This window comes from Pan paniscus, chromosome X (assembly GCF_029289425.2).
Source record: "Pan paniscus chromosome X, NHGRI_mPanPan1-v2.0_pri, whole genome shotgun sequence".
In the NCBI taxonomy this organism is placed as follows: domain Eukaryota; kingdom Metazoa; phylum Chordata; class Mammalia; order Primates; family Hominidae; genus Pan; species Pan paniscus.
The window spans coordinates 149,830,676-149,972,854 of record NC_073272.2 but is presented as its reverse complement, the minus strand read 5'-3'; the positions used below and the strand labels follow the sequence as shown (position 1 = coordinate 149,972,854).

The 142,179-nt window shown below is 50.7% G+C and overlaps 4 protein-coding genes and 1 pseudogene across 25 annotated transcripts; 1 reads left to right on the top strand and 4 right to left on the bottom strand.

The window, feature by feature from the left end:
* Positions 1-29,353: 29,353 nt before the first annotated feature.
* Positions 29,354-30,342, bottom strand: LOC129395315 (melanoma-associated antigen 8-like; annotated as a pseudogene).
* Positions 30,343-50,750: 20,408 nt separating this feature from the next.
* On the bottom strand, positions 50,751-56,570 carry LOC129395206 (melanoma-associated antigen 9). 4 transcript variants are annotated; one of them, XM_055106124.2, is made up of 4 exons: positions 56,457-56,570; positions 52,645-52,731; positions 52,418-52,486; positions 50,751-52,342 (listed from the first exon to the last, which is right to left on the bottom strand). In XM_055106124.2, exon 4 carries the CDS (start codon positions 52,275-52,277, stop codon positions 51,330-51,332), a length of 948 nt encoding a protein of 315 aa, XP_054962099.1. In that variant the 5' UTR covers positions 52,278-52,342; positions 52,418-52,486; positions 52,645-52,731; positions 56,457-56,570; the 3' UTR covers positions 50,751-51,329. The 4 variants fall into 4 exon arrangements, with proteins under 4 accessions (XP_054962099.1, XP_054962100.1, XP_054962097.1 ...); XM_055106125.2 differs by lacking the exon at positions 56,457-56,570 and adding an exon at positions 55,903-56,017; XM_055106122.2 differs by lacking the exon at positions 56,457-56,570 and adding an exon at positions 53,493-54,904.
* A 662-nt stretch (positions 56,571-57,232) lies between these two features.
* LOC129395207 (polysialoglycoprotein-like) lies at positions 57,233-119,260 on the bottom strand. Of its 10 annotated transcripts, none has more exons than XR_010111169.1 (6): positions 118,996-119,250; positions 116,279-116,336; positions 114,349-114,460; positions 114,012-114,093; positions 112,007-112,177; positions 57,233-60,505 (listed from the first exon to the last, which is right to left on the bottom strand). XR_010111169.1 is itself a non-coding variant. In XM_063601510.1 (6 exons), the coding sequence occupies exon 6, from the start codon at positions 103,017-103,019 to the stop codon at positions 101,667-101,669; it is 1,353 nt and encodes a 450-aa protein (XP_063457580.1). In that variant the 5' UTR covers positions 103,020-111,790; positions 112,007-112,177; positions 114,012-114,093; positions 114,349-114,460; positions 116,279-116,336; positions 118,996-119,248; the 3' UTR covers positions 96,747-101,666. The 10 variants fall into 10 exon arrangements, 9 of the variants coding, with proteins under 9 accessions (XP_063457580.1, XP_063457584.1, XP_063457581.1 ...); XM_063601510.1 differs by lacking the exon at positions 57,233-60,505 and adding an exon at positions 96,747-111,790 and having other exon boundaries at positions 118,996-119,248; XM_063601514.1 differs by lacking the exon at positions 57,233-60,505 and adding an exon at positions 96,747-111,790 and having other exon boundaries at positions 114,012-114,051; positions 118,996-119,248.
* On the top strand, positions 119,218-133,128 carry LOC129392930 (protein EOLA1). 10 transcript variants are annotated; one of them, XM_063601520.1, is made up of 6 exons: positions 119,375-119,644; positions 120,319-120,366; positions 123,667-123,799; positions 123,901-124,182; positions 125,037-125,215; positions 127,728-133,128. In XM_063601520.1, the coding sequence occupies exons 4-6, from the start codon at positions 123,930-123,932 to the stop codon at positions 127,734-127,736; spliced, it is 441 nt and encodes a 146-aa protein (XP_063457590.1). In that variant the 5' UTR covers positions 119,375-119,644; positions 120,319-120,366; positions 123,667-123,799; positions 123,901-123,929; the 3' UTR covers positions 127,737-133,128. The 10 variants fall into 10 exon arrangements, with proteins under 10 accessions (XP_054962102.1, XP_054962104.1, XP_054962108.1 ...); XM_063601519.1 differs by lacking the exon at positions 127,728-133,128 and adding an exon at positions 126,016-126,643; XM_055106127.2 differs by lacking the exon at positions 127,728-133,128 and having other exon boundaries at positions 119,218-119,644; positions 120,319-120,385; positions 124,067-124,182; positions 125,037-125,607.
* LOC117977758 (heat shock transcription factor, X-linked member 3) lies at positions 126,524-128,295 on the bottom strand. Its single transcript, XM_034950644.3, has 2 exons — positions 127,682-128,295; positions 126,524-127,222 (listed from the first exon to the last, which is right to left on the bottom strand). Exons 1-2 carry the CDS (start codon positions 128,162-128,164, stop codon positions 126,704-126,706), a joined length of 1,002 nt encoding a protein of 333 aa, XP_034806535.1. The 5' UTR covers positions 128,165-128,295; the 3' UTR covers positions 126,524-126,703.
* Positions 133,129-142,179: the final 9,051 nt, after the last annotated feature.

Here is a 142,179-nt window from a genome sequence, read left to right as displayed (position 1 = left end):
CAAGACCATCCTGGCTAACACGGTGAAACCCTATCTCTACTAAAAACACAAAAAATTAGCCAGGTGTGGTGGTGGGCATCTGTAGTCCCAGCTACTCAGGAGGCTGAGGCAGGAGAATGGTGTGAACCCAGGTGTGAACCCAGGAGGCGGAGCTTGCAGTGAGCCAAGATTGCGCCACTACACTCCAACCTGGGCGACAGAGCGAGACTCCATCTCAAAAAAAAAAAAAAAAAAATTCCTAGTCAGATTATTACAATATCTCTACCATATGAGTCTGTTTCTAATGAATGCTCTGTCTCTTCACACTGCATTTCTTGTGTATTATGGTTTGAAATTTTTTGTTGCAAATTTGACGTAATGGAATGGATAAAAACAATGGAGTTAAATAGGCCTTTAGTGTGAGGCTTTATGTTCATCTGGCTGTGTTTACTGTTTGCTGTAGCTGTAGGTGTCAGAGGCTAAACCTCCCTGTGGTATCCTTCATTTTTCCTCCTTGGTTGTGTTTGGTTTTCCTTGGAGACTTGCTCACTACGATCTGGCATGTACAGTTCTTTCAGTTTCATTCCCCCATTGATGTGGCAGTGAGCTGTGGAGGGAGGGAAAATGTTCTATCCTCCTATGACTAGGTGTCAGGCTTGAATCAGTGTGCCCTGGGCTGTAGCTTTCACTAGTGCTTCTCAGTTTTGTTTTCTCCTTGAAGACACAAAAGGCTGGATGGTGTTGTAATTGGATATTTCCCTTCCCACAGGTTGGTTAAAGTCTAGAAAAAAACCCAGCAAGTTAGACTCTGGAAAAATAATTTATCTGGTAAGAAGAACAGAACACTCTGGGCATATTTTCTAATGAATTCTTTCCAATCTTTTTACAGGAAGTAGGAAGGGATTTTTCTGACCAACTCTACTGAACTTGGCCAAATCCAAAGGAAAGTTCCAAATTATGGGGAACAAGGTCTCTGAATTGGCTAAATTCATGCAGCTGGAAAAAAAAAAAAAAAGAAAAGAAAAAAAAACAAGAATTTGATTACCTGTGGTGCTTTATTTACATAAGAAGGCCACCTTTTAGTAGACAAGCCAAACTGAAACAGCAATGGTTGTAGTACACTAGCTAAGCTTCTGCCTTTTTTTCACAAGACAGCCTGCATTTGTTCCTAAATCAAGTCCTTTCTGGTTTGATATTTTTGTTACTTTTGAAATATCAGCAGTTTGTCCCAGCCAAAATATGGTAATGAGATTTAAAAGGATTTTTTTTAAAGAGCACAATGGTTAAAAATCAGCTTAATTAAAAGCTAAGATCCAAGATATATATGTTTGTGTGTGCCTGTGTGTGTGTGTGTGTGTGTGTGTGTGTGTGTGTCTGTGTATGTGTTATATATAAAGTTTCGGTGCCACAAAAGGAATAGCACTCAAATATAAAATTTTCTTTTTAATTCTCAGCAAGGCAAGTTACTTCTGGTGAGCGCACACTTGGACAAGGGAGGGGAAGGGGTTCTTATCCCTGATGCACGTGACACCTGCTGTGTCGTTCCCCTGTTGGTTAGGGTTAGACTGCAGAGGCTAAACTAATTCCGATTGGCTAATTTAAAGAGAATATCGGGTTGAGTGCTTTGGCAGGAGTCAGGACAGAGCAGGTAGCAGGTAATCTGAATGAGTTAGGGTGGAGCAGGTGATCAGAATGAGTTAGGGTGGAGCAGGTGATCAGAATGAGTCAAGGTGGAGTGGGAAATCGAAAAAGGTTGCTTTACGAGGAAGTTAAGTTTAAAAGTAGAAGGCAAAGAATTGAACATACTGACATATTATTTGAAAAGAAATTTAGAACTCATATCTAACAACCCCTCCCCTTGTATTTCCTTACAGCTTTCTTTTCAAACTTTTTTTTTTTTTTTTTTAACATGTCTTGGCTTAGTTGTTTTGCTTGATTTTCCAAAGAAGAAGCGTCTCCGGATAAAGTGGAGGATAGTTAAGGGAGGTTTTAGTAAGTGCCGTTTTTATGAGCCTCTGCATCAACTTACAGATGCATGGTATGACACAGCACCCGACAAGAATAAGTACACCTATTACGCTGCAAGGGAAATAAGAATCGAGGCTATTATTCCTTTCCATTTACTGAACTACTTTTCTAGCCATCCTGTAAAGGGACCATTTACCCAAGTTGCTGGCTAGCTCATTGGATAGAGCAGTCAGACCTTGCAGTGCCTTTGTTATACTTCCACTAGGGGTGGTGTTGTTTGGGATGAAGGTGCAACACTGAGTTGTCATCATGATGCAAACTCCTCCTCTTTCTGCTAATATCATGTCTACGGCTATCCTATTTTCCTAAGCCATCTGGCCAGTAGCCCCATTTGTTCAGCTATTTCTTTAACAGCATCTCCAGTGTAGTTAATAAATTGCTGTTGGTTGCAATAGATGTAGTTTATCCAATCTACATTTTTATTAATTGTCATCCACCAAAGTATTGACTCAAATCCTGCAGCTATTTGATTTCGGGCTTTAAATTGATCTGGTATTCCCTGTGGGACTTTAATTGTGTCTCAATAGATGTGAGAGTCAAAAGACCCATAAGGGGCTTCTCTTGCTTTATGGTGTCTTATTTTTTCCTTCCTCTGGTTGATGAAATGCCAGGGTGAAAGGGCTAGCCAATTGGACTAAAGCACAAGTGCCACTCCAGTTATTTGGCAAAGTGTTCAGTAAAGGTCCACCACAATACCACCACACATCCACTTGGGGATGAACAAGGGCTGACTGATTGATAAGCTCTTGAAAATTCTTAAGCTCACTGCATCCCTTCAGGTCCCCGAGTAATGCTAAGTTTCCTCCCTGTAGTGAGAGACACGAAGTGAACTTGGTGTTGGGAGACAGAAGCTGGATGGCCCTCGGGGTCTCACTCGCAGGGTGCCGGACTTTGGGATATAGCAGAGAGGGAGCTTGGCACGACTTATTACTCCAGGCTGTAGAATCCTGGAAAAGAGCTACCATGCAGCCCATACCTTGTCAACTGGAGGACCACCTTAGTGGAAAAGGGACAATCTGGGCCTCTGGCCTGCCGTGTGCAAAGCATACCAATTGCTTTTGTTTAACATGTGGACCGAATATTTGATCCATTCCAACCAGGCATTTGCATCTTGGTATCCTGTCTTAATTGCCAAAGTTTGTTTTAAGTCTTTAACTTCTATGATCCTCTAGTAAAATGAATGTATAGTTTTAGGAAATTACAAAAACCGGTTGGGGCAGTCCATCCTTGCTCTTTAGTGGTCCAGAAAACGTTGGACCAACTACTGCATAAAAGCTGTACATCAGGGAGCAAGACTCCTGGTTGGCACTGGGGTCTTTATCGAAATCTCCCCGGATTAAATGGTCCTAATTTACTAATGCCCAGTCTGAGGAGAGTCAGGAGGGACAGAGGTACTTTTCTGAAGTAGAGAGCTGTCTTTGACTTGGCAAGTCCCCACAGGGTGTAACAAGGCAAGCATCAAATCCAATAGTTTGAGGTGAAATTGACTTGGTTATGTTAATAACTAGATGGTCAGCAATAGAGTGAGGAAAGAACAAAGAGTAATAGAAGAGGTGAAAGAGAGTTAAATTTTTCTTAGCTTTAGTTTGGTAGGGTTTTTCCCTGAGACTATGGCCCACAACTCTGGAGGGGGTGGCACTTTCTTGACTTGGGTGTGATGAGTCCATCCCTTTTTCGCTGTACCAACAGCAGTCTTGGTGGTTAGCAGTACAAGGTAGGGTCCTTCCCAGAGTAGCTCGAGTTTTCCTTCTTTCCACCCTTTGATGAGATCATGACCTTCAGGCTGGTGCTGGTTTACTGTAAACCAGGGGTGGTACCTGTGCTAAGACTTTTAGTTTTGAGGGAAAGGAAAGTGGAAGATAAACCAAGTATATAATTTCTAAGAAACTGACCTTTTGTTTTAAATGTGAGGACATCAGCAGTGGACTTTATAGTCCTTGGTGCCTTCTTACTGAGAAATTTCTTTTCGCACCCATTTTTATTAGTTTTTAGACCAAAGAAAGCCAAACATCATTTTATATTTGACAATGCTTCCTGTATGATTTTTATACCAGATAAGCTAAATTTCACCTTTATATTAGTGTGTTATTAATGTTAAACTTAGTTTTAATAAAACTTTGTAGACATACTTATTCGATTTTTAATGTCTGACCATAAGGTAAGATTTTTATAGACTCTTTAACCTTTTATATTTTTTGTTAAAGAGCAGGTTAGTGCTTTCAGAAAAACCTGCTGTGCTTTTATTTTGCTGTTGTTTGAAATGCTTGTTCCCCAGTGCTGTAAAGAAATAGCACTTGAACATAAATTTAATTTATTTAATAAGGCCATTTTTACTTCCTACAGAAAGGGTACACTCGCCAGCAGTTTTGCCATGAGAGTACACCAAACAAAGGAGACAGGGTCATTTATAACCTGACATGTCCACCCTACTGCTGTGTCTGGTTTCCATTGGCTGGAACGGGACCTCACATTCTTTATTTGTCCCGATTGGCTAGCAACTTAGAGCTTTTTAAAAGAGGCAAAGGTAGAGAAGAACAAAGGAAGGAGGAAGTAACTTGTGGAATGCTGAGAAAGGTAAAAACACTTTTAAATAAGGAAGAGGAACAGGCTATGACCTGATGCTTGCTTGGACCAGTATAAGCATGCCAGGGCAAATACTTAGGAGCACAGGTCTTTGAATAAATTTTGCTTCTAAGAGAAGTTACTATTTATTCCTAATTAGATAGGGAGGAAAGTCTTTGAAGAGGAACCTCTACTTTACTTTTTACAATATTCCCCCTTTTTATTTCATAATTTCTCTTCAAACGTGTTTAATATGTTTTGACTTAATTGCTTTGTCCCTGTAAAAGAAGTAATTTTTTTTTGAATAGGGTGGAGGAGAGTTAGGAGTTAACTCTATAAGAGTGGCAGAGACAAGTTTTTGCAGAAAACTTTGAAGGCAGGGAATAATATAACAGTCTACAAGAATAAGTACACCAATAATAAGAACGAACAAGGTGAGAATTGAAGTTAAATTTTTTTTTAATTTATAGTTACCTATTAGAACAACGTGGATTTAAATTTTGCATCTATTTGATTTTGTGCTTTAAAATTATTTGGCAGTTCTCACAGGACCTTAATAGCATTTATATAAACCTGAGGATTAAAGGACTTACAAGGAGTTTTCCTTGGCCTGCGGTGCTTTCTTTTTACCTTTTTAGATGGATGAAATGCCAGGGTGAAGGGGATAGCCAATTGGATTACAGCACAAGTACTGCTCCAATTATTTGGCAAAGTGTCTAGTAAAGATCCTCTACAGGATTACCATACATTTGCTTGGGGATGGCTAAGCATGGACTGATGGGCAAGCTCTTAGAAAGGCTTGAGCTCTTTATATCCTTTTATGTTTCCAAGAAACACCAAATCTTCCCCCTGCCATGAGAGGTACAAAGTAAACTTGGCATTTAGAGGTGGAAGCTGGATTGCCCTCGGGGGCTGGCCCACAGGGGGTTGAACTTTAGGAGATAGCAGAGAGAGCTCAGTAGGATGGATTATTCTAAGCAGTGGGATTTTGAAAAAGAGCCACCGTACAGTCCGTATGTGGTCAATGGGGAGACCATTCGAATGGAAAGGGGATAATCTGGGCCTCTGGCCTACCGTGCATACAAGCGTCATAATCGCTTTTATTAACGGATTATTTAGTCAATTTCAGCCAGGCATTTGCATTTTGATATTTTCTCTTGACGGCTGTTTGTCTTAGGTCTCTTATTTTTATAATAGACACCCTAGTTTTATTAGACGTAGGAGCAACCGGTGTGAGATCTAGAACTGAGGCTACTGAAGAAGGGGAAGACGGGGGAATAATGCATATTTTAAAAATACTTATGGGGGTCTTTTCCATTTACGTCAATCCTTATACTATAGAAGCGACTAAGGGCAGGTTTAGAGTTAGTTAAGGTGGAGGTGGTGACAGAGAGAAGGACGGGGTTATATTGATAAGGCTGACAGTTAGAAGGGGTAGTCCTTTTAGTGAAATAGATGAGGGATTTTAGATCTGCACAAACCTTTTTCGTGGAAGTTTAACTTTGCTCCTGAGTAGTTTAATGGATGTAGTCCCATTTACTACAAGGTTGCCAGCCTGTAGGAGCAGAAAATTGGCATCTTGGCTGCATGTGATTACAACAATGAGTGCTAGGGGTAACCGTGTCAATTAGAGGGCTGGGACATAAATATTTGTGTGAAAAGACTAGCTGTTGTTGGTCTTTTACATTTCCACAAGGTACGACAGCGCAAGCATTAAAGGCAATGGTTTGAGGTGAGTTAGATTTAGTTACATTAATAACAAAGGAGCTAGTAACAGAATAAGGAAAGGAAAGGAAGCAATATAGAAGGTATATGAAAATTAAGCTTTCTTTAACTTAGTAGGGCTTGATCCTAGTACAGTAACCCACGATTTTGAGAGGAAGTTTTTTTTGACTCGAGTATGGTGGGTCCATTTTTTTTTGTCTTGGCTGTGCGGACGGCAGTCTCAGCAGTTAACAGCATAAAATAGGGTTCTTCCTAGGCTGGCTTGAGTTTTTCTATCTTTTGATGAGGACGTGGTTTTCAGGCTGGTGCTGATGTACTGGAAATTCTAGGGGTGGCACCTGTGCTAAAAGACTTTTAGTTCCAAGGGAAGGAAAAGTGGAAGATAAGTATATAATTTTTGCTGCATATTCTGGGGCTTGAGGCCTCATGGTGACACCTCCTGCTCCATTCTTGCTCAGTGCCACCTAGGGGACGCTGCGGTCCTGCCCCTTCTTAATGTCTTGGCCTTCTTGTGGCCTTCACTGCCCCTGTGCACTGTGACCTTGAGGATGAGGGGCCTTGTGACTTACCTGGCTGCCTTTGGGCCTTAAGAAAGCTAAACACCATTTTATATTTGACAATGTTTTTTATATGATTTTATACCAGATAAGTTAAATTTTATCTTTATATTAATATGCTATTAATGTTAAACTTAATTTTAATAAAATTTTGTAGACATTATCTAATTTGAATGTCTGACTATAGTTAAATTTTATCTTTATATTAATATGCTATTAATGTTAAACTTAATTTTAATAAAATTTTGTAGACATTATCTAATTTGAATGTCTGATTATAAGGTAAGACTTTTATAGACTCTTTTTAACTTTTTATAATTTTTGTTAAAGAGCAGGTTAGTGCTTCAAGAAAGATCTATTGTGCTTTAATTTTAACGTCCAGTTCAGAAAAACTGGATGATACCCCTTTAACTTTAGCCAGTATGTTTACACACAGAATTTCCTTTACAATTAACTTTTTAAAACTTGCTTAAACCTTTAAAACAAAAAAAATTTTAAACCTTTAATGTAGGTAAAAATCCACATTCTTATGCCTCCTTAAAATCCTGTTATTAAAAGTATATTTTATGTTTCTTACATACCTTGTACATAAACTTTTTAAAAATAATTTTACATTCAGGAGGCCTAATTACTTTTAAATTATACAATATTTCTTGCATAAATTCCCTTTTATAGCTTTTCTTACAACTTTCACAATCTGCAACATGTCTTAACTTTGTGCCTTCCTTTTACACTATTTCTTTTTCTAGTTTCACCCTCTATGTCTTTGATTTCTGTCTCTTCCAGTTTCTCTTACTTACCCTTTCCATTTCTCTTTCTCTCTCATTTGCACTGTATTTCTCTCGGTCTCTCTCTCTCTCTCTCTCTCTCATCCTCTGTCATCCTTTGTCATCCTGTTTCCCTTTCTTTTGCCGAGTTCTCTTGCTCCTGCCGTGAGCGGGGACCAGCCACGGCCGCCCCCCATGCGTGCGCGGCCAGCTGTTTCTCCTGTGTTCCCCCCCCTTTACTTTCTTTTTTTTCATTTCTTTTTACACTTAGTTTCTCGGGCTGGGTGAGATTTGCGTGGCTGCAGTCTGGGCCTCGGGCAGTCACCAGCCTGGAGGCTTGGCAGATGCCTGCCGCAAATTGCAAGAATTATGCCCTATTCACCTCCTCTGCTCTCCTCCCAGCAAGGGTCCACCGCCCTCTTTTTCACATAGACTGGGGCTGGGGAGAGGGACTTAACCCTTGGCGTGCCTGCCTCGCTGTTTGGCTCTGTGACTGCTGTTTTTGCTTGCTTTCTCTCTTCTCTCCTAAGTTCTTTTTCTTCTCTGCTGGTCTTTCCTTAGTCTCTGCCAGCCACCTATGCTGCTGTTTTTTCCTTCTCCTTTCCCTTCCCTTAGGGGAGGGACCGGCGGGAGTGGAGCTACTCTTTCTTCCCCTGAGAAGAAAGGAAAGGGCGGTTTCTAAATATTTTTCTTACTTCCGGAGGTTTGTGTGAGGTTCAACTCCCCCACCATGGGGATTTCTCACCTGTTTCTGAGGTTCAACCCCCCCCCCCCAAGGAATTCTCAGCTCTTTCTGAGGTTCAACGCCCCTGGGGATTTCTCACCTCTTTCTAACCTCCAGGACATCCTGACTAAGGAATACTTTACCACCCCTGCAGTTTTTTTACTTTACCGGTTGCTGCGGCTTCTCCTTCCTTGGTCTGTGCACAGAGTCATCACTGCAGTATGTGAGGATCCTTTAAGTTAGGTTGCTGGCCAGTTTCTGTTTTCTCTCTCTCCCTCTCTCTCTCTCTCTTTTTATTTTTGCATTGCTGAGAGTACAAGTTTATTCATCACACCGGGTGGGTCTCAATTTCTCACCCATGAGACGCTTGCAATGAGGTAAGGGAGCACGCTCCATCATGAGAGACGACTGGAGACCACCCCCAGAGGAGAATGTATCCCCATAAGGCCCATCAAATTGTTTGAAATGCTTGTTCCCTAGTGCCGTAAAGAAATAGCACTTGAACATTATTATTTAGTAAGGCCATTTTTACTTTCTGCAGAAAGGGTACACTCGCCAGCAGTTTTGCCACGAGAATACACCAAACAAAGGAGACAGGGTCATTTATGACCTGACGCATCCACCCTACTGCTGTGTCCGGTTTCCATTGGCTGGAACGGGACCTCACAGTCCGTATTCGTCCCGAATGGCTAGCAACTTAGGAGTTTTTAAAAGAGGCAAAGGTAGAGGAGAACAAAGGAAGGAGGAAGTAAATTGTGGAATGCCGAGAAAGGTAAAAACACTTTTAAATAAGGAAGAGGCACAGGCTATGACCTGATGCTTGCTTGGACCAGTATAAGCATGCCAGGGCAAGTATTTAGGAGCACAGGTCTTTGAATAAATTTTGCTTCTAAGAGAAGTTACTATTTATTCCTAATTAGATGGGAAGGAAAGTCTTTGAAGACGAACTTCTACTTTACTTTTTATTTACAATGTCCAGTTCACAGAAAAACTGGATGATACCTCTGTAACTTTAGCCAATATGTTTACACACAGGACTCCCTTTACAATTAACGTTTCAAAACTTGCTTAAACCTTTAAAACAAAATTTTTTTTTAACCTTTTAATATAGGTAAAAATCCACATCATTATGCCTCCATATAATCCTTTTACCAAAGGTATATTTTACTTTCCTTATACACTTTGCACGTAAACTGTTTCTTCAATAATTCTACATTCAGGAGGCCTAATTACTTTTAAATTATACAACATTTCTTGCATAAATTCCCTTTTATAACTTTTTTTTGGTCATGACTTTCACAGACAATTCTTCCATATGCCTCAACTTTCTGACTTGCTGCAAACATCCTTTTCTTTAAACAACCAGTTAATTTACTTTAGGACAAAAATTTACCATATAACATTCTTTTTACATAAATTCACCCCCCCCCACCCTTTTTTTCCTAAAGATGATAACCATTCTTTTCCAAAGCGAACTTCCTTCATGTCTGTGGACTAGACTGCCTAAGACCATAAGATTAGAAGTTAGGATAATACATGTTACACTGTTAACTTTTAACAAACTTTACTTTTGTTGAAAACCTTGTAAGTTTGGGATTTCAATTATCCTTTGCTGTTAACAAGACCTTGTTTAGGCCAGATTTACTTAGAATTGGTATAGATGGTTCTTTCCTGGTTCTTTAAGTACTTTAAGGCTTGGCTGAGTGGAAACAGCTCTCAGGTTTGATTAGACCAATTATTAGGCCATTTTCGTAACTCTGCTTTTACAAGAGTTTCCCCATCAGTTACTGAATACCTATTGTGTCTTTTTCCCTCAGTCACCAGGGAGGAACCATCTATTGTCCTGTCCTGAAGGGAGTTCCTCCTAGGTATGGTCAGACCTTTGTATGGTAATTAATTAAGATTTAGAGCCCCTGTTAGGAAACCTGCTGGGTTAAGGGAATTATCCGTGGTTAATGTTAAATCATCTTTTTCTAACAGAAGAGTCCCATACTTTAAGATTTTTGAGTTAGTAAGCTACCTTTCTGCTTTTTTTTTTTTTTTTTGACTTAAGATAGTTCTGAACTTGTGAGGTGTGCTCACAATGAAGTTTCCTCTAAAAGCGATTTTTCTACTTTCTTCTGCTAGCAAAGCAGTTGCTGCTACAGATTAAATGCATTTGGGCCATCCGCAGCTTAAGGATTTTAGATAGGAAGGCTACGGGTTGTCAGTGGCCTAAGTGCTTTAGGGCTATGCCCTTGTTTACACTGACAACAAGGTGGTATTGGAGTGTTATAGGGTCGTGGAGAAGACCTTCAATTATCAATTATAGGTTTTAAATTTACCCTGGCTTTTAAAGGAATAGGGTACACTGTTTCTTCTTCACTACTTCTATCTTTCTTTCTTTGACTTTCTGTCTCTCTCTTTCTCTCCCTTTGACTCCCTCTCTGCCCTCTCTTTCTCTTTGACTCCCTCTTTGTCTGTCTCTTCCTCTCTCTCTGCCTCTCTTTTTCTGTCTCTCTTTGACTTTCTGTCTCTCTCTCTCTCTGACTCCCTCTTTGTCTCTCTTCCTGTCTCTCTCTGACTCCCTCTTTCTCTGTCTCTTCCTCTTTCTCTCTCTCTCTCTTTGACTCCCTCTTTGTCTCTCTGTCTCTTCCTCTCTCTCTGACTCCATCTTTGTCTCTTCCTCTCTCTCTGCCTCTTTCTCTCTCTCTCTTTGACTCCCTCTTTGTGTGTGTCTCTCTCTCTTTCTCTCTTTGATTCCCTCTTTGTCTCTTCCTCTCTCTCTCTCTTTCCCCCCTCCCTCTCTTTCCTCTCTGCTGTTCTTTCCCTGCCTCTGCCAGCTGCTTATGCTGCTGTTCTCCCCTCTCCTTCCCCTTTCCCTAGGGGAGGGACTGGCAGGAGTGGAGCTACTCTTTCTTCCTCTGAAAAGAGGATGCCCAAGATGGACATTAACTCGACCCAGGTGTACAACTGAGGTCCTAAGAATTGGTCAATTTGGTCTGCCACTCTGTAAGGGTCATCTAGTAGTGATTTAAGCTCCTTTTTTAAAACTGTGGACTTCTGAACTCGGTAGGGTAGCATTTACCAATCCAATGCCCCCTTCCCCCCTCCCCCCACCCTCCTTGTGGTACCTCTTTCAAAGGTAAGAGGATCAGGGCTAACCCCTTATGTACAGAGGGAAATGGGAAATTCTGAATATCTTTTTTACGTCGTTCTACCTCATACTGCAGTCCTTTTAGACAGGGGTATTTAGGTCGGGAGGGAACAGACTGATGGAATGGTAATTCCCAAGAGTCAGGGTTATAAGGAGGAGGGATAACATGAGTAGAGGGGGATTTGGAATGGGATCTGAGGTGTCAGTGGCTGTGTGAGGGGAAAGATTGGGGACACTGAATGGGGGAAGATAGTCTAGAGGATCTCATGCGCTGGAATGTTTAGGCGAGAGAGCTGGCTCCTCTGACTTTTCATTTTGAGGTGCCAGATTGAGTTCTTCCCTATTTGTTTTTAAGGGAAAAAGGAGGGCAGGTCCTTGTCTCCATAGCCTAGTTCTTCTTGAGACACTGGACTTTTATCATTAACATATCGGATTAGAAGCTGACACATTACATCCTCATTCGACCTAAACTTTAGCCAGAAGATTGAGGGTTTGAGGATGGGTCCCTGAGTTCAAATAAAACAGCAATATTGTATCATTTGTTGCTTTTTCCTTTTTTCTTTTAGTCCCTTCATTATCCTTCCAGTGTTTTAGCATGAGACCTAGGGGGCTATCCGGGGGGATATCTTTGTTACCATCTTTATCCTCCTTGCTCCCTGTCTTGCTTGGGGCATTTCCCATCTTGATGGTTTTGGGGTAAGGTTCAAGGTTCAATTTCCCTTACTGGGAATTTCTCACCTTTTGGGGTGAGGCTCAATGTCCCCACTGGAAATTTCTTGCATTTTGGGGTAAGGCTCAATTTCCCCACTGGAAATTTCTTGCCTTTTGGGGTGAGGCTCAATGTCCCCACTGGAGATTTCTTGCATTTTGGGGTGAGGCTCAATTTCCCCACTGGAAGTTTCTTGCCATTTCTACTACTGGAGATTTGTGTGAGGTTCAATCCCCCACTGGAAGTTTCTTGCCATTTCTACTACTGGAGATTTGTGTGAGGTTCAATCCCCCACAATGGGGATGTCTCACTACTTTTTAACTTCTAAGCCACCCCAACCAAGGAGTACTTCACTGCCCCCGCCCCACTGCAACTTTCTTACCTTGGTCCTGACCACCAAGGAAATATTTTTCCAGCTCCCACAGCTTCTCCTTCCTTGGTCTGTGCACAGAGTTGTTGCCACACTATGTGAGGATCCTTTAAGCTAGGTTGCTGGCCAGTCCCCTGCCCCCACGTTGCTGAGAGCCCAGGTTATTCCTCACACTGGGTGGGTCTTGATTTCTCACCCCTGAGGCTGCCACAAGGGGGCGGGGTGTGCCTCCTCACAAGAGAGAACCAGACAACGTCCCTAGAGGGGAATGTAATCACAGGCAGCCCCTAAATTGTTATATATAAAGTTTCAGTGCAGCAAAAGTAATAGCACTCAAATATAAAATTTTATTTTTAATTCTCAGCAAGGCAAGTTACTTCTATAAAAGGGTATGCCCTTACAGATGGAGCAATGGTGAGCGCACACTTGGACAAGGGAGGGGAAGGGGTTCTTATCCCTGACGCATGTGGCCCCTGCTGCTGTGTCATTCTCCTATTGGCTAGGGTTAGCCTGCACAGGCTAAATTCAGATTGGCTAATTTAAAGAGAATGTTGGGTTGAGTGCTTTGGCGGGAGTCAGGGCAGAGCAGGTAGCAGGTAATCCGAATGAGTTAGGGTGGAGCAGGTGATCAGAATGAGTTAAGGTGGCACAGGTGATTGGAATGAGTCAGGGTGGAGTAGGTAATTTGAATGAGTCAGGGTGGAGTAGGTAATCGAAAAAGGTTGCTTTACAAGGAAGTTAAGTTTAAAAGTAGAAAGCAAAGAATTGAACATACTGACATATTAATTATTTGAAAAGAAATTTAGAACTCATATCTAACGTCTGAGAAAAAAAGAAACAAGAATTTTAAAAGGTAAATATAGAGCAGTTTCAAGATGGCCGAATAGGAACAGCTCCAGTCTGCAGCTCCCAGCTTGAGTGATGCAGAAGATGGGTGATTTCTGCATTTCCAACTGAGGTACCAGGTTCATCTCACTGGGGCTTGTCGGACAGTGGGTGCAGTTCACGGATTGTGAGCTGAAGCAGGGCGGGGCATCACCTCACCCGGGAAGTGCAACGGGTAGGAGAATTCCCTTTCCTAGCCAAGGGAAGCCATGACAGACAGTACCTGGAAAATTAGGACACTCCCACCCTAATACTGCACTTTTCCAACAGTCTTAGCAAACAGCACACAAGGAGATTATATCCTGCGCCTGGCTTGGAGGGTCCCACGCCCACGGATCCTTGCTCACTGCTAGCACAGCAGTCTGAGATTGAACTGCAAGGCAGCAACAAGGCTGGGGGAGGGACGTCTGCCATTGCTGAGGCTTGAGTAGGTAAACAAAGCAGCTGGGAAGCTCGAACTGGGTGGAGCCCACCGCAGCTCAAGGAGACCTGCCTGCCTCTGTAGACTCCACCTCTGGGGGCAGGCCATAGCTGAACAAAAAGCAGCAGAAACTTCTGCAGACTTAAACGTCCCTGTCTGACAGCTTTGAAGAGAGTAGTGGTTCTCCCAACACAGAGTTTGAGATCTGAGAATGGACAGACTGCCTCCTCAAGTGGGTCCCTGACCCCCGAGTAGTCTAACTGGGAGACACCTCCCAGTAGGGACTGACTGACACCTCATACAGCCCGGTGCCCCTCTGAGACGAAGCTTCCAGAGGAAGAATAAGGCAGCAACATTTGCCGTTCTGCGATATCTGCTGTTCTGCAGCCTCCTCTGGTGATTGATACCCAGGCAAACGGGGTCTGGAGTGGACCTAGGCAAACTCCAACAGACCTGCAGCTGAAGGTCCTGATGGTTAGAAGGAAAACTAACAAACAGAAAGGACATCCACACCAAAACCCCATCTGTACGTCAAAGACCAAAGGTAGATAAAACCACAAAGATGGGGAAAAAACAGAGCAGAAAAGCTGAAAATTCTAAAAATCAGAGTGCCTCTTCCCCTCCAAAGAAATGCAGCTCCTTGCCAGCAACAGAACAAAGCTGGATGGAGAATGACTTTGACGAGTTGAGAAAAGAAGGCTTCAGACGATCGGTAATAACAAACTTCTCCAAGCTAAAGGAGGATGTTCAAACCCATCGCAAAGAAGCTAAAAATCTTGAAAAAGGATTAGATGAATGGCTAACTAGAATAAACAGCATAGAGAAGACCTTAACTGACCTGATGGAGCTGAAAACCATGGCACGAGAACTACGTGACATATGCACAAGCCTCAGTAGCTGATTTGATCAAGTGGAAGAAAGGGTATCAGTGATTGAAGATCAAATGAATGAAATAAAGCAAGAAGAGAAGTTTAGAGAAAAAAGAGTAAAAAGAAACAAAGAAAGCCTCCAAGAAATATGGGACTATGTGAAAAGACCAAATCTACGTCTAATTGATGTACCTGAAAGTGATGGGGGGAATGGAACCAAGTTGGAAAACACTCTTCAGGATACTATCCAGGAGAACTTCCCCAACCTAGCAAGGCAGGCCAACATTCAAATTCAGGAAATACAGAGAACGCCACAAAGATACTCCTCGAGAAGAGCAACTCCAAGACACATAATTATCAGATTCACCAAAGTTGAAATGAAGGAAAAAATATTAAGGGCAGCCAGAGAGAAAGGTCAGGTTTCCCACAAAGGGAAGCCCATCAGACTAACAGCGGATCTCTTGGTAGAAACTCTACATAGAAGCCAGAAGAGAGTGGGGGCCAATATTCAACATTCTTAAAGAAAAGAATTTTCAACCCAGAATTTCATATCCTGCCAAACTAAGCTTCGTAAGTGAAGGAGAAATAAAATCCTTTACAGACAAGCAAATGCTGAGAGATTTTGTCATCACCAGGCCTGCGTTACAAGAGCTCCTGAAGGAAGCACTAAACATGGAAAGGAACAAGTGGTACCAGCCACTGTAAAAACATGCCAAATCGTAAAGACCACTGATGCTAGGAAGAAACTTCATCAACTAACAAGCAAAATCACCAGCTAACATCGTAATGACAGGATCAAATTCACACATAACAATATTAACCTTAAATGTAAATGGGCTAAATGCTCCAGTTAAAAGACACAGACTGGCAAATTGGATAAAGAGTCAAGACCCATCAGTGTGCTGTATTCAGAAAACCCATCTCAAGTGTAGAGACACACATAGGCTCAAAATAAAAGGATGGAGGAAGATCTACCAAGCAAATGGAAAACAAAAAAAGACAGGGGTTGCAATCCTAGTCTTGGATAAAACAGACTTTAAACCAACAAAGATCAAAAGAGACAAAGGCCATTACATAATGGTAAAGGGATCCGTTCAACAAGAAGAGCTAACTGTCCTAAATATATATGCACCCAATACAGGAGCACCCAGATTCATAAAGCAAGTCCTTAGAGACCGACAAAGAGACTTAGTCTCCCACACAATAATAATAGGAGACTTTAATTCCCCACTGTCAACATTAGACAGATCAAGACAGAAAGTTAACAAGGATATCCAGGAATTGAACTCAGCTCTGCACCAAGCCGACCTAATAGACATCTACAGAACTCTCCACCCCAAATCAACAGAATATACATTCTTCTCAGTACCACATCACACTTATTCCAAAATTGACCACATAGTTGGAAGTAAAGCACTCCTCAGCAAATGTAAAAGAACAGAAACTATAACAAACTGTCTTTCAGACCACAGTGCAATCAAACTAGAACTCACCATTAAGAAACTCACTTAAAACCACACAACTACATGGAAACTGAACAACCTGCTCCTGAATGACTACTGGGTACATAACGAAATGAAGGCAGAAATAAAGATGTTCTTTGAAACCAATGAGAACAAAGACACAACATACCAGAATTTCTGGGACACATTTAAAGCAGTGTGTAGAGGGAAATTTATAGCACTAAATGCCCACAAGAGAAAGCAGGAAAGATCTAAAATTGACACCCTAACATCACAATTAAAAGAACTAGAGAAGCAAGAGCAAACATATTCAAAAGCTAGCAGAAGGGAAGAAATAACTAAAATCAAAGCAGAACTGAAGGAGACAGAGACACAAAAAACCCTTCAAAAAATCAGTGAATCCAGGAGCTGGTTTTTGAAAAGATCAACAAAATTGATAGACTGCTAGCAAGACTAATAAAGAAGAAAAGAGAGAAGAATCAAATAGACACAATAAAAAATGATAAAGGGGATATCACCACCAATCCCACAGAAATATAAACTACCATCAGAGAATACTATAAACACCTCTACGCAAATAAACTAGAAAATCTAGAAGAAATGAATAAATTCCTGGACACATACGCCTTCTCAAGCCTAAACCAGGAAGAAGTTGAATCCCTGAATAGACCAATAACAGGCTCTGAAATTGAGGCAATAATTAATAGCCTACCAACCAAAAAAAAGTCGAGGACCAGACAGATTCACAGCCGAATTGTACCAGAGGTACAAAGAGGAGCTGGTACCATTCCTTCTGAAACTATTCCAATCAATAGAAAGAGAGGGAATCCTCCCTAACTCATTTTATGAGGCCAGCATCATCCTGATATCAAAGCCTAGCAGAGACACAACAAAAAGAATTTTAGACCAATATCCCTGATGAACATCGATGCAAAAATCCTCAATAAAATACTGGCAAACTGAATCCAGCAGCACATCAAAGGATTATAAATAATGCTGCTATAAATACACATGCACAAGTATGTTTATTGCAGCACTATTCACAATAGCAAAGACTTGGAACCAACCCAGATGTCCATCAATGATAGACTGGATTAAGAAAATGTGGCACATATACACCATGGAATACTATGCAGGCATAAAAAAGGATGAGTTCATGTCCTTTGTAGGGACATGGATGAAGCTGGAAACCATCATTCTCAGCAAACTATCGCAAGGACAAAAAACCAAACACTGCATGTTCTCACTCATAGGTGGGAATTGAACAATGAGAACACTTGGACACAGGGTGGGGAACATCACACACCGGGGCCTGTCGTGGAGTGGGAAGAGGCGGGAGGAATAGCATTAGGAGATATTCCTAATGTAATAGGAATGTAAATGACGAGTTAATGGGTGCAGTACACCAATATGGCACATGTATACATATGTAACAAACCTGCACGTCATGCACATGTACCCTAGATCTTAAAGTATAATAATAAAAAAGGTAAATATACATACATATACACATACACATACATATATATATGTATAAAGCAAGCATATATATATATATATCAGGCCTTTATGCTTTCTTTCTCTTCTAGGATATTATTTTTTTTGACAAAAAGGGATTTTTTTTACCCTTCTCAGTCAACTGAATTCTGTTTTCTCCATTTATTTCTGCCTGTCTCTTTCTTCTTGCTACTCTCTGCTGCATAATGGACCTTAAATAATTTTGAGGTTTGTAAAATTAGATTTTTTTCTAATTTCAAAACAGCTCATTAGTTATCTTATATATGATTATATATTATATATTTTATATGCTTATATATAATTTATATGATTTAATTTTCTATATTTAATTGACTTAAAGACAAAAAAGTGCTAAAAGACTTTATCAGAAAAATAGAAGCCCAGATGCTTTTTTTTTTTTTTTTTGAGACCGAGTTTCACTCTTATTGCTCAGGCTAGAGTGCAGTGGCGCGATCTCGGCTCACCGCAACCTCCACCTCCCAGGTTCAAGCGATTCTCCTGCCTCAGCCTTCCTGAGTAGCTGGGATTACAGGCATGCGCCACCATGCCCAGCTAATTTTGTATTTTAAGTAGAGACGGGCTTTCTCCATGTTGGTCAGGCTGGTCTCGAACTCCCGACCTCAGGTGATCTGCCTGCCTCAGCCTCCCAAAGTGCTGGTATTATAGGCGTAAGCCACCGCACCTGGACCCAACTGCTTTTTAAAGTTCACAGGCAAAAATCTCTAAATGGACACATTGACAAAAAACATATGCAGATGGAAAATAATCATAAGACAAGATAATCAACATCATTCTTCAGAAGGAAATTGTGAATTAAATAAAAGTGAGATACACACGTATGAGGATGACTAAAATCCAAAAAATCGAAAATGCCAATGGCTGGCAACGAGGAACAAAAGACACTGTTGGTCATCACTGCGGGGAATGCAAAGTAGTAAAGCAACTTTCAAAGACAGTTTGTCAGCTGTTTCCATTACAAAACTGAGCACAGTCTCTTCAATCCTAGGTATACATCCAGCTGGTTTGCAAACTTATGCCCACGCAAAAATCTTGCATACAAATGTATGTGGCAGCTTACTTCATCATTGTCAGAAACTGGAAGCACACAAGATGTTCTTCAGGAGGTGAATGGAAAAACTGTGTTCCAACAACAACAGAACATTATTCATCAACCAAAAAAATGACCCCTGAGGCACAAAAAACATGAATGAATCTTAAGTGCTTAGTGTTAAGTGAAAGAAGCCAGTCTGAAAATGATAGATAGTATATGATCTAATTTACCTGACATTCTAGAAAAGGCGAAGCTATAAAGACAGTAAAAATGTCTGTTGTGGCCAGTGATCTGGGGTTGGGAGAAGGTATGCCTTAGATAAGCAGAAGGGATTTATTAGACTGGTGAAATTATTCTCTAGGATACTGCAATGATGAATTACATTATGTATTCTAGAAATAAACAGTCCTAGCCATGAGTGATCAGATAAAACCCAAAACCAGAAACTCATTTTTTTCTAAAATGGTGATATGGTTTGACTCTGGTCCCCACCCAAATCTCATCTTGAATTATAATCCCCACATGACAAGGGAGGGACCTGGTAGGAAATGATTGGACCATGGGGGCAGTTTCCCCCATGCTGTTCTCATGATAGTGAGTGAGTTCTCATGAGATCTGATGGTTTAAAAGTGTTTGGCAGGTCCCCCCTTGTGCTCTTTCTCTCCTGCTACCATGTGAGAGGTGCCTTGCTTCCCCTTCACTTTCTGCCATGATTGTGTTTCCTGAGGACTCCGCAGTCATGCGGAACTGTGAGTCAACTAAACCTCTTTTGTTTATATATTGCTCAGGCTCAGGTAGTTTGTTATAGCAGTGTGAAGGTGACTAATACAAATGCTTTGTCTGAAAGATTTTCAGAAGAAAAGAGGGAGAAATGTGAAAGAAACATAAAAATGTGGGACCCTAGTTCACTATGCCAAAAGAAGAAAATGAATCTGAAAGGTGAGTCATGTAAGAAGCTGCCTTTCCTTTTGTTCCTAAGCAGATAGCTACAGATAAAAGGTTAAATATATCCACAGGTAGCTACTCTACGTTCACTTTATCTTACGTAAAGTGCCAGTTTAATGAGGGAGAGAGGAATACATAACTGGTTATGCCCCTACCTGCTCCTATTCCTCTTGCAACATGTGCATTCAGTAATGTGACCATGCCCTCCCTCAATGTCCTCCAGCTTGCTTTTCCCCTTTAAATATTGAAGCCCTCAAAATCATCTCTGGAGAAAGGCACAGACCTACCTCCTGGGCATGCCCTTAAGATTGGCAAAATAAACTTCCAAATTGATTGACACCTATCTCAGATACTTTTTAGTTTTCAGATGAAATTCAGGGAAACAAACTAAATGTAAGAAATTCCCAAGACACATGTCTTTTCAAGAGCATACCTCTCCTAGTCAACAGGAGATCTACCAAAAGAAATGTAATAATAAAAAAATAAACTGAGGACTCTTTTCTCACCCTCACAAATAATTTTAAGATTAAAAAAAATTAGACTAGTGAAGAGAAGGGAAGAACAAGGAACAACTTTAATCTCTCCCTTTCATTTTTTATTTATTTTGGTTTAGCTTATGCAAGATTTTGTATCCATGAAAGAATTTAAGTTTATTCAAAAAAAAGTATTAATGATTTAAAGCCATTAAAGCAAAATAAATTGCTAATGGGGTATCATTGGTTGAGTTAAGCAATACAAGTTTTTCTGTATTAGTAATTGATATACATTTAATTTTTTAAAAGACACCATTTGAATAAGGTCACCACAAGACAGATTTACATACAACTGTTTATTGGAAAAAAAACATAAGAAAGTATATTATGTGATCTGTACAGATGTACTCTTTCCTTGATCATATGAAAATGCAGTCTTTTTAGAAGGTTATAGTTATTAAATTTAGAGAAGTACCAAACAACAAATCACTTTAAGCAAAACTCTTCATTTTTCAGAAAACAGTATGATTTCACATTTTCTATTTTGGCATAGATTTTAATTCTTTCCAGTGGAACCTAAACCTTCTGAAGGCCTTTCAGCTTCATCCAGAGCTTGAACTTCTGTTTACGGATAAAAAATCCATTCACAGAAAACTTGTGCAATTTGATCACTTTTTTTGACTTCAAACCTTTCTTTACCCAAATTAAGCACTACAGCCCCACCATTTCCTCTATAACCTTCGTCTGTGACACCAGCTCCTGTATCTATAAAGTGTTTTGCAGCCAGGCCAGACCACTGAGCCACTCATCCATTGCAGCCAGCAGGAAGAGCAGTTTTCACAAGCGCTTACTCCGTAGATGGTATTGTATAATCGTAGGCGCTATACAGGTTATAGTCTGCGGTCAGCCAAGACCCCTGGTTCAGGGCCATAGCATGCTTGGAGAGCAGGCAAAGCACAGCTACATGCTGCCCTCCTGGCAGGTCAGGCCTGCTTGCTGGGGGAGAAATGGCAGGTGTCTTTTCAGAGCAGGGCATAGCAGAGCAAAAGGAAAGCAGAGGAGACAGTCCAGGGAACAAGAGAATACAGGATGAGCCAACATTTGCTTTGATTAAGTGACAATTAGCACCAGTGTCTCCATTCTGTATAGGTCTGTTCTGCTAGGGCCTGGAGACAGACCTTAGTCCAAAACAATCACCTAACATGAGTTCACTTATCACAAATAACTAAATTTCGTAAATGGGGAAAAGATATCAATAGACACTTCCCCTAAGTGGACATATGCATGACAAATAAAGACATGAAAAATCATTGTTCATCATATCTATTAGAGAAGTGAGAATTAAACCATAAAGAGATAGCATAACACATAGTTTAAAATGACTGAAAATTTCTCAAAAAAGATATTACTAAGTGCTAGCAAGGATGAAGACCAATTTAAAATCTGATGTGTTGCCAGTGGGAATTATGAAATAGTACAACCACTGTGGAAAATGATTTGGAAATTTTTTTTCTGACTTTACAATCTTTACTGCATTTATTTTTTAAAAAAATTTAATTATGTTTTGGTTCTTTGGTTCTTCCCAACTTTTATTTTTGTTTCAGGGGGTACCTGTGCAGACTTGTTGCATGGGTATATTGCGTGTCTCAGAGGTTTGGTGTACTGACGACTTATCACTCAGGTAGTCATCATAGTATCAGATAGGTGGTTTTCAAATTGTCACCCTACCCCTAGGCTCCACTCTCCACATTGGTAAAATAGTTTCCAGTGCCTATTGTTCCCTCCTTTGTGTCCACATATGCTCAATGTGTAGCTCCTACTTATAAGTGAGAACATGTGGTATTTGGTTTTCTGTTCCTGCATTAATTTGCTTAGAATAATAGCTCCAGCTCCATCCATGTTGCTGCAAAGGTCATGATTTTGTTATTTTTAATGGCTGCATAGTATTTCATGGTCCATATATACCACATTTTCTTTATCCAGTCCACCATTGATGAGCATCTCAGTTAATTCTATGTCTTTGCTACTGTGAATAGTGCTGTGATGAACATATGTGTGCATGTGTCTTTATGGTAGAACAATTTATATTCCCTTGGGTACATATCCAGTAATGGGATTGCTGGGTCGATTGGTAATTCTGATTTAATTTCTTGGAGAAATTTACAAACTACTTTTCACGATAGCTGAAGGAATGTACATTCCCACCAGTAGTGTATCAGTTTCCTCATGACCTCAGCAGCATCAGTTTCTTTTTTGACTTTTTATTAATAGCCATTCTGACTGTTGTGAGATGGTATCTCATTGTAATTTTAATTTGCATTTCTATGTTAGTGACATTGGACACTTTTTCCTATGCTTGTTGGCTGTGTGTATGTCATCTTTTGAGAAGTGTCTGCTCATGTTCTTGGCCCATTTTTTAATGGGGTTGTTTTTTCCTTGTTAATTTGTTAAAGTTCCTTATAGATTCTGGATATTAGACCTCTGTTGGATGCGTAGTCTGCAAATCTTTCTCCCATTCTGTAGCCTTTCTGTTTGCTGGGTTGATAGTTTCTTTTCACGTGAAGAAGTTCTTTAGTTTACTTAGGTCTTATTCTCAATTTGGGGGTTTTTACAATAGCTTTTGGAATCCTCATCATGAAATCTTTGTCAAGGCCCACATCCAGAATGGTATTTCCTAGGTTTTCTTCTAGGACTTTTATCGTTTTAGGTTTTTCATTTATGTCTTTAATCCATCTTGAGTTGATGGATTAAAGATGAATTCATCTTGAGTTGAAACTGGAAGGGGCTCAGTTTCAATCTTCTGCGTATGGCTAGCCAGTTATGCCAGCACCATTTATTGATAGGAACTCATTTCCTCATTGCTTGTTTTTGTCAATTTTGTTGAAGATCAGATGGTTATAGCTGTGTGGCTTTATTTCTGGGTTCTCTAACCCGTGTTAGAGAAGACTATCATGTTTTGGTTACTGTAGCATTATAGTATAGTTTAGAGTCAGGTCCTGTGATGCCTCTGGCTATGCTCTTTTTGCTTATGACCTGTGTTAGAGAAGACTATCATGTTTTGGTTACTGTAGCATTATAGTATAGTTTAGAGTCAGGTCCTGTGATGCCTCTGGCTATGCTCTTTTTGCTTATGATTGCTTTTGACTATTCAGGTTTATTTCTGGTCCCACATGGAATTTAGAATAGTTTTTTTCTAATCTGTGAAAAATGTCATTGGTAGTTTGTTAGGAATAGCGTTAAATCGGTAAATTGCTTTAGGCATTATGGCCATTTAAATATTATTGATTTTTCCTAAGCATGAGCATGTAATGTTTTCCCATTTGCCTGTGTCATCTCTGATTTTTTTCAGCAGTATTTGTAACTGCCACTTTAAAGGCGTTTCACCTCTCTGATTCGCTGCATTCCTAGGCATTTTATACTTTTGTATCATGAATGCGATTATGTTTTTGATTTGGCTCTCCACTTGGATGTTGTTGGTGTATAGAATTGTTGCTGATTTTTGTACCTTGATTTCGTATCTTGAAACTTTGCTGAAGTTATTTATCAGATCTAGGAGCTTCTGGGCAGAGACTATCGGGGCTTTCTTGGTGTAAAATCATATCATCTGCAAGGAGAGATAATTTGACTTCCTCTCTTCCTATTTGGATGCCTTTTATATCTTTGCCTTGCCTGATTGCTCTGGCTAGGACTTCCATAATATGTTGAATAGGAATGGTGAGAGTATGCATCCTTGTTTTGTTCTGGTTCTCATGGAGATCACTTCCATCTTTTGTCCATTCCATATGATGTTGGCTGTGGGTTTGTACATAGATGGCTATATTATTTTGAGGTGTGTTCCTGCAGTGCCCAGTATGTTGAGGGCATTGTCCAGTGTGGACACATGCATGACAAAGAAGCACATGAGAAATTATTCTACATCACAGCTATTAGAGAAATGCATATTAAGGCATAATGAGCTACAGTAACATATATTTGAAAATAACTAAAAAAAATTTTAAAAGACATTACTACATGAATGTTTACAGCAGCTCTAGTCATATTTGAGAAAACCTGAAAATTACACAAATATATTTTTGTGGATAAATGGACAATGAAGTTTTTGTGTATCCATACTATGAAATAACTACTCTGCAATAAAAGGCATGAACTACTGGTATGCACAACAAGGTGTATCAAACTCAAAGGTGTCTTGCTGTGTGGAAAGAGCCAGTCTCAACCAGGTACATATTCTATTTTTTCTATTCATGTGACATTCTTGAAAGAGAAAACTGAAATAGTGAGTACAGATGAGAGGTTCCCACTGTTAGTTGTAGACATGTGGGTATAACTGTAAGTGTATAGCAAGTAAAAGGGGTTTCTTTTGGAGAGGAGGGTGACGGAATTGTTTGTATGAAGATTGTGATGGTGGTTCCATGAATCTACACATGAGCAAAACCCACAGAATTGGACAGAAAAGGAAAAAAACACTGTTTGTCCATTTAAATAATAAAATTGAAAATTAAAAAGAAAGCTGGAAAAACAGAAAAGTAAACTTCTAAAAACTTTATGGGAAGGAAAATTACCCTGGATAAATAGGGACATTATGCAATGATAAAAGAGTCAATTAACAAAAAATACATCATAATCCTGTTAGTTCACCTAAAAGCATTGTTTTAAAATACATGAAACATCTGATAGAATTGAAAGAATAAATAGTCAAATCTACACTTGCATTTGGAGATTGCAAAACTCCTCTCTGAGTAAATGATTGAAGTACACAGAAACTCTGCAAGGTTATAGACCAACCCGAATAACACAAAGAACCAACTTGAGCTGACTGGCTTTTACTGAACACGTCACAGAACAACAGCAGAATAAATATTGTTTTCAAGTGTATGTGGAATTTTTACCAAGATAGACCATAAAACAACCCTTAACAAATTTAAAATAATTGAAGTTGTACAAAATATACGTTTTAATACGAAAAAGTATGCATTTCAAATTATACATTTCAATTTAATAATTGAAATTGTACAAAGTGGAAATTTTAAAGATCCAGAATAAAATAAAATAAAAATATAACAAAGGACATATTTGTAAAGTCTCCATGTAATTTTAAATAAGCAACACATTTTTACTCTTCTTTGTTTAAAAAATTATTAAGGAAAATGAGAAAATATATTCTGATAAATAAAAATGGTAATATGATGTTTTAAAATATGTGGAAATCAGCTAACGTAGTGCCTAGAGGAATTTTTATCTCCTTGAGTGCTTATGTAAGAAAGTAACAAATGGCTCAAATAAAACATCTAATCATTGATGTTAAATAATTAGAAAAATAAAAGTAAATTAAACCTGAGGAAAACAAAAGGATTGGGATGATATAGACAGGAAGAGAAAAATTAATGAAATTGAAACTTCAGAAACTTCTGGAAACAATAAATGCAATTGATGAAACCAAGTGTTATTTTTTTCAATAGATCAGACTAGCTAAAATGTCCCATGGCAGTATGAGAAATTTGAACAATATAGTTGTGGAGAAACAACGGCTATGAACGCAGCCAGAAGTGGAAGAAGCTACATACAAACTCTAATTTGTTATGATAACTACACTCTTCATTTCTTATAGACGGTTCTGAGAAGACCAGTTTTGCCTTGAAATTCTCTGAATTTGCAAGTGTCTACCACGTAGCAGATGCTTTCAAATGCATTAACCCGTCAAATTGAAGAAGATCCTGCAAAAGTTAGCAGGGAGATTTCACCTTCCATACTCCATAGCATTTACCGCACTTCCCTTTGCAATGCCATCTATCATCTCAGGAGGCTGCGGATTTCCTCCTTCCACCTGATGCAGGGGCAGAATCTTACCTGACATATCTGCTTCTCTCCACATAACTGTTCTTGCCTAAACACCTGTGCAGGTGCCACTAGTCACACTGAAAGCCAGTATGTCCCTGGGTGCAGATGCCAGACAGGAGGCAGTGGAAGAGTGATTCATCATTCTTTTCAAATTCCAGGTGGCATGTCCATCAAGGACACATTTCTCATACCCCGGGAGGAGCCCAGTGTTTGTAAGAATTCAGCTTTAGAGGATGGGTGCTCCTCTTCTACCTCTTATGAGGGAATGGAATTTCTGAGCACTATCTATTTGTTTGCCTGTTCAGTTCCCAGCTTCAGATAAGAAGCCCATTAAAATCCTACTGCAAATATGTGAGTGGCTTAAAAATCTACTCTCCACCTTCAGGGCTGTTTCCCAAGAGTCAGGAGATTATGGGCAAAGTATAGTCTATTCACAGCCCATTGGGAAAATAAAGAATGTGTATAGAACTCCCAGGGAGGGAGGACCAGGTGGCTGTGGCTGTGGGACAGGACCGAAGGTGAGCCGTGGGAAAGCTAGGGGGGTTCTGCAGGGGATAGGGATGCTCCATGTTCTGGGGAAAGCAGGGGATTCTGTGCAGCCTCCTGAGGCAGCAAGGAAGAGCAAGCACCAGGCTGGGCCTCTGAGTTGGAATGGAGGGCACGTGAGGGCGACCAAGGGAAGGGTGTTGTAACTCGGGAAAGTGTTGGGGCCAGACAGACATGCTGGCTGGGAGTGTACTTGTCCCTTGTGCCTTTGACGGAGGAGCCAAGATGTGGATGAGCATTTGTAGGCTCTCCCATAACATCTTTCATAGTAGGTGCTCAACAGAAAGCACCCAGCAGTCAGCTCCCAGGGGCCCCAACACATGCCACCCAAATTCTGTTTGATTCTCATTGTCACCTTCTTTTGGCCTGCTTTTAGTACTTTGTCCCCAGGGTCCTTCCTTTTGTCACCTGAGAGACATGATGCAGTGGTGAGAAATGAACTACTGCTCAGGAAGTGGGCCTCAGGCTGGGAGGAGTGGGAACAGCTTGGGCTCCAGTGGAATCAGACTAGAGATCTGGTTCCGGCCCTGTTACTTACTACCCTCGTGATCCTGGGACATTCTCAAGCCCTGTGAGCCTCAGATTCTTCGTCCGTGAAGCATGGGTAATAAGCCTTGACCAATAGGGCTGTCGGAGTGTATGGAATGTAAGTGATGCACCTGGCTCAAGTCCTGACACAAATAAGAAGTTTACGGAATGGCAGATGGCTTTTATTTCTAGTATTTGACCCCAGATCCTAGTATTCTGGGATTTTCTTATTGTTGTTGTGGTTCTCCAGGACTTATCAGAAACTATGCAGGCGAATAGGACATGGAACAATTACTCGGCCAAAAAAAAGGAAGTTTTGTCAATGAATTTCAGTTAGTTTACCCTCTCACGGGGCATACTTCAAAATTTCAGTGTGCAGAACTCTCCCCCAACTGGAATGCAACTCAAAGCTCTTAGAATATGAGTCAGGAATAAAGTCCTTCCCTCTCTCTCAGCTTCTTTTACATCCAAACCACTTTTTTCATTGATTATGTCACGACCCAAAATCTTTCTGTTGCTATAATTGGCCAAATTGTACTTCAGATAAGCTAGTTAGAATGTCTCTTTAATAGAGTCAGCTCTGGCTCTCACAACCAGGAAGAAAAACACCTGGCCAGTGGCATCTGAGCCTCACATCCCAGGAGATTCACGCTTCTCTCTAAGGAAACCCTTCCGGATAATGGGTATCCATCATCAACTTCGTGTGCCGTGTTCAACCGCACTGAGACAAGAGTGCAGGACACCTCCCATTCCTGCCCCAGGAGGAGATGCCTCTCTGTTTCATCCACCATCCAAAAGGAACTGCTGAGCAGGTTTCCCTTCCAAGCTTTTCTCTCATCCTCTGAGAATCTGGCTCTGGTCCTACCCCATTTCACTAGAATCAGCTCTCCCAAAAGGTACTGCAGTTTCCCAAAGCCCAAAAGGCCTTGGCTCAGGGCATGTACACTCCACCACTCTCACCTGTTGCCCCACACCCTCACCCCTCTCTTATTTTTCCTCTAGATGTTGGAGGACATCTGTCCACCTTAGTTATATGACTGCAGATCCTAGACTCACCCACCGTAAGGTTAGGGGTGGGCCTGGCTTACCTTAGCATCTCCAATACTAACCCAGGGACTTACAAATAGCAGAAGCTCAATGAATGTTTCAGGACGAAATGAGTCAGTGAGCAGGGGAATGCATTTATTCATATTTAATTCAATTACATTCTCAAAGAAGCCAAGCTAATCCAATATATATTAGCCAAGCAAATATGTATTTCTTAACTACACAGAATACAAGAAAGACAAGAATTAACTATAATTTAATTTTTTTTTTTTTGAGATAGAGTCTTGCTCTGTCGTCCAGGCTACAGCAGTGCGATCTCGGCTCACTGCATGCTCTGTCTCCTGGGTTCACACCATTCTCCTTCTCAGCCTCCTGAGTAGCTGGGACTACAGGCACCCACCGCCTCACCCAGCTAATTTTTTTTTTTTTTTTTTTTTGAGACGGAGTCTCGCTCTGTCGCCCAGGCTGGATGGAGTGCAGTGGCGCGATCTCGGCTCACTGCGAGCTCCGCCTCCAGGGTTCACACCATTCTCCTGCCGCAGCCTCCCCAGTAGCTGGGACTACAGGCACCCGCCACCACGCCCGGCTAAGTTTTGTATTTTTAGTAGAGATGGTGTTTCACTGTGTTAGCCAGAATGGTCTCGATCTCCTGACCTCGTGATCCCCGTGCCTCGGCCTCCCAAAGTGCTGGGATTACAGGCATGAGCCACCGTGCCCAGCCAATTTAATTTCTTTATTTCTTTATCTCACCCATTTTACCGCTTTGTTCTTTCACATTATAAAAGGTACTTAATCCTCTGCTATGTTATGTTGTCCCAATTCAAGAAATAACATAGATTTTCTTACATAAATAAAAAACAATGCACTTACTTTTAACTATATAAAAAACAGTAAGTCTGCCTACTGTCATACATGAAATGAATGTTGAAGTTCATTACACCATCCATTAAAAGGAACATTTGAACGACTGCAAAAGGAAACAAAGATAAACCTCCAAATCGCCCAAGAGAACAGGAACTGAGAGATGGTCCACCTTGTACTCCCTCACACCCAACACACTCCCCACTACTGAGAACATTGACTGCTCTCTTCAAACACGGAGTGAAGAATGGGCCTCATGTAACAGGACAGGGAAGGTGGTGGATGTGTGGAATGTGCACTGGCCCAGGCCCTCCCCCAACCTGCCCCACTGGCCCTGGCTGCAACTTCTGCTCAGACTCCCTCTTCCTCCTCTCCCAAAGCCTCTTCATGCAGGGATGGGTAGGAAATGCTCTCTTTAGTACTGACCCTGGCTGCATACTCCAGGACTTTCACATAGCTGGTTTCAATGAGGGCCCTTGGACCCCACAGGAACTGGTAGCACGGGGGATCACTGCTGGGCACCTGGCGGTATTGCAGGTAGTTTTCCTGCACCCAATCTTGGGTGAGCAGCTTCCTCAGCTGCCCAAAGAAACTGCTCCATCCCATCATACACCATTACACTCAACGCTTCCCAGATTGCCTCCTCAGGGGCACAGTGGCCCTCCATTAAGATCATGGTCAAGACCATAATCAGAAGGCCGGTCTCGGGCATGCTCTGATCATCACCCAGCAGGCCATTGTAGGAGAGGCCCAAGCAGGTGACAAGGACGTAGGAGTGGCCGTGGGGTCCACTTCCTTCACGTCAATGCCAAACATCAGCTGCATGCACTCTGAGGCTTTGCCATAGATCACAGGAAACTAGTGCTTGTAATTTTTGATGACACTGTCCAGCATTTCTGCCTTTGTGACCAGCTCCTTGACTCGATACTTGTGCAGCAGGAAGCGAACCAACTCAGCCACCTTCCCGTTGGAACAAGGACGCCAGGTGAGTGGGGTGTGTCTAGGTGGTTGGCCCCTCCTCTTCCCGGCTGCTGGTGCCCTCACTGGATGGGCTCCATAGAGTGTTGTTGCTGATGGTCAGGGAAAAGGAGGAACCCTGAGACTCAGGGGAGGACTGGGGGACCCAGCAGCAGGCACCTCCTCCAGGGTGCCTTCAATCAGAGTGAAGGAGGAGGCAGCCTCGTGCTCCTCGGTGGCGGGGGCCTGCGCACCCACCAGGCCCAGAGCCTCCTGTCCTTGGGCCTCAAGGCCATCCTCAGGCTTGCAGTGCTGACTCCTCTGCTCAGAAGGCATGATGACTCTGGTCAGGGCAGCAGGCTGGAGTGCGGGCAGCAGCTGGGCGATGGGGAGGAACCCACAGATCTGGGGAGAGAAGGAGCTTGTGAGGGGCCTCATTTGCGAACCACGCCCTGGAGGCCCTAACAAAGGCCTACTTACAGATCTTCTCCTTTGGTGCTCCTCTGGGGCCTCCTGGGGCTTCTGACCTCCTGGTCGGCCTGTCCGCTGAGAACCTGAAGGAGGAAGTGAGAGGGCACCTCAGGGTATAGCCGGCCAGCAGAGGCTGAGGCTGCAGGACTGACAGTAGGGAAGGTGAGGCTGGGCTCTCTGGAGTCCCTTGTGTTCTGGGGAGTGTGGGGCCCTTGTTGTCCATTCAGATCAGAACCTCGCCTTGACTGCTAACACTGCCTGCGACTCCTCTGCTCTGTGACCTGAGCACAGTGCCTCAGACCAAGGCCTAACTGCCTGGTTGCTGGAGCTCCTAAAAGAGGAATCGAGGGGCCCTCAGGGTGCAGACTGCAAGCACAGCCCCGGCTTTCCAGTGCTGTCAGAAGGGTTGACCAGGCTCTGTGAGGTCCCTACTCTCATGGGGTGCATGGTCCCCTCTGTGCTCACTCACCTTTCTCCTGGAGGGGCCTCATCCTGCCCTTTTGCTGGCTCGAGAAACTCAGATAAAGAGTTCACAACCCTGATATGGAACAGAAGGGTATGAGGGGACCCACATCTGGCCACATGTGCCTAGGTCCACTGGGAGAGACAGCAAGAGATATCCAAATTCACTGGACACCATGTGTCCTGGGCGAGGAGCCTGCTGGGTCCTCATGTTGACTCCTGGCAGAATCTGGGGCTCTCCCTCTACTGACCTGAGTGCAGCCCCCTAAGACCAAGGCATCCCCCTCCCTGACACTGATGATCCCAGGATAAGAGAGAGACCTCAGCTGACAGCCCTGCCTATGCTTTCTGGGGTGACATCAGGGGCAGGGAAGATTTCTGTGGAGCCCCCGTTTGCGTTCTTGCCTGGGGGTACCCTCAGTCCTCCCTCAGGTTCCTCACCTGGACACCTGGCAGATCCTGGGACCAGTGTGTCAGTCGATCAGACTGGGGTCCCTGTGTTGACCTGAGTCACCCTCTGAAAGCAAGGTCCTCACCTCCCTAAGATCTAGAAACAGAAGTGAGGAGGCGCCACATCCCATCACCATTGGGTGGGGTGTCCAGGGCTCACTCCAGGAGCTGGCCCCTTTGGTTCTGGGGTGAGGCTTCCAATGTCTTCCGGTGGGTTATTCATCTTTACTCCTCCTGGCGCCTGCCCTTCCTCAACCCCCAAACTCCTGAGAGGAGCAGCCATCTCGCCTTTACACCAACACCCCATGTCCCCGAGGGTTCCCCAACTTCCTATCTGTGGTACAAGTGAGATTGCCAATTAGGGACATTCCTGATCTGGTTGTCCCAGAGCTAAGAACAAGTGACAGCCATAATCTGTGGAGTCCTTTCCTTCTGGGCCAGGGGTACCGTCAGTCCTCATGAAGGGGGCACTCCTTGGGTCCTGCTGATCCTGGGACCCCTCCCTCTGCTGGCCAGATGTGGCTTCCTCTGTTGAACCGTAAGTACCACTAATACCAAGGTGTTCACCTCCCTGAGACCTCCCACCTCCCGCCATATGGCAGAAAGGAGAGCATGCCACATGGTACCTATGCCTGGGGCCACCCGGGGCTGAGAACAGTGGAAGCCAGGTTCTGCGAGTTCCCTTCTTCTTGGAGGTGTGGAGGTACCTTCTTACCTTCAGTCCTCACCAACCTTCCTCCTCTTGACTCCTGGCAGACTGGACCCAACCTGTGCTGACCAGGTGTGGCTATCTCTGCTGAGCTGAGGACACCCCTCAGACGGAGGCCCCCACCTCTCTGGGGCCTGGGAGGCAGAAGTGAAGGGACTCTACACTGACACCCCTCAATGGGATTCCCAAGACTGACAAAAAGTGCATATTTCAGGAGTGCCTCCTGTGTCTGGGTGTCCTATAGATATTCAGATTTACTTCCGACAGGGCCTGGCCCTTTCCCTCCTGCTGAACTTTGGACGGTCTTCCAGGTCAAGGCCACCATCTCCCTGGGATCTCTAACGAGGAAGTGGGGGCCAGGTCCGTTCCCCACAGTCCTGCCCGAGGCCCCCCAGGACTGACAGGAAGGGCAGGTGTCCTACCTCTGGGAAAGAAGCTCTGCTGAGTCTTCCCTCAGGGTCCTGAGACTCCTCCCTCTGCTAACCTGAGCCTCCACTCCTCATACCAAAGCCCTCTCCTCTTTGTCGTCTCCAAGGCATAGGCAGGGATGCACCACATGCAGCCATCGTGCGTGGGACCTCCAAGGGCGGAGGTCCCCAGTGATCTGGAGTCCAAGGTGTCCTGAGTCCTCCCTCTTTTTCCTCCCCTTGATCCTGGCAGGGCTGCGTCAGAGCTCCCCTCTGCGGACCTGAGTCTATCTGTCGGATTCCTGAGGCGAAATGAGGAGGTGCCTTAGCCTGAGATGGGGGCGGGGCGGGTCCCCTGTCCTGTAGTGATTGTCCTTTAAGGCCTCCGTGCTCTCCCGGCAGGACCTGGGCCCTCCGTCTACTCCTCTGAGGTGATGCTCATGGTGTCAAGCCCCTTCCCTCCATCAGCCCAGGATGTGGACAGCAGCATCAACGTGCCTGGTCCCCATTCCCGGCATTTCCCAGCACTGACAGCAAAGACAGAGCTTCCTTCTATGGGGCCTCAGCCCTCCCTCAGAATCCTGACCTTGATGCCTGGGAGAGCCTGGCCCCTGCCCTCTCCTAACCAGCCCTGCCCTGGTCATACCAAGCTCTGACTCCAGAGTCCCCTGAGGCTTAAGCGGTGGGGTGGCGAAGGGTGGCCCACAGCCTGAGAAGTCCGCCCCCGGGTGGTCCAGGGCTGGCAGCAGGGGTGGTGCTGGATTATTTGGGGTCTTCACTCTGGGGCGGGGGCGTCCTCAGTCCTCCCTCAGGGCCTCACCTTGCCTCCTCACGGAAGCTGGGCCCGCTTCCCTCCAACAATCTCATCAGAACCAGGCCCTCACTTCTCTGTGATCCCCAAGGCGCTCAGCACAAGTGACCCCATTCTGGTCAGGTGTGGTCAGCTGGGGCTTAGGGCAGGAGGCTAGTCCACAGCAGTGGCCTCCCCTGAATGTTGTTTCACACAGGCCCCCGAGTTAATGAGCCTTTCTAAAGGAAACAGTGCTAGCTTTGCTTAACACCGAGCTTTCCTCCCTTGCTGTAGACAGGGATACTTGGATGCTCGTGATTTCCACTGGTTTTCTTTTCTACAGAATCTTAAAAGCCTTCTGTAGGAAACTTTGTCTGTGAGGAATTACAGTATTAACACTATTCTCAATCAGTGTATATCTAGTGCTTGGATTGGCTTTCACGCTCTTTCTCTCTAACTCTGCATGTGTGTTCGCGTTAAGCTTTTCAAGTATGGGAAACAGAAAGTGTTTCTGAAGGTGATAATTCTTGCCTCCTGGGATCCCTGGAGAAAGGAAGTCCACATGGAAAAAGAGAGACGGTCTCCAGGTGGAGATACATCTTCAGAGATTTTAAAAACAGTTTTCAGCTTGTGTTCTATAAATGAACCAAAGATGACCTGTGTGTGTAGCCCCTAGGCTGGAGGAAGGCCTTGCTTATTGTTTAGACGTGGGATGTGGCTGGCAAAGGGCCTTGCAGTAGCATCTCAGCTGTCGTGCAGCACTGCTGATGTTTCTCTACTGTTTTTCTTCACAAGACTGAGACCTGTTGGCTCAGAAGCCCATCAGCACAAAACTGAATGTTTCATACAGTTGATGGTTTGAAACGTGGCACAGCTAAGCACGTTTTTAGGCATTCAGAGCCTTCCTCGCTTGCATACCCTGCTAGTCCTCACCTAACATCTGCTAACCGTAGATAAGATAGAACCTTATGGTTACGAGACTCCCAAGCCACTTGGCCCAGCTGCTGAGCAACATCACCTATACTCATAAGGTCCTTCTCCAATTCCCATCTGCACCATCAGTTCTCCTGCCTTCCTTCCGTTCTGATGGTGACCCTGGAAACATAGACTCTGGACAGTCTGCCCCCTCCCTGCATTCCCTGTCCAAGCACCACCCAATAAAGCTGCTTGTATGGTACAGCCTCTGGTGATCCTCTCATTTTCCATGATCAACCCCCAGTCCCAAACAGTGTGAAATGAGCTCTTCTGAACTGGGATGTCAGCCACGTATAAGCTGATGACTGTCGGAGCTAAGGTGCGTGATTTGAGGTGCATGTTTGGACTGTAAGACTGGCAAGGCCTAAAGGCCATAGGAAAGCATGCCAGGCAGGCGTCTCCCTGCCTCACTGTTTTCTGGCCTTGCAGCATGCTGGCTATCCTGCTGCTACAGAACCCCTTCCTCCCACCCCCGACTGTTTTGGAATTGCAAACTCACAAATCTCAGTAGGCTGGCCTTGACTCTAAACTAAAACCAAAGTATCTGCTCTGAGCTGTTTCGGACTCACCACAAGCTGTGCCAAGCAGAAAGCAGGCATAGCTCAATGCAACAAAGGCATCTTTGACTCTGGAACCCTGGCAGGTTTTAAACACCTGTTAGTGGGGTTCGAAACCGTCACCACACAGCACAGATGCAGCACAGACCTCCCACATCTCTTGCAGATGCCCATGATGAAGGGCTTGTTCTCCGGTGGGGCCAACTGGAGTGAAGCTGCTCATGGGCACTGTATTTCTGATGCAGACAGGTTGCACTTCTAACTTGTGCGATGTCTGCTGAAAGCTGCATGTTGTGGGATGGCACCCCCCATCGACTGTGATTTCTCCACCCACTCGTGACAGATCAGTCTCAGATCTTCTCTCTAGCGTGTCCACTGCCAGTCATTTGTGTCCCAGGACCCACTTCAGTTGCAGTTTTTGACAGTGGACAGACAGCCTAACTCTGCTTCCTCTCCTTCCTCCTGGTCCACACGCCAGGCAGTAGGATTATCAAATGCAGCTGAGCCCAGGAAGGGATGGATTTTGTTTTCTTTTTATCATTATTGTTCTATACTGTTTACTGCATAAATGAGCAGGATGAAAAGGGGTATGCAAACTCATTTTGGAATCTTTTAGAAACATAGGATTTTTTCCTGGCTGCTTCCTAAACATGATGGGTCTTTCTGTTCACATCTTGTTTTATGACAGTGTTTTACTGTGAAAATGGTTTTGTCCCCATGACACACAGCCCTGCCAGGTGAGAAGGCCTCAGGCATAAGGGGATGATTGAAACAATGTAAAGCTTTTATTATTGAGTGGGCCATGCTGATTTAGTAAGGACGGAGGAAAAACACAACATCTGGGGAGGTGTGAGGAGGGCATTGTGATCCTGGTGTTGCAGAACTGTTCCTGGAAGCTTTCTTCTCTTGCTGAAAGAAAACTCCCCATGCTGCCTTTGCAAGCAGCTGCAATTTCCGTGACCCCAAACTGATGGCTGCACCCATGACAACATCTGACCTCGCTGACTAGGGGACAGAGGGAGAGACCCCGGCTCCACTGTGTTCCCCACGGAGTACCTTCAGATGCCCTCCCTACCAGTCATGGAGAAGCCAAATTGTCTGCAAGTGAAACCAGGGACTGAACTGGATTATGTGTCCTGTACTGGATACCCTTGTAGCTGGCAGGAGGTGCCATGGTGATATATCACAGTGAGGCCTTGATATTCTGTGCTTCCTGACTCAGTTCGGCCACCTTGGGGTGCCCAAATTATGGTACCGTGTGTCTTTGCAGGGGGACCACATGTGCCCTCGGGGTTGTAAGTCCCATGTGTGCCCTGCCTTTGTGACATGGCCTCAGTCCAGGATGGCTTTCAGGTCAGGTCACAACGGTCCAGAGCTGTGTCCTGCCTGAATTGATGCCCCAATTGATTCAATTGGCCAAGTATAAAGAAAAAGTTAATACGGAAATTTAAGAGGGAAGCCACGTGGCTGTCTAAGATGCACCTCTGTGGTTAATGGGGTTCGTGTTAACTGGTTCAGTCCAGGACCCCTAACGGCGTATGTGACATCTATATGCAGCTCGGTTTCGCCCTGCTGTGTCAGGTCCTACTGATAATTTCCTGTAAGGACACCTTGTCCAAAAGGGTGCGTGGTTCAGAAAAGGAGCACTGGGCAAAGAAACCAGAAGTTGAAGTAAGGTCAATATGGTGGAGAAATTCCTGTGCTATTTGTCCCTCTTGTATCTCCAAGCGTGGACTCAAAGGCAGCCTACATTTGAGAATTGCACAAGGATAGGAAAAGCTGTATGTATGAAGGTCTCTCTTTATGGTCCAAAAGCTAGGAAGGCAGGCCCATAGAGGACATGGGTAATGAGGGAAAAAAACCTTTCGATCCTGCTGGACCTGCCTCCACACCAGCCCCAGTCCTGCATCTATAACCTGCGGTTGCAGCATCAACCACAGCTGGGCAGGCAGGCACCTAAAACCCTCGAATAGGTGATTCCTGCTCTCTGACAAGAAATTTCAACCAAAAAGTAGGGGGAGAGTTTGGGGGTAGGAAATGAAAAGCACTCGTGCAGGTCATAGCACAGTGGCAGAGGCCAATAAAAAGACTGAGCCCTGCTCATAGGTGTGTAGAACAGTTCCCCTCCCCCACACCTTACCACGATGTCAGTAGGCTCCTGTGTAATAGCAGGGGAGCAGCACTGAAACAAGTGCACATCGCAAACTTCATTTAAGAAGAGTCCCATGCCAGGCACAATGGCTCCCACCTGTAATCACAGCATTTTCGGTTGACAAGGCGGGAGGGTGACTTGAGGCCAGGAGTTTGAGACCAGCCAAGGCAACATAGAGCGACACTGTGTCTAAAAGAAACAAACCAAATAGAAGAAGAAAAAGTCTCTAGGGAAATCCAAGACAGGAGGGAAGAACAAAACAAGGACACCTGAGTAAAGTTTAACCTCTGACACCTATAGCTCCAGCAAACAGTAAACACAGTCTACCGCATAGTCAGATAAAAATAAACTCTCAGCTGAAAGGCCCATTCTCTTCCATTCCATTTACTCAGGACATTACTACTGGCTTTCACCAAAAATGTTACAAGGCATAGTGAAGGGGGAAAACAAAATCACAGGTTGAAGAGTAAATATCAGGTACATATGCAGGTTTAGCGGAGATGTTGGAATTACCAGCTTGAGAATTAATACAACTATGATGAATAGGCTAAGGGCGCTAGTGGAAAAAGTGAACAACATGCAAGAACAGGTGGGTAATAATAGCAGGGAGATGGAAACTCTTTAAGAAGAATCACAAGAAAACACTAAAAATCTAAAACACTCTAAATAGGCAATAAAAGAACACAGGCAAATTAGACTTCATGAAAATTAAGAACTTTTGTGCATCAAAAACACAATGAACAGAATCAAAATGCAACCAAAAGACTGGGAGAAAATATTTGTAAATCACATATGTGTTAAGGGATATATATCCAGGATATATAGAGAACTCCTGAAACATGACAAAAACAACAACGACAGCAAAATCAAAAATGGGGAAAATATTTGAATAGACATTTCTCCTAAAAATGTACACAAGTGACTGATGCGCATGAGAAAAGATACTCAACATCACTAATCATTAGGGAAATAGGAATCAAAGGCACGATGAGGCACCTCCTGCCACTCACTAGGATGGCTACTGTTAAAACAAATAAAGCAACAACCAACCAGGAAATAACAAGTTGGCAAGGATGTGGTGTTAATGGAATCTCTGTGTAGGTTGGAATATAAAATGTGACAAAATTGCCGTGGGTAACAGTATGTGATTCCTCACAAAATTCCAAATAGGGTTACCATATTATCTAGCAATTCCCCTTCCGAATGTATACCCAGAATAATTAAAAGCAGAGTCTCAAAGAGATATTTGTAGACCCATATATATAGCAGCAATGTTCACCATAGCTAAACTGTGAAACCAGCCTAAGTGTCCCTTGACACATAATTGGATTAGGAAAATGCAATATACATACAATGGGAAATTATTCAGCATTCAAAAGGAAGGAAATTCTGGCATAAGGTACAGCGTGACTGAACCTGAGGACATTATGCTAAGTGAAATAAGTCAGGCATGAAAAGACAAATACTGTAGGATATCATTTACACACGGTACATAGAGTCGTCAAATTCATAGAGACAGGAAATAGAAAGTTAGTTACCAGATGAGAGGGAGGAAAAATGGGGAGTTATTGTTGAACGGGTATAGTGTTTTCATTTTTGTCAGAGGAAAAGAGTTCTTCAGATGAGCCATGGTGATGGTTGAATAAGAGTATGGATGTATTTAAGAGCCCTGAACTGTGCACTTACCATGGTTAGGAGGGTTTATGTGATAGGTGTTTTATCATGATAAAAATAATTTATTAGGAAAAATAAAACAACCCCCACTGTAACAGAAATGAAGGATATCTTTGATTAATTCATCAATAGGCAGGACATGGCTGAGGTAACAAGCAGCAAGCCTGAAGAAACGTCAATCAAAAATCCAAACCTGAAATGCAAAGAGAGAAAAAAGGAAGAAAAGTAACAGAAAATTCAAGAAGCGTCAGACAGTTACAAAAGGCACCACCACTGTGCATAACTGAAACACCATGTTCAGAAGGTGAGAAAGAAACAAAGGAAATATTTGAAGTGGTAATGGCTGAGAATTCCCCGAATTAATGACAGACATGAAACTGCAGATTCAGGAAGCTCATAGAACAGGAAACAGGATAAATACTAAGAAGTATACATCTATGTACATATTCAAACTGCAGAAAATCAAAGAGAAAAAAAATCTTGAAAGAAGCTGGAGGAAAAACAAGTGTGAGAGAAATCCTTTCTCTGTCTATCCTCTCAACACTTGGCCGCCTAGCCTGACCCCTGAAAGGGAAATGCACAGCAATGTGAGGACACAAAAGACTTACCTTCTAGCTAGAGGATCAGAGAAAGTCCCCAGGGACCCAGTGAGCTTGGGAAAAACCACTGAGAGTAGCGAATGTAAGCAAGAGAACACATTAAATTGAGCAGAAATTCCTGGGCTCAACCTAAGGTGCTCACGCAGAAATCTTCATAGTTACCGAGGACTGGAGGACTGAACTAGTGGTAGACCATCACCCAGTAGTCAGCCATTATTCAGGAGGACTCAGAAATGCTATGGATGCAAATATCACAGCACCACCAACATAAGAATATGCCTTTTTTCAAGCACACATGGAAAACACACCAAGCTAGATTATCTCTTGGGTCATAAAATAAATATTTTTTTTTTTCCTAAGACAGAGTCTTGCTCCATTGCCCAGGCTGGAGTACAGTAGTGAGATCTCAGCTTACTACAGCCTCTGCCTCCCAGGTTCAAGGGATTTTCCTGCCTCAGCCACCCGAGTAGCTGGGATTACAGACACACACCACCATGCTTGGCTAATTTTTTTTTTTTAGACAGAATCTCGCTCTGTCACCAGGCTGGAGTGCACTGGCGTGATCTCGGCTCACTGCAACCTCCGCCTCCCAGGTTCAAGTGATTCTCCTGCCTCAGCCTCCGAAGTAGCTGGGACTACAGGCGCACATCACCACGCCCAGCTAATTTTTTTTTTTTTTTTGTATTTTTAGTAGAGATGGGGTTTCACCATGTTGGCCAGGATGGTCTTGATCTCCTGACCTCGTGATCTGCCTGTCTCGGCCTCCCAAAATGCTGGGATTACAGGTGTGAGCCACCACGCCTGGCCGGCTAATTGTTTTATTTTTAGTAGAGACAGGGTTTCACCATGTTGGTCAGGCTGTTCTGGAACTCTTGACCTCAAGTGATCTCTCTGCCTTGGTCTCCCAAAGTGCTGGGATTACAGGTGTGAGCCACCTTGCCAGTCTCTCTTTCTTTCTTTCTTTCATTTTTCAAACAACAGATTTTTAAAAATCCACATCATCAAGCTTATGTTCTTCGACCTCTATGGCACCATATTAGAAATCAAACAATAACATAAGTACAATAGGAAATTATCATACCTTGTGGAATTAAACGACACCATCTTCAACAATTCAAGGATCAAAAAGGTAGCCTCAAGGAAATTAAAAAGTCCATAGAACTGAATTTAATTGGAAAAGCAACATATCACAACTTGTGGGATGCAGCTAAAACAGTGTTTAGAGAGAAAATTATAACATTACTTAGATTAAGATAAAAGAAAGATCTCACATAAATAATGTGAGCCTCTACCTTAACTAACCAGAAAAAGAGGGAAACCAATTAATTCAAAGCAAGCAGAAAAAAAAGAAAAAAACACAACAGAAATAGTTCACAATGAAATCCGAAAAAAAAAAAGGAAAGAAAGAAAAATCATGGAAACCAAAAGCTGTTCTTTGAAAGGATCAAGAAAATGGATGGAACTCTAGTCAGTCATGGAAAGTAAGAGAGAAGATACAAATTATTAAGATCAAAAGTGAAACAGGAAATATCATTAGAGAACCTGTAGACCTGAAGATAGCCATGAAATGCTAAGAAGAAATCTGTGCAGAAAAATTCAATAACTGAAATGGAATTCATGATAAAATGAAATGAAATTCTACCAAAATCAGAAACTAGTGGAACTCACCTTAGACAAAATGGATAACTTGAAGAGTACTTTAGCTACCAAAATAACTGATTTCATAGTAAAACTCTTTCTGAGAAAGAAATCTGTAGACCCAGATAGGTTCACTGGAGATTTCGTACAAACATTTAAAGAAGTAACATGAATTTGCACAGTCTCTCAGAGAAAATAGAAGAGAAGGGGATGTTTCCCAAATCATTTTACCTGGTTAACATTACCACGGTATTACCAGGCTAACAGTACAAACAAACAAGGAAACACAAACCAATAAAAATTCTAGAGGTCAATATGCTTCATAAACATAGATGCAAAATCTCCAAGAAATTAGCAAATAGAATCCAGCAATATCTTAAAAGTGGGATTTATCTGGAGAATGCAAGGCTGGTTGAATAGTTGATAGTTGATCAATGCTGTCCACTATATCCAGAAATGTATGATGACCTCAACTAAAGCAGACAAAAGCACTTGAGAATGTACAACATAATCACAGTGAAAAGTCTCAGGAAACTAGAAATAGAAAGGAACTTAACCTGACAGAGTACATGTACAGAAAACCAAGAGCAAATATCAAACTGGATAGTGAAAGACTGAGTGCCTACCCCTAAAAAGAGAAACAAGAAAAGGATGTCCCCTCTCACCACTCCTATTCAGAAAGGTAGTGGGATTCTTACCAGTGAAATCAATCAAGAAATATAAATAAGAGACATCTTGAATGGGACAGAATATATAATGTTGTTTCCAACCTCAGAAGACACAACTGCCTATGCAGAAAGTACCAAGGAAACTGCACAAAAACTCCTCAAATAAGTGAGTGCAGGCAGGTCGCAAGGTAGAAGCGCAACACACGATAATCGTATTATCGTATTTCATATAATGGCAATAAAAATGGGAAGTTGCTGTTGCATTTCCTTAGGCTCTCTGATTGTACCTTTCACCCTGTCCAGTCCCCTGATGAGCCCAACAAAGGCATTCTTCATTTCCCTTATGGTCTATATATTTTTTTAATTTTTAGCATTTCCTTTTCATGTATTCATTCATTCTTTTTTTAATTTTTAGCATTTCCTTTTCATTCATTCATTTTTTTTTTTTGAGAAGGAGTCTCGCTCTGTTGCCCAGGCTGGAGTGCAGTGGCACGATCTTGGTTCACTGCAACATCTGCCTCCCAGGCTCAAGCGATCCTTGTGCCTCAGCCTCCCGAGAAGCTGGGATTACAGGCGCCTGCCACCACACCTGGCTAATTTTTGTATTGTACTCATTTATTTATTTATTTTTTAAGTAGAGATGGGGTTTCACCACGTTGACCAGGCTGGTCTCAAACTCCTGACGTCAAGTGATCCATCCACCTCGGCTTCCCAAAGCCCTGGGATTACAGGCCCCTTTTCAGTTGTTCTTGAAGAGTTTCCATATTTTGACTTATAGTACTTACCTATTCTTGGATATTATCCACTTTTTCCATTATGGCCCACAGCATGTTACTCATACTTGTCTTAAATTCCCAGTCAGATCATTCCAACATCTCTATCATATCTGAGTCTGTTTCTGATACCTGCTCTTTGTCTTCACACTGTGGTTTTTTTTTTTATCTATTAGTATGCTTTGAAATTTCCTTTTGCAAACTTGCCACAATGCGTCAGATGAAAAGAATGAAGTTAAATAGGCCTTTAGTGTGAGGTTTACCTTCATCTGGCTGTGTTTACTGTCTGCTGTAGCTGTAGGTGTCAGAGGCTAAACCTCCCTGTGGTGTCCTTCACTTTTCCTCCTTGGCTGTGTTTGGTTTTCCTTGGAGACCTGTTCACTATGGTCTGGCACTCACAGTTCTTTCATTTTTATTCCCCAGTTGATGTGGCAGTGAGCTGCAGAGGGAGGGGAAGACTTCTATCCTCCTATGACTACATGGCAGGCTCGAGTCAGTGTACACCGGGCTGTGGCTTTCACTAGTGCTTCTCAGTTTTGTTTTGTTTTCTCCTTGGACAGACATTAAGGGGCCAGAATGTTGTAGTTGGGTGTTTTCCTTACCCAATGTTGATGAGAGTCTAGAAAAAACCAAGTAGGACAGACTCTGGTAAAACAGTTTCTCTTGAGGGCAGGCCCTCGTTTGAAGAACAGAATACTCTGGGCATATTTTCGAATGACTCCTTTCTCCCTCTGGTCCTCACTGGGGGAACCTGATAGGGCTCCCAGAGGTGAAACTCTGGAAACTGTGGTAGTGGTAGCCTTCTAGATGGTGCCCCCAGGAGTTTTTAGTTCTCAAATTTGTCCATAGTGAGCCCTCCACCATTCGTCTTATAAAGATGAGGTTTTCGTATCCTGGTCCTTGTTTCTGGGCATTCAGCTCCTGAGCTTCTGCTCTCCAAACTTGTGGCTGACTGTATCTACTGTCTCTTCTGTTTTGGGTCAGCAATCAGCCCTATGGCCTCAGCTTTCTGAGGGATCAGAGAAAAGTTGTTGTTTTCCAATTTGTTCAGCTACTTATCTTGTTTGTGTCAGAGGCAGAGAGCCATCTAGCTCCTTACATACCCGAGTGAACATAAGAATTTAAGAAAATTGGAAAACTTTTTTAAACATAGCAGTTTTACATAGGTATACATGTGGCATGGTGGTTTGCTGCACCCATCAACCTGTCATCTACATTAGGTATTTCTCCTAATGCTATCCCTCCTCTAGCCCCCCACCCCCTGACAGGCCCCAGTGTATGATGCTCCCCTCCCTGTGTCCATGTGTTCTCATGGTTTAACTCCCACTTATGAGTGAGAACATACGGTGTTCGGATTTCTGTTCTTGTGTTAGTTTGCTGAGAATGATGGTTTCCAGCTTCATCCATGTCCCTACAAAGGACATGAACTCATCCTTTTTTATGGCTGCGTAGTATTCCATGGTGTATATGTGCCACATTTTCTTTATCCAGTCTATCATTGTTGGACATTTGGGTTGGTACCAAGTCTTTGCTATTGTGAATAGTGCCGCATGGCACGTGTATACCTATGTAACAAACCTGCACGTTCCGCACTATGTAACAAACCTGCAGGTTCTGCACATATACCCCAGAACTTAAAATGTAATAATAATAATTTAAAATTAAAAGAGATTCTCTGGAAAAAAATTCCCATCTCAATCACTTTGCTCTTTTAGTATCACTTCTTGTGTGCCCTTTTCTCCTTTCCAAATAATCATTTGAGGCCCAGCTGATACAGCATATTATCCTCAAAGGCTTTGTTGACTCCAGCTACACTGTAGATTCTATACTATAAATTCTTGATTTTTTTTTTACCAAAAAAAAAACCCAAAAAACAAAAACAAAAACAAAATAGCCGTTTTAATAAAATTAAAAATGAAATGCTTTGGTATATATCTAAGAAAACATGTACATATCAGGATGGTGAAAACTACAAAATGCTGATGAAAAATTCAAAGAAGGCCCAACTAAATAGACATAGCATGTACATTCACTGGAAGACTCAGTGAAGATATGTGATCTGTAACAAAGCGATCCATAGATCCAGTGTAACTCCAGTAAAATACCAGCAAGCTTTTTTGTACTTGTACACAAGCTGATTCAAAAAGCATACGGAAAGGTAAAGGTTTTGAAATAATTAAAACAATTTTCAAAACACAGAATAATTGCACAAATCGTACCACTCAATTTTAAGATTTAGCATAAGCCTAAAACAATCAAGTCATTATGGAATTTTCTAAGGGATACACGTATAGATTAATGGATTAAAACAGAGAATCCATAAATAGATCCACACGAATATAGCAACGGAGGTTTTAGAAAGGGGTAAAGACAATTTATTGGAAAAATATTAGTCTTTTCAATTAGTGGTATTGGAACAACTGAACATCCATGTGTTATAAAAAAGACTTGACCAAAACCTCACGTTATACAAAAATTAACTCAAAGTGGATTACAGATCCAAATGTTACATGAAATACTATAAAACTTTTAAAGAAGGCCGGGTGCAGTGGCTCACGCCTGTAATCCCAGCACTTTGGGAGGCCGAGGTGGGCAGATCACGAGGTCAGGAGTTCAAGACCAGCCTGGCCAACATGGTGAAACCCCATCTCTAGTAAAAGTATAAAAATTAGCTGGGCGTGGTGGTGCGCACCTGCAATCCCAGCTACTCGGGAGGCTGAAGCAGGAGAATCGCTTGAACCCGGGAGGCGGAGGTTGCAGTGAGCCGAGATCCTGCCATTGCACTCCAGCCTGGGCAATAGAGTGAGACTCCGTCTCAAAAAACAAACAAACAAACAAACAACAACAGCAAGAAAAAACTTTTAAAGAAAACACAGGGTGAAATATTAGTAGCCTGATGTGAGGCAAAGAGCTCTTAAACATGACACCAGCAGTGTGATTCATAAAGAAAAGAAACAATAAATTAAACTTCCTCAAAGTTAAAACTTTTGCTCTGAGAAAGACACTGAGGAGACACTAAAAAGCCAAACGAAGTATTCACAAGTATTTGCAAATCATATATACACCAAAGGCCTTTTATGAAAATTGTATAAAGATTCCCAAAATCTCAAAACTTAGAACACATGTCAAAACACAAAGTTTCACCAAATTTTGTTCAAAGATCTAACTGGCTTTTCTTTTTGATTCTTGAATGGGCATTTTTTCTCTCCGTCAACTTAAATGAGTGTCCCTATGTGCTGAGCAAAAGACGTTGGCTTATAGGCAGAAGAGGACGAAAAAAGTAGAAACAGGGAACAAAAGGTGGTTTGGTGATTTCAAAGTTGATTTCCTTGTAGGATTAAAGCAGAGAAAACTTTCTTATCGTGCCTGCTCAGGTACGGTGGGCTCCTCGTTATTGGTTGCTGTGACTATTCTGTTTTTAGTTTTTTGAGAACTGGCCCGTTTCAATGTTCACTTTGATGAATGGCAATTAGTACAAGGGACACTATTCTGATTTTGTCTGTTCTGCTGGGGTCTGGGGCCAGAGATTAGGGCAAAACAATGGCCTCCCATGAGTTCATTTAACACAAACAACCACATTTTTTAGAAAGGCAAAACATATCAATAGACATTTCACCCAAAAGGACATACGCATGACAAATAAGCCCATGAAAAACTATTCTACATCACAGCTATTAGAGAAATGCAAATTAAACCATGATCAGATGCCATAACACGTATTTGAAAATGACTGAAATTTTTAACGAGATACTTGTAAATGCTAACAAGGATGAAGAACAACTTGAAATTTCATACATTGCTAGTGGCAGTTATGAAACGGGACAACTGCAGAAAATGGTTTGGTAATTACTTATGAACACATGCCATGTGACTCAGCGATTTCATCTAAGGGAAAAAGAAAAATTTATGTTCACACAAAAGCCTATGTACGTGAATGTTTATAGCAGCTCCAGTCATATTTGCCAAAACCTGGAAATTATACAAATGTATTTCCATGGGTAAATGGGAAATGAAATTTTGGGGCATCCTTACTTACTATGAAATACTTCTCAGCAATGAAAAAGAATGAACTGCTGATACACACAACAATGTGTTTCAAACTCGAAGGTGTTTTGCTGTGTGAAAGGAGCCAGTCTCAACCAGTTACATATTCTATTATTCTGTTTACCTGGCATTCTTGAAAGAGAAAACTGAAACGATGGAGTACAGATGAGTGGCTGTCAGGCTTCGGCGCGCAGTGGTGGGTACAGCTATAAATGAATTGCACATGGAGGAGGTTTCTTTTGGGGAGAAGACGTAATAATCTTAACTATTAATTCACCTAAAAGCAGAGCTTCAAAATGCAAGAAACTACATCTGATAGAACTGCAAGGATAAATCGTCAAATCTACAATGATATTTGGAGATGGCAACAGTCCTCTCCAAGTAAATGATTGAAGTAGACAGAAATTCTGCAAGGGTGTAGGAGGAGCTGAACAACAAAGAACAAATGTGAGCTGATTAGATTTTAGTGAACACTCCTCAGAACGACGGTAGATTATGTGGTATTTTCAAGTGTGTGTGGAATTTTTACCAAAAGAGACCAGAAAACAACCCATAAAAAATTTAAAATAATTGGAATTGTACAAAGTATCTTTTTAAAATCTATAATGGAATGTGATTCAAAATATAACAAAGGAAATATCTGTAAAGTCCTTAAGTATTTTTAAAATAAACAACACATTTTTACTAATCCATGTTTAAAAAAATTCTTGAGGAAAGTTAGAAAATATTTTCAAATAAATAAAAATGGAAATGTGATGTTTTAAAATATCTGCAATTTAGCTAAAATGTGCCTAGGGGACATTTTATGTACTGAAATGTTTATATTAGAAAGTAATAAAAGACTCAAATATGTATATTTTGATCTCAAATAGCTAGAAAAGAAAAAGGAAATTAAACCTAAGGTGAGCAAAACGATGGGGATAATATAGACAAGAAGAGAAAAATTAATGAAATTGAGATTTCAGAAATTTTAGAAAAACAGTAAATAATACTGATGGAATCAAAAGTTAGATCTTTAAGTAGATCAGACAAGCCGAAAGGCCCGAAGTCAATCTGAGAAATTTAAAACACATGGGTTTGGGCCAGGTGCGGTGGTTCAAGCCTGTAATCCCAGTACTTTTTGAGGCAGAAGCAGGCAGATCTGTTGAGGCCAGGAGTTCAAGACCAGCCTGGCCAAGATGGTGAAACCCTGTCTCTACTAAAAATACAAAAATTAGCCAGGCGTGCGGTGCATGCCTCTAATACCAGCTATTCGGGAGACTGAGGTACGAAAATGGCTTGAGCCTGGGAGGCAGGGATTGCAGTGAGCTGTGATCTTGCCACTGCACTCCAGCTTGGGCAACAGAGTGAGTCTCTGTCTCACAAAACAAAGCCAAACCCCAGAAAACGTGGTTTTGGAGAAGCAACAGCTTTGAACACAGCTAGAAGTAGAGGGCACTTTACAGAAACTATTAACTGTTGTGACAACAACAATGTTTCTTAGAGAAGTTTCTGAGAAGACCAGATTTGCCTTGAAATGCTCAACGTGTCTGCTATGTTACAGATGCTTTCAAACGTATTAACCCAGGGGTCCCCAACACCCCCGGCCATGGATAGGAACTGGGCTGCACAGCAGGAAGTGAGTGGTTGGGCAAGCAGGTGAAGCTGAACTCCACCTCCTGTCACGTCAGTGGCGACATTAGATTCTCATAGGAGCGGGAACCCTATTGTGAACTGCACACGTGAGGGGTCTAGGTTTTGCGTTCCTGATGAGAATCTAACGCTTGATGATCTGTTACTGTCTCCCATCACCCCCAGATGGGACCATCTATTTGCAGGAAAACAAGCTCAGGGCTCCCACTGATTCTGCATGATGGTGAGTATGCAATAATAATAGAAATAAAGTGCGCAATAAATGTAATGTGCTTGAATCATCTTGAAACAATGCCCCACCCCCACCCCGTGCTCATGGAAAAATTGTCTTCCAGAAACCGGTCCCTGGTGCCAGGAAGGGTGGGGATCACTGCATTAACCCATCTAATTTGAAGAGGATCCTGTAAGGTTAGCATGGAGAGTTCACCTTCTACACTCCATAGCATTTTCTGCACTTCCCTTTGCCACACCATCTATCAGCTCAGGAAGCTGAGGATTTCCTCCTTCCATCTGATGCAGGGGCAGAATCTTACCCATCATCTCTGCTACCCTCCATATGACTGTTCTTACCTGAACACCTGTGTAGGTGCCACTAGTCACGCTGAAAGCCGGCATGTTCCTGGGGACAGATGCCAGACAGGAAGCAGTGAAAGGCTGGTTAAATATTCTTTTGAAACTCCAGCTGGCATGTTCGCCATGGGACCATTTTTCCCCTCCTGGGAGGAGCCCAGGGTTTGTAAGAATTCAGCTTCATGAAATGGCTGCTCCTCTTCTACCTCTTAGGAGGGGAATTTCTGAGCACCATCCGTCTGTTTGCGTGTTCTGTCCCCAGCTTCAGATAACAAACTCAATAAAATCCTACTACAAATATGCAACTGACTGCGAAAATACTCTCTCAATCCTGGGGGCTGTAACCCAACCAGGAGCTTATGGGTCAAATTGGACTCTTCTCACAGCCCACTGGGAATACACAGAGTAGAATTCTCCCGGGGAGGGAGGACCAAGTGTCTAAAGTCACCGTCCAGAATGGTTGCGGCTGTGGGACTGGACTAAGGGCGAGCCGTGCGCGAACCAGGGGACTACTTCGAGGGCTAGGAATGCTCCATGTTGCAGGAAGGGCAGGGGGGTCTGCCCAGCCTCCAGGGGGAGGCAACAGTGAAGAGCAAGCAGTAGGTCAGGTCGCAGAGTCAGAAAGGAGGAAACATGATAGTGACCGGGGAAGGGCACTGTGACACGGGAACGTGCTGATGCCAGACAGAAGTGCTGATTATGTATTCGTCCCTTGTGCCCAGGAAAGAGAAGATCAAAGATGTGGATGAGCATTTGTAGGCGCTCCTACAACCTGTTGCATAGTAGGTGCTCAACAGGCAGCACCCAGCAGACAGTTCCCAGGGGACCCCCGGCATGCCATCCCCAAATTGTATTTGATGCTCATTGTCACCTTCTTTAGGCCTGCATTTAGTACCTTGGCCTCAGGGTCCTTCTTTTTGTTGCTTGAGAGACATGATGCATTGCTGAGAAGAGAAATGAAGTGCCAGTGAGGAGGTCTGCCTCCGGCTCAGGGCAGTGGGAACAGCACGGGCTCTAGAGGAATTCAGATCAGGGATCCGGTTCCAGCTCTGTTCCTTACTAGCCACCTGATCCTGGGAAATACCCAAGTTCTGTGAGCCTCTGGTTCTTCATCTGTGAAGCAGGTATGATGAGGCCCTTCCACTAGGACGGTTAGAGTGTGTGCAATGTAAGTGAAGCATCTGGCTCAGGGCCTGGCATTAAGTTAGAAGTTTAAGGAATGGCGGATGGCTGTCATATCTAATACTATTTGACCCTAGACCCTAGCACTCTGGGATTTCGTAAATGTTGTTGTTCTCCAAGACTTACCAGAGAATATACAGCTCAGTAGGACATGGGATAATCAGCCCCAACAGGAAGTTTCGTCAATAAAATTAAGTATTTCCTCTTAGCGAATGTGCTTCAAAATTTGGGTGTGCTGGAGTCTTGCGCAGCTGAATGCAGCTCAAAGCTCCTAGAATTTGAATCGAGGATCAACTCCTTTCCTCTCTCCCACCTGCTTTTGGATCCAAGACTGTGTTTTCACTTATTTTGTTAACACTCGAAATCTAGCCTTTGCTCACAATTGGTCAAATCCCACCTGAGATAACTTGATTAGAATGCCTTTTAAATACGATCAACTCTGGCTCTCCCAGACAGGCAGAAAAGCACCTGGCCAATGACTTCTGGGCTTCCCTTCTGGGAGATTCACCCTCATCTTGCAGGAAACCCTTGCAGATGATAGGTATCCATCACCTAGCCCCTGCACTGTGTTCAAGCGCACCGAGACAAGAGCGCGGGACGATTTCCTTCTATTCCTGCCCCAGGTGGAGACTCTTCTCTGTTCATCCACTATCCAAAAGGAACTGCTGAGCAGTCGTCCATTCCAGGCCTTTCTCTCATCCTCTGAGAATCTGGCTCTGGCACCACCCAGCTTCAATAGAATTACCTCCCCCAGAAGGAACTGCAGTTTCCCAAAGCCCAAAGGGCCCTGGCTCAGGGCATATACACTCGACTGCTGTCATCTAGAGCCCCAAACCCTCACCCATGTTTTATTTTCCTCTAGTTCTTAGAGGACATGGCACCACCTTAATTTTAGGATTGTAGCCCCTAGACTTCACCACCCTATGGCAAAGGGGTGGGTCTGGCTTACCGAGCATCTCTACTACTAACCCAGGGTGTTCCGAATAACAGATGTTCAGTGCATGTTTGAAGAAAAAATGAGCCAGTGAACAGGAAAAATTATTCTTTCAATTTTTATTTCTCTTACATGCTCAAAGAAGCCAAGCAAATCCAGGTATACATGTATATATTTTAATTTTACAGGAGAGAGAAAGAGGTATAAGGCAAGAATTAACTACATTTTCATTTCACTATTTCTTTATGAGCTCTATGTTGCTGCTAAGTTCAAGTTTCAAAAAAATTATTAATTCCTCTGCTATGTTATCTTGTCCCAATTCACAAAATAACAGGGATTTCCCCATGTGACTCAAAAGCAAGAATCTTACTCCTAAATAACATAAACAGCAATATGTGTGACTACTGTCATTCATTAACTTCGATGGTGAAGTTCATTAAACTGACCATTAAAAGAACATTTGAACAATTCCAAAAGGGAGCAAGGATAAATCTCCAAATCACCCAATAGACAAGGAACCCAGAGATGACATACAGTGTGCTCACTTCCACCCACTGCCACTGAGAACACTGATTGCTCTCTTCAAACACAGAGTGAAGAACGGGCCTCATGTCACATGGGGCAGGGCAGCTGCTGGATGGGGCCCTGACCCCACAAACTTTGGCCCCGGCTGCGGCTGGTGCTCAGACTCCCTCTTGCTCCTCTCCCAAAACCTCTTCATAAAGGGATGGGTAGCAAATGGGCTCTCTTGCATTGAGCATGACCAAATAATTTATGACCTTCTCATAGCTGGTTTCAGCGTGGGCCTTGGAACCCCACAGGAACTCGTAGTGCGCAGGATCACTGCCGGGCACCTGCCGGTACTCCAGGTAGTTTTCCTGCACCCAATCTTGGGTGAGCAGCTTCCTGGGCTCCCCATAGAAAATGTGCTCCTTCCCAACATACACCCCCATCACACTCAACGCTTCCCAGATAACCTCTTCAGGGGCGCAGTTGTCTTTGGTTAGGATCACACCCAGGATAATGATCAGGAGGGCGGCCTTGGGCATGCTATGACCATCACCCAGCATGCTATCGCACGAGAGGCCAAGAGCAGTGACAAGGATGTAGGAGTGGCCGGCGGGGTCCACCTCCTTCACATCAGTGCCAAAGATCACCTGCATGAATTCGGAGGCTTTGCCGAAGATCACAGGAAAGTAGCGCTTGTAATTTTTGATGACGCTCTCCAGCATTTCCGCCTTTGTGACCGGCTCCTTGACTCGATATTTGTGGAGCAGGAAATGAACCAACTCAGCCACCTTCAATTTCAGTGCTTCTTGGAACATGAACTCCAGCTGAGCTGGGTCGACCGAGGGGCTTGGCTCTTCCTCTTCTTGACTGCTGGAGCCCTCATCGAATTGGCTCCATAAAGTGTAGTAGACGGAAAAGGAGGAGGAAGCGCCTCCCTGAGGACTCTGGGGAGGACTTGATGACCCAGAAGCAGACACCTCCTCCTCCTCGCTGTCAGAGGAGGAGGTAGTCTCCTGCTCCTCGCCTGTGGGTTCCTGTGCACCCATCAGGCCCAAGTCCTCTCCTTGGGCTTCAAGGTCTTCATCAGGCTTGCGGTGCGGACTCCTCTGCGCGAGAGACATGATGACTCTGGTCAGGGCAGCAGTCAGGAGCGTGGGCAGGAGCTGGGCGATGGAGACCCACAGGCCTGGGGAGAGAGGGAGTGTGTGAGAGACTTCAGCTGAGAACCGAACCTTGGAGGTTCTAACAAAGGCTGACTTACAGGTCTTCGTCAGTGCTGCTCTGGGGCCTCTTGGGGCTCCTGTCCTCCTGGTTAGCCTGTCCCGAGAACCTGAAGGAGGAAGTGAGAGGGCTACTCAGCGTGCAGCTAGCCTGCAGAGATCAAGGCTCTATGAGTGACAGTAGGGCGAATGGGGCCAGGTGCTATGGGGTCCCATGTGTGCTGGGGCAGGTGGGGCCCTTGGTGCACATTCAGGGTGAACACTTCACCTTCACTGCTGACACTGCCTGGGTCTCCTCTGCTCTGCGACCTGAGGACACTGTCTCAGACCAAGGCCTGCCGGCTTCCTGGAGCTCCTGGAAGAGGAATCGAGGGGCCCTTAGGCTGCAGACTGCAGGCAGAGCCCCGGTCCCTCAGTGCTGTCAAGAGGGCGGGCTGGACACTCTTGAGTTCCACACACTTTTGGGGTGGATGGTCCCCTCTGCGCTCACTCAGGGCCCTGACCTTTCTCCTGGCAGGGACTGGACTCTACTCCTCTACTTGCCTGAGAGTCTCTCAGATCAAGAGCTCACATCCCTGATATGGAACAGAAGGACATGCCCCAACCAACATCTGCCCACACCTGCCCAGGGTTTCCTCGGAAGTACAGTAAGAGATGTCTAAATTCAATGGGGTCCATGTGTCCTGGGGTGAGGATACTGCCTGGTCCTCATCTTGATGCCTGCAGGGTCTGGAACCCTCCCTCTGTTGACCTGAGGCCCTATCTCCAGGAGACACCTGAAGAGGAAGTGAGGGGAGTCCATCCACCCAGCGGCTTCCCTCAGCTGACACAAGGGGCAGGGTGGGGCTAGGTCCTCTGTGTTTGGTGAGTGGGGTTCCCTCAGTCTGCACCTGGACTCCTGGCAGGGCCTGGGACCCTCCCTCTGCTGACGTGAGTGCAGCCCCCTCAGACCAAGGCCAGCCCTCCCTGACACCAGTGATCCCAGGATAAAGGAGGGACCTCAGCAGACAGCCCTGCCCGGGCTCTCTAGGGTGACAGTAGGGGCAGGGCAAACTCTCTTGATCTGAGAGTTTCTCTGGCCTGGAGGTACCCTCGATCCTCCCTTAGGTTCCTCACCTGGACTGCTCTCCAATCCTGGGACCACTGTGTCTGTCGAACACAGGGCCTCCCTGTTTTGTCCACACACCCTCTTGAGAACAAAGTCCTCACCTCCCTGAGATCCAGAAACAGAGGTGAGGAGGCCCCACATATGTCACCCCTGCGTGGGGTGTCCGGGGCTGACCCCACCAGCTGAACCCTTCAGGTATGAGGTGGGTGTTCCAAAGTCCTCCTGTGGGTTATTCATCTTTACTCCTGCTGGGGCTTCTACTTCCTCGACCCCCAAACCCTTGAGATGAGCAGACATCTCCCTTTACACCAACGCCTCATCCCCCTGAGGGTTCCTCAACTTCCTGCCGTGGTACAAATGAGCTTGCCACTTAGCACCATCCTTGATCAGGCCCCCCGCCCCCGCCCCCAGATTTAAGAACAGAGTTCACCTAGACTCTGTGGGGTGGCTTCTTTCTGCGTTGGGGGTACCTCCATTCCTCATGAAGGGGGCACACCTTGGGTCCTGCTGATCCTGGGAGTCCTCCTTCTACTGACCAGGTGTGGAGCCCTCTGTTGAATCTCTCAGTGCCCCCGGGATCAAGGTACTCACCTCCCTGAGACCTCTCACCCCCAGTCACGTGGGAGAAATGAGAGCATGCCTCATGCCATTCCTGCCTGGGGCCACCTGGGGCTGAGAACAGGTGACACCAGTGTCTGTGAGGTCCTTTCTTTTTTGAGAGCGTGGAGGTACCTTCTTACCTTCAATCCTCACCAAACTTCCTCCCCGTCACTCCTGGAAGACCCTGGATTCCACCCTGTGCTGACCAGGTGTGGCTCCCTCTGCCGAGCTGAGGAAACCCCTCGGACCCAGGCCCCCACCTCCCTGAGACCCGGGAGGCAGAAGTGAGGGGCCACCTCATGGTCACTCATGCATGAGATACCCAAGGCTGACCAAAGGAGCAGGTTCCAGGGGGCCTCGTCGGTCTGGGTGTCCTCTAGGTATTCATATTTGCTTCTGACAGAATCTGGCCCCTTCCATTTTGCTGAACCAGAGATGAGTCTTGCAGACCAAGGCCAATTTCTCCCTTAGACCCTCTTTGAGAAAGTGTGTGTTGGGGGTGGAGGGGGCACTTCCCTTCCTCACCGTCCTGCCTGGGGCCTCCCAAGACTGACGGCAGGGGCAGGTTTCCTAGGTCTGGGATGAGAGGTCTGGTGAATCCTTCCTCAGGCCTCTGGGACTCCTCCTTCTGCTCACCTGAGGCCCCACTCCTCATACCACAGCCCTGTTCCCATTGACACCCGATCCCACCAGCCACAATGCACCACATGCGGCCACCGTGCCCGGGATCGCCCAGGCCAAGATCCCCACTGAGCTGGACTCCGGGGTCCCCTCTGTCCTCCGTCTTGTTCCTTCCCTGGTCTCCTAGAGGGCTGGGCCCCACCCCTCTGCGGACCTGAGTCTCTATCTGTCGGATTCCCGAGGCTGAATGAGGAGGGGCCTCGGTCTCAGATAGGGGCGGGGTGGGCCCCTTGTCCTGGGGTATTGGGTCCCCTCAGGCCTCCCTTGTCTCCCAGCAGGACCTGGGCCCTCCCTCTGTTCTCCCGCGGCCACGCTAACGATACCAAGCCCCTTCCCTCGGTCAGCCCAGGATGCAGATATCAGGATCCGCTTGCCTGACCGCCATGCCCGGAACTTCCCAGGGTCCACTGCAGGGGCAGTGACTCCCTCTATGGGGCCTCAGCCCTCCCTCAGGGTCCTGGCCCTGATGCCTGGCAGAGCCTGGCCCCTGCCCTCTCTTAACCAGTCCTGCCCTGGTCACACCAAGCTCTGACCCAGAGTCCCCTGGGGCTTAAGCGGTGGGGTGGCGAAGGGTGGCCCACAGCCTGAGAAGTCCGCCCCCGGGGTGGTTCAGGGCTGGCAGCAGGGGTGCTGCTGGATTATTTGGGGCCCTCTATCTGGGGTGGGGGCGTCCTCAGTCCTCCCTCAGCGTCTCATCTTGCCTCCTCACAGAGCCTGGGCCCGCTTCCCTCTGCCGATCTTCAGCCACCACTCAGGACCAAGCCCTTGCTACTCTCTGACCCCCAGTGCCCAAGTCAGAGGCCTTACATCCGGGCACCCGGAGCTTCCCTGGGTTGACAGCAGGAGCCGAACCGGATTCTGCCACGGGAGACTTGGGGGTGGGGTGGAGTGGGGGGGGGGTGAGGATGGAGGTGGGGAACCTGAGGCTGTAGGTCATGGTGGTGGTGGCTGGGTTAGGGGTGTGGAGGCGTTCAGCCCTCCCTCAGGGTTCTGACCTTGATGCCAGTCAGAGCCTGGGCCCAGCCTGATAAGCCCGACCCCGCGGGGTGGTCCAGGGCTGGCACAGGGGTGCTGCTGTATTATTTGGGGTCCTCTATCTGGGGCGGGGGAGTCTTGAGTCCTCCCTCAGGGTCTCACCTTGCCTCCTCACAGAGCCTGGGCCCGCTTCCCTCCGCCGATATCGACCCGCCCCTCACAGCGAGGCCCCAGCTACTCTCTGAGCCCCAGTGTGGGAGTCACTGGCCGTACATCCGGGCACCTGGGGCTTCCCTGGGTTGACAACAGGGGCGGAACCAGATTCTGCCGCGGGAGAGTTGGGAGGTGGGGTGGAGTTTGGGGTGGGGTGGGGTGGGGTGGGGTGTAGAGTGGAGCTGCGGATGGGGCTGGGGAACCTGGGGCTGTAGGTCATGGTTGGGTTGGGGGGGCCCAGCCCTCCCTCAGGGTCCTGACCGTGATGCCCGGCAGAGCCTGGGCCCTGCCCTCTCCTAACCAGCCCTGCCCTGGTCACACCAAGCTCTCACTCCAGAGTGCCCAGCAGCTTGAGCGGCGGAGGGAGGGGGTCGGCCCAGCCTCACAAGTCAGCCCCAGATCGGCCCCCGGGTGGTCCAGGGCTGGGAGCAGAGACGGCACTTGGTTCTTTCGGGTCCTCTATCTGGGGTGGGGGCATCCTCAGTCTTCCCTCAGCACCTCACCTTGACTCCTCACAGAGCCTCGGCCCGCTTCCCTCCACCGGCGTCAAGCCGCCCCTCAGAAGGAGGCCTCTCCCTTCTCTCTGACCCCAGTGCGCGCGTCAGTGACGTCACATCCGGCCCCCAAGCCTGGGGCTTCCCTGGGTTGCCAGTAGGGGCTGAACCGGGTTCTGGCGGAGTAGGGGTGGGGATGGGGATAGGGGCCCTCAGTCATCCCTCAGGGGGTCCCGACCTTGATGCCTGGGTCTCGATCCCCATCCTCTGCCCATTGGGTCTGCTCCTCTCGGACCAAGTCTCTGACTCCCAGTCACATGAGGTGGCAGTGAGGGGAGGGGTGCGGTCAGGGTGACAACATTGCCAGGGTCTCCCAGGGCTGACAGGAAGGGCTGAGCTGGATTCTGTGGCCCCTCTATGTGGGGAGGGTGGACCTTCAGTCCCCTCTCAGGAGGGTTCTCCTCCTGGCTCCTGGCTCTTTGATGAAGTGATGTGTGGGAGATGATCTGTTTATGTCACCTTTGAGCATTTGCCCAGCTGCACGCGTTGCAGACAATGGCTGCGGGTCCAAGGCTAGATGCTCCCTGGGGGGCTGCAGCACCTGTGATTGTAGGACCTGTGAGAGAAGATGCACACCTTCCCATGGGGGCTCCTCCCCAGCCAGAGCTAGACTTTGCAAACCTTTTGTCCTAAAAGATTTATTTTTACACGGAAGAGGCTGAGCAGCAGCAAGAGATTTGGAGAAGCCATGTGTTTTGAAGGTATCGAACACAGCAGAGTCCAGATTAGCGATTTTCATATTTTAATTCTCATTCACATGGTAATAAATTTTACATTGTATGTGTACGTTATATATGGTATTGTACATTTTGTTTATATCTACGTTTATATACATACCTGTTTTAGACATTATATACATCTATGCTTATATGTATACATACACGCATATATATCTTTATATCTTATATATACTTACATGTATATATCTTTAGCTACATATTCGCTTGTATTTCTAGACTTTATACTATATATATGCACACATATTTTATTAATATCTACCCATAGTATGTGGCCTTCACACATACTTACTATTCTATTCCTAGTTCATTGTTTATATTCCATTAAAATAATAATTTTTTGGAAGGCTGATCTTCTCCTACTAAGTTTGTTTCAGGTGGTTGTTAGCAGAACTCTGGAGCCATAGTGTCTCAATCAACTCAAATTTCCTGGTGTCCTGATATTACTCCAGGGCTACTGGCATCAGATTTTGTGGTGCTGCCTCAGATTGCGCGATGATGTGGGGTGGAATGTTAAACACTTTCTCCCATCCATCCCGTAATCTGCCATCTATGCAGGGTACAGACCTCCTCGATTTCCCTGCTGCTCCCTGGACCCAAAACACAAGTACCAGTTTAGCACAGTCTTCAGTCATCCCCAGGGCTTTCTCTGTTTTGATGGTTTTTTTTTTTTTAAATCTTTTCCCTCCTATATTTTTTCCGGGGTTGATTTGGGGAGCAGAGCACAGCAACCTGAGCTTGGTTGTCACTTTGGCAATGACAGTTAAGGCACTCACTCTGTATTTAATTTAAGTAGCATTTACATCTTTGCCATATTCTGTTCCCCATCAAGGAATATGGTATACAGATCCATTTACTTGAGATTATTTCCTGAGTCTATCAGCAACTTTGCACAGTTGCTTCCATAAAGGTCTTGTCAGGCTCTTCTTATTTACATTTTGGATTTTAATGCTTCTGTGAATGGTGTATTTTCTATTTTCTATTTTATGCACTAAGTTGCTTTTGTGTGGCAAGGCTCTTGATTTTGCTTCAATGACCTTCTGTATGATGTTTTCTGAAGTCTTTTATTCATTTGAATATTCAATGTGTCTATTCCTTTGAATTTTCTATGTAGACAATCATATAGTTAACAAATACTATATTTCTTTGCAGTCTTCATATCTCATTTTCATCTTGACATCCATAGCTCTGGCTCTTTTTCATTTTGATATTCACTGCAGATGTAGGTGGTAGTGGTGACAGCATATGTCAACGACTTGTCACTGCCGTGAATGGCAGAGCTTCTGACATTTCACATTTATGTATGCTTGCTGCCGATTTTAGGAAATGGAAGTTCCTTTTAATGTTAGTTTGCTAAACATTGTTAATTTGTACTTACATAGATTCATTTCAGAGCCTTTTCCTGTACCCATTGTCATGACTGAATGTTTTTTTCTAGTCTATCTGGTATGCAGGGAATTAGAATTGAATTTTTTTCTAACATTTAATCCTATTTTTATTCCATGCATACAGGCAGCTTGTTCGTTTAATCCACTGTTGTGTTGGATATGTGATTATCTGTTTATGACATTTGCTGCGATGTGTGTGAACACTTGCCTCACAAATTCTTTTCATGAGTGCTCGGGTGCCTTCATCTGTTTATGAATCTAGGAGAGCGAGCCTGGGAGAATGAGTTAAACAATTGCCCATTTTGGATGCATTGGAAGAGTTGAGATAAGATGGTGATTCATTTTCCCTTGCCACTTGGCTGAACTGGCTTCCAAAATTTCCTGTCCTGGAATATTTGAGGGTAGATTGAACTTTGAATACACTTTCAGTTTGTGGAAGTACCATTGGTTTTATCCATTCACCTCTTCAAGGACATCTTGGTTGGTGATTATGAATAAACTACTATATACATTCGTGTACACGATTTTCCATGTGAGAACCAGTTTCCAATTCACTTAGGTAAAACCTAGTAGTACGACTGATGGATCTAAGGGTAAGTCTATGTTTTACTACATAAGAAAGGGCCAAAAGGCCTTCTAGAGTGAATGAAACATTTTTCTTGTCTACCAGCTATGAATGAGAATCCCACATCCTCTCCAGAATTTGATATTCTCAGGTATTTGAATTCTATCCATTGTAATAGGTGGGTAGAGGAATCTTAGTGCTGTTGACATTTGCATTATTAGTGAATAATTATGGTGATCATCTTTTCATGTGTGTATCTTCATTGGTGAATGTATGTGTATTTCTGCGTGTCTTCACTGGTGAATGTCTTCAAATCATTTACATCTTTAGCTGGCTTCTTTGTTTTCAAAGGTTGAATGTTAAATGTTTGGTATTTATTCAGCATATGAGTTCTTTATCAGATATCAGATTACTAATATTTTCTCTCCATCTATATAGTTTTTTCCATTCTTCTAACAGTATTTTTTTTTTTTTTTTTTTGGAGATGGAGTCTCACTCTGTCACCCAGCCTGGAGTGCAGTGGCGTGATCTCGACTCAGTGCAACCTCTGCCCCCTGAGTTCAAGCGATTCTCCTGCCTCAGCCTCCCAAGTAGCTGGGATTACAGGTGCCTGCCAACGTGCCCGGCTATTTTTTGTATTTTTAGTAGAGACAGGATTTCACCATCTTGGCCAGGCTGGTCTTGAACTCCTGACCTCGTGATCCACCTGCCTCAGTCTCCCAAAGTGCTGGGATGACAGGCGTCAGCCATCGTGCCCGGCTGAGATTCACAGGAAAACCACGATCGGAGGGGTGTAAGTTTGTAGGAAAGAGGTTTTTAAGTGGCAGCATCTCTGCATGATTCAAACTCTGGAGGCATATGCATAAAGTCCAAGAAACACATGAGAAAATTGTACTTCTTGGAAACTAAGGAGCTCACAAATGATGAAATGTGATTCACACCGATTTGTAAATGAGCACCCATTTGTAAGTGAGCAGGCCGAGACAGGGAGATCCACCTGCAGACCATGGCTGGACTCTGGATTAATCCATTCCCATGTCTGCATTCTCTTATGGCCTCTTCCCACGTCTCCCAGGACTCTGCCAGCTACTGTCAAATTAAAAATCACAGGCAGGGATACCTCTGGGTTCTGGTGTGTGGGTGTTGGGGCTCTCTGCACGCCCTGATTTCAGAGCTCTTTTGATGTCTGTGCCCAGTTGTGTCTACGGTAAGAACTTGAATCTATTTCCTCTGATCAGTCAAAGAAGTTCGTCGATGATAGCATGTGTTCTAAGATGAACACCCCAAGTGACCAGAAAAGGCTGCTTCCTAAGTTAAAACATGACATGACATCTTTTAAATTAATTTTTGACTCCAAAAGAAAGGAGAAGGAAGGAAGGGAGGGAAAGAGAGAGAGAGAGAGAGACGGAAGGAAGGAAGGAAGGAAGGAAATAAGGAAGCAGAGAGAGAGAGAGAGATGGAAGGAAGGAAGGAAGGAAAGAAGGAAGCAAAGAGAGAGAGAAAGAGAGAAAGAAAAAAGGAGAGGAAAGGAAAGTAGGAAGGAAGGAAAACAAGAAAGAAAAAGTGGGGGCATAGTGGGGGAATCAAGGAAGGAAGTAAAAAACCCCACCGGATCCAGTACAGACATAAAAGCCAAACGTAAATCCTGTCCACCAGACACTAATGAGCACCCTCTAAACTGCAAACCCGTAGGACTCCTTGGTAGTATGTGTCACCTCCACAACTATCAAGGGCAATTCTGCACCGGCATAATCTCCAAAACCTCGTCCTTCAGAGAGAGGCCCTCAGGAAAAGGTCAATGATCTCAGATTCCTTGATGGGCAGGGAGAAGAGACAGACCTCCTCCAGGGACATGATCTTTATGTCCTGGACCAGGCGGCCCAGCTTGGTGACAGGCGTCTACTCCTTATCCTCTGTCTTGCCTCTGTGAGCTCCGCGGCCCCAGCCCGGAAGCCAGTGCCGAAGCCTCGGGGGAAGCCAGCGCCGTTCCCCATCCCAGGGCCGCCCCACTGCACCGGCGTCATCCGCCGTTTAGTGTTTCCCAGGGGAAGCAGCCCTGGGCTATTTTTTTTTTTTCAGACAGTATCTCCTTGTGTCCCCCAGGCTGGAGTGCAGTAGCACGATCTCGGCTCACTGCAGCCTCTGCCTCCCAGGTTCAAGCGATTCTCCTGCCTCAGCCTCCCGAGTAGCTGGGATTACAGGCACCCGCCACCACGCCCAGCTAATTTTTGTATTTTTAGTAGAGATGGGGTTTCACCATGTTGGCCAGGATGGTCTCGATCTCTTGACCTCGTGATCCGCCCGCCTCTGCCTCCCAACCCTGGCCTATTTTTTGAGACAGAGTCTCACTCTGACGCCGGGGCTGGAGTGCAGTGGCACAGTCAGGGCTCACTGCAACATCCATCCCGCGGGTTCAAGCCATTCTCCTGCCTCGGCCTCCCGAGTAGCTGGGATCACAGGCGCCCACCACCACACCTGGCTAATTTTTGTATTTTTAGGAGAGATGGGATTTCACCATGTTGGCCAGGCTGGTCTTAACTCCGGTCCTCAAGTGATCCGCCCACCTTGGTCTCCCAAAGTGCTGGGATCACGGGCGTGTACCACTGCGCCGGGCGAATTTTTATATTTTTAGTAGAGAAGGGGTTTCACCATGTTGCCCAGGCTGGTCTTGACCTCCTGGACTCAGGCAATCCTCCTGCCTCAGCCCCGCAAAGTGCTGGGATTACAAACCTGAGCTGCTGCGCCTGGCCTGACTTAGGTTTTAAAGACAGTTGGACGTCAGGTCCCATTCCTCCTCTGCCCTGGACCCCTTAGTGGCTCCCACCTCCTGCAGGACAAATCCTCCTGGTGCCCACAGGCCCTGCTAATCCATGCCTGTCACCTTTCTGACTCGAGGCCAACAGACCTCCCGGCTGGGCCACCCCATCCCCAGCACAGTCTCCGCTCCGAGCTCCACACCAGCTGTACCCAGTGCACCAGTTCCCCAGACACCGCGAGCCTTTCCCCTCACGCCTGTCAAGTTTTGCTCAAATGATACCTTCCCAGGAGGCCGCCCTGGACCACATCCCGCCTCCCTGCAACCCTGTTCTGGCCCCGTCACCACCTGCTAACCCCTGGACCACCCTTCCGGCCCCGTCACCTCCTGCTAACCCCTGGACCACCGTTCTAGCCCCGTCGTCTCCTGCTAACCCCTGGACCACCCTTCTGTCCCCGTAGTCACCTGCTAACCCGTGGACCACCCTTCCGGCCCCGTCATCTCCGGCTAACCCCTGGACCACCCTTCCGGCCCCATCATCTCCTGCTAACCCCTGGACAACCTTTCCGGCCCCGTCATCTCCGGCTAACCCCTGGACCACCCTTCCGGCCCCGTCGTCACCTGCTAAACCCTGGACCACCCTTTCGGCCCCGTCATCTCCTGCTAACCCCTGGACCACCCTTCTGGCGCCGTCGTCTCCTGCTAACCCGTGGACCACCCTTCCGGCCCCGTCGTCTCCTGCTAACCCCTGGACCACCCTGCCGGCCCCGTCGTTTCCTGCTAACCCCTGGACCACCCTTCCGGCCCCGTCGTCACCTGCTAAACCCTGGACCACCCTTCCGGCCCCATCATCTCCGGCTAAGCCCTGGACCACCCTTCCGGCCACGTCTTCTCTGGCTAACCCCTGGACCACCCTTCCGACCCCGTAGTCTCCTGCTAACCCCTGAACCACTCTTCCAGCCCCGTCGTCCCCTGCTAATCCCTGGACCACCCTTCCGTCCCCGTCGTCACCTGCTAAACCCTGGACCACCCTTCCGACCCCGCCGTCACCTGCTAACCCCTGGACCACCCTTCCGGCCCCATCGTCTCCTGCTAACCCCTGGACCACCCTTGCGTCCCCGTCGTCTCCTGCTGAACCCTGGAACACCCTTCCGGCCCCGTCGTCACCTGCTAACCTGTGGAACACCCTTCCAGACAAGTCATCTCCTGCTAACCCCTGGACCACCCTTCTGGCCCCGTCGTCTCCTGCTAACCCCTGGAACACCTTTCCGGCCCCGTCGTCTCCGGCTAACCCCTGGACCACCCTTCCGGCCCCGTCGTCTCCTGCTAACCCCTCAACACCCTTCCGACCCCGTCGTCACCTTCAAAACGCAGGACCACCCTTACGGCCCTGTCGTCACCTGCTAAACCCTGGACCACCTTTCCGGCCACGTCGTCACCTGCTAAACCCGGGACCACCCTTCCGCCCCGTCATCTCCGGCTAAACCCTGGAACGCCCTGGGGCCCTGTCGTCACCTGCTAACCCCTGGACCACCCTTCCGGCCAAGTCATCTCCTGCTAACCCCTGGAGCAGCCTTTCGGCCCCGTCGTCTCCTGCTAACCCCTGGACCACCCTTCCGGCCCCGTCGTCCGCTGCTAACCCCTGGACCACCCTTACGGCCCCGCCGTCACCTGCTAAACCCTGGAGCACCCTTCCGGCCCCGTCGTCTCTTGCTAACCCCTGGATCACCCTTCCGGCCCCGTCGTCTCTTGCTAACCCCTGGATCACCCTTCAGGCCCCGTCGACTCCTGCTAACCCCTGGACTACCCTTCCGGCCCCGTCGTCTCCTGCTAACCCCTGGACCACCCTTCCGGCCCCGTCGTCTCCTGCTAACCCCTGGACCACCCTTCCGTCCCCGTCGTCACCTGCTAACCCCTGGACCACCCTTCCGGCCCCGTTGTCTCCTGCTATTCCCTGGACCACCCTTCCGGCCCCGTCGTCTCCTGCTAACCCCTCGACCACCCTTCCGGCCCCGTCGTCACCTGCTAAACCCTGGACCACCCTTCCGGCCCCGTCATCTCCGGCTAAGCCCTGGACGACCCTTCCGGCCACGTCTTTTCTGGCTAACCCCTGGACGACCCTTCCGGCCCCGTAGTCTCCTGCTAACCCCTGGACCACCCTTCCGGACCCGTCGTCAACTGCTAAAACCAGGACCACCCTTCCGGCCCCGTCGTCTCCGGCTAAGCCCTGGACCAGCCTTCCGGACATGTCGTCTGCGGCTAACCCCTGGACCACCCTTCTGGCCCCGTCGTCTCCAGCTAACCCCTGGACCACACTTCCGGCCCCGTCGTCACCTGCTAATTCCTGGACCACCCTTCCTGCCCAGTCATCTGCGGCTAAACCCTGGACCTCCCTTCCGGCCCCGTCGTCTCCTGCTGACCCCTGGAACACCCTTCCAGCCGCGTCGTCTCCTGCAAACCCCTGGAACACACTTCTGACCCCGTCATCACCGGCTAAACCCTGGACCACCCTTCAAGCCTCGTCGTCTCCTGCTAACCCGTGGACCACCCTTCTGGACCCGTCGTCTCCTGCTAACCCCTGGAACACCCTTCCAGCCCCGTCATCTCCTTCTAAACCCTGGACCACCCTTCTGGCCCCGTCGTCACCTGCTAAACCCTGGACCACCCTTCCGGCCAAGTCATCTCCGGCTAACCCCTGGACCAGCCTTCCGGCCCCGTAGTCTCCTGCCAACCCCTGAACCAGCCTTCCAGCCCCGTCGTCACCTGCTAAACCCTGGACAACCCTTCCGGCCCCGTCCTCTCCGACTAAACCCTGGACCACCCTTCCGGCCATATCGTCTCCGGCTAACCCCTGGACCACCCTTCCGGCCCCGTCGCAACCTGCTAAACCCTGGACCACCCTTCCAGCCCCATCATCTCCGGCTAAACCTTGGACCACGCTTCCGGCCCCGTCCTCTCCGGCTAAGCCCTGGACCACCCTTCCGGCCATGTCGTCTCCGGCTAACCCCTGGACCACCCTTCCGGCCCCGTCGTCTCCTGCTAACCCCTGGACCACCCTTCCGGCCCCGTCGACACCTGCTAAACCCTGGACCACCCTTCTGACCCCGTCGTCTCCTGCTAACCCCTGCACCACCCTTCCGGCCCCGTCGTCACCTGCTAAACCCTGGACCACCCTTCAGGCCCCGTCATCTCCGGCTAAGCCCTGGACCACCCTTCCGGCCACGTCGTCACCTGCTAAACCCTGGACCACCCTTCCGGCCCCGTCATCTCCGGCTAAACCCTGGAACACCCTTCCGGCCCCGTCGACAGCTGCTAACCCCTGGAACACCCTTCCGGACAAGTCATCTCCAGGTAACCCCTGGACCACGCTTCCGGCCCCGTCGTCACCTGCTAATCCCTGGACCACCCTTCCAGCCCCGTCGTCTCCTGCTAAGCCCTGGACCACACTTCCGGCCCCGTCGTCAGCTGCTAACCCCTGGACCACCCTTCCGACCCAATCAACTCCTGCTAAACCCTGGAACACCCTTCCGGCCCCATTGTCACCTGCTAAACACTGGATCACCCTTACGGCCCCGTCATCTCCGGCTAAACCCTGGACCACCCTTCCGGCCCCGTCGTCACCTGCTAAACCCTGGACCACCCTTCCAGCCCCGTCGTCACCTGCTAAACCCTGGACCACCCTTCCGGCCCCGTCATCTCCGGCTAAACACTGGACCACCCTTACGGCCCTGTCGCCTCCTGCTAACCCCTCGACCACCCTTCCGGCCCCGTTGTCACCTGCTAAACCCTGGACCACCCTTCCGGCCCCCTCATCTCCGGATAAGCCCTGGACCACCCTTCCGGCCACGTCTTCTCCGGCTAACCCCTGGACCAGCCTTCCGGCCCCGTAGTATCCTGCTAACCCCTTGACCAGCCTTCCGGCCCCGTCGTCACCTGCTAACCCCTGGACCACCCTTCCTGCCACGTCGTCACCTGCTAAACCCTGGACCACCCTTCCGGCCCCGTCATCTCCGGGTAAACCCTGGAACACCCTTCCGGCCCTGTCGTCACCTGCTAACCCCTGGAACACCCTTCCGGACAAGTCATCTCCTGGCAACACCTGGACCATGCTTCCGGCCCCGTCGTCACCTGCTAATCCCTGGACAACCCTTCCAGCACCGTCGTCTCCTGCTAACCCGTGGACCAGCCTTCCGGCCCCGTCGTCACCTGCTAACCCCTGGACCACCCTTCCGACCCCATCATCTCGTGCTAAACCCTGGACCAACCTTCCGACCCCGTCGTCACCTGCTAAACCCTGGACCACCCTTCCGGCCCCGTCATCTCCGGATAAACCCTGGAACACACTTCCGGCCCCGTCGTCACCTGCTAACCCCTGGAACACCCTTCCGGACAAGTCATCTCCTGGTAACCCCTGGACCACGCTTCCGGCCCCGTCGTCACCTCCTAATCCCTGGACCACCCTTCCAGCCCCGTCGTCTCCGGCTAAACCCTGGAACACCCTTCCGGCCCCGTCGTCACCTGCTAAACCCTGGACCACCCGTCTGGCCCCGTCGTCTCCTGCTAACCCCTGGAACACCCTACCGGCCCCGTCGTCACCTGCTAAACCCTGGACCATCCTTCAGGCCCCGTCGTCTCCTGCTAACCCGTGGACCACCATTCCGGCCCCGTTGTCACCTGCTAACCCCTGGACCACCCTTCCGGCCCCGTCGTCTCCTGTTAACCCCTCGACAACTCTTCCGGCCCCGTCGTCACCTTCTAAACCCTGGACCATCCTTCTGGCCCCGTCATCTCCGGCTAAGACCTGGACCACCCTTCCGGCCACGTGTTCTCCGGCTAACCCCTGGACCACCCTTCCGGCCCCGTAGTCTCCTGCTAACCCCTGAACCACCCTTCCGGCCCCGTCGTCCCCTGCTAATCCCTGGACCACCCTTCCGTCCCCATCGTCACCTGCTAAACCCTGGACCACCCTTCCGACCCCGCCGTCACCTGCTAACCCCTGGACCACCCTTGCGGCCCTGTCGTCTCCTGCTAACCCCTGAACGACCCTTCCGGCCCCGTCGTCTCCGGCTAACCCCTGGACCACCCTTCCGGGCCCGTCGCCTGCTGCTAACACCTGGAGCAGCCTTCCGGCCCCGTCATCTCCGGCTAAGCCCTGGACCACCCTTCCGGCGACGACGTCACATGCTAAACCCTGGACAACCCTTCCGGCCCCGTCATCTCTGGCTAAACCCTGAAACACCCTTCCGGCCCCGTCGTCACCTACTAACCCATGGACCACCCTTCCGGCCAAGTCATCTCCTGCTAACCCCTGGACCACACTTCCTGCCCCGTCGTCACCTGCTAAACCCTGGACCACCCTTCCGGCCAAGTCATCTCCGGCTAACCCCTGGACCACCCTTCCGGCCCCGTCGTCCCCTGCTAACCCCTGGACCACCCTCCCGGCTCCGTCATCACCTGCTAAACCCTGGACCACCCTTCCGGCCCCGTCGTCACCTGCTAAACCCTGGACCACCCTTCCGGCCCCGTCGTCACCTGCTAAACCCTGGACCACCCTTCCGGCCCCGTCGTCACCTGCTAAACCCTGGACCACCCTTCCGGCCCCGTCATCTCCGGCTAAACACTGGACCACCCTTACGGCCCCGTCGCCTCCTGCTAACCCCTCGACCACCCTTCCGGCCCCGTTGTCACCTGCTAAACCCTGGACCACCCTTCCGGCCCCCTCATCTCCGGATAAGCCCTGGACCACCCTTCCGGCCACGTCTTCTCCGGCTAACCCCTGGACCAGCCTTCCGGCCCCGTAGTATCCTGCTAACCCCTTGACCAGCCTTCCGGCCCCGTCGTCACCTGCTAACCCCTGGACCACCCTTCCGGCCACGTCGTCACCTGCTAAACCCTGGACCACCCTTCCGGCCCCGTCATCTCTGGCTAAACCCTGGACCACGCTTCCGACCCCATCCTCTCCGGCTAAGCCCTGGACCACCCTTCCAGCCCCGTCGTCACCTGCTAAACCCTGGACCACCCTTCCGGCCCCGTCATCTCCGGCTAAACCCTGGACCACCCCTCCGGCCCCGTCGTCACCTGCTAAACCCTGGACCACCCTTCCGGCCCCGTCATCTACGGCTAAACCCTGGACCACCCTTCCGGCCCCGTCGTCACCTGCTGAACCGTGGACCACCCTTCCGGCCCCGTCGTCACCTGCTAAACCCTGGAACACCCTTCCGGCCCTGTCGTCTCCTGCTAACCCCTGGACCACCCTTCCGGCCCCGTCGCCTCCTGCTAAACCCTGAACCACCTTTCAGGCCCCGTCATCTCCGGCTCAGCCCTGGACCACCCTTCCGGCCACGTCGTCACCTGCTAAACCCTGGACCACCCTTCCGGCCCTGTCGTCTCCTGCTAACCCCTTGACCAGCCTTCCGGCCCCGTAGTCTCCTGCTAAACCCTGGACCTTCCTTCCGCCCCGTCGTCTCCTGCTAACCCCTGGACCACCCTTCCGGCCCCGTCATCTCCTGCTACCGCCTGGACCACCCTTCCGGCCCCGTCGTCACCTGCGAAACCCTGGACCACCCTTCCGGCCACGTCTTCTCTGGCTAAACCGTGGACCACCCTTCCGGCCCCGTCGTCACCTGCTAAACCCTGGACCACCCTTCCGGCCCCGTCATCTGTGGCTAAGCCCTGGACCACCCTTCCGGCCACGTCGTCACCTGCTAAACCCTGGACCACCCTTCCGGCCCCGTCATCTCCGGCTAAACCTTGGAACACCCTTCCGGCCCCGTCGTCACCTGCTAACCCCTGGAACACCCTTCCGGACAAGTCATCTCCTGCTAACCCCTGGACCACCCTTCCGGCCCCGTCGTCTCCTGCTAACCCCTGGACCACCCTTCCTACCCCGTCGTCACCTGCTAAACCCTGGACCACCCTTCCGGCCAAGTCATCTCCGGCTAACCCCTGGACCAGCCTTCCGGCCCCGTAGTCTCCTGCCAACCCCTGGACCAGCCTTCCGGCCCCGTCGTCACCTGCTAAACCCTGGACCACCCTTCCGGCCCAGTCCTCTCCGGCTAAACCCTGAACCACCCTGGCGGCCATGTCGTCTCCGGCTAACCCGGGGACCACCATTCTGGCCCCGTCGTCACCTGCTAACCCCTGGACCACCCTTCCGGCCCCGTCGTCTCCTGCGAACCCCTGGACCACCCTTCCGGCCCCGTCGTCCCCTGCTAACCCCTGGACCACCCTCCCGGCCCCGTCGTCCCCTGCTAACCCCTGGACCACCCTCCCGGCCGCGTCATCACCTGCTAAACCCTGGACCACCCTTCCGGCCCCGTCGTCTCTGGCTAACCCGTGGACCACCCTTCCGGCCCCGTCGTCACCTGCTAAGCCCTGGACCACCCTTCCGGCCCCATCGTCTCCGGCTCAGACCTGGACCACCCTTCCGGCCACGTCGTCACCTCCTAAACCCTGGACCACCCTTCCGGCCCCGTCCTCTCCGGCTAAACCCTGGACCACCCTTCCGACCCCATCGTCTCCTGCTAAACCCTGGACCACCCTTCCGACCCCGTCATCTCTGGCTAAACCCTGGACCACGCTTCCGGCCCCGTCCTCTCCAGCTAAGCCCTGGACCACCTTTCCAGCCCCGTCGTCTCCTGCTAACCCGTGGACCACCCTTCCGGCCCCGTCGTCACCTGCTAACCCCTCGACCACCCTTCCGACCCCATCGTCTCCTGCTAAACCCCGGACCACCCTTCCGACCCCTTCGTCACCTGCTAAACCCTGGACCACCCTTCCGGCCCCGTCCTCTCCGGCTAAACCCTGGACCACCCTTCCGGCCATGTCGTCTCCGGCTAACCCCTGGACCACCCTTTTGGCCCCGTCGTCTCCTGCTAACCCCTCGACCACCCGTCCGGCCCCGTCATCTCCGGCTAAACTCTGGACCACGCTTCCGGCCCCATCCTCTCCAGCTAAGCCCTGGACCACCCTTCCGGCCATGTCATCTCCGGCTAACCCCTGGACCACCGTTCCAGCTCCGTCGTCTCCTGCTAACCCCTGGACCACCCTTCCAGCCCCGTCATCACCTGCTAAACCCTGGACCACCCTTCCGGCCCCGTCATCTCCGGCTAAACCCTGGACCACCCTTCCGGCCCCGTCGTCACCTGCTGAACCGTGGACCACCCTTCCGGCCCCGTCGTCACCTGCTAAACCCTGGAACACCCTTCCGGCCCTGTCGTCTCCTGGTAATCCCTGGACCACTCTTCCGGCCCCGTCGCCTCCTGCTAAACCCTGAACCACCTTTCAGGCCCCGTCATCTCCGGCTCAGCCCTGGACCACCCTTCCGGCCACGTCGTCACCTGCTAACCCCTGGACCACCCTTCCGGCCAAGTCATCTCCTGCTAACCCCTGGACCAGCCTTCCGGCCCCGTCGTCTCCTGCTAACCCCTGGACCACCCTTCCGGCCCCGTCGTCCCCTGCTAACCCCTGGACCACCCTTACGGCCCCGCCGTCACCTGCTAAACCCTGGAGCACGCTTCCGGCCCCGTCGTCTCCTGCTAACCCCTGGATCACCCTTCCGGCCCCGTCGACTCCTGCTAACCCCTGGACCACCCTTCCGGCCCCGTCGTCTCCTGCTAACCCCTGGACCACCCTTCCGTCCCCCTAGTCTCCTGCTAACCCCTGGACCACCCTTCCGGACCCGTCGTCACCTGCTAAACCCTGGACCACCCTTCCGGCCCCGTCGTCTCCGGCTAAGCCCTGGACCACCCTTCCGGCCATGTCGTCTCCGGCTAACCCCTGGAACACCCTTCTGGCCCCGTCGTCTCCGGCTAACCCCTGGACCACCCTTCCAGCCCCGTCATCACCTGCTAATCCCTGGACCACCCTTCCGGCCCAGTCATCTGCGGCTAAACCCTGGACCTCCATTCCGGCCCCGTCGTCTCCTGCTAACCCCTCGAAAACCCTTCCGGCCGCGTCGTATCCTGCTAACCCCTGGAACACACTTCTGACCCCGTCGTCACCTGCTACACCCTGGACCACCCTTCAGGCCCCGTCATCTCCTGCTAACCTGTGGACCACCCTTCCGGCCCCGTCGTCTCCTGCTAACCCCTGGAACACCCTTCCAGACCCGTCGTCTCCTTCTAACCCCTCGACCACCCTTCCGGCCCCGTCGTCACCTGCTAAACCCTAGACCACCCTTCCGGCCAAGTCATCTCCGGCTAACCCCTGGACCAGCCTTCTGGCCCCGTAGTCTCCTGCCAACCCCTGGACCACCCTTCAGGCTCCGTCATCTCCGGCTCAGCCCTGGACCACCCTTCCGGCCCCGTCGTCACCTGCTAATCCCTGGACCACCCTTCCGTCCCAGTCATCTGCGGCTAAACCCTGGACCTCCCTTCCGGCCCCGTCGTCTCCTGCTAACCCCTGGAACACCCTTCCGGCCGCGTCGTCTCCTCCTAACCCCTGGAACACACTTCTGACCCCGTCGTCACCTGCTAAACCCTGGACCACCCTTCAGGCCCCGTCGTCTCCTGCTAACCCGTGGACCACCCTTCCGGCCCCGTCGTCTCCTGCTAACCCCTGGAACACACTTCCAGCACCGTCGTCTCCTTCTAACCCCTGGACCACCCTTCCGGCCCCGTTGTCTCCTGCTATTCCCTGGACCACCCTTCCGGCCCCGTCGTCTCCTGCTAACCCCTCGACCACCCTTCCGGCCCCGTCGTCACCTGCTAAACCCTGGACCACCCTTCCGGCCCCGTCATCTCCGGCTAAGCCCTGGACGACCCTTCCGGCCACGTCTTTTCTGGCTAACCCCTGGACGACCCTTCCGGCCCCGTAGTCTCCTGCTAACCCCTGGACCACCCTTCCGGACCCGTCGTCAACTGCTAAAACCAGGACCACCCTTCCGGCCCCGTCGTCTCCGGCTAAGCCCTGGACCAGCCTTCCGGACATGTCGTCTGCGGCTAACCCCTGGACCACCCTTCTGGCCCCGTCGTCTCCAGCTAACCCCTGGACCACACTTCCGGCCCCGTCGTCACCTGCTAATTCCTGGACCACCCTTCCTGCCCAGTCATCTGCGGCTAAACCCTGGACCTCCCTTCCGGCCCCGTCGTCTCCTGCTGACCCCTGGAACACCCTTCCAGCCGCGTCGTCTCCTGCAAACCCCTGGAACACACTTCTGACCCCGTCATCACCGGCTAAACCCTGGACCACCCTTCAAGCCTCGTCGTCTCCTGCTAACCCGTGGACCACCCTTCTGGACCCGTCGTCTCCTGCTAACCCCTGGAACACCCTTCCAGCCCCGTCATCTCCTTCTAAACCCTGGACCACCCTTCTGGCCCCGTCGTCACCTGCTAAACCCTGGACCACCCTTCCGGCCAAGTCATCTCCGGCTAACCCCTGGACCAGCCTTCCGGCCCCGTAGTCTCCTGCCAACCCCTGAACCAGCCTTCCAGCCCCGTCGTCACCTGCTAAACCCTGGACAACCCTTCCGGCCCCGTCCTCTCCGACTAAACCCTGGACCACCCTTCCGGCCATATCGTCTCCGGCTAACCCCTGGACCACCCTTCCGGCCCCGTCGCAACCTGCTAAACCCTGGACCACCCTTCCAGCCCCATCATCTCCGGCTAAACCCTGGACCACGCTTCCGGCCCCGTCCTCTCCGGCTAAGCCCTGGACCACCCTTCCGGCCATGTCGTCTCCGGCTAACCCCTGGACCACCCTTCCGGCCCCGTCGTCTCCTGCTAACCCCTGGACCACCCTTCCGGCCCCGTCGACACCTGCTAAACCCTGGACCACCCTTCTGACCCCGTCGTCTCCTGCTAACCCCTGCACCACCCTTCCGGCCCCGTCGTCACCTGCTAAACCCTGGACCACCCTTCAGGCCCCGTCATCTCCGGCTAAGCCCTGGACCACCCTTCCGGCCACGTCGTCACCTGCTAAACCCTGGACCACCCTTCCGGCCCCGTCATCTCCGGCTAAACCCTGGAACACCCTTCCGGCCCCGTCGACAGCTGCTAACCCCTGGAACACCCTTCCGGACAAGTCATCTCCAGGTAACCCCTGGACCACGCTTCCGGCCCCGTCGTCACCTGCTAATCCCTGGACCACCCTTCCAGCCCCGTCGTCTCCTGCTAAGCCCTGGACCACACTTCCGGCCCCGTCGTCAGCTGCTAACCCCTGGACCACCCTTCCGACCCAATCAACTCCTGCTAAACCCTGGAACACCCTTCCGGCCCCATTGTCACCTGCTAAACACTGGATCACCCTTACGGCCCCGTCATCTCCGGCTAAACCCTGGACCACCCTTCCGGCCCCGTCGTCACCTGCTAAACCCTGGACCACCCTTCCAGCCCCGTCGTCACCTGCTAAACCCTGGACCACCCTTCCGGCCCCGTCATCTCCGGCTAAACACTGGACCACCCTTACGGCCCTGTCGCCTCCTGCTAACCCCTCGACCACCCTTCCGGCCCCGTTGTCACCTGCTAAACCCTGGACCACCCTTCCGGCCCCCTCATCTCCGGATAAGCCCTGGACCACCCTTCCGGCCACGTCTTCTCCGGCTAACCCCTGGACCAGCCTTCCGGCCCCGTAGTATCCTGCTAACCCCTTGACCAGCCTTCCGGCCCCGTCGTCACCTGCTAACCCCTGGACCACCCTTCCTGCCACGTCGTCACCTGCTAAACCCTGGACCACCCTTCCGGCCCCGTCATCTCCGGGTAAACCCTGGAACACCCTTCCGGCCCTGTCGTCACCTGCTAACCCCTGGAACACCCTTCCGGACAAGTCATCTCCTGGCAACACCTGGACCATGCTTCCGGCCCCGTCGTCACCTGCTAATCCCTGGACAACCCTTCCAGCACCGTCGTCTCCTGCTAACCCGTGGACCAGCCTTCCGGCCCCGTCGTCACCTGCTAACCCCTGGACCACCCTTCCGACCCCATCATCTCGTGCTAAACCCTGGACCAACCTTCCGACCCCGTCGTCACCTGCTAAACCCTGGACCACCCTTCCGGCCCCGTCATCTCCGGATAAACCCTGGAACACACTTCCGGCCCCGTCGTCACCTGCTAACCCCTGGAACACCCTTCCGGACAAGTCATCTCCTGGTAACCCCTGGACCACGCTTCCGGCCCCGTCGTCACCTCCTAATCCCTGGACCACCCTTCCAGCCCCGTCGTCTCCGGCTAAACCCTGGAACACCCTTCCGGCCCCGTCGTCACCTGCTAAACCCTGGACCACCCGTCTGGCCCCGTCGTCTCCTGCTAACCCCTGGAACACCCTACCGGCCCCGTCGTCACCTGCTAAACCCTGGACCATCCTTCAGGCCCCGTCGTCTCCTGCTAACCCGTGGACCACCATTCCGGCCCCGTTGTCACCTGCTAACCCCTGGACCACCCTTCCGGCCCCGTCGTCTCCTGTTAACCCCTCGACCACTCTTCCGGCCCCGTCGTCACCTTCTAAACCCTGGACCATCCTTCTGGCCCCGTCATCTCCGGCTAAGACCTGGACCACCCTTCCGGCCACGTGTTCTCCGGCTAACCCCTGGACCACCCTTCCGGCCCCGTAGTCTCCTGCTAACCCCTGAACCACCCTTCCGGCCCCGTCGTCCCCTGCTAATCCCTGGACCACCCTTCCGTCCCCGTCGTCACCTGCTAAACCCTGGACCACCCTTCCGACCCCGCCGTCACCTGCTAACCCCTGGACCACCCTTGCGGCCCTGTCGTCTCCTGCTAACCCCTGAACGACCCTTCCGGCCCCGTCGTCTCCGGCTAACCCCTGGACCACCCTTCCGGGCCCGTCGCCTGCTGCTAACACCTGGAGCAGCCTTCCGGCCCCGTCATCTCCGGCTAAGCCCTGGACCACCCTTCCGGCGACGACGTCACAAGCTAAACCCTGGACAACCCTTCCGGCCCCGTCATCTCTGGCTAAACCCTGAAACACCCTTCCGGCCCCGTCGTCACCTACTAACCCATGGACCACCCTTCCGGCCAAGTCATCTCCTGCTAACCCCTGGACCACACTTCCAGCCCCGTCGTCTCCTGCTAAACCCTGGACCACCCTTCCGCCCCGTTGTCTCCTGCTAACCCCTGGACCACCCTTCCGGCCCCGTCGTCACCTGCAAAACCCTGGACCACCCTTCCGGCCACGACTTCTGCGGCTAAACCGTGGACCACCCTTCCGGCCCCGTCGTCACCTGCTAAACCCTGGACCACCCTTCCAGCCCCGTCATCTGCCTCTAAGCCCTGGACCACCCTTCCGGCCACGTCGTCACCTGCTAAAGCCTGGACCACCCTTCCGGCCCTGTCATCTCCGGCTAAACCCTGGAACACCCTTCCGGCCCCGTCGTCACCTGCTAACCCCTGGAACACCCTTCCGGACAAGTCATCTCCTGGTAACCCCTAGACCACGCTTCCGACCCCGTCGTCACCTGCTAACCCCTGGACAACCCTTCCGGCCCTGTCGTCTCCTGCTAACCCCTGGACCACCCTTCCTGCCCCGTCGTCACCTGCTAAACCCTGGACCACCCTTCCGGCCAAGTCATCTCCGGCTAACCCCTGGACCACCCTTCCGGCCCCGTCGTCCCCTGCTAACCCCTGGACCACCCTCCCGGCTCCGTCATCACCTGCTAAACCCTGGACCACCCTTCCGGCCCCGTCGTCACCTGCTAAACCCTGGACCACCCTTCCGGCCCCGTCGTCACCTGCTAAACCCTGGACCACCCTTCCGGCCCCGTCGTCACCTGCTAAACCCTGGACCACCCTTCCGGCCCCGTCATCTCCGGCTAAACACTGGACCACCCTTACGGCCCCGTCGCCTCCTGCTAACCCCTCGACCACCCTTCCGGCCCCGTTGTCACCTGCTAAACCCTGGACCACCCTTCCGGCCCCCTCATCTCCGGATAAGCCCTGGACCACCCTTCCGGCCACGTCTTCTCCGGCTAACCCCTGGACCAGCCTTCCGGCCCCGTAGTATCCTGCTAACCCCTTGACCAGCCTTCCGGCCCCGTCGTCACCTGCTAACCCCTGGACCACCCTTCCGGCCACGTCGTCACCTGCTAAACCCTGGACCACCCTTCCGGCCCCGTCATCTCTGGCTAAACCCTGGACCACGCTTCCGACCCCATCCTCTCCGGCTAAGCCCTGGACCACCCTTCCAGCCCCGTCGTCACCTGCTAAACCCTGGACCACCCTTCCGGCCCCGTCATCTCCGGCTAAACCCTGGACCACCCCTCCGGCCCCGTCGTCACCTGCTAAACCCTGGACCACCCTTCCGGCCCCGTCATCTACGGCTAAACCCTGGACCACCCTTCCGGCCCCGTCGTCACCTGCTGAACCGTGGACCACCCTTCCGGCCCCGTCGTCACCTGCTAAACCCTGGAACACCCTTCCGGCCCTGTCGTCTCCTGCTAACCCCTGGACCACCCTTCCGGCCCCGTCGCCTCCTGCTAAACCCTGAACCACCTTTCAGGCCCCGTCATCTCCGGCTCAGCCCTGGACCACCCTTCCGGCCACGTCGTCACCTGCTAAACCCTGGACCACCCTTCCGGCCCTGTCGTCTCCTGCTAACCCCTTGACCAGCCTTCCGGCCCCGTAGTCTCCTGCTAAACCCTGGACCTTCCTTCCGCCCCGTCGTCTCCTGCTAACCCCTGGACCACCCTTCCGGCCCCGTCATCTCCTGCTACCGCCTGGACCACCCTTCCGGCCCCGTCGTCACCTGCGAAACCCTGGACCACCCTTCCGGCCACGTCTTCTCTGGCTAAACCGTGGACCACCCTTCCGGCCCCGTCGTCACCTGCTAAACCCTGGACCACCCTTCCGGCCCCGTCATCTGTGGCTAAGCCCTGGACCACCCTTCCGGCCACGTCGTCACCTGCTAAACCCTGGACCACCCTTCCGGCCCCGTCATCTCCGGCTAAACCTTGGAACACCCTTCCGGCCCCGTCGTCACCTGCTAACCCCTGGAACACCCTTCCGGACAAGTCATCTCCTGCTAACCCCTGGACCACCCTTCCGGCCCCGTCGTCTCCTGCTAACCCCTGGACCACCCTTCCTACCCCGTCGTCACCTGCTAAACCCTGGACCACCCTTCCGGCCAAGTCATCTCCGGCTAACCCCTGGACCAGCCTTCCGGCCCCGTAGTCTCCTGCCAACCCCTGGACCAGCCTTTCGGCCCCGTCGTCACCTGCTAAACCCTGGACCACCCTTCCGGCCCAGTCCTCTCCGGCTAAACCCTGAACCACCCTGGCGGCCATGTCGTCTCCGGCTAACCCGGGGACCACCATTCTGGCCCCGTCGTCACCTGCTAACCCCTGGACCACCCTTCCGGCCCCGTCGTCTCCTGCGAACCCCTGGACCACCCTTCCGGCCCCGTCGTCCCCTGCTAACCCCTGGACCACCCTCCCGGCCCCGTCGTCCCCTGCTAACCCCTGGACCACCCTCCCGGCCGCGTCATCACCTGCTAAACCCTGGACCACCCTTCCGGCCCCGTCGTCTCTGGCTAACCCGTGGACCACCCTTCCGGCCCCGTCGTCACCTGCTAAGCCCTGGACCACCCTTCCGGCCCCATCGTCTCCGGCTCAGACCTGGACCACCCTTCCGGCCACGTCGTCACCTCCTAAACCCTGGACCACCCTTCCGGCCCCGTCCTCTCCGGCTAAACCCTGGACCACCCTTCCGACCCCATCGTCTCCTGCTAAACCCTGGACCACCCTTCCGACCCCGTCATCTCTGGCTAAACCCTGGACCACGCTTCCGGCCCCGTCCTCTCCAGCTAAGCCCTGGACCACCTTTCCAGCCCCGTCGTCTCCTGCTAACCCGTGGACCACCCTTCCGGCCCCGTCGTCACCTGCTAACCCCTCGACCACCCTTCCGACCCCATCGTCTCCTGCTAAACCCCGGACCACCCTTCCGACCCCTTCGTCACCTGCTAAACCCTGGACCACCCTTCCGGCCCCGTCCTCTCCGGCTAAACCCTGGACCACCCTTCCGGCCATGTCGTCTCCGGCTAACCCCTGGACCACCCTTTTGGCCCCGTCGTCTCCTGCTAACCCCTCGACCACCCGTCCGGCCCCGTCATCTCCGGCTAAACTCTGGACCACGCTTCCGGCCCCATCCTCTCCAGCTAAGCCCTGGACCACCCTTCCGGCCATGTCATCTCCGGCTAACCCCTGGACCACCGTTCCAGCTCCGTCGTCTCCTGCTAACCCCTGGACCACCCTTCCAGCCCCGTCATCACCTGCTAAACCCTGGACCACCCTTCCGGCCCCGTCATCTCCGGCTAAACCCTGGACCACCCTTCCGGCCCCGTCGTCACCTGCTGAACCGTGGACCACCCTTCCGGCCCCGTCGTCACCTGCTAAACCCTGGAACACCCTTCCGGCCCTGTCGTCTCCTGGTAATCCCTGGACCACTCTTCCGGCCCCGTCGCCTCCTGCTAAACCCTGAACCACCTTTCAGGCCCCGTCATCTCCGGCTCAGCCCTGGACCACCCTTCCGGCCACGTCGTCACCTGCTAACCCCTGGACCACCCTTCCGGCCAAGTCATCTCCTGCTAACCCCTGGACCAGCCTTCCGGCCCCGTCGTCTCCTGCTAACCCCTGGACCACCCTTCCGGCCCCGTCGTCCCCTGCTAACCCCTGGACCACCCTTACGGCCCCGCCGTCACCTGCTAAACCCTGGAGCACGCTTCCGGCCCCGTCGTCTCCTGCTAACCCCTGGATCACCCTTCCGGCCCCGTCGACTCCTGCTAACCCCTGGACCACCCTTCCGGCCCCGTCGTCTCCTGCTAACCCCTGGACCACCCTTCCGTCCCCCTAGTCTCCTGCTAACCCCTGGACCACCCTTCCGGACCCGTCGTCACCTGCTAAACCCTGGACCACCCTTCCGGCCCCGTCGTCTCCGGCTAAGCCCTGGACCACCCTTCCGGCCATGTCGTCTCCGGCTAACCCCTGGAACACCCTTCTGGCCCCGTCGTCTCCGGCTAACCCCTGGACCACCCTTCCAGCCCCGTCATCACCTGCTAATCCCTGGACCACCCTTCCGGCCCAGTCATCTGCGGCTAAACCCTGGACCTCCATTCCGGCCCCGTCGTCTCCTGCTAACCCCTCGAAAACCCTTCCGGCCGCGTCGTATCCTGCTAACCCCTGGAACACACTTCTGACCCCGTCGTCACCTGCTACACCCTGGACCACCCTTCAGGCCCCGTCATCTCCTGCTAACCTGTGGACCACCCTTCCGGCCCCGTCGTCTCCTGCTAACCCCTGGAACACCCTTCCAGACCCGTCGTCTCCTTCTAACCCCTCGACCACCCTTCCGGCCCCGTCGTCACCTGCTAAACCCTAGACCACCCTTCCGGCCAAGTCATCTCCGGCTAACCCCTGGACCAGCCTTCTGGCCCCGTAGTCTCCTGCCAACCCCTGGACCACCCTTCAGGCTCCGTCATCTCCGGCTCAGCCCTGGACCACCCTTCCGGCCCCGTCGTCACCTGCTAATCCCTGGACCACCCTTCCGTCCCAGTCATCTGCGGCTAAACCCTGGACCTCCCTTCCGGCCCCGTCGTCTCCTGCTAACCCCTGGAACACCCTTCCGGCCGCGTCGTCTCCTCCTAACCCCTGGAACACACTTCTGACCCCGTCGTCACCTGCTAAACCCTGGACCACCCTTCAGGCCCCGTCGTCTCCTGCTAACCCGTGGACCACCCTTCCGGCCCCGTCGTCTCCTGCTAACCCCTGGAACACACTTCCAGCACCGTCGTCTCCTTCTAACCCCTGGACCACCCTTCCGGCCCCGTCGTCACCTGCTAAACCCTGCACCACCCTTCCGGCCCCGTCCTCTCCGGCTAAACCCTGGACCACCCTTCCGGCCATGTTGTCTCCGACTAACCCCTGGACCACCCTTCCGGCCCCGTCGTCTCCTGCTAACCCCTCAACCACCCGTCTGGCCCCGTCGCAACCTGCTAAACCCTGGACCACCCTTCCGGCCCCGTCATCTCCGGCTAAACCATGGACCACGCTTCCGGCCCCGTCCTTTCCGGCTAAGCCCTGGACCACCCTTCCAGCCATGTCGTCTCCGGCTAACCCCTGGACCACCCTTCCGGCCCCGTCATCTCCTGCTAACCCCAGGACCACCCTTCCGGCCCCGTCGTCACCTGCTAAACCCTGGACCACCCTTCAGGCCCCGTCATCTCTGGCTAAGCCCTGGACCACCCTTCCGGCCCCGTCATCTCCTGCTAACCCCTGGACCACCCTTCCGGCCCCGTCGTCACCTGCTAAACCCTGGACCACCCTTCAGGCCCCGTCATCTCTGGCTAAGCCCTGGACCACCCTTCCGGCCACGTCGTCACCTGCTAAACCCTGGACCACCCTTCCGGCCGCGTCATCTCCGGCTAAACCCTGGAACACCCTTCCGGCCCCGTCGTCACCTGCTAACCCCTGGACCACCCTTCCGACCCCATCGTCTCCTGCTAAACCCTGGACCATCCTTCAGGCCCCGTCGTCTCCTGCTAACCCGTGGAACACCCTTGTGGCCCCGTCGTCACCTGCTAAACCCTGGACAACCCTTCCGTCCCCGTCGTCACCTTCTAAACCCTGGACCACCCTTCCAACCCCGACGTCAGCTGCTAACCCCTGGACCACCCTTCCGGCCCTGTCGTCTCCTGCTAACCCCTGGACCACCCTTCCGGCCCCGTCGCCTCCTGCTAACCCCTCGACCACCCTTCCGGCCCCGTTGTCACCTGCTAAACCGTGGACCACCCTTCCGGCCCCCTCATCTCCGGATAAGCCCTGGACCACCCTTCCGGCCACGTCTTCTCCGGCTAACCCCTGGACCAGCCTTCCGGCCCCGTAGTCTCCTGCTAACCCCTTGACCAGCCTTCCGGCCCCATCGTCACCTGCTAAACCCTGGACCACCCTTCAGGCCCCGTCATCTCCGGCTCAGCCCTGGACCACCCTTCCGGCCACGTCGTCACCTGCTAAACCCTGGACCACCCTTCCGGCCCCGTCATCTCTGGCTAAACCCTGGAACACCCTTCCGGCCCCGTCGTCACCTGCTAACCCCTGGAACACCCTTCCGGACAAGTCATCTCCTGCTAACCCCTGGACCACCCTTCCGGACCCGTCGTCTCCTGCTATACCCTGGACCACACTTCTGGCCCCATCGTCTCCTGCTAACCCCTCGACCACCCGTCCGGCCCCGTCGCCACCTGCTAAACCCTGGAACAGCCTTCCGGCCCCGTCATCTCCGGCTAAACCCTGGACCACCCTTCCGGCCCTGTCGTCTCCAGCTAACCCCTGGACCACACTTCCGGCCCCGTCGTCTCCTGCTATTCCCTGGACCACCATTCCGGCCCCGTCGTCTCCTGCTAACCCCTCGACCACCCTTCCGGCCCCGTCGTCACCTGCTAAACCCTGGACCACCCTTCCGGCCCCATCATCTCCGGCTAAGCCCTGGACCACCCTTCCGGCCACGTCCTTTCCGGCTAACCCCTGGACGACACTTCCGGCCCCGTAGCCTCCTGCTAACCCCTGGACCACCCTTCCGGACCCGTCGTCACCTGCTAAACCCTGGACCACCCTTCCGGCCCCGTCGTCTCCGGCTAAACCCTGGACCACGCTTCCGGCCCCCTCATCTCCGGATAAGCCCTGGACCACCCTTCCGGCCACGTCTTCTCTGGCTAACCCCTGGACCAGCCTTCCGGCCCCGTAGTCTCCTGCTAATCCCTTGACTAGCCTTCCGGCCCCGTCGTCACCTGCTAAACCCTGGACCACCCTTCAGGCCCCGTCATGTCCGGCTCAGCCCTGGACCACCCTTCCGGCCCCGTCGTCACCTGCTAAACCCTGGACCACCCTTCCGGCCCCGTCATCTCTGGCTAAACCCTGGAACACCCTTCCGGCCCCGTCGTCACCTGCTGACCCCTGGAACACCCTTCCGGACAAGTCATCTCCTGGTAACCCCTGGACCACGCTTCCGGCCCCGTCGTCACCTGCTAACTCCTGGAACACCCTTCCGGACAAGTCATCTCCTGGTAACCCCTGGACCACGCTTCCGGCCCCGTCGTCACCTGCTAATCCCTGGACCACCCTTCCAGCCCCGTCGTCTCCGGCTAAACCCTGGAACACCCTTCCGGCCCCGTCGTCACCTGCTAACCCCTGGAACACCCTTCCGGACAAGTCATCTCCTGCTAACCCTTGGACCACCCTTCCGGCCCTGTCGTCTCCTGCTAAACCTTGGACCACCCTTCCGGCCCCGTCGTCTCCTGCTATTCCCTGGAACACCCTTCCGGCCCCGTCGTCTCCTGTTAACCCCTCGACCACTCTTCCGGCCCCGTCGTCACCTTCTAAACCCTGGACCATCCTTCTGGCCCCGTCATCTCCGGCTAAGCCCTGGACCACCCTTCCGGCCACGTCTTCTCCGGCGAACCCCTGGACCACCCTTCCGGCCCCGTAGTCTCCTGCTAACCCCTGAACCACCCTTCCGGCCCCGTCGTCCCCTGCTAATCCCTGTACCACCCTTCCGTCCCCGTCGTCACCTGCTAAACCCTGGGCCACCCTTCCGACCCCGACGTCAGCTGCTAACCCCTGGACCACCCTTCCGGCCCTGTCGTCTCCTGCTAACCCCTGGACCACCCTTCCGGCCCCGTCGCCTCCTGCTAACCCCTCGACCACCCTTCCGGCCCCGTTGTCACCTGCTAAACCGTGGACCACCCTTCCGGCCCCCTCATCTCCGGATAAGCCCTGGACCACCCTTCCGGCCACGTCTTCTCCGGCTAACCCCTGGACCAGCCTTCCGGCCCCGTAGTCCCTGCTAACCCCTTGACCAGCCTACCGGCCCCGTCGTCACCTGCTAAACCCTGGACCACCCTTCAGGCCCCGTCATCTCCGGCTCAGCCCTGGACCACCCTTCCGGCCACGTCGTCACCTGCTAAACCCTGGACCACCCTTCCGGCCCCGTCATCTCTGGCTAAACCCTGGAACACCCTTCCGGCCCCGTCGTCACCTGCTGACCCCTGGAACACCCTTCCGGACAAGTCATCTCCTGGTAACCCCTGGACCACGCTTCCGGCCCCGTCGTCACCTGCTAACCCCTGGAACACCCTTCCGGACAAGTCATCTCCTGCTAACCCCTGGACCACCCTTCCGGCCCCGTCGTCTCCTGCTATACCCTGGACCACACTTCTGGCCCCATCGTCTCCTGCTAACCCCTCGACCACCCGTCCGGCCCCGTCGCCACCTGCTAAACCCTGGAACAGCCTTCCGGCCCCGTCATCTCTGGCTAAACCCTGGATCACCCTTCCGGCCCTGTCGTCTCCAGCTAACCCCTGGACCACACTTCCGGCCCCGTCGTCTCCTGCTATTCCCTGGACCACCCTTCCGGCCCCGTCGTCTCCTGCTAACCCCTCGACCACCCTTCCGGCCCCGTCGTCACCTGGTAAACCCTGGACCACCCTTCCGGCCCCGTCATCTCTGGCTAAGCCCTGGACCACCCTTCCGGCCACATCTTTTCCTGCTAACCCCTGGACGAGACTTCCGGCCCCGTAGTCTCCTGCTAACCCCTGGACCACCCTTCCGGACCCGTCGTCAGCTGCTAAACCCTGGACCACCCTTCCGGCCCCGTCGTCTCCGGCTAAGCCCTGGACCACCCTTCCGGCCATGTCGTCTCCGGCTAACCCCTGGACCACCCTTCTGGCCCCGTCGTCTCCGGCTAACCCCTGGACCACCCTTCCAGCCCCGTTGTCACCTGCTAATCCCTGGAACACCCTTCCGGCCCAGTCATCTGCGGCTAAACCCTGGACCTCCCTTCCGGCCCCGTCGTCTCCTGCTAACCCCTCGACCACCCTTCCGGCCGCGTCGTATCCTGCTAACCCCTGGAACACACTTCTGACCCCGTCGTCACCTGCTACACCCTGGACCACCCTTCAGGCCCCGTCATCTCCTGCTAACCTGTGGACCACCCTTGAGGCCCCGTCGTCTCCTGCTAAACCCTGGACCACCCTTCCGGCCCCGTCGTCTCCTGCTAAGCCCTGGACGACCCTTCCTACCCCGTCGTCACCTGCTAAACCCTGGACCACCCTTCCGGCCCCGTCATCTCTGGCTAAGCCCTGGACCACCCTTCCGGCCCCGTCGTCTCCGGATAACCCCTGGACCATGCTTCCGGCCCCGTTGTCTCCGGCTAACCCCTGGACCTCCATTCCTGCCCCGTCGTCTCCTGCTAACCCCTGGACGACCCTTCCGTCCCCGTCGTCTCCTGCTGAACCCTGGAACACCCTTCCGGCCCCGTCGTCACCTGCTAACCCGTGGAACACCCTTTCGGACAAGTCATCTCCGGCTAACCCCTGGACCACGCTTCCGGCCATGTCGTCTCCGGCTAACCCCTGGACCACGCTTCCGGCCCCGTTGTCTCCGGCTAACCCTGGACCTCCATTCCGGCCCCATCGTCTCCGGCTCAGCCCTGGACCACCCTTCCGGCCACGTCGTCACCTGCTAAACCCTGGACCACCCTTCTGGCCCGTCATCTCCGGCTCAGCCGTGGACCACCCTTCCGGCCACGTCGTCACCTGCTAAACCCTGGACCACCCTTCCGGCCCCGTCCTCTCCGGCTAACCCCGGGACCACGCTTCTGGCCCCGTCGTCACCTGCTAACCCCTGTACCACCCTTCCGGCCCCGTCGTCTCCTGCGAACCCCTGGACCACCCTTCCGGCCCCGTCGTCCCCTGCTATCCCCTGGACCACCCTCCCGGCCCCGTCATCACCTGCTAAACCCTGGACCACCCTTCCGGCCCCGTCGTCACCTGCTAATCCCTGGACCACCTTTCCAGCCCCGTCGTCTCCTGCTAACCCGTGGACCACCCTTCCGGCCCCGTCGTCACCTGCTAACCCCTGGACCACCCTTCCGACCCCATCGTCTCCTGCTAAACCCTGGACCACCCTTCCGACCCCTTCGTCACCTGCTAAACCCTGGACCACCCTTCCGGCCCCGTCGTCTCCTGGTAACCCCTGGACCACCCTCACGGCCGCGTCATCACCTGCTAAACCCTGGACCACGCTTCCGTCCCCGTCCTCTCCGGGTAAGCCCTGGACCACCCTTCCGGCCATGTCGTCTCCGGCTAACCCCTGGACCACCCTTCCGGCCCCGTCGTCTCCTGCTAACCCCTCGACCACCCGTCCGGCCCCGTCGCAACCTGCTAACCCGTGGACCACCCTTCCGGCCCCGTCGTCACCTGCTAAACCCTGGACCACCCTTCCGGCCCTGTCGTCTCCTGCTAACCCCTGGACCACCCTTCCGGCCCCGTCGCCTCCTGCTAAACCCTGAACCACCTTTCAGGCCCCGTCATCTCCGGCTCAGCCCTGGACCACCCTTCCGGCCACGTCGTCACCTGCTAACCCCTGGACCACCCTTCCGGCCGAGTCGTCTCCTGCTAACCCCTGGATGACCCTTCCGGCCCCGTCGTCTCCTGCTAACCCCTGGACCACCCTTCCGGCCCTGTCGTCTCCGGCTAACCCCTGGACCACCCTTCCGGGCCCGTCGTCTGCTGCTAACCCCTGGACCACCCTTCCGGCCCCGTCATCTCCGGCTAAGCCCTGGACCACCCTTCCGGCGACGAGGTCACCTGCTAAACCCTGGACAAACCTTCCGGCCCCGTCACCTCTGGCTAAACCCTGAAACACCCTTCCGGCCCCGTCGTCACCTGCTAACCCATGGACCACCCTTCCGGCCAAGTCATCTCCTGCTAACCCCTGGACCACCCTTCCGGCCCCGTCGTCACCTGCAAAACCCTGGACCACCCTTCCGGCCACGTCTTCTCTGGCTAAACCGTGGACCACCCTTCCGGCCCCGTCATCTGCGGCTAAGCCCTGGACCACCCTTCCGGCCACGTCGTCACCTGCTAAACCCTGGACCACCCTTCTGGCCCCGTCATCTCCGGCTAAACCCTGGAACACCCTTCCGGCCCCGTCGTCACCTGCTAACCCCTGGAACACCCTTCCGGACAAGTCATCTCCTGGTAACCCCCGAACCACGCTTCCGACCCCGTCGTCACCTGCTAACCCCTGGACCACCCTTCCGGCCCCGTCATCTCCTGCTAACCCCTGGACCACCCTTCCTGCCCCGTCGTCACCTGCTAAACCCTGGACCACCCTTCCGGCCCTGTCCTCTCCGGCTAAGCCCTGGACCACCCTTCCGGCCCCATCATCTCCGGATAACCCCTGGACCATGCTTCCGGCCCCGTTGTCTCCGGCTAACCCCTGGACCTCCATTCCTGCCCCGTCGTCTCCTGCTAACCCCTGGACCACCCTTCAGGCCCCGTCGTCTCCTGCTAACCCCTGGACGACCCTTGCGTCCCCGTCGTCTCCTGCTGAACCCTGGAACACCCTTCCGGCCCCGTCGTCACCTGCTAACCCGTGGAACACCCTTCCGGACAAGTCATCTCCTGCTAACCCCTGGACCACCCTTGGGCCCCATCCTCTCCTGCTAACCCCTGGAACACCTTTCCGGCCCCGTCGTCTCCGGCTAACCCCTGGACCACCCTTCCGGCCCCGTCGTCTCCTGCTAACTCCTGGACCACCCTTCCGGCCCCGTCGTCACCTGCTAAACCCTGGACCACCCTTCCGGGCCCGTCTTCTCCGGGTAAGCCCTGGACCACCCTTCCAGCCCCGTTGTCTCCTGCCAACCCCTTAGACCACCCTTCCGGCCCCGTCGTCACCTGCTAAACCCTGGACCACCCTTCCGGGCCCGTCATCTCCGGCTAAGCCCTGGACCACCCTTCCGGCCCCGTCGTCACCTGCTAAACCCTGGACCACCCTTCCGGCCCCGTCCTCTCCGGCTAAGCCCTGGACCACGCTTCCGGCCCCGTTGTCTCCGGCTAACCCGTGGACCTCCATTCCGGCCCCATCGTCTCCGGCTCAGCCCTGGACCACCCTTCTGGCCACGTCGTCACCTGCTAAACCCTGGACCACCCTTCCGGCCCCGTCGTCACCTGCTAACCCCTGGACCACCCTTCCGGCCGAGTCGTCTCCTGCTAACCCCTGGACGACCCTTCTCGCCCAGTGGTCTCCGGCTAACCCCTGGACCACCCTTCCGGCCCCGTCGTCTCCTGCTAACCCCTGGACCACCGTTCTCGCCCAGTGGTCTCCGGCTAACCCCTGGACCACCCTTAAGGCCCCGTCGTCACCTGCTAATCCCTGGACCACCCTTCTGGCCCAGTCATCTGCGGCTAAACCCTGGACCTGCCTTCCGGCCCCGTCGTCTCCGGCTAAACCCTGGAAAACCCTTCCGGCCCCGTCGTCACCTGCTAACCCCTGGAACACCCTTCCGGACAAGTCATCTCCTGCTAACCGTTGGACCACCCTTCCGGCCCTGTCGTCTCCTGCTAAACCTTGGACCACCCTTCCGGCCCCGTCGTCTCCTGCTAACCCCTGGACCACCCTTCCGGCCCCGTCGTCTCCTGCTAACCCCTGGACCACCCATCCGGCCCCGTCGTCACCTGCTAAACCCTGGACCACCCTTCCGGCCCCGTCGTCACCTGCTAAACCCTGGACCACCCTTCCAGCCCCGTCGTCACCTGCTAGACCCTGGACCACCCTTCCGGCCCCGTCATCTCCGGCTAAACCCTGGACCACCCGTCCGGCCCCGTCGTCTCCTGCTAACCCCTGGACCACCCTTCCGGCCCCGTCGTCTCCTGCTAACCCCTGGACCACCCATCCGGCCCCGTCGTCACCTGCTAAACCCTGGACCACCCTTCCGGCCCCGTCATCACCTGCTAAACCCTGGACCACCCTTCAGGCCCCGTCATCTCCGGCTAAGCCCTGGACCACCCTTCCGGCCACATCGTCACCTGCTAATCCCTGGACCACCCTTCCAGCCCCGTCTTCTCCTGCTAACCTGTGGACCACCCTTCCGGCCCCGTCGTCACCTGCTAACCCCTGGACCACCCTTCCGACCCCATCGTCTCCTGCTAAACCCTGGACCAGCCTTCCGACCCCGTCGTCACCTGCTAAACCCTGGACCATCCTTCAGGCCCCGTCGTCTCCTGCTAACCCATGGAACACCCTTCCGGCCCCGTCGTCACCTGCTAAACCCTGGACCATCCTTCAGGCCCCGTCGTCTCCTGCTAACCCGTGGACCACCATTCCGGCCCCGTTGTCACCTGCTAACCCCTGGACCACCCTTCCGGCCCCGTCGTCTCTTGCTAACCCCTGGACCACCCTTGCGGCCCCGTCGTCTCCTGCTAACGCCTCGACCACCCTTCCTGCCCCGTCGTCACCTGCTAAACCCTGGACCACCCTTCAGGCCCCGTCGTTTCCTGCTTTTCCCTGGACCACCCTTCCGGCCCCGTCGTCTCCTGTTAACCCCTCGACCACTCTTCCGGCCCCGTCATCACCTGCTAAACCCTGGACCACCCTTCCGGCCCCGTCATCTCCGGCTAAACCCTGGACCACGCTTCCGGCCCCGTCCTCTCCGGCTAAGCCCTGGACCACCCTTCCGGCATGTCGTCTCCGACTAACCCCTGGACCACCCTTTCGGCCCCGTCGTCTCCTGCTAACCCCTGGACCACCCTTCCGGCCCCGTCGTCACCTGCTAAACCCTGGACCACCCTTCCGGCCCCGTCGTCACCTGCTAAACCCTGGACCACCCTTCCGGCCCCATCATCTCCGGCTAAACCCTGGACCACCCTTCTGGCCCCGTCGTCTCCTGCTAAACCCTGGACCACCCTTCCGGCCCCGTCGGCTCCTGCTCTTCCCTGGACCACCCTTCCGGCCCCGTCGCCTCCTGGGTTTAACTTTACTAGTCATTATGGAAATATCAATTAAAATCATAATGTGAAACCAGGATACATTTATGAGAATGCCTAACATTAAAAAGTTAATGCCTAACATTAAAAAAGTTTGTGGGTTTAATTTGCCCACAATTCTGTAAATGTATAGGCTTCTGCTTCTGGGGAGGCCTCAGAAAACTTACAATCATGGTGGCAGGTGAAGGGGAAGCAAGCATGTCTGCACATGGCCAGCAGAAGAGAGAGAAGCCAGAGGTTCTACATTTTCAAACAAACAGATTTTTGCCTGGGTGAACTCTATCCTATGATAGAACGATCTCCCACCAGACCCTCTTGCAACACTGGGAATTACAATTCGACATGAGATTTGGATGGGGACACGGAACCAAAACATATCATTTTTCCCCTGGGCCCTCTCAAGTCTCACGTCCTTCTCACATTTTAAATCAAAATTATGCCTTCCAAAGAGTCCCCCAAAGTCTTAACTCATTCCAACATTAACTCAAAATTCCAAGTCCAAAGTCTCATCTGAGACAATGCAAGTACCTTCTGCCTATGAGCCTATAAAATAAAACCAAGGTAGGTACTTCCAAGATACAATGAGGGTTCAGGGATTAGGTAAATCCTCCCATTCCGAAAGGAATAAATTGGCCAAAACAAAGGAGCTACAGGCCTCATGCAAGTCTGGAGCCCAGCACGGCAGTCATTATATTTGAAAGGCCCAAAATTATCTCCTTTGAATCCTTGTCTGGCATCCAGGGCACACTGATCGAAGTGGTCAGCTCCCAAGGCCTTGGGAAGCTCTGCCCCTGTGGCTCTGCATGCTTTCATGGGCTGCTGTTTAGTGCCTGTGGCTTTTCTAGATCCACAGTGCAAGCTGTCAGTGGATCTGCCGAGAGAGAGAGAGAGAGAGAGAGAACACAAAGGAACTGCACACTTTCAAACAACCAGATCTTATGAGAACTCTATCACGAGAACAGCAAGGGAGAAGTCCACCCCCATGATACAATCACCTCCCACTAGGTACCTCCTCCAGCACTGGAAATTACAATTTGACATGAGATTTTGGTGAACTCGTATCAGCTATTTATTACTGACTCAATTTCAGAGCTCATTGTTGGTTTGTTTTGGGCTTCAATTTTTTCCTGGCTCAGTCTTGCACGAGTGTATGTGTTCAGGAATTTATGTATTTCTAATAGATTTTCTTTTTTTTTTTTTTTTTTGAGATGGAGTCTCACCCTTTCGCCCAGGCCAGACTGCAGCGGTGCTATCTCGGCTCACTGCAAGCTCCGCCTCCCAGGTTCACGCCATTCTCCTGCCTCAGTCTCCTGAGCAGCTGGGACTACAGGCACCTGCCACTGTGCCCGGCTAATTTTTTTTGCATTTTTTTTAGTAGAGACGGGGTTTCACTGTGTTAGCCAGGATGGTCTTGATCTCCTGACCTCATGATCTGCCCACCTTGGCCTCCCAAAGTGCTGGGATTACAGGTGTGAGCCACCGCGTCCGGCCATAGATTTTCTAGTATGGGCATAGAGGTGTTCATAATATTCTCTGATAGTTGTTTGTATTTCCGTGGGTCAGTGGTAATATCTACCTTGTCATTTCTAATTGTGTTTATTTGAATCTTCTCTCTTCTTTTTTATTCTAGCTAGGAGTCTATCTCTTTATTAATTTTTTTTCAGAAAACCAGCTCCTGGATTTGTTGATCTTTGGAATGCTTTTTCATGTCTCAGTATTCTTCAGTTCAGCTAATGTGCCTTTATTATAAGATGTCCGCAAGTGACCTAAGCAATAGATAATGTAAATTATTGAATTTGCTAGATTCTTTTCACCATTTTCATGCAGGATTGAGGCTATAATTTCTTTGAGCACTTAGCAAGAAACGCCTGGCCATTTTCTTTCACGACTGAAGCTTATGACCTTCAGCTATTAAACTTGGAAGTTTCAGTCTCTCTACTATGGCTATGGATTGCTTTGAGATCTAAATTCTCCTATGCTCTATGAAAATAAATCTATCTCTTTATGATAAAGAAAAAGCTTATCTTTTGAGATAGATACTGCATTGTTCTAGTGACCCACAGCAATGTTGTTCCATGGCTTCCCCTAAGCAGGTTTGACATCTAACTATCATGAATCTTTGATGGACTGTGTAGCTACTGTTGCCCCTTCCTCTATTCAAGGATTATACAAAAGGTGAAACTCATCCCACTGGTTACTAAATAAATGCCACATTTCATTCTGAGTTTATCTCATACTATATTTTGTGAAAAAATGATCAGGAAAATGATGACTTTGTTTATTGTTCTTCCTAAAAAATGGGATTGCTTGCCCACTGCAAACACATACTAGCTGAAAGTTTCTAAGAGCCTCTGAAAGAAGTGAAGGCCATGATTATAACAACCCTTAAGAGTAGCAACACCTCATTATTTAATGCTTAGTTGAGCAGAGAGTTAGAGACCCAAATGTTTATTCATCTCCACCTCCATGTGCCCAGATGAAAAAAGAAATACTTTATCTTCCAACAGAGATTTTGTGTGGGTAGGAGAGAGGATACATATGTGTCCTTCTGTCTCTCTCTGTCTGGCAAATGGAGGTGAGACTGAAGACCAAAGATTTAGAAAAGGGCAGTGGTGTTTAGGAAAAACATCAACCTGACACTTTCAAAGAAACATAAGAAAAAGTTCCTCCTGTTGAAGATTATTGGGGGAACCCACCCCCAATGATTCAACGTGAGTTCTTTTCTATTTTCCTAAGTGTTGGCTGGTCTGAGAAATAAAGGGAAAGAGTACAAAAGAGAGAAATTGTAAAGCTGGGTGTCCGGGGCAGACGTCACATGTCTGCAGGTTCCATGATGCCCCCCAAGCCGCAAAACCAGCAAGTTTTTATTAGTGATTTTCAAAAGCGGAGGGAGTGTACGAATAGGATGTGGGTCACAGAGATCACATGCTTCACAAGGTAATAAAATATCACAAGGCAAATGGTCACAGGACCGGGGCAAAATTAAAATTGCTAATGAGTTTGGGGCATGCATTGTCATTGATAACATCTTATCAGGAGACAGAGTTTGAGAGCAGAAAACCAGTCTGACCAAAATTTATTGGGTGGGAATTTCCTCGTCCTAATAAACCTGGGAGCACTACAGGAGACCAGGGCTTATTTCATCCCTTATTGACAACCATAAAAGACAGACATCCTCAGAGTGGCCATTTTAGAGGCCTACCCCTAGGAACACATTCTGTTTCTCAGGGATGTTCCTTGCTGAGAAAAAGAATTCAGTGATATTTCTCCTATTTGCTTTTGAAAGAAGAGAAATATGGCTCTTTCTGCCCAGCTCTCAGGCAGCCATACCTAATGGTTATCTCCCTTGTTCCCTGAACATTGCTGTTATCTTGTTCTTTTTTCAAGGTGCCCAGATTTCATATTGTTTAAACAATTTGTGCAGTTAATGCAATCATCACAGGGTCCTGAGGTGACATACACGCTCAGTTTACGAAGACAATGGGATTAAGAGATTAAAGTAAAGACAAGCATAGGAAATCACAAGAGTGTTGATTGGGGAAGTGATAAATGTCCATGAAATCTTCACAACTTATGTTCAGAGATTGCAGTAAAGACAGGCGTAAGAAATTATAAAAGTATTAATTTGGGGAACTAATAAATGTCCATGAAATCTTCATAATTTATGTTCTTCTGCCATGGCTTCAGCCGGTCCCTCCATTTGGGGTCCCTGACTTCCGGCAACAGAAGATTAAATTCACTCTTGGAGGACTTTCTGAATCTTTCATTTACTTTTTTTTCCTCGACTTCTTACCTTTTTCCTGACACTTTTCTCATTGACAAGTAAACATGCTTAATTCCCTTCCATCTTGAGGAATCTGTCTCCCACCCCATTTCTCTTCTCTTACCTTCTCAGTAAAGCCTATTGAAGAACTTTTCCTCAGTCACTAACTCAAGTTCCTCATCTTTCATTTAACCTGAATGAACTCCAAGCTCACTCTGTTTATATAGCACCTCTGTAAGTCCAACAGCAGTCTCACTACAGAGCTCCTTTCGCTAAGTCTTGTGAGCACTTTTTAGTTCTCATGTAACTTACACTCTTAGCACTAAACACTATTCAACACTTCCTCCTCCAAGACACTCTTTTCTTTTAACTTGTCTAGAGCACGTGGTTAAGAGAATAGGCTTCTAAGTTACTCCATTTGAATTCAGGCTTTCACTTAAGATAACCTCGGGCAAATTAATTAACCTTTTTGCATTTCATTGTCCTTACCTGTTAAATGGAGAAAATAGTACCTATCCAACTCTTAGGGTTATCAGGAAAGATTTAATGAGGTAATGCATATAAGGAGCCCTCTTGACATACAACATGTACTCAATGAATGTTTTACATGATAATAATATTATTCTACTGTATCTCATTACAGTGTGTGTGTATGCATGCATGCACACATTCACATATGCATTTATTCTTCTCTGTCTCTTCTTAGCTTCCTTCTAAGGACAACATTTGTGCATCCTTTAAATGTCTGTATTCTCTAGGACTACTTTTTTTACTCTCTTCTCTATACTCTCTCAGGGGTATCTCAGTTATCCAAATAGATTTAATTAGAATTTAATTGCCGATGACTCTCAGATCTATTCTTAGCTGACGTCTTTTTTTCTGAACTTCAAACACATCTATTTGCATATGAAACATTTTCAATATATGAAAAAGAGGAACCTCCAAATCAACATGTGTAATACTGAACTCATCAATCCGTAGTCCCAAATATGGTTTACTTCTAGTTGGCTCCATCTTAGGAAACATAACCATCACTCAATATCCCAAGTTAAAAATTGAATAATCTTTCTTTTTTTTACCATGTGTAATACATCTGGCAGTCATGCTGACACTAGGTGCTGTTTTGATCATTAGAATGCTATATAAAAATTCTCTCAGGAAACTCAGTCCATTGAGAAGTGCAGACATATCATTTCAGTATAACTTGGTAAGTGCTAAACCTTGTCTACCATTTCCCCACTTTTTCCTCTTATTAAATAGAAGATTCCTTTGTCCAGTTGCCCAGGCCAAAAACCCGAGTTGTCTTAAATTTAATTTCTTTATTTTCCTTACTCTTACATATAATTCATTAGAAAATCCTATCGGTTCTATCATCAAATCTCATGCAGAATCCATTCACTTTAATGCCATCCCACTGTCATTATTTTCATCCAGTGGCTGTCACCTAAGACATGTTTTTGCCCCCATTCAGAGAACATTTAACAAAACCTGGAAACATTGTTTGGTTGTCACAGGTGGAGAGGGTGTTATTGGCAAGTAATGCCCTTTAATGAAGGCCAGGGTTGCTACTAAACATCCTGCAATGGACAGTATAACTTCCCACAGCAAAGAATTACCTGGCTCAATATGTCAATAGTGTTTATGTTAGAAAAGCTATTCTAATACAAGTTAGGGTTATTTCTTATTTTCACAAGTATGACTGCCTCTTAATCAGTTTCCTACATCCATTCTTTCTCTGTCACACACATTGGTACTCATCAACCCATCCACCACAGAGCACACAGAATGATCCTACATACACGTGACACATTATATCCTGCTTACATTATCAGTGTTTTCCATTTACAACCACAAAGATCCTAGGACCATGTTTTGAACACCACAGTTGAAATTCTCAATAGTTTCTGAATGGATAAGCAAAGTGATTAACTGGCTACCTTGATGCTTTATTGTTCTTTGTTTTCCTGTTTTGTACATGCTTGGTAAAACAGAACTAACCAATGAATCTGCAAGATTCACATATAATTAATGTTCAATCTATTAATTGAATAATTTTCTTAATAGCTTAATCACCAGATGGCAGAAATAAGATATTGCCTCTTTTTCCCCTGCCCACCAAGCAAGTACTCTGTCACAAGGACTGAAATACTGGGGGAAAGAGCAGAGACGATAAAATATTGAATAGTGCTGAGTTATTTTATGTTATCTCAAAGCATTGACTCACTTTCTTTGCATGTATGTGTGTGTGTGTGTGTGTGTGTAACCTAACCTGATAATATGTCTCCTTATCTGACCTCGTCCTTGTAGACTTTATTGGGATGATCCTAAATAAGTATAATATAGAATATATATATATATACATATATAGTACTAGGTCCATATATATATAACACATAATATAAAAGTTTCAGTAAGCTGTCTTCTTAAAAAATATGTTTTGTCATCTTTATTACATTTTGAATATACCCCATCTTTTCTTGGGAATATATCTTGGGTCCATATACATGGACCTGATATATATATATATATATATATATATATATATATATATATACACACATACACATATATATATACACATATATATACACACACACATATATATACACCCACACATACATACATACACACACACACACATATATATGTATATATATATACATATATACATATATGTATATATGTACATATATACATATATGTATATATGTACATATATACATATATATATATACATACACATATATATTATATATAATATATGGACCTGGTACATTAAGCCAAGAGTAATCTTTGTGCCATAATATTAAGCCAAGGAAAACACACACACACACACAGATAGATATATATAGATATTCTTAGCCCTGGGATACCATCCTGGATTTCTTCCTAAAAACTGGAAGGCTGTAATATAATACACACACACACACACACACACACATTTTTTAAAAAGAAATCCAGGGTGGTATTTTTTGAGCATATTTCTGCCTTCTTCTATTCCTCCTTCTTTTGTTTGCTTGGAAAGTTTATCTGTACAGAAACTGTGTAGAAAGAGACTTTTATGAAATACTACATTGCACCTGATTAAGGTGAAGTTGGGAAGAGTTATTGAATATTTACTCATTGGCAGGCCAGGTTTTCTCCACTCACATAGCTGCTTCTCTACGCTCAATCTTGAACTAAGGGTACAGAGAAGTTGCCCGAATGATTCCACACTCTTCATCATATTCTTCCAATTCTATAAAGGTACACACCTAATATGCTGGAGCATCTTGTACCTGAGTGGCCTTTCCTTCTGCCTGTAGAATGGGTTTCAAACAATCCTAAATGCGAAATCTATATTAGTATATTCCTCTCCTGATATTTACTCTGCTCTTTGTCTCACATCTGGAGTATTCCTTATATAAAACACCTTTTCACTTTAAAAGATAAAACAATGCTTTAAAAGGAAACATAGACAATTAAGTTCCGATTTTTTTTTTTGGCTGTATTCCTCTGGACATATCCTTTTTCTTTAATGAATAAAAATCAGAAGCTCATAGCTTAAATGAAATGGCTGAAAGTGGATGGTGAAACATATTGCTTATAAAATTTCTTTTTGCCCTTGAATTAAGAAAACAGACATTGAGAAAAGAGGAAGTTATGGTACTTAATTTTATAGGTGGTCCTCTTCTAGAAATTGCATTTTCCCATTTCCAGAAAACGATAGGTTATATTCAAAATTGTAATAAAGATGACAAAATATTTTTAACCAGATGGCTTACTGAACCATGGTTTCTAGTTACATCTTTGATAATTACTGGACATATTTATTAATCTACTAATTTATAAAAAATTAAAAATTGTATCATAAAACTACTATCTTGTTTAGATGCCAACACTAGTAGTGTGCTATTTTAAAAATAGGATACTTATGTTTTAATTTGGAAATCTATCAAAATATAATCAATCACTCACAGTCTCATTTTGAAATTGCTTTTTTTTGAGACGGAGTCTTGCTCTGTCACCCAGATTGAAGTGAAGCGGCCTGATCATAGCTCACAGCAGCCTTGAACTCCTGGTCTTGAGTGATCCTCCCTTCTTAGCCTCCCTAGCACCTGGACTACAGGTTCAAGTCAACATGTCCAATTAATAATTTTAATTTTGTGTAGACATAGGCTTGCTATGTTGCCCAAGCTGGTCTCTAACTCCTGGCCTCAAGCAATCCTCTCATCTCAGCCTTCCAAAGTGCTGGCATTACAGGTATGAGCACCACACCCAACTTGCAGTTGCTTTTAAATAACAAAATTTACTGTTTAATGTTATCAACTTCTTTTAAAATGTATTCCTTTATGTTGATAGACATGCAACTATGCAAGTGCAAAATGTCTAAGCAAAGTTAACCATTCTGTTAGTAAAAAAAAAAATACAAATAGTGATCATTTCTAAATGCTTTAGAATTCTTTTTTAAAAATTAGTATAAACGTCTTATCAGCATGTAATGTGATTTTTATTCCATTGTAATTTTTCTATATTGCTCGGAGACCTGATTCTGTCAACTACAATTCAAGAACTGGAGCAAGAAATACAAAAGGGGGAAAGAGAAATTGATATTTCATTGGTGGAAGTCCATCTGATATGACAGTAATCTTGAATGAGAGAAAGAAGAAAGATGGTATGCTGAATGAATACTGCTGGTAACGTCACATATTTCTTGTGTATGAAGTTCTATTTATTTACGCCAAACATAGTGTATTGCCTAATCTAAAGAAAATGGCTTCTTATTTTCCATATGAGTAGACTAGCTGAGTAATATTGCACACTTTCATGATTTGTGATTTTGTTCTTGATTTAATTAGGCAAAATTAAATATTTTACTTTCCCTCCCTCCTTTCACACTTATGTCTTACTTTCTCTGTATTTTTATTCCTGTTTTTTTTTTGCATCTCATCTCTATCTCCTTTTTGTCTTCCTATTTCTCTGTCTCACACTCTCTCTTCCCCAGTATAACTATATCCCCCAGACAGAGAGATCAAGAGATTCATAGGTAGACACAAAGATACATAGAGGTTAATAAAGATAGATAGAAATAGACAGATATAATTACATATAATTTCACACTATACACGCATACATTTTTACTTACACATATTTGTACATATGTTGTGAATAGTTACATAAGATATATAGAGAAAACTTTAATACATTTCAAATATATGAGCTATTTTTTCCTTCAGTAAATTTTAAGTGTCTTATTGTCTGTGACTATATCTCAGGTTAAAAATAAAAATAAAAAAGACAAAACCTTTTATATCACCTGGTGCAGACACAAGCGTTAATAGAGTGTTTCATATTAAAAAATCTTTAGTCAATTAAACTAAATCTTTTTTTATTTATCTCTTTGAGTGTTTTAGTATCTTTCATGGAACACTAACGTCTGTTTCCCACCATGTGAACTCTCCTGTGGGGATTCTCCACTAAATCTAATGGCGATTTTTTTCCCTTTGTATTTTTTAAATTTAAATTTAATTTTTTTTTTTTTGAGAGAGATGGGGTTTTACTAGGTCGCTCAGGCTGGTCTGGAACTCCTGAACTCAAGGGAACCTCCCACCTCAGCCTCCAGAGTAACTGAGATTACAGGCACCAGCCACCATGCCCAGCTTTCCTTTGCATTTTTAAAATTCTGAGTTGTATTTCAGTGGGAGTTGTTTTCGATTGGAATATTTCCTGCCCTAGCTAGGGAGGCAACTGTATGAGACAGTTCCATATTTGCTTCTCTGGGCCTGAACAGATTTCACTTATTATGGACTGGTTTTAACCTTATAGTCTTTGAGTTCTCACACTTCGTGGGTAGTGAGTATTTGGACCTCATTGCCTGTGTATGGGAGAGGTTTGTGATTTTGACTACTAATAAATTACCCTTTCCACATAAGTGACTAAGGGCAATCAGTCGCTTTCCTGTATCCAAAGGCCATCTGGTTAAGGTTTTGTTTTACATTTCACAGGGCAGCCCTGCCTAGCTCAAGGTTTTATGCAAAGAGCACAATTCCAGATCTCCGCAACCTGGACCTACAGCCTCCACAGCATTCCCTACCTTGGTCATGACAGGGGAGTCACAACCTCAAACCTGTACTGAAAAACATCATTCTAATCTGATGCAGACTTTCCATTCTTAGCTACGGTTCACCACTTTGGAATCAACACTTTGGCTTTAATTTTTTTTTTCCTTTCTCCTGGCACACAGATATGTCCTTTGCTTTCAGGATCTGCTGATTACTATTTAATATAATAATTTATTCTGCATTTTTCTGTCCTTTCAGTAGTAGGGTGAGGATCATTTTCCGCATCAGCTCAGTCGGCTATATTAATCGGAAATTAAGTTTATTAATAGAGATGCTTACTTTAGCAGAGATTCCAGAGCCCACACGAGTAGGTAGGAAGGTCAACCTACAAAATAAAAAGCGTCTAGCCCTTGGGAATTCTTTCTGATATTGTCTTTGGAAATCAAGCTCAGGATGAGCCATTCTCATAAAGAAGATTATTATATTTGCCTTATCAGAGAAAGGCATTTATGTAATAGGCTTTCTAATTTGCGTGCTAAATCCCGGAAATAATGCTTTCATGATTTAATGCAAAAAGTTTCAGAGGATTTTTTTCATGCAAATAATAATCTATCCTCTCTTTCCTTAGGGAGAAAAAAATAATCTCATTTTCACTCCTTACTAAGGTTCACAAGTATAATCATTATCCACAAACTGAATCCATAGCTACTTAACATCCAGTTGATCTTTTATAATTTTTGTCACTTCAGTAACTAGGTGAGCTCAGTTTCTTATTTGCCATTGCTATGTGAATCTTTAGTTAGTATAAGCAAAATATCCATATCAGTAAATTGATAATTTTTAAAAAGTTATTCTGATTTATAAAACCAATATGCATTCACTGGAGAGAATGTGAAATAATCATGATGGTGTAAGGAAATATTAATACATTCTACTTCAGAAAATTTCTTATATCAGATTTAACCAATATCTCTGTGCATGTGTGTGTGTACAGTATTTTTATATAGTACTACAGTTGAACATGTGTGTACGCACATGCACACATATACAGATGCAGAAAAGCATGCAGAAGTACCTGTATGTGTTCAAGCATATCAACACAAATATCTATACCTGTGCCATGCATATATATATAGTGGCCATACAGTCTGCTTTAGTTGGCTCAGGCTGCCATAACAAAGTATCACATACCAGATGTTTTAAGCAACAAAAATTGATTCCTCACAGTTCTGGAGCAGTTCTGGAGGCTGGAAGTCCCAAAGCAGGGTATTAGCAATGTTGGGTTTGGGTGAGGATCCTCTTCCTGACTTACTACCTTCTTGCTGTGTCTTCATATAATGGAGAGAGATCTCTGGTGTGTCTTCCTCTTTTCATAAGGGCACCGGTTCCACTGGATTTGTGCTCTACCCTTAAAACTTCCTTTAACATCCTTAAAGGCCCTACCTCCAATATAGTTTCATGGGTGGAATGGAGGGGGAGGCTAAAGCCTCAACATGTGAATTTGAGCAGGTAGACACAATTCAGTCCATAGCACAGTCAATAATGTTTAATTTTTTTAATTAAAATGATAATGTAGACTTTTTATATTAAAAAAATTAGTTTCCATAGTAATAAATGATTTGAGACTTACAGGGGACAGAGATAATATTTTAATGAACATTCATACTCCTCCCACACTTTTGATATATATTGTCATTTAGCCATAATTGACTAAAATTTTTATTTGATCTTGTTTTACTATTTAGAAATAAAATGTTATTGATTCAGTGGAGACCCTTGTGTAATTTTCTCTGGCCCATTAACTCCTCTTCTCCAGGCATAACAGCAGTCTTTAGCTAGGTGATCATGAGTCTCTGCATTTTTTGATAAACTTTTTCTAAATCAAGTCTAAACTCGAGTGTCTGCAAACCTTGACACCGAGGGCTACATCAACATGTGTCTTCAATTAAACTTGAAAGGCAGTCTAGCCCATAAGGACTGCAATTCTTAGGCTATTCCTAGTGCTAAACTAGGCCCAGAGACAGGGGACTGAGTGGGCATAGGACATGCTGAGACACTAGCCAGCTGGGGCAGCCAAGGGAGTACTGGCATCACGACTCTCAGGATGCACAGTCTGCGAATCCAAAAGAGACCCCTTTCTTTTACCTTGAGGGAAGGAGACGAAAGAGTGGGGAGGACTTTGTCTTGCAAATAAGTTACCAGCACAGTCACAGCAGGATAGGGAACTTATGAGAGTCACGAGGCCCCCACGGGGGCCCTAGCTCTCAGACAATAATTTGCAGGCCCTACCTCCACAAAGTTAAACCCTTTGTGTTTAACCCTTCCAGGGGTTAGTCATCTCCGGCTAACCCCTGGACCAGCCTTCAGGCCCCGTAGACTCCTGCCAACCCCTGGACCAGCCTTCCGGCCCCGTCATCTCCGGCTAAGCCCTGGACCACCCTTCCGGCCACGACGTCACCTGCTAAACCCTGGACCACCCTTCCGGCCCCGTCGACAGCTGCTAACCCCTGGAACACCCTTCCGGACAAGTCATCTCCTGGTAACCCCTGGACCACGCTTCCGGCCAGGGGCCTGGACCACCCTTCCGGCCCCGTCATCTCCGGCTAAGCCCTGGACCACCCTTCCGGCCACGACGTCACCTGCTAAACCCTGGACAACCCTTCCGGCCCCGTCATCTCTGGCTAAACCCTGAAACGCCCTTCCGGCCCCGTCGTCACCTGCTAACCCATGGACCACCCTTCCGACCCCGTCGTCTCCTGCTAACCCCTGGACCACCCTTCCGGCCCCGTCATCTCCGGCTAAGCCCTGGACCACCCTTCCGGCCCCGTCGTCTCCGGATAACCCCTGGACCATGCTTCCGGCCCCGTTGTCTCCGGCTAACCCCTGGACCTCCATTCCTGCCCCGTCGTCTCCTGCTAACCCCTGGACCACCCTTCCGGCCCCGTCGTCTCCTGCTAACCCCTGGACCACCCTTCCGGCCCCGTCGTCTCCTGCTAACCCCGCACCACCCTTCCGGCCCCGTCGTCACCTGCAAAACCCTGGACCACCCTTACGGCCCCGTCGTCACCTGCTAAACCCTGGACCACCTTTCCGGCCACGTCGTCACCTGCTAAACCCGGGACCACCCTTCCGCCCCGTCATCTCTGGCTAAACCCTGGAACGCCCTGGGGCCCTGCCGTCACCTGCTAACCCCTGGACCACCCTTCCGGCCAAGTCATCTCCTGCTAACCCCTGGACCAGCCTTCCGGCCCCGTCGTCTCCTGCTAACCCCTGGACCACCCTTCCGGCCCCGTCGTCCCCTGCTAACCCCTGGACCACCCTTACGGCCCCGCCGTCACCTGCTAAACCCTGGAGCACGCTTCCGGCCCCGTCGTCTCCTGCTAACCCCTGGATCACCCTTCCGGCCCCGTCGACTCCTGCAAACCCCTGGACCACCCTTCTGGCCCCGTCGTCTCCTGCTAACCCCTGGACCACCCTTCCGTCCCCGTCGTCACCTGCTAACCCCTGGACCACCCTTCCGGCCCCGTCGTCTCCTGCTATTCCCTGGACCACCCTTCCGGCCCCGTCGTCTCCTACTAACCCCTCGACCACCCTTCCGGCCCCGTCGTCACCTGCTAAACCCTGGACCACCCTTCCGGCCCCGTCATCTCCGGCTAAGCCCTGGACCACCCTTCCGGCCACGTCTTTTCCGGCTAACCCCTGGACGACACTTCCGGCCCCGTAGTCTCCTGCTAACCCCTGGACCACCCTTCCGGACCCGTCGTCACCTGCTAAACCCTGGACCACCCTTCCGGCCCCGTCGTCTCCGGCTAAGCCCTGGACCACCCTTCCGGCCATGTCGTCTCCGGCTAACCCCTGGAACACCCTTCTGGCCCCGTCGTCTCCGGCTAACCCCTGGACCACCCTTCCAGCCCCGTCATCACCTGCTAATCCCTGGACCACCCTTCCGGCCCAATCATCTGCGGCTAAACCCTGGACCTCCATTCCGGCCCTGTCGTCTCCAGCTAACCCCTGGACCACACTTCCGGCCCCGTCATCTCCTGCTATTCCCTGGACCACCCTTCCGGCCCCGTCGTCTCCTGCTAACCCCTCGACCACCCTTCCGGCCCCGTCGTCACCTGCTAAACCCTGGACCACCCTTCCGGCCCCGTCATCTCTGGCTAAGCCCTGGACCACCCTTCCGGCCACGTCTTTTCCTGCTAACCCCTGGACGACACTTCCGGGCCCGTAGTCTCCTGCTAACCCCTCGACCACCCTTCCGGCCCCGTCGTCACCTGCTAAACCCTGGACCACCCTTCCGGCCCCGTCATCTCTGGCTAAGCCCTGGACCACCCTTCCGGCCACGTCTTTTCCTGCTAACCCCTGGACGACACTTCCGGCCCCGTAGTCTCCTGCTAACCCCTGGACCACCCTTCCGGACCCGTCGTCACCTGCTAAACCCTGGACCACCCTTCCGGCCCCGTCGTCTCCGGCTAAACCCTGGACCACCCTTCCGGCCATGTCGTCTCCGGCTAACCCCTGGACTACCCTTCTGGCCCCGTCGTCTCCGGCTAACCCCTGGACCACCCTTCCAGCCCCGTTGTCACCTGCTAATCCCTGGACCACCCTTCCGGCCCAGTCATCTGCGGCTAAACCCTGGACCTCCCTTCCGGCCCCGTCGTCTCCTGCTAACCCCTCGACCACCCTTCCGGCCGCGTCGTATCCTGCTAACCCCTGGAACACACTTCTGACCCCGTCGTCACCTGCTACACCCTGGACCACCCTTCAGGCCCCGTCATCTCCTGCTAACCTGTGGACCACCCTTCCGGCCCCGTCGTCTCCTGCTAAACCCTGGACCACCCTTCCGGCCAAGTCATCTCCGGCTAACCCCTGGACCAGCCTTCTGGCCCCGTAGTCTCCTGCCAACCCGTGGACCACCCTTCAGGCCCCGTCATCTCCGGCTCAGCCCTGGACCACCCTTCTGGCCCCATCGTCACCTGCTAATCCCTGGACCACCCTTCCGTCCCAGTCATCTGCGGCTAAACCCTGGACCTCCCTTCCGGCCCCGTCGTCTCCTGCTAACCCCTGGAACACCCTTCCGGCCGCGTCGTCTCCTCCTAACCCCTGGAACACACTTCTGACCCCGTCGTCACCTGCTAAACCCTGGACCACCCTTCCGGCCCCGTCCTCTCCGGCTAAACCCTGGACCACCCTTCCGGCCATGTCGTCTCCGGCTAACCCCTGGACCACCCTTCCGGCCCCGTCGTCTCCTGCTAACCCCTCGACCACCCGTCCGGCCCTTTCGCAACCTGCTAAACCCTGGACCACCCTTCCGGCCCCGTCATCTCCGGCTAAACCCTGGACCACCATTCCGGCCCCGTCGTCACCTGCTAAACCCTGGACCACCCTTCCGGCCCCGTCGTCACCTGCTAAACCCTGGACCACCCCTCCGGCCCCCTCATCTCCGGATAAGCCCTGGACCACCCTTCCGGCCACGTCTTCTCCGGCTAACCCCTGGACCAGCCTTCCGGCCCCATCGTCTCCTGCTAACCCCTGGACCACCCTTCCGGCCCCGTCGTCACGTGCTAAACCCTGGACCACCCTTCCGGCCCCGTCGTCTCCGGCTAAACCCTGGAACACACTTCCAGCCCCGTCATCACCTGCTAACCCCTGGAACACCCTTCCGGACAAGTCATCTCCTGGTAACCCCTGGACCACGCTTCCGGCCCCGTCGTCACCTGCTAATCCCTGGACCACCCTTCCAGCCCCGTCGTCTCCGGCTAAACCCTGGAACACCCTTCCGGCCCCGTCGTCACCTGCTAACCCCTGGAACACCCTTCCGGACAAGTCATCTCCTGCTAACCCTTGGACCACCCTTCCGGCCCTGTCGTCTCCTGCTAAACCTTGGACCACCCTTCCGGCCCCGTCGTCTCCTGCTATTCCCTGGAACACCCTTCCGGCCCCGTCGTCTCCTGTTAACCCCTCGACCACTCTTCCGGCCCCGTCGTCACCTTCTAAACCCTGGACCATCCTTCTGGCCCCGTCATCTCCGGCTAAGCCCTGGACCACCCTTCCGGCCACGTCTTCTCCGGCGAACCCCTGGACCACCCTTCCGGCCCCGTAGTCTCCTGCTAACCCCTGAACCACCCTTCCGGCCCCGTCGTCCCCTGCTAATCCCTGTACCACCCTTCCGTCCCCGTCGTCACCTGCTAAACCCTGGGCCACCCTTCCGACCCCGACGTCAGCTGCTAACCCCTGGACCACCCTTCCGGCCCTGTCGTCTCCTGCTAACCCCTGGACCACCCTTCCGGCCCCGTCGCCTCCTGCTAACCCCTCGACCACCCTTCCGGCCCCGTTGTCACCTGCTAAACCGTGGACCACCCTTCCGGCCCCCTCATCTCCGGATAAGCCCTGGACCACCCTTCCGGCCACGTCTTCTCCGGCTAACCCCTGGACCAGCCTTCCGGCCCCGTAGTCTCCTGCTAACCCCTTGACCAGCCTACCGGCCCCGTCGTCACCTGCTAAACCCTGGACCACCCTTCAGGCCCCGTCATCTCCGGCTCAGCCCTGGACCACCCTTCCGGCCACGTCGTCACCTGCTAAACCCTGGACCACCCTTCCGGCCCCGTCATCTCTGGCTAAACCCTGGAACACCCTTCCGGCCCCGTCGTCACCTGCTGACCCCTGGAACACCCTTCCGGACAAGTCATCTCCTGGTAACCCCTGGACCACGCTTCCGGCCCCGTCGTCACCAGCTAACCCCTGGAACACCCTTCCGGACAAGTCATCTCCTGCTAACCCCTGGACCACCCTTCCGGCCCCGTCGTCTCCTGCTATACTCTGGACCACACTTCTGGCCCCATCGTCTCCTGCTAACCCCTCGACCACCCGTCCGGCCCCGTCGCCACCTGCTAAACCCTGGAACAGCCTTCCGGCCCCGTCATCTCTGGCTAAACCCTGGATCACCCTTCCGGCCCTGTCGTCTCCAGCTAACCCCTGGACCACACTTCCGGCCCCGTCGTCTCCTGCTATTCCCTGGACCATCCTTCCGGCCCCGTCGTCTCCTGCTAACCCCTCGACCACCCTTCCGGCCCCGTCGTCACCTGCTAAACCCTGGACCACCCTTCCGGCCCCGTCATCTCTGGCTAAGCCCTGGACCACCCTTCCGGCCACATCTTTTCCTGCTAACCCATGGACGAGACTTCCGGCCCCGTAGTCTCCTGCTAACCCCTGGACCACCCTTCCGGACCCGTCGTCACCTGCTAAACCCTGGACCACCCTTCCGGCCCCGTCGTCTCCGGCTAAGCCCTGGACCACCCTTCCGGCCATGTCGTCTCCGGCTAACCCCTGGACCTCCCTTCCGGCCCCGTCGTCTCCTGCTAACCCCTCGACCACCCTTCCGGCCGCGTCGTATCCTGCTAACCCCTGGAACACACTTCTGACCCCGTCGTCACCTGCTACACCCTGGACCACCCTTCAGGCCCCGTCATCTCCTGCTAACCTGTGGACCACTCTTCAGGCCCCGTCGTCTCCTGCTAAAACCTGGACCACCCTTCCGGCCCCGTCGTCTCCTGCTAACCCCTGGACCACCCTTCCTACCCCGTCGTCACCTGCTAAACCCTGGACCACCCTTCCGGCCCCGTCATCTCCGGCTAAGCCCTGGACCACCCTTCCGGCCCCGTCGTCTCCGGATAACCCCTGGACCATGCTTCCGGCCCCGTTGTCTCCGGCTAACCCCTGGACCTCCATTCCTGCCCCGTCGTCTCCTGCTAACCCCTGGACGACCCTTCCGTCCCCGTCGTCTCCTGCTGAACCCTGGAACACCCTTCCGGCCCCGTCGTCACCTGCCAACCCGTGGACCACCCTTCAGGCCCCGTCATCTCCGGCTCAGCCCTGGACCACCCTTCTGGCCCCATCGTCACCTGCTAATCCCTGGACCACCCTTCCGTCCCAGTCATCTGCGGCTAAACCCTGGACCTCCCTTCCGGCCCCGTCGTCTCCTGCTAACCCCTGGAACACCCTTCCGGCCGCGTCGTCTCCTCCTAACCCCTGGAACACACTTCTGACCCCGTCGTCACCTGCTAAACCCTGGACCACCCTTCAGGCCCCGTCGTCTGCTGCTAACCCGTGGACCACCCTTCCGGCCCCGTCGTCTCCTGCTAACCCCTGGAACACCCTTCCAGCACCGTCGTCTCCTTCTAACCCCTGGACCACCCTTCCGGCCCCGTCGTCACCTGCTAAATCCTGGACCACCCTTCCGGACCCGTCCTCTCCGTCTAAACCCTGGACCACCCTTCCGGCCATGTCGTCTCCGGCTAACCCCTGGACCACCCTTCCGGCCCCGTCGTCTCCTGCTAACCCCTCGACCAGCTGTCTGGCCCCGTCGCAACCTGCTAAACCCTGGACCACTCTTCCGGCCCCGTCATCTCCGGCTAAACCCTGGACCACGCTTCCGGCCCCGTCCTCTCCGGCTAAGCCCTGGACCACCCTTCCGGCCCCGTCGTCTCCTGCTAACCCCTGGACCACCCTTCCGGCCCCGTCGTCACCTGCTAAACCCTGGACCACCCTTCCGGCCCCGTCATCTCCGGCTAAGCCCTGGACCACCCTTCCGGCCACGTCGTCACCTGCTAAACCCTGGACCACCCTTCCGACCCCATCGTCTCCTGCTAAAGCCTGGACCACCCTTCCGACCCCGTCGTCACCTGCTAAACCCTGGACCATCCTTCAGGCCCCGTCGTCTCCTGCTAACCCGTGGAACACCCTTCCGGCCCCGTCGTCACCTGCTAAACCCTGGACCACCCTTCCGGCCCCGTCCTCTCCGGCTAAACCCTGGACCACCCTTCCGGCCATGTCGTCTCCGGCTAACCCCTGGACCACCCTTCCGGCCCCGTCGTCTCCTGCTAACCCCTCGACCACCCGTCCGGCCCTGTCGCAACCTGCTAAACCCTGGACCACCCTTCCGGCCCCGTCATCTCCGGCTAAACCCTGGACCACCATTCCGGCCCCGTCGTCACCTGCTAAACCCTGGACCACCCTGCCGGCCCCGTCGTCACCTGCTAAACCCTGGACCACCCCTCCGGCCCCCTCATCTCCGGATAAGCCCTGGACCACCCTTCCGGCCACGTCTTCTCCGGCTAACCCCTGGACCAGCCTTCCGGCCCCATCGTCTCCTGCTAACCCCTGGACCACCCTTCCGGCCCCGTCGTCACGTGCTAAACCCTGGACCACCCTTCCGGCCCCGTCGTCTCCGGCTAAACCCTGGAACACACTTCCAGCCCCGTCATCACCTGCTAACCCCTGGAACACCCTTCCGGACAAGTCATCTCCTGGTAACCCCTGGACCACGCTTCCGGCCCCGTCGTCACCTGCTAATCCCTGGACCACCCTTCCAGCCCCATCGTCTCCGGCTAAACCCTGGAACACCCTTCCGGCCCCGTCACCTGCTAACCCCTGGAACACCCTTCCGGACAAGTCATCTCCTGCTAACCCTTGGACCACCCTTCCGGCCCTGTCGTCTCCTGCTAAACCTTGGACCACCCTTCCGGCCCCGTCGTCTCCTGCTATTCCCTGGAACACCCTTCCGGCCCCGTCGTCTCCTGTTAACCCCTCGACCACTCTTCCGGCCCCGTCGTCACCTTCTAAACCCTGGACCATCCTTCTGGCCCCGTCATCTCCGGCTAAGCCCTGGACCACCCTTCCGGCCACGTCTTCTCCGGCGAACCCCTGGACCACCCTTCCGGCCCCGTAGTCTCCTGCTAAACCCTGAACCACCCTTCCGGCCCCGTCGTCCCCTGCTAATCCCTGTACCACCCTTCCGTCCCCGTCGTCACCTGCTAAACCCTGGGCCACCCTTCCGACCCCGACGTCAGCTGCTAACCCCTGGACCACCCTTCCGGCCCTGTCGTCTCCTGCTAACCCCTGGACCACCCTTCCGGCCCCGTCGCCTCCTGCTAACCCCTCGACCACCCTTCCGGCCCCGTTGTCACCTGCTAAACCGTGGACCACCCTTCCGGCCCCCTCATCTCCGGATAAGCCCTGGACCACCCTTCCGGCCACGTCTTCTCCGGCTAACCCCTGGACCAGCCTTCCGGCCCCGTAGTCTCCTGCTAACCCCTTGACCAGCCTTCCGGCCCCGTCGTCACCTGCTAAACCCTGGACCACCCTTCAGGCCCCGTCATCTCCGGCTTAGCCCTGGACCACCCTTCCGGCCCCGTCGTCACCTGCTAAACCCTGGACCACCCTTCCGGACCCGTCGTCTCCTGCTATACCCTGGACCACACTTCTGGCCCCATCGTCTCCTGCTAACCCCTCGACCACCCATCCGGCCCCGTCGCCACCTGCTAAACCCTGGTACAGCCTTCCGGCCCCGTCATCTCCGGCTAAACCCTGGACCACCCTTCCGGCCCTGTCCTCTCCGGCTAAGCCCTGGACAACCCTTCCGGCCATGTCGTCTCCAGCTAACCCCTGGACCACACTACCGGCCCCGTCGTCTCCTGCTAACCCCGGACCACCCTTCCGGCCCCGTCATCTCCGGCTAAGCCCTGGCCCACCCTTCCGGTACCGTCATCACCTGCTAACCCCGGACCACCCTTCCGGCCCCGTCATCTCCTGCTATTCCCTGGAACACCCTTCCGGCCCCGTCGTCTCCTGTTAACCCCTCGACCACTCTTCCGGCCCCGTCGTCACCTTCTAAACCCTGGACCATCCTTTTGGCCCCGTCATCTCCGGCTAAGCCCTGGACCACCGTTCCGGCCACATCTTCTCCGGCTAACCCCTGGACCACCTTTCCGGCCCCGTAGTCTCCTGCTAACCCCTGAACCACACTTCCGGCCCCGTCGTCCCCTGCTAATCCCTGGACCACCCTTCCGTCCCCGTCGTCACCTGCTAAACCCTGGACCACCCTTCCGACCCCGCCGTCACCTGCTAACCCCTGGACCACCCTTGCGGCCCCGACGTCAGCTGCTAACCCCTGGACCACCCTTCCGGCCCCGTCGTCTCCTGCTAACCCCTGGACCACCCTTCCGGCCCCGTCGTCTCCGGCTAACCCCTGGACCACCCTTCCGGGCCCGTGGTCTGCTGCTAACCCCTGGACCACCCTTCCGGCCCCGTCATCTCTGGCTAAACCCTGAAACACCCTTCCGGCCCCGTCGTCACCTGCTAACCCATGGACCACCCTTCCGGCCAAGTCATCTCCTGCTAACCCCTGGACCACCCTTCCAGCCCCGTCGTCTCCTTCTAAACCCTGGCCACCCTTCCGCCCCGTCGTCTCCTGCTAACCCCTGGACCACCCTTCCGGCCCCGTCATCTCCTGCTAACGCCTGGACCACCCTTCCGGCCCCGTCGTCACCTGCAAAACCCTGGACCACCCTTCCGGCCACGTCTTCTCCGGCTAAACCGTGGACCACCCTTCCGGCCCCGTTGTCACCTGCTAAACCCTGGACCACCCTTCCGGCCCCGTCATCTGCGGCTAAGCCCTGGACCACCCTTCCGGCCCAGTCGTCTCCGGATAACCCCTGGACCATGCTTCCGGCCCCGTTGTCTCCGGCTAACCCCTGGACCACCCTTCAGGCCCCGTCGTCTCCTGCTAACCCCTGGACTACCCTTGCGTCCCCGTCGTCTCCTGCTAAACCCTGGAACACCCTTCCGGCCCCGTCGTCACCTGCTAACCCGTGGAACACCCTTCCGGACAAGTCATCTCCTGCTAACCCCTGCACCACCCTTGGGCCCTGTCGTCTCCTGCTAACCCCTGGAACACCTTTCCGGCCCCGTCGTCTCCGGCTAACCCCTGGACCACCCTTCTGGCCCCGTCGTCTCCTGCTAACCCCTCGACCACCCGTCCGGCCCCGTCGCCACCTGCTAAACCCTGGAACACCCTTCCGGCCCCGTCGACAGCTGCTAACCCGTGGAACACCCTTCCGGACAAGTCATCTCCTGCTAACCCCTGCACCACCCTTGGGCCCTGTCGTCTCCTGCTAACCCCTGGAACACCTTTCCGGCCCCGTCGTCTCCGGCTAACCCCTGGACCACCCTTCTGGCCCCGTCGTCTCCTGCTAACCCCTCGACCACCCGTCCGGCCCCGTCGTCACCTGCTAAACCCTGGAACACCCTTCCGGCCCCGTCGACAGCTGCTAACCCCTGGAACACCCTTCCGGACAAGTCATCTCCTGGTAACCCCTGGACCACGCTTCCGGCCCCGTCGTCACGTGCTAACCCCTGGACCACCCTTCCGGCCCCGTCGTCTCCTGCTAACCCCTGGACCACCCTTCCGGCACCGTCGTCACCTGCTAAACGCTGGACCACCCTTCCGGCCCCGTCTTCTCCGGCTAATACCTGGACCACCCTTCCGGCCATGTCGTCTCCGGCTAACCCCTGGACCACCCTTCCGTTCCCGTCATCACCTGCTAAACCCTGGACCACCCTTCCGGCCCCGTCGTCTCTGGCTAACCCCTGGACCACCCTTCCGGCCCCGTCGTCACCTGGTAACCCCTGGACCACCCTTCCGGCCATGTCGTCTCCGGCTAACCCCTGGACCACCCTTCCGGCCCCGAAGTCTCCTGCTAACCCCTGGACCACCCTTCCGGCCCCGTCGTCCCCTGCTAAACCCTGGACCTCCCTTCTGGCCCCGTCATCTCCGCCTAAACCCTGGGCCACCCTTCTGGCCCCGTCATCTCCGGCTAACCCCTGGACCTCCTTTCTGGCCCCGTTGTCTCCTGCCAACCCATGGACCACCCTTCTGGCCCCGTCGTCTCCTGCTAACCCCTGGACCACCCTTCCGGCCCCGTCGTCTCCTGCAAACCCCTGGACCACCCTTCCGGGCCCCTCGTCTCCTGCTAACCCCTGGACCACCCTTCCGGCCCCGTCGTCTCCTGCTTACCCGTGGACCACCCTTCCGGCCCCGTCGTCACCTGCTAAACCCTGGACCACCCTTCTGGCCCCGTCCTCTCCGGCTAACCCCTGGACCACGCTTCCGGCCCCCTCGTCACCTGCTAACCCCTGGACCGCCCTTCCGGCCCCGTCATCTCCGGCTAACCCCTGGAACACCCTTCCGGCCACGTCGTCACCTGCTAAACCCTGGACCACCCTTCCGGCCCCATCATCTCCGGCTAAACACTGGAACACCCTTCCGGCCACGTCGTCACCTGCTAACCCCTGGACCACCCTTCCAGCCCGATCCAGGCAATGGGCGAGCAGCGAAGTCTGAAGAACAAACCCAGGACTTGCTAAGGTGGCTGAACTCCAAAGACGGGTGAACGCTCAGCCAAGGCAGGTCTGTCATGCCAATGACACCAGCCCTGTTGGGAAAACCTGCGTCCCTGATACATGGAACAGGCACATCTAGGAGAAGGTCTCTGAATATCTGGTCTCCCCAGATGCCCTTGAAACTTCTGAGTCCGCAGCATCAGCCCACCCCCTCCCATGAAGCGCTGCAGGCACCCTATCCCGAAGGAGAAATAAATAACACAAGAATTTTCCCCACAGGTGTCCTCCCTCCCAGGAGTGGCCCTCACCTTATCACTGGCTGCCAGGTAGGGTGACCAACAGTCCCAGTTTGCTGAGTGAATTGCAGTGCTAAAAGCCGGCGAGTCCCAGGGAAGCAGGAGGAATTGGTGAGCCGACTGCCAGACCCGTGACCAGAGTGAAGGTGCAGCACAGCGCCATGCAGGCAGGGTGTGCTGGGTCTGGGAAGGGGGAAAGCGATGACACCCTTGAGGAGCTGCAGGATCAGCATGCACCTGCAGCGGCCAGGGGGGGTCCCTGTGGGATGGGACCCGGATGCAGCTCAACCAGTGGGGACTTGGAGACACTCTGCTGCTCAACACAACTGAATGCCCTGGTAGGGAGCCGAAGGGATGGGGCAAACCCGTTGATGGCATGGGATGGGCAACAGTGATGGTCCAGGCCTGAGTGACGGTGAAAGGCCCGAATTGTCACGGCAGACAGTGAAGGAAGGGATTCAAAGGCTAAGCAAAGTGAGCTTGCTGGAACTGGACAGAAGAGGTGAGGCCAGAAGACACCCCGGAGGATCAGGTTTCAGGAGAGGACCCAGAGGACACGTGTCAGCAAGGGCATCAGGAATGTGCTGCAGAGAGGGCGCCAGCATCCCTCAGAGATCCAGCGCGGGAATCCTCTGCAGGCCAGGGCTGACCACAGGAGAGTGTCTTGCAGAACGGGGCGCACCGAGAACTGGAACCTGATAAGGGTGGTGCAGCCTCGTCCTCCTCCTCGTTTCCTTCTCCTCCTCTCCTCCCCTCTTCCTCCTCTCCACCTTCTGTCCTTCTTTCTTCCTCATTTCCTCCTCTTACTCTCCTCCTCCTCCCACCTCCTGCTCTCCTTCTCCTCTCCTCCTCCTCATCCTCTCCTCTCTCTCTCTCTTCTTCTTCCTACTTTTCTCCTGCTCTCCTTCTCCTCTCCTCCTCCTCATCCTCTCCTCTCTCTCTCTTCTCTCTTCTTCCTACTTTTCTCCTTCTCATTTCCTTCTCTCTTCCTCTCCTCCTTCTCCTCTTCTCTCTTCCACCTCCTGCAACTCTGTTCCTCCTCCTCTCCTCTCCACTCCTCCCCACCCCCTCCTCCTTTTCCTCTGCTCCTCTTATTCCACTCTTCCTCTTCCTCCTTTCCTCCTCCTCCTCTCCTCCTGCTCCTTTCTCCAGCCTCCTCCTCTCTGCTTTCTCCTCTTCTCCGCCTCCTCCTTTCTTCCTCCACCTCTCCTCTTCCTCCAAATCTCCTCCCCTTCCTCTCCTTCTCCTCCTCCTCTGCTCCTCCTCTCGTCCTCTCCTCTTCCTCCTACACCTCTCCTCCTTTCCTCCCTCCTATTTCTCTCCTTCTCCCTTCCTCCCCGTCCTCCCCCTCCTCTCCTCCTCTTTTCTCTCACTCCTCCTCTTCTCCTTCTCCTGTTCTTTTCTCTTCCTCCTCCCCCCATCCCTCTCCTTTTCTCCTCCTCTTTCTCATCCCCTCCTGTCCTCCACCTCCTCTCCTCCACATCTGCCTCTCCTTCTCCTGCTCTCCTTCTCCTCTCCTCCTACTCCCCCCTCCTCCTCCTCACTTGCTCTTCTACTCCTCTTCCTCTTCTTCCTCCTTTGCTGCTCCTCCTCCTCTTCTCCGTCTCCTCCTCTCCTCTTTCTTCTCTTTTCTGTGTCCTCCTCTCTTCCTTCACCTCTTCTCCTTGGTCTCATCTCCTCCTCCTCTCCTTCTCCTCCTCCTTCCCTCCTCCAACCCACTCCCTCTCCTCCCCCTCCCCCTCCTTTTTTCTTCCCTCCTCCTCCCCTCCAGCTCCTATTCCTCCACTTTACCTCTCTCCTCCTGCTACACCACACGTTCACACGACCCTGTGAGAGTCAGGGCAGAAAAGGAAAGCTAAAAGGCGGACAAATGAGTGCAAGAGAGCAAAAAAGGGAACCCTCCCTAATCTAATGGGCAGGGCACTGGACGCATGCGAGCACCTCCTCTGTGGGAGAGGGGTCACTGCCTCCAGATGGAGGGGCAGTGGGACACTCCATGACCTCTGGGGTTACTTACAATTTGGAGTGCTTAAGCGAATACTGAGTTCAAAACAGCCCTGCAAAAGATGTAAGAACAAGCCCCTGAGCAGACGAGGTCTCTGAAATACAAAAAGCCAACATGGGGTTAGAGGCAGAATTCAGAAAGAGCTCCTACCACTCCATACCAACAAGGCAAATGACTCAATAGAAAAATGGGCAAGCCAGGCACGGTGGCTTACGCCTGTAACCCCAGCACTTTGGGAGGCCGAGGCGGGTGGATCACCTGAGGTCGAAGTTCGAGACCAGTCCAATCAACAAGGAGAAACCCCATCTCTACTAAAAATACAAACTTAGCCAGGCATGGTGGCGCATACCTGTAATCCCAGCACTCAGGAGACTGAGGAAGGAGAATCGCTTGAGCCCAGAAGGCAGAGGTTGTGGTGAGCCGAGATTGCACCAGCCTGGGCAACGAGAGCAAAACTCCGTCTAAAAAAAAAATGAAAAAGAAAGAAAGAAAAAGAAAAATGGGCAAAAGCCATTTCCTAGACGAGGAAAGCAGGCTGACCAAGAAGCATCTGAAGGGAAACCATGAATCAGGGTCAAAGCGGTCCCAGACTGGCTGTGCCCCGGAACACTAGGCAGAATCAAACGTGAACCCTCTCCAGAGGAGGGCAACTTCCTCCTGGGCCTCAGAGACAAAGAAGCACAGTGAGGGGAGGTGGCTGCACTCTGCAAAGTGTCAGTGGGGAGGCAAGGGAAGAGGAAGGGGGTGACAGGCTCAGAAAACAGGAGGAGTTGCACGGAAATTAGGCTGAGCAAAAAGAATGCTTCTCTAGGGGAGCACGTGGGCAGAAGAGAAGGACTGCACAGCCGGGGATGCTGAGCACAGAGAGGCAAGGTGATGGCAAATTCGCAAGGGACAGCTCTAGCCAGGGAGGCTAGCCTGCCATGGAGGGAGAGGACAGAGCAGGAGAGGGCAGGGTTGGGGGCAGGGGGTGGGGGGGCAGGGTAGGGTAGGGTAGGGAAGGGGGGAGAGGGAAGGGGGGAGAGGGAAGGGGAGGGGAGGGGAAGGGATGGGAGGGGAAGGAAGGGGAGGCGAGGCTCAGAAGGCCACCGGGATGGACAGGGAGCTCTGCAGGGGGCTCCCTGGTGATGAGGAAGGAAGGAAGACCTGAGCGGGGGCTGTGGTTTCAGGAAGGAGGCAGTATCCTGGGGGAGGCAGGCAGAGGGTACAGTCAGCTGCAAAGCAGGATCTTTGGAAAAGGCAAGGACTTCCTAAAAGAGATATGATGTGTGGCATGATAGGCATGCAAGCAAGGCCTGAAGAAGCAAGCAGAACTTGAGGAAACACACCGCTGGCCCCAGGAGTGGGGGTCAGTTGAGTGTGTGCTACTGGGGTGCAGCCAGGCACAGTGGTTTCAAGGGAGCACAGCAAGGAACCCGAGAGGGCCCCGCATGCCTGCAGTTGGCTGACTACTGCCCGGGACTCCAGAGCATCCACGGAGGGCCCCACAGGGGAAGGCAGGAGCAGGACGGGTCTAGGGAGGTGAAGGCCGACCTGACCTGCTAAGAGACGAGAAGAGAGGGAGGGGAAAGTCTTGTTCCTGCCAGGACATTGTTAATGAGAGGAGTGAGAAGGCAGCAGGTGAAGAGAGTGTGGCATGGAAGGCAGAAATCAGAGCGTTTTTGGGTTTGGTGCTGACCTGCTATTGGGAATGAAAATCAAGACTCAGGTGCATTCTGGTCCCTTTCTCAGGGTTAGCCGAACACCACCCACATCCCTGCCTGGCCTGTTGATGCCATTCTTCCTAGGCCCACTCACCGCTGCAGCTGCTTTACTTGCACTTCCTCTCCTCATCCGACCACAGATCAGACCTCTGCTGCTCGCTGCCGCCCAGGGAGAGTGTGCACCTACGTGCGCATTGCACCCCACTGCCCAGCACACCCAGGAGTGAGAGTGAGGAGCAGCTGAGAGAGTTGGAAAAGGGAGCCCTTATGTGGCCACCAAGGGCTTCCCTGCTAGCAGCCACATGGTGACTATCCAGCTCATTATGCGAGTTCTAGTTCTTCAAACAAGAGGCCACGGGAGGAGCAACGGCCACCCACCATCCCGGGGATCCTCATTCATGATTTGAAACCACTCTAAGCAGGTTCTGGGGTGTTCGGCAGAAGCTGGCAACCATTCTTGGGGGGAAGGAACCCAGGAGGGGATGCTAGCATGCATAGGAATTGGAACTGGTGATCTGAAGGTCCCCTGCAGCCCTACGGCCTACATCCCATAAAGAGGGACCCTCTCCTCCTCACCTCATCTCCAGCATTCCTGCTTCCTCGAGCTTCTCCAGGGAGAAGTAGGCGCATCTCACTAGAAAAAACAAGAAAGCAGCCCTTTGCTCATTCAACACTTACTAAGCAGATACTGTGCCCTGGGCACCCAGTTTCAGAAATGAGTAAAACACCGGCCTTGCCTTCAAGGAACTCAAGAGACCCTGCGGCAGCCACAGAGTCTTACAGAGCAATTACCACCCTGGGTTGCAAGAGCCTAACGTGGGGTGGGGACGGGGGAGGTACAAAATGCTATCAGAGCTGGAGACGAAAGTCTCTAATACTCGGGGTGGGGCTCTGAAGGTGACGTTAAAGTTGTGACTTGAAGGAGGCCAGGAGCGCACCAGGACAAGGCCATGGGAACCGCCGGTGCAAAGCAGGGAGACCTGGAACAGCAGGCTGGTGGGGACCAGTGACTAAACAGCACAGCGTGAACCCAAAGAGTGTTCGGCTTAAGGGTGGGGAGAGCTGAGCCGACTCCCTGAACTGCTAGGACTTAAACCTGAGAAGGCCCAGCAGCGTTTTCACTAGAGGATTGCTGGGGACAGATTTGTGACTTAGAAACTGAGCCGATGGAATGTGGACGACAGACCCGAGGGAAGAAAGACAGAGGCCTCCAGGTTGGTCAGGGGGCTCATGGAACAGTGCAGGCTCCAGACCACGAGGCCTGAATTCTGGAAGTAGCAGCGGGGATGCAGGACGAGGAGCCGTTTTGTCTCATCAGGCACTCCAGAGGCAGGGACCCAGAACTTGGTTATGAAGTCAATGCGGGAGACTAGATAAGGGGAGGGACAGAGGAGTAAAGCATGGCAGCCCTACAGAACCTGAGCCCGTGACTGAGATAGAGAAGAGAGTTTGAAAAGCAAGTTTGCCAGGGAAGTTGGGCTGTGTGCTGGGCGACTTAGGTCGGAGGAGGCAAGACATTAAGAGTGGGGATGTTTCTCATCACCTGCAAAAGAGACGTTAAAGAGACGGTTCCTCTGGACCCCACTGGCAGGCACTGACAGAGCGGCTAGGACACATGAGAGCAGGCCTGGGGGGCTCAGCCCTGCAAGACACAGCCTAGAGCTGCATGGACCCCTGTCAAATGTTCCCGCCCTTCTTGCTGCTTCCGTGCCCTATGGGGGTAGACACTGGAGGTGCAGTTAGGTCGCGGCGGGCAAGTTTTGACTCTTGCCTAAGGGTGCATCACAGAAGGGCCTCAGCTCCCTCCCCCAGCTCCACCCACAGCTCCACCCCCAGTTCGGCTCTGCTTCATTTCACCAGCATCTCCACCCCCAGCTCCTCCTCCAGCAGCTCCGCCCCAGATGTTCCGCCCCCAGCTCTTCCTCCTCCCAGCACTTAACCAGTTCCACCCACAGCTCTTTCCCACAACTACGCCCTCCTCTTGCAGGCGGCTCCTCCAGAAGCTCTAACCCAGTTCCTGCTGCAGCTCCACCCCCAGCTTCGTTTCCCACAGCCCCACCCTGCTCACCCTGCATCTCCAGTCCCAGCTCCGCCTCCTCTAGCCCCGTCCCGCTTCTCCTACCCCTCTGCCCACCCCAGCACCTTTCAGCTCTTTCCTCCAGCTCTGCACTAACTCCTCCCCCGCCATTCTCACCCGCCAGCCTTGGTGCAGCTTGGCTCCCCCTTCTCCAGCAATTTCCCGCAGCCCCGCCCCATCTGCTCCCACAGCTCTTTGCCACAGCCCCGCCCTGCTCCTCCTCCAGGAACGCCCGGCTTTCCCTCAGCTCCACGCTGCAGCTGAGCTGTGCACCAGGCCCTCCCACAGAGCTTTCTCGTGATTCCACCCTACACCTCCCCAAGCCCCCGCTCCCCTAAGCTGGTTCTCAGGAGTCCGAGGGGTCCTCCGGCAGCTGCTCCTCGCTCAGTTCTCCCATTGCCCCGCCCTGCTCTTCGCGGGGCTGCTTCCAAAGCCCCGACCTCAGCCAGCAGTTTCTCTCAGCCCCGCCCCTCCCTGCCCCGCCCCTCCCCTCCCTGCCCCGCCCCTCCCCTCCCTGCCCCGCCCCTCCCCTCCCTGCCCCGCCCCTCCCCTCCCTGCCCCGCCCCTCCCCTCCCTGCCCCGCCCCTCCCCTCCCTGCCCTGCCCCGCCCTGCTTCTCCCGCGGCTGCTCCCAAAGCCCCGCCCTCGGCCCCTCCCCAGCAGTTTCTCTCAGCCCCGCCCCACCCCGAGCCCCGCCCGCAGCCCCGACCTGCTTCTCCTGTGGCTGCCTCCAAAGCCCCGCCCCCAAACCTTCCCCAGCACTCTCAGCCCCCCCCAGAGCCCCGCCTCTCCCAGCCCCGCCCTACTTCTCACGCAGCTGCGTTTAAAACCCCGCCCCCAGCCCCTCCCAGTGATTTCTTTCTCCCCCTCCCTCCTTCTCTCAGCGGACACCTGCCTCCCCCTGCTGATTCTCAAGAGTCCGCGAGCTCTTCCTGCAGCTTCTCCTCGCTCAGCTCTCCCACGGCCCTGCCCACAATGGTTTCTCTCAGCCCCGCCCGGCCCTGCCCCACACCCCGCCTCTTATCCCAGCCCCGCCCTCAACCCAGCTCCAAATTGTTTCTGTCAGTCCCGCTAGGCCCCTCCCCCAGCTCCGCCCTCCTCCTCTCAGCCCCGCCTCCACCCCCTCCCCAGCGGTTTCTCCCAGCTCCTCCCTGCTGGTATAGCAGCTCTGGGCCCAAAACTCCTGCCTGGTGTCCTCGTCCCACCCTTCCACTTACTCTTCCTCCTTCCCGTTCCTCTTCCTCTTTCCGGTTCTTCGTCGAGGCTGCCGGTCTCGAGGTCCCCTGGCCTTGGCCTGGTTGGCTGGCGCGCATCAGGGCCAGGTAAAGAGAATAGCGTCTCCTAGCAGCCAGGGCGTGCGTACGTGCGTGATGTCGTCAGTGCGTGTCTTCGAGAATGCGAGATTCATAATGTTTGCTGTCTATATGCCTGGCTGAGTACGTGCCTCCCGCGTACGTGCGTGGTGTGCATACATGCGTGATTGCGCGCCCACGTACGTTCTTCGTGAAAGGGATGACGGGAGCTGTATGAAAGCGGAAGAGTTATAGACCGCTAACACCTGTCACTGGCCACTGGTTTCCCGGAGTTAGCGGCAACGACCTTGCAGCCTGGACACTAGCCAGGCGCTCCCTCTTCTCACAGCGGCCCACGTCTCCTTGCTTGGGAGCCCATCGTCCTGGCTCCGGTGGCCTCGCTGGGTCTCGGGGAGGCAGAGGACTGTTCTTTCCTGTGGCGAAAAGCCGGAGTCGGCCCTAGACACCCACGACTCGCAGGGTCCGTGGTTCCGGAGGCCGTGAGACCTGCCGGGGCTGACAGGTGCCAGGGCCCATGGTGCGGGAGCCTGTGTGCTCAGCCTTCTTGCGGACGGTACCTGAGGGCTGGGGTTTCCCTGGATGTGGGGCTGGGAACCCGTGCGGGCCGCGACCGAGGCGCCTTTTCCTGTCCCCTGCTGTCGGCAGGGTCTCGGCTCCGCTCCTTCTAAGCGCGTGTACCCGCGACGTGCGTCTGCGAGTGGAAAGCCCGTGTGCTGCTCCACACACAGCGGCCCCACCTCAGTCCGGTCTTCCCTGCCTCCCGTTGGCCCTTCTGCTGTGAGCTCGCCTGGACCTGAGGCCGGGGGTGCACAGCTCTGTGGCCTGTGGCGCCGTGCTCAGCGTGACCTACCCAGAATTAAGCTGAGGACAATGGGATTTAGAGTCACAAACACTCGCCCCGTGACAATGGGAGGGGAAGTGTCATTTTTCTCCCTTCGAATGGAGCATGCTTGGCTGCAAGAATGCTGCTCAACATGGTGAAATGATTTTCTGCCCTGCGGGCTGGTGCACCCTGTGGTCCTTGACCCAGACAGGTGCGGAGGGTCCCACTGCTGTGATTAGCAGAACCAAACTGTGATGTGCACCTGTGTGTTACTGATAAGACCAGGCCTCCCAGCTCTTCTTGGTTTCCAATGCCTGCTAAGTACATGACCTTCTTAGGGCCATTAACCAGCTTTGCTGTCTTGTACTTAATGACCTTTCCTCTTTATCTTCCTTGTTGTGCAGGTAAAGAAGCTAAGTGGAAGAGTGTTTCCTCCTCTGGCCGTAAAGCAGGTACTCTCTGCAGCACCAGGTAGGAGGGGACTCAGTCCCCTTCTTGCCTTTTCAGTTACATCAGTTCCTACTAGGGATTCCACACACACACAGTTGGCGTTTGTTGTGATTTTGTGGTGATGACGAGAAAAGGGTTGGCTAAGAAACTGGGCGGCAGAAAAGAGGCAAACATTCACTGTAGCCATTTATCCCGATGGAAGTGGCCAGGCCCTGTGGGGGACATTCAGCCTCCGTCAGAAGTAATCCAGAACCAAGGAACCTGGTTATCTTTGGTCACTCATCAGAAGAATAATCATGCTCAGGGGCCACAAGTGTGTGAGGAAATGGCACCATGGATGGGTTGGTGGAGGGTACACGGGTGAGTCTTTGTGGAAAGTCATTTGCTGGCAGATATCAGCATCTTAGATGGGCGTGCCAGGCGGCCGAGGCATTTCCTTCAGCATGTCTTCACACAGCGAGTGTTAGAGGTAATGTCATTTCTAGTGGCAAAAGTGGGAAGCAACTTGTAACTCTCCATCAGTGGAGGAATGGTCAGGCAAATTATGAGACGACCAACAATGGGATATCACCCAGGCAGTGAAAAACAAGGTAGATGAAGATTGTCAGGTGGAAAGAATGGGCTTGATGTGCTGTCAAATGGCAAACTCGTGCCCTAGCCTGTGCAGATGTGTTGGGAACAGCAGTTTGCCAAGATGGCTGAAACAAAGGACCATAAAGGGGCTGGCTTAAAGAACAGACAATCATTGTCTCGCAGTTCTGGAGGATGGAAGTCTGAAATCAAAGTGGTGGCCAGGTTCGTTTGTTCTGTGGGCTGTGAAAGACAATCTGGTCTGTCCCTTTCTCTTAGCTGCAGGCGGCTGGCCGGCAATCTTTGGCACTCATTAGCTTGTAGAAGCATCTCCCTTATCTCTGCGTTTATCTTCTCATGGTGTTCTCCCTGTGTGCGTGACTGTCTCTCAAATCCCCCTTTTCATAAGGACGCCAGCCACATTGGATGCGGGTCCGCCCTGATGGCTTCAGTCTCACTTGATTGCCTCTGTAATGACTCTGTTTTTATATATAAGGCCACATTTTGAGGTGCTGGGGTTTAGGACTTCAACATACGCATTTTAAGAGGACACAATGCAACCCATCACAACTGACAAAGGCTCTGAGGTAGAAACAAGCTTGGCATGTTCCCTCAGGGGATGGAAGGCCTGTGTGGCTTCAGGGTGGTGAATAAAGGGGAGAGGAGAGGACGTGGCTGGGGTGGGAAACCAGATCAGGAGGGACCTTGAGTGCCCTGAGAGGAAGTGTGGATTCTGTGCTAGTTGGGGCAGGGAGCCCTTGAAAGGTTTCAGTGGAGGAGTGACATAATCTCATTGTCCCTGTACCAAGATCATTCCGATGGCAGTGTGGTCACAAGAGTGCAGAGGACAAGTGCTGAGGCGGGGGTGGGGGTGCTATCAGGAGACTTCTTCAGAAGGCAGGGGGTTTTAGGGGATTGGATTGGGATTGTGGCCATAGAGATTATGGAAAGGGATCAGATTCAGTGTCGGTTTTGGACACAGTGCCACGGGATGTGGGCCGCAGATGTGGGAAAGAAAGGCAGGGCAGAGAGCAGCTAGGTCTGGGGCAGGAACACTGTAGCTGGTGATGCCACTCACAGAGGTGGAAGGGAGGTGGACTTGGTGGTGATGGTTGGGGTCCTGAGTATGTACGGGCCTGTCCACCTAAGGCTGTCTGAAGGGGGGTGGCCTGCACCACGGGATTCAGAGCAGGACGGTGAGCAACGTGGGGGTCCCAGAAGGAGGGAAGGAGTGTGCCCAGCCATGCTGGGGCTGCTGAGCATGGACTAAGATGAAGACAGGACTGGCATGAGGCCGGCCATGGGTGCTTGTGGGGATAGGTCAGTCAGTGGAGTGGGTGGTGGGGGGGTGGGGAATAAAGGGAGAAAGGTGGGGGTGGGGGCAGAAGGTTCAGAGAGGAAGTAGAGACTGCGCATGTAGACAGCTCTTCTGAGGTCTCGGCTGTTCAGGCTTGAAGAGAAGGAAGGCAGAGCGGGAGGCGCGCGTGTGCTCAGAGTAGGGATGCCGAGCGAGCATAGATGGTGGCTGGTGGCACCCAGGGCCCGGAGTGAGCCAGAGGAGCAGGGTCCAGAGCACAGCAGGCAACCGGCTCGGCTGAGGCAGCTCACCCCAGAGGCGGGAGAAAAGCAGGAGATCTGGAGCTCAGAAGGCTGCAGTGCAGATTGGGAAAGGAGTGAATACCAGGCAGCTTTGGCCCTATCAGGGCTTTGTCTCATGAGGGTGGGTATATTTTCTTAAAATCATAGAGCGTACTAGAGGTTGCGTTTATGTGTTGAAAGGAAGGACAGAGAGAGGAGTAGGGGCAGCTCAAGGGTGGAGTTCAGGGCCAGGGGGCGGGGCCACGGGCCTGAGGGGTGAGGGCAGCCACTATTTCTGACTGTTCTGTTAGGTGCCACGTACTGGGCTGGGTGCTCTTGGTGCCTTATCTCCCATCCTCACAGCCATGTGGAAACTGAGGCATCTCAAGAGTCTGTGACTGGGCTGAAGTTCTGGTTTCAAGCCCAGGGTTCCTTCCAAGGCACAGGGCTGTCCTCCGTGCAAGAGGAGGGGACCCTCTCCCAAGCCACACACGCAGGAGGCTGGGCAAGAGTTGTGGGAAGTCAGAGCCCGTGTGACTGTGGGCTGGTGCCTCATTCTCCTCAGCCATAGAGTGGGCCTCACAGTACCACTGACCCTGCTGGGTTACTTGAAGATTCAATTTGATGATCCGAGGATCATGCCATCCCAGAGGCTGGCACGTGGAAGGCATGTGTGGGGGGTTGCCAGTTGTTCTGATTATCATTCTTCTTTTCTCAGCTCAGATTGGGACAGGGGCGTCTGCTGACAGTGGAGAGCAGTGGTGGGGGAAGGGGCTTGAGGAAGGTGGCACCCAGAGGGGTGGAGAGGAGATGTCTGACTGAGGGCCATCTGAGGTCACGGTGCATCCTGAGGACAGAGCTGAGATTGGATATCAACGATGTGGGCTCAGCAGCCCTGGAGTAGGAGCTGGGAAGGTCAGTGCCTTGGTGGCGGCAGGGCCAGGGCACTGAGAGTATTGGCAGGGCACAGCAGGGGAAAGGGAAGAGAAGCAGAGCGTGGGACTATCCCTCTGTGCTGGAAGAGGGCTAACACCAGCCCCGACTCTCCACTCTGGCTAGGCCGAGGGGGCCCTCTGTCCTCTGTGTTGCCCTAGGGCTCGGTGACCTCTGTCATAGCACTGACCACATGCTATCCTGCCTGTGCCTTCCTCTAGCTGTCCCCACCCTACTCCGGACCGCCCCAAAGACTCCATGGGATGGACCTGAGTCAGCCGAATCCCAGCCCCTTCCCTTGGGCCTGCTGTGGTGCTCGACATCAGTGACAGACGGAAGCAGCAGACCATCAAGGTCAGTGCGATTTAGGCCACCTGAGAGACACGGGGGGAAGGTCAGGCCACTGCCCATGAGCTTGAAGGGCTGGCGTGTGATGCGCTTCTGTGCTTCCGCAGGCCACGGGAGGCCCGGGGCGCTTGCGAAGATGAAGTTTGGCTGCCTCTCCTTCCGGCAGCCTTATGCTGGCTTTGTCTTAAATGGAATCAAGACTGTGGAGACGCGCTGGCGTCCTCTGCTGAGCAGCCAGCGGAACTGTACCATCGCTGTCCACATTGCTCACAGGAACTGGGAAGGCGATGCCTGGCAGGAGCTGCTGGTGGAGAGACTCGGGATGACTCCTGCTCAGATTCAGGCCTTACTCAGGGAAGGGGAAAAGTTTGGTCGAGGAGTGATAGCGGGTAAGTGACAATGTACCAAATGCGCAGACAACGCCTAGGGCTGCCGCCCAAGATCTTGCTTGGGAATTTGGGGGCTTCTCTTGTCATCTGAACTGATTGGCGTGTATAACACAGTTTCCTTTGGCACCACACCTTCAAAGGGGCGGCAAGGACCTTGGGCTGGGGGTTGGTATGGCTGGCTTCCGCAAGCTCTGGTAAATCATTTCTCCACTCTGGGCCGCAGTTCTGTTTCTGAGCTCAGTGAGAAGCCTGGTCAGGGCCATGTGCACGTGGTGTTTGTGGTGTTTGGCTGTGTGTGTTTGCGCATACATGCGTGAGTGCACATGTGTGGCAGAGACCATGAAAAGCAGCCCAGCCCGCCGAATGGGTCAGGTGGCCTCTAGAATTGGGCTGCCTGCCTGGCTTCATGAACCTGCCCCAGCCCCACCACTCACAGCACCCTGGGAAAGTCCCCTAACCTCTAGGTGACTGAGGCCTGACATCAGCACCTGTCCCCTGGTGACCTGCTCAGGCATCACCTGTAGCTTCGCAGGCAGTGGCTGGTGCCCTTCCAATCTGCAACCGCTGCCCTCAGAAGTCTGGCTTGGACCTGCCTCTTACTTGTGTGGCTTCGTGAGGACAAGGCCCTCTCCTCTGCCTTTCTGGAGCCCTCCCTCTGCCTCTCCCAGCATTTTCTGAATCGGGTTTGGTTCGTTATCAAAGCTACGGAAGAAGGACTTGACTCCCTTCTTGTCATTTTGCTGATGCCGTCTTACTCTCTATTGATTGTGACTTTGAGTAACTGTGTTGTCACATGGGCAGGCCTTGGGCTATGGAAGTGAAAGGCATTCATGTGTATCTCTCTTTGTGTACAGGACTCGTTGACATTGGGGAAACTTTGCAATGCCCCGAAGACTTAACTCCCGATGAGGTTGTGGAACTAGAAAATCAAGCTGTACTGACCAACCTGAAGCAGAAGTACCTGACTGTGATTTCAAACCCCAGGTGGTTACTGGAGCCCATACCTAGGAAAGGAGGCAAGGATGTATTCCAGGTAGACATCCCAGAGCACCTGATCCCTTTGGGGCATGAAGTGTGACAAGTGTGGGCTCCTGAAAGGAATGTTCCAGAGAAACCAGCTAAATCATGACACCTTCAATTTGCCATCGTGATGCAGACCTGTATACATTAGGTTAAAGATGAATTTCCACTGCTTTGGAGAGGCCCACCCACTAAGCACTGTGCATGTAAACAGGTTCCTTTGCTCAGATGAAGGAAGTAGGGGGTGGGGCTTTCCTTGTGTGATGCCTCTTTAGGCACACAGGCAATGTCTCAAGTACTTTGACCTTAGGGTAGAAGGCAAAGCTGCCAGTAAATGTCTCAGCATTGCTGCTAATTTTGGTCCTGCTAGTTTCTGGATTGTACAAATAAATGTGTTGTAGATGACTGGTTAGTGTTTGAGGCTTCGTTCTATGTTTTCCCCTGATTTGTTCTGGTCAAAACTCATCAAATGTGTAACTAGCATCCAGGCGACATTACAGAAAGTCTGGGACCTGGCACTGAATGTTTGCCTGGTAGTGACTAGCCGTTAATCAACCGACTCATCCAGGATGAAGAGGACGTCAGACTTAGAGCAGCTGTCTGTCCTTTCAGGTTACTCTCACTCTTCTGAAAGTGTCTGTCAGTTTCTGAAGCATGTGTGTTACCTGCATCACACAGCTACTTCCTATCCTAGCAATACATCCAAAATACAGCTCTAGTAGAGAGAGGTTAACTTGGAAATGTGATCAGTAGTGTTGTCTTATTTTGTAGTAATTTTTTTTTTTTTTTTTTTTTTTTTTTTTGGTGATTTAGCAAAGTTTCTAGTTGTTATCCATGAGGATGATGGGCATTTCCCCCCAGGAATTGACTGCAGTGGCCCTTCTCTTCTGAGCCAGGATGTTATGGTGGTTGTACATCCCATGGCAGATGGGGTGGCCTGACTTTCAAGTGGGCCTCTTTGGAGGCCCCTGGATGCTAGGCTAGGGATGCTGAGCTGCTGACCAGACACTTCCTGGCAACATTGGGAGGGACCCATGAGGAAACAATCTCCTGTTTGAAGATACAGGAAGATATTGCCGGAATCAGGCGTCTATTCTTTCTCCTGACCAGCAGGCCAATCTCAGGGGACCAGGTCTTCCTGGGCTTGGCCTCGACACTTCCTAGCAACATCCTTTGCTGAGTGTGTGAAAATGCTGCTTCTCCAAATAAACAAGGACAATGGGGACCAAAGCCTGTCTTGGACAGGATTTCCAGCCTCCCCTGGTTTCTGCCAATGAGATGTATATAATATAGAAGGTTAAAAAAAACACAGACAACAGTTCTCATTTAAATTGTTTATTATTTATTTCCATGGAATTTTGTTTTTCTTTATTAAGACCAAAAATGTGTTTCTCATTAAAAAATGGCAACTTTTATGGGCCATTAGTGGCCTGTGAGTTCACGAATTTGCAGTGTTTCTGAACTGTTCACAGAGTCTACGCTTGTAATCTGAGGAGCCTTCCTACTCCTCCTCATCGTCAGAGGGCTCATTTGGAGACATGACTGAGAGGGAGGCCAACAGAGCGTAGTAACAGATATTGTACAAAGACATTTCACTACCATTATCTGAGTAAACCAGACTACTAGGAATCCCTGTGCCTTCCATCCAGGTAGTAGCCGAAGATGTAAATGTGACATTCCCAGAGGTGCCCTCCCAACTTGGGCCATTTGGTTCCTGAGGGGGCCCATTTCCCAGGGGATGCCTAGTGGCACTCTTCTTGGACCACATGCCAGAGCGCCTGAAGGACTGGGTGCCACTGGACCCCTGAACACTGGGGGCTCCCTGCTGACACATTTTGATTGCTGCTTTCCTGGCATTGATGTGATAGATACGTAGGGAGCGTCTTGTAGCTACCAGATTCTTTCTCTTTGTAGTTGGGACACGGGTCGCTTGCTGAGCGGTGTTTCTGCGGGCATCCTTTCTCTGGATATTCTCCAGGAGCCTGGGCTTGTCTCTCTGAAAATTGGAGTTGCAGTAGATCTGAAACAAAATGAAACATGTTAGTTGTTCTGGGATAAATTATTCCTTTCCCACCTCTCAAAATTATGATTTTGTTTTGCAATGGAGAAAAGAATGCTTTAAGTGGCAGCAAGTGTGGTTATGCTCTACAGCATGACCTGACTAAAGATAAACAATTCATAGATCAAGGCAGTAATATATAAATAGCATGGATTTTGATATTAAACTGCAACCCCGTAGAGGTAATATGCAGGTCTGCAAAAGATGATGCTTACATTATCTCTAAGGGGGTTGTAGTTTAATATCAAAATCCATACTTTTTAAGTTCTATACTTTTCATCTTTCAATAAACAATATTTCACATTTTCAAATGCTATCTTTGACACTTAAGCTCTTACAGTATATTATTTAAATTGGTGTCCTATGAAGATATGTTTGAGAAAGAGAGAAAAGGGATTACAGAAATGCTTTCTACTTTACCATCATTTTCTTGTTTCCTGGAGAGTTGCTTGGGCGTGTTTTGCAGAATCCATAGAGGTTCAGCTGGCGAATGAAACTCGTCAAGCTGTCTGTTTTGAAGATCCTCTCTGCACCTCTCCGTTGAAGAACCTCCCTCTGGAAGAGATCCTTGTCGATGATCACGGCGTCTCCATCATCGTTCCAGCTCACAGACTTGAATGTGTCTTCCTCCACAATCGTCCAAAGCTTTCTTGGGAAGAAGAGCCTAAAAAGGTTGTGGTTGTCTTCCACGTTGACCACGCGTTGGTTTCGGTCTTCTGGTGGTGAGTTATCTTGGGAGCCTGGATCTTGGCTCATGGCTTGGTCCTCGTGCCTGTCCAAAACCTCGCTGGAATCTGGATTTGGATCAGGTGAAGAACCAGATGGGCCCCCGCTTGTTGGCTCTCCACCAACAGATGGGGCCAGCTTGGCTTCATATTCCTGTTCAGTGTTCTGACTCGCCATGGAGCTACACCAGAATCAGGAGCATTTTGTACCCAAGGCCCTTATCACTGTCCTAGCAAGTCCAAAATGCCTTCAGTCAGAGTAGGCGTGCCCAATAAATACTGTCCACAAAATTCTAGAGTCTCGGTATCAGGGCAACCAGTGGCTTAACTCATCATCTGCTGTATTTGTCACATGATGTCACAAAGGTGGCTCTCAGCCAATCTGGAGAGGGGGCCCTGGCCAGGTGTTGAGGGAGTAGACAGGTGGCATGGCCTTCAGCTTCTCCCTCTTCTAAAAGTATAAACAGGCATGGTTCAAGGTCCCAGAAAAGTCTCCCATCTTCTGACAGTCACATTGTGTCATAGGGCCAGGCCCCAGATGAGCTGAGAAACCATGGCTCTATGGCCACTCCCAACCCTGAAGACAGGGGAGGCCATTTGCTGGCCTCTAATTTGCTCAAGAGCCAGCCCCTAGTTATCCCTAGCTTGGGTTTCACCAAGACTGCCTGACTCAGATGGACCCCTCATGGGTGACTGCCTTCTAGGAGATGGTGGTCCCTACCAGGCTGTTTGGCCTGATCTGTGTGGTAGCACCCCTCTTTTCCAATCCCCCCCCCATCTCCTTCCTGCTTTGGTCTCTTCCAGGTACTCCTAATGATTGGTTGGATGTGCTCCAGTGGGCCCAGATAAAGTGTTTCTTATTCCCCTTGGTCAAGTTGTCCCCAGAGTGGTGCTGTGCCTGAGCATGGTGGGAGCACTCCCCTCACTCCTCTACCACTGTGTTACCCAGAGCACCATTTGTGGTTGGATGGCCACATCCTCAGCTGTGCTTTGGAGTCTCCTGTGGAGCTCTGCTTGCCCCTGCATCTCACCCTCTTGCAGATCACAACAGGAGATTACCTTTAGTTTCATTTTTGCCCATAAATACTGTTTTCATTGCCCAAGACATGTTCATTTCTGAGGCCTGCTTTACACAGACTAGCCTAAGAAAAGTTTCTGCTTGTCTAGTTAGACCTGATTAAAGTAATCCATCACAAAAGTGCCATCATTATGTATTTGAAAACAGATGAGCGTATGAGTGTGTGTTGGGGTGGGCAGGAGGAGGGAGAAAACCCAAATGAAAGCCATGTTCAACCCCAGATGAGAGGATACGACAGTCTTTTTGGTGATACATTTTCTCTAGCCATTAAAGACAACTTTGTTCTTAATATTCACTCTGTATAGGGAGACAGAGTGATACAGTGGAAAGGCCCCAGACTGAAAGGACCCTGGGTCCTTGTCCCACTGAGTAGCACCCTTTGCCCACTCAGGGTCGGCCCTGAGTGCGAAGAGGGTTGGAAGAGGCTCTTCCAAGGTGCTTTTCAATCTCAGGGCTCTCTAGTCCTTCATGGTGCCCCCAGTGCCTGAATGCAGGCTTGGTTCATGGTCACCAAGCTTTTTAAACAGGTTTACAAAGGTTTTGTTCAAGGACTCAGTGTAACCTGTAGGCACACACACTCTGAGGCTAAATATTAAAATAGAGGCCATTGGTGACATCTCTAAATGAGGATCCTTGAGTATGCAATTAGACAGCTGGTATCTTTCACTTACATACCGAAGTGCTTTTTCATAGGGGAATTCTTAAGACTGAGAATGACATTTTGTTGTGGCTTTTGCGAACTTATAAACTCTGCTGATTACTTATATAAAGGCTTTTGGCCACTGGGTGGGAGGGGAACGATCATGAAGAAAATTACTAGGGAAACTACACGGTGGCATTCAGCCAAGAGCTGGTATTGATTTGATTTAGTCACACTATGTCATGTGGCTTCTATAGGACCATTAGCGACCATTGTCCTTTGTTTTAAGTCACAGAATGTACACTGGGATTTCGAGTCTAAGACATCAAGCTCCTCTTGTCCCCTGGAGGGAATATTCAGGGCACTGACTTAAGTCTAGTCCAGAAGAGTCATGGTGGGAAATCCAGCCTCCTCCGGCTAAGCCTCCTCAGTCCCCAAAGATGAGCTCTGCAACCTTCCGCAACCATTCAGACATTCTTTATGAGTCACCTGCCACCTGCAAGCCACTTTGAGGAAAATGGTTGGTCTTCTCTTCCATGCTCCAAAAGCCCCTGAGATGGCCCCTCTGCGTTGCTGCATTATGAATAAAATCATCATGGTCAGGCGACCCAAGCAGAGCACAGCTGACTATGGTATGAGGACCAGTGGCCCTGTGGAAAGCGGTCTCAGTGCTGACTCGCTGCAGCTTCTTTGTAGCTATGCAGCAATCAAGAATAGTGCTGAGCTCTTGATGGTGGGGCCCCAAGGTATGAGGCCAGCCACAGGCCAAGACTTGCTGTGTAGGCCTTGCCTGTCGCACGATCCCCCAGGCCCTCTTCATCCTCCCCGTGGCCTCTCAGGATCTTCTTCCCTGCTGATTTCTCCCAGGCTCCAGGATGTGTCCCTGCAGTTGGTTCATCCCACCCCAGAGGAGTCTTTCTAAACTGTGGCTCGGAACTTGTCAGTTGCTTAGGCACCAACTCCTCACACCTCCAAGGCCTTCCTTTCCCAGCCTCGTTAGCCACTGGGCTGCTCTTTCTCACACACTCAGGTATCCGCCATGCCACCTGCCCTTAACCCTCCTTCACTCAGCATTTGCTTGATGCTGGGTCCTGGGTAAGACAACTCTCAACCTATTGCGGGATCTGGCCAGCAGTCTGCAATGCAACGGTGCTCTCTCTTTGTTCCCAGGCAGATCGGCAGGTCGAGAAATAATAGACACACGCAAGATAGCAAAATCTGGGTCCAGGGGGGTCACCGCCTTCTGCTCCCACGGTGCCAACAACGCACTGGATATACCGGCATTTATTATTAAGTTTAGTGAGAGGGCAGGGGAAGGTTAGTGAGGGATTTAGGGTCATTTGATTATGAGGTGAGATGGTCACATGGGGATGAAGTAATTCTTTAACATAACATCTGTATGCAGAAGTACAGTATACAGGGATAAGAATTTATGATATAGTGTGTGCATCAGTAGTTTCTAACAGAGCCTTAAAACAGAAACACAGTCTTTCCATGACCTATGATTAGCAAGATACTAATCAGCAGTAACAGTTGCAGCAAAAGCTGGTTACAAACAATCCATAGAAACAGGACGTGAAGCTAGACAACCGGTTAGACCAGAAATTCTCAGAAGGGAGTATGCCTTCACCCTGAAGAGGCCTAGAAGAGCCGTGGCAACGTGAGGGAGTTTGTAGCCCTAGCTTATCCATATGGACAGGTGCTCCTCATGCATCCGTTTATAGGCTCCCCACAAGGATCGCATTCCATTCCCAGAGCTATGAACATCTGCTTTTCTAGGCTAGGAATCTTGGTGATGTGAAACCTCCCTGACTGCACGTCCATTCATAGGCTCTCTGCAGGGGAAAGCACATCACGTGCTGTTGGCTCATTCTGGCAGTCCAACCTGGCATTGTCTTTACACAATCCTGCATGCAATTATGTATTTACAATAATCAGGAGCATTTCATCTTTTATTCCATAGCAGTAGTTTCAGGGGGTCTCCCTACATCAACCTCTGGTTCCCTCTGGTGCTGTTTTCTGAGCACACTGTGAACTTCCTTGCTGGTAAGGGTGCTTGTGCTGCCTCCCCTATGGGAATGCCCTTTTCAACCCAGAAGTCACTCAGCTTCTCAGGGTCCAGGTCACTCCATGAGGTCAGCTGGCAAGGCTTATTCCCAGGGGCTGGCCTAGCACAGCTCTCCACCATTGGTTGGGTGGATCCCGAACTCCTATGAGGTTGGGCATGTTGATGAGCCGTCTCCCCTCTGGACTAAGAGGCCCATGAGGATGACGGAGACCACAGTGCAAATGTGGCCCTCAATACATGTTGGATGAGGAAAGTTCTATGTCACCAGGAGCTCAGTGGGGTTTAGCATCCTTGGACATGGCTCCACATTAGAACAGTGATAACAGAACAATTCTTGTGAGCTCCTATTGAGACAGGAAAATAGGGTCTAGAAACAGGGAACTTAAGGCCACTCTGTGCTAACTTCCTAAAAGAGAAAACACCAGGGTCTGGAGGCAGGAAATCTAAGGCCAATTCACTCTGACTTCCCAAAGCTGGATCAAAAGGAAAACACCGGGGTCTGGGGGCAGGAAACCTAAGGCTGATTAACACAAACTTCCTAAAGCTAAACCAAAAGACAAAAACCCCATCTCTCCATGCTGAGTAACAAAGGATCAGAGGCTACTCTCCCTACAACCATCCCTCTTCCACCACATCTCAGATGGAAAGGGAGGGGAGGGTGCCTTGTTGACCGTGGGCCAAGCAGGGACCATCCCTTCATCTGCATAGGGTGCCAGTTCACCTCAGCCTTTAATTAGCCACAGACCAAATCCTTCATCCAGATAAGGGGTAGTCATTAAGAACCTCAAATAGGGCACTTAAAGCCCAGAAAACTTTGTAACTGGGCCCTTGAGCCACTTGCTCAGACCCACTCTCACCTTGCAGAGGGCTTTCTCACTTTAATAAATTCCTGCTTTCACTGCTTTGTTCCTGCATTTCATTCCTCTGCTACTTTATGCATTTTGTTCAATTCTTTGTTCAAAACGCCAATGACCTGGACAACTCATAGTCAATCTGCTGTGCTAAGTGCTCTGCTAGTCTGTGTCATTTACTGTGCACACCCATCTCTTGGGTGGATATTAGGAATGAGCCCATTTCTCCAGTGAGCCAAGCTAGGCCATGGAGGGGTTGAGCCATGGTGCAGGTTCTGCAGTGAGGAAGCAACAGGGCCAGAATAGGCCCACATGGTCAGACTCTCAGACTTACAACCTTACTCAAGTACAATGAGTGTTCCAATGATCTGAGCAGAAGAAGTTGTCTTTGTAAGCAGAAAATGGCTGAAGAAAGCAAAAACAGAAGACAGAGCAGATTAGTCATTGATGTGGTTTGGCTGTTTTGTCCCTCTAAATCTCATCTTGAAATGTGACCTTCAGCGTTGGAGGTGGGTTTACTGGGAGGTGTTTGGGTCATAGAGGTGGATCTCTCATAAATGGTTTGGTGCTGTCCTTGTGGTAATGAGTGAGTTCTCTGTTAGGTACAAACCACCCCAAAGAGCTTCTTGGTACTGCCAACACTCCCCGCAAACCTCCCCGTGCTGCCCACCCTTCCCCCAAACCTTTTTACATTTCCAAGCCCTTATCTAGGCACCGCAGTGAAGCCAGCCTGATAGAAGACTTTACCTATCAGGCCTTGCTGCGATAAAGCAAACCCCAATTACAAACCGTCCGGACCGAACAGGGGGAGGTTGTGGGAAGCATAAACAAACTTTACCTACACCCTCCAGTACCGTAAACATCACAAGGTGATATGTGGCAGAATTAACCAGCAAACAACCCTGGGATGCAGCCATACCAAAGGACTCCCTCAAACTCCCTGCCCCAATGTAAACCCCCTATTCTGTAAGCTTGGGGCTGCTTTCCTTGACTGTTAAGGGGGCAGCCGACAGGTTAATAAAGGCTTGCCTGAACTTGGGGCTCTCTCTCTCTCTCGTCCTTTCTCTCGGCTAACCTTACATTCTCACTCTCTTAAGTTCACATGAGATCTGGTTGCTTTAAAAAGCCTGGCAGCTCTTTGTTCTCTCTCGCCATGTGATATGCTGATTACCCTTTTGCCTTCTGCCATTGACTGCAAGCTTCCTGAGCCCTTCCCAGAAGCAGATGCCAGTGCCATGCCTCCTGTATGCCCTGCAGAACCATGAGCCAAAATAAACATTTTTCTTTATAAATTACCTAGCCTCAGGTATTCCTTTATAGCAATGCAAAACTGACTAACATATAAAATTGGTACAGGAGTTGGGTGATGCTATACAGATATCTGAAGATGTGAAAGCAGCTTTGGATCTGGGTAATGGGCAGAGATATCAGAAGATATCAGAAGAAGACAGGAAGATGCAGGAATGTTTCAAACTTATTGGAGATTTGTTAAGTGGTTTTGACCAAATTGCTGACAGAAATATGGACAATGAAGGCCAGGCTGATGAGGTCTCAGATGGAAATGAGGAATTTACTGGCAAAGGTCACCCTTGTTATATCTTAGCAAAGAACTTGGCTGCACTGGGTCCATGCTCTAGAGATCTGTGGAAGTTTGAACTTAAGGGTGATAAATTAGTGTATCTGGCCAAAGGGATTTCTAAGCAGCAAAGTATTCAAGATGTTCCTTGGCTGCTTCTAACAACCTGTCTCAGATGTAGGAGAAAAGGAAAGACTTAAAGTTGGAATTTATAATTAAAAGAGAAGCAGAGCATAAAAGTTTGGAAAATTTGCAGCCTGACCATGTAGGGAAAGAAAGAGCATTTTCGGAGAAGAAACCAAGCAGGATGCTGAGGAACCACTTGCTGGAGAGATTTGCACGACTAAAAGGGAGCCAAGTGCTACTATCCAAAACAATGGGAAAAAGCCCTTGAAGGCATTTCAGAAATCTAGGCCCCTCCCATCCCAGGCCCAGAAGCCTAGTGGGTAAGAATGGTTTTGGGGGCCAAGCCCAGGGCCCTGCTGCTCTCTGTAGCCTTTGGACACTGCTACCTGCATCTGGCTGATCCAGCTGCACCCATGGCTCAAAGTGCCCCAGATACAGTTCAGGCCACTGTCTTGGAGGACACAAGCTATAAGACTTGGTGGCTTCCCCATGGTGTTATGTCTGCAGGAGAACAGAATGCAAGAGTGAAAAAGGCTTGACAGCTTCCACCTAGGTTTCAGAGGATGTATGTGTTGAAAAGCCTGAGTGCCCAGGGAAAAGCCTGCCACAAGGGTCGAGCTCCTACAGAGAGACTCTACTAGAACAGTGCTCATGGAAAATGTGGGGTTGGAGCCCCTACACAGAGTCCTCATCATGGTACTGCTGAGTGGGATTGTGGGAAGGTGGCTGAGAATGGTAGAGCCACCAGCAGCTTGTACTCTGAACCTGGAAAAGCAACCGGCACTCAACTCCAACCAGTGAGAGTAGCCATGGGAGCTGCACCCGCAGAGCCACAGGGATGGGTATGCACAAGGCCTTGGCATCCCACCCCTTCCATCACTGTGCCTGGATGCAGAATATGGAGACAAAGGAGATTATTTTGGAGCTCTAAGATTTAATGACAGCCCTGCTGGGTGTCAGACTTGTGTGGTGCCTGTTGCCCCTTTCTTTTGGCTGATTTATCTCTTTTGGAATTGGAATATTTACCCAATGCCTGGATCACCATTGTATCTTGGAAGTAAATAACTTGTTTTTTTATCTTACAGGCTCATAGTTGGAAGAAACGTGCCTTGAGTCTCAGATTTTGGAATTTTGAGTTGATGCTGAAATGAGTTGAGACTTTTGGGGAACTATTGGGAAGGGATGCTTGTATTCTGCAGTGCAAAAAGGATGTGAGATTTGTTGGGGGGTCATGGGCAGAATGAAACAGCTTGGGTATTTTGTGCCCTTCAAATATCATGTTGAAATGTGAACTCCAATGTTGGAGGTGGGCCTAGTGGGAGAGGTGTTTGGGTCATGGGGGTGGGTCCTTTATGAATAACTTGCTGCTGTCCTCACAATAATGAGTGAGTTCTCTCTGTCTGTGAGTTCACATGAGATCTGGTTATTTAAAAGAGCCTGGCAGCTTCTCCTTTTCTTGCTTGCTCTCTCACTCGCCATGTGATATGCCAGCTCCTCTTTTGCCTTCTGCCATGAATGGAAGCTTCCTGAGCCCTCACAAGAAGGCTATGATGACGCCATGCTTCCTGTACAGCCTGCAGAAATGCGAGTCAAAATGAACCTCTTTTCTTGACAAATTACCCAGCCTCAGGTATTCTTTTATAACAGTGCAAAAGTGACCAACACAGTTATTTCAAAGTTACTTTCCTTCTAGAGTTAAAGATGAGGGGACACGCTTATAACACTGACTCAGGTTGACTGAATCTTCTGAGTATTTTTGTATTTTTTTTTAATTGGCCCCTTTGAAAGTTCAGTATAATTATGTGGCATTCGGCACAAGTGACCCCATTCTGGTTGGGTCTGGTCAGCCAGGGCTTAGGGAAGGAGGCTAGTCCACAGCAGTGGCATCCCCTGAAGTTTGTTTCACACAGGCCCCTGAGTTAATGAGTCTTTCTAAAGGAGGCTTTGCTTGGTTTGCTTATCAGCCATCTTTCCACTCTTGCTGTAGACAGGGACACCTGGATGCTCATAATTTGCTTTTTTTTTTTTTTTTTTTTTTTTTTGAGACAGAGTCTCGCTCTGTAGCCAGGCTGGAATGCAGTGGTGTGATCTTGGCACACTGCAACCTCCGCCTTCCAGGTTCAAGTGATTCTCCTGCCTTAGCCTCCCGAGTAACTGGGATTACATGCTGGGATTATGTGCCAGCATGCCCAGCTAATTTTTGTAGTTTTAGTAGAGATGGGGTTTCACCATGTTGGGCAGAATGGTCTCGATCCCTTGACCTCATGGTCCACCCGCCTCAGCCTCCTAAAATGCTGGGATTACAGACGTGAGCCACCACGCCTGGCCATGGATGTTTGTAAAAATTAATTAGTTTATCCTGTTGCCCTGCTCAGAGTAAAATATGCTGGTTTTCTTTTCTACAGTATCTTAAAAGCCTTTTGTAACAATGTTTGTGAGCAATTGTGTTAAAATTATTCTGAATTAATATCTAATGCTTGAACACACACTGTGTGTGTGTGTCTGTGTGTGTGTGTTAAACTCAAGTATAGCACATGGAGCCTCTGTAGGTGATAATTCTTGCCTCTTGGGTTCCCTGGAAAAAGGAAGTCCATATGGAAAAGAGAGGCAGTCTCCAGGTAGAGATACATCTTCAGGGATTTTAAAGGAAGTTTTCAGCTTGTGTTCTATAAAAGCACCAAAGGTGACTTGTGTGTATAGCCCCTAGGTTGGAGGAAAGCCTTGCTGGTTTTTCTTTTTCTTTTTACCTTGCTGGTTTTTGCTGGTTTCATTGCAGCATTTCAGCTCTCCTGCAACACCACTGACATTTCTCTATTGTTTTTCTCCTCCACACTGAGACCTATTGGCTCAGAAGTCCACCAGCATAAAACCCAGATTTTCATACTTCTAAATTGTTTTCAACATAGCTCAACCAGGAAGATTGTTAGGCATTGGAGGCCTTCCTGGCTTTCATACCCTGGTAAACCTCACCCCACATGTGCTAACCATAGATAAGATGGAGCCTTGTGGTTAGAAGACCCCCAAGACACTGTCTAGCTGCTGAGAAACATCACTCAGACCCATAAGCTCCTTCTCCAATTTCCATCTCCCCCAGCAGTTCTCTTGCCTTCCTCCCCATTTGATGGTGATCCCACACCCATAAACTCTGGACAGTCTTTTACTCTGAGGATGTCCCCGCTTCTGCTACCCTATCCAAGCACCACCCAATAAAGTTGTTTGTGTGGTACTGCCCCTGGTTGGTCATAGCATTTTTCTTGATCAACCCCCTAATCCTGCACAGTGTGCAATGAACTCTGCTGAACTTGGAGTCTCGCACTTAGAGGGTGATGATTATCTGAGCTGAGGTGTGTGATTTTAGGGGGTCTGTTTGGACTGTTACACTGATAAGGCCAGAAGGCCTTAGAAAAGCACACCAGGCAGCCTTCTCACTGGGACATGGAATGCTGCTGTTGTCTGGTCTTGAAGCATCTCAGCTTTCCTGCTGCAGTAGAAAACTCTCTGACTGTTTTGGAACCCAGAAGTCACAAATTACAATAGGCTTGTCTCGACTCTAAGCTAAAACCCAAAAATGTCCACTCTGGGCTGTTTCAGACTCATGTCAAGCTGTGCTGAACAGAAAGCAGGCATAGCTCGATGCACTGGAGGGGTCTTTGACCCTGTGATCCTGGTAGGTTTTGAACACCCCTCTCTGGAGTTTGAAACTGTCACAACCTAGATGCTGTCCTGGACTGTCTGCCTCCCTTGCAGATGCCCATGATGAGGGGATTGTTCTCTGGTGGGGCCAGCGAGAGTGGAGCTGTTCATGAACACTGTATTTTTGATGTAGACAGGTTGCATTTTTTACTGGTAATGCTGTCAAAAGCTGCACATTGAGGGAGGGCACCCAACAGGAATTGTGATCCCTCTGCCCAATTGTGACAGATCAGTCTTAGACCTTCTCTCTGTGATGTCCACTGCTGGTGACTTGTGTCCAGCGATCCACATTAGTTTCAGTTTGGGAAAGTGGACAGACAGCCTGGCTACTTTCTTTCCTTGCTTCTGGCCTACAAGTCAGGCAGTAGGATTATCAAATGCAGCTGTGCCCAGGGAGGGATTATTATTTTTTAAATTGTTGTTCTACACTGCTCACTGCATGAATGAGCAGGATGAAAAGAGTAAACCCACTTTGGAATCTTTTGGAAATGCGGGATTTCTTCCTGACTGCTTCCTAAACATGATGGGCCTTTCTGTTCTCATGATGCTGTATGACAGTGTTTTTCTGTAAAAACAGTGTCATCTCTCTTTCATATAGCCCTGCCAGGCAAGAAGGCCAGGGGGAGGGTAAGAGATGACTGAAGCAATGTAAAGCTTTTATTGTTGAGTGGGCCATGCTGATTTTATAAGGATGGAGGAAAAAGAGAATGAGACATCTGTAGAGGTGTGGGAGAAGGCATTGTGATCTTGGTGTTTCAGAACTATTCCTGAAAGCTTTCGCCTCTTGCTGAAGGAAAACACCCCATGCTGCCTTTGAAAGCTTCTGCAAGTTTTGTGTATCCAAAATGATGGCCATGCCTGAGACCACACCTGACCCCACCGACTAGGGGACAGAGGAGGTGGCCCCAGCTTCTCCATGTTCCCCTTAGAGCACCTCCAGGTGTCCTCTGGATCTGTCATGCACAAGCCAAACTGTCTGCAAGGGAAACCAAGGATGGAACTGGATTATGTAGCCTGTACTGGAAAACCTGTGACTGGCAGGAGGTGCTAAAGTGGGAGGCCACAGTGTGGCACTGTTAACCTGTGCTGCCTGACTTAGGTACACCCTCTTGTGTTGCCCAAACTATGGTACACTCTAAGTTTGCAGGGAGACCATGTGTATGCTCGGGTATTGTACAGCTTATGTGCCCTGCCTGTCATCACACTGCCTCAGCCCTGGATGGCTTCCAGGTCAGCTCGAACTTCCTGTGCAGAGCTGTGTTTTACCTGAATTGATGCCCCAATTGATTGAATTGGCCAAGTATAAAGAAAAAGTACTGAAATTTAAGAGGGAAGCCACGTGACTGTCTAAGATACATCTCTTTGGTTAATGGGGTTTGTGTTAACTGGTTCAGTACAGGACCCCTAACAGGCACAAGTGACACCTATATGCAGCTTGGTTTCCACCCTGTTGTGTCAGGTCCTATGATAATTTTCCTGTAATATGCCTTGGCCAGTGGGGTGCACTGTGAAGAAAAGAGTTCACACAGCAGGCCTCACTGCTATCTTTGGCAAAGCCTGCTGCTTTCAATGTTATCCATTGGCTGGATTCTCAGGACTTGGATTTGGGAGGGATTCCACCTTTCTCAGAACTGATCAGGGTGGTTCACTATACCCAAGCTGCTTATGCAAACAAAAAGCTGCACACTGCTTTCCTCCTGGGAGTCTGGAATTTTGGTTCATGCCAGGCAGAACTGCTTATGTGACCAGTGCCAAGTTCAACTCATGGATGATGAGGTTTTACTGAGCTCCACTGGTTGGCAGCATTTTACATGTGTGGTCACACCTTGTTGTGAGGGAATTAAGTGCGTTCTATGTGACCCTACTGGGAGATGAGATGACTCTGGAAACTTGTGTCTGGTCTCCTGCACTTCTCCCTGTGCACCCTTTCCCTTTGCTGATTGTGCTTGGTATCCTTTCACTATAGTAAGTTGTCGTCGTGGGTAGGACTATATCATGAGTCCCATGAGTTCTCCTAGTGAGCTACTAGACCTGATTCAGTGGTCTGGGTTCCCCCATTTCATTTTGGGGACCCTGACACACCTATCCATCCCTTTCGTCTCCCACTCCAGGGAATTTCAGATTAGGACGCTGCTGAGAAGAATCATAATGGCCAAGCTTGCTTAAGTGCTTCTTAGGTCTCAAGGACTGTTCTCAATGCTTTGCAAACATCCATAGATTCTATTGTTCCACCCATTTTGTGAAGGAAACTCCGAGTCCTATCTATGCAGCTTTTCTGTAAATCCAACTCTGTTCTAAAACAAAATGGTTAGGTTTCTAAAAAGTAAATAGTAACAAGAGCATTGGGGAAAGAAACCAGACTTGAAGTAAGATCAATATGGCAGTGAAAATTCCTGTACCATGTTCTCCTGTTGTATCTCTAAGCCTGGAGTCACAGTCAGCCCAAATATGAGAACTGCACAAGAGGTGTGGACAGGAAGACATCTATGAGAAAGATTTTGTTTACTGACCAAGAGCTAGGAAGACAGGCCTTTACAGCATACAGATAATGAGGGACAGAACCTTTTTATCTTGCTTGCTCTGCCTCCAGGCCAGCCTCTGTCCTGAATCTGTAACCTGTGGCGGCAGCATCAACCACAGCTGGGCAGGCACATAAACACTCCAGGCAGTGATTCCTACTCTCTGATAAGAAATTTCATCCAAAAACCCTGGAAGGATTGCAAGGAGGAAATGAAAAGCACTTGTGCAGGTCACAGCAAGGGGCACAGGCTAACAAAAAGACTGAGGCCTACTCATAGGTGTGTAGAACACTTCCTCTCCTCCACGCCTTACCACTACATCAGGAGGGCTCCTGTGTAATAGCAGGAGAATGGCACTGAAACAACTGTGCATCTCAAACTTCACTTAAAAAGTCTCTGGGGAAACCCAAGATGACAGGGGCAGACCAAAAAAAATGGAAACCAGAAGAAAGTTCAACCTCTGATGCCTCTAGCTCCACAAAACAGTAAACACAGTCTAACTCTTAGTCAAATAAAAATAAACTATCACTGTAAAGGCCTATTTTCCTCAATTCCATTTACCCAGTACATTATATGTTTTTTAAAAATAATAGAAATGTTTCTTTATGGAGGTAATGTTTTGTGTGTTGATTTTTTTTTTATTGAACAAGTAATATTAAAAAAATGGTAATGGAACACACATAGTCCCACAACCTTTACACATATACCATTGCATTGTGTAACAGCAGTAGCAGTAGTAGCTAGCATTGATTGTACATTTACTGTGTGCAAGGCACAAGCTAAAAACTTTAGGAGCATTGCTTCCTTTAATTCCCATGACGATTATGTAAGATAGTTATTTTACTATCTCATTTTACGGATGAAGAATTTGCAAGACAAAGATAATAATGGGTATAGTACACACTTATAACCAGAGCATGAAGTCAACTTTGCATTAAGCTTCTTTCACTTAGTACAATGATGTATTTTCCATATTGAATAGACCATTCCAGTATATTCACATATCAGTTTTCTTCTCATTAGACATTTAGATCATCCCATTTTTCACAATTATATTTAACATTGTAGTGATCAATTTCATTTAGTGCTCGTCTTGAATTATTTTTCTTAGGATGGGGTCTCAAAAGTGATCTTCCTCAATCCAAAGGTAAAATCACCTAGCTTTGATAATAACATACTAAAACAAAAAACTTTTTTAAGAAAGCCCACATTTTGTCAGTGTTTATAAAACCAAACCATTCTCTTCATAGGTTTAGATAGTCATACATTTAAAATAATGGTACTGTAATTTTAAAATTATGAAGGTATTTTTATATAATTCAGTCTCATTGCAAAATCACTCCATGGAGACTATCTTCCAGGCAGCTAGGCACTTCAAGAAAACTTCCAGATTTATGAAGGCAAGACGTTTCTGCCTTCTTCTACTGAATTCACCCCCAAACCACAAGACAATGAGAACCAGAATCACAACTCAATTTTGGACAACACCAGAAGACATTTGTAACTCAGAACTCTGTTGTACAAGCAGAGGACAGTGGCAGGAAAAGTCAAACCAAGTGTCTGAAGAAAGGCTCAGGAACCCAAGGCACCAGCTACTGCAGAAGGTGAGCAAGAAGTGCAGGCTGAAAACAAGGGAGTTATG

Bases quoted from the DNA above. Each gene is read 5' to 3' on its own strand.
- LOC129395207 (XM_063601510.1), bottom strand. From the start codon at position 103,019: ATGGCCGGAAGGGTGGTCCAGGGTTTAGCCGGAGACGACGGGGCCGGA.
- LOC117977758 (XM_034950644.3), bottom strand. From the start codon at position 128,164: ATGGCGAGTCAGAACACTGAACAGGAATATGAAGCCAAGCTGGCCCCA. The intron at 127,223-127,681 runs GTAAAGTAGAAA...ATTTTGTTTCAG, and splicing joins CAGGAAACAAGAAAATGATG to ATCTACTGCAACTCCAATTT.
- LOC129392930 (XM_055106127.2), top strand. From the start codon at position 119,606: ATGGTGCGGGAGCCTGTGTGCTCAGCCTTCTTGCGGACG. The intron at 119,645-120,318 runs GTACCTGAGGGC...CTTGTTGTGCAG, and splicing joins GCTCAGCCTTCTTGCGGACG to GTAAAGAAGCTAAGTGGAAG. The intron at 120,386-123,666 runs GTAGGAGGGGAC...GCCTTCCTCTAG, and splicing joins GGTACTCTCTGCAGCACCAG to CTGTCCCCACCCTACTCCGG.
- LOC129395206 (XM_055106124.2), bottom strand. From the start codon at position 52,277: ATGTCTCTCGCGCAGAGGAGTCCGCACCGCAAGCCTGATGAAGACCTT.